Source organism: Podarcis cretensis (genome assembly GCF_951804945.1).
Source record: "Podarcis cretensis genome assembly, chromosome: 16".
Classification (NCBI taxonomy): domain Eukaryota; kingdom Metazoa; phylum Chordata; class Lepidosauria; order Squamata; family Lacertidae; genus Podarcis; species Podarcis cretensis.
The window spans coordinates 24,706,561-24,849,667 of record NC_137186.1 but is presented as its reverse complement, the minus strand read 5'-3'; the positions used below and the strand labels follow the sequence as shown (position 1 = coordinate 24,849,667).

General features: G+C 46.9%; 2 protein-coding genes across 6 annotated transcripts; one reads left to right on the top strand and one right to left on the bottom strand.

Moving 5' to 3' along the window:
* Window positions 1–2,164: 2,164 nt before the first annotated feature.
* On the bottom strand, window positions 2,165–20,292 carry NIPSNAP1 (nipsnap homolog 1). 2 transcript variants are annotated; one of them, XM_079957132.1, is made up of 10 exons: window positions 20,116–20,292; window positions 17,590–17,717; window positions 15,020–15,065; window positions 12,870–12,964; window positions 11,894–11,964; window positions 9,787–9,927; window positions 8,674–8,705; window positions 6,913–7,007; window positions 5,380–5,463; window positions 2,165–3,911 (listed from the first exon to the last, which is right to left on the bottom strand). In XM_079957132.1, the coding sequence occupies exons 1-10, from the start codon at window positions 20,208–20,210 to the stop codon at window positions 3,847–3,849; spliced, it is 852 nt and encodes a 283-aa protein (XP_079813258.1). In that variant the 5' UTR covers window positions 20,211–20,292; the 3' UTR covers window positions 2,165–3,846. The 2 variants fall into 2 exon arrangements, with proteins under 2 accessions (XP_079813258.1, XP_079813259.1); XM_079957133.1 differs by lacking the exon at window positions 20,116–20,292 and adding an exon at window positions 18,410–18,444.
* A 17,359-nt stretch (window positions 20,293–37,651) lies between these two features.
* NF2 (NF2, moesin-ezrin-radixin like (MERLIN) tumor suppressor) lies at window positions 37,652–133,042 on the top strand. Of its 4 annotated transcripts, none has more exons than XM_079956775.1 (17): window positions 37,652–38,706; window positions 60,225–60,350; window positions 62,511–62,633; window positions 64,283–64,366; window positions 77,261–77,329; window positions 78,637–78,719; window positions 80,024–80,099; window positions 82,096–82,230; window positions 85,593–85,667; window positions 88,255–88,368; window positions 90,351–90,473; window positions 93,150–93,367; window positions 95,617–95,722; window positions 102,769–102,896; window positions 104,923–105,082; window positions 107,949–107,994; window positions 131,015–133,042. In XM_079956775.1, the coding sequence occupies exons 1-16, from the start codon at window positions 38,593–38,595 to the stop codon at window positions 107,982–107,984; spliced, it is 1,770 nt and encodes a 589-aa protein (XP_079812901.1). In that variant the 5' UTR covers window positions 37,652–38,592; the 3' UTR covers window positions 107,985–107,994; window positions 131,015–133,042. The 4 variants fall into 4 exon arrangements, with proteins under 4 accessions (XP_079812901.1, XP_079812900.1, XP_079812899.1 ...); XM_079956774.1 differs by having other exon boundaries at window positions 102,766–102,896; XM_079956773.1 differs by lacking the exon at window positions 107,949–107,994.
* Window positions 133,043–143,107: the final 10,065 nt, after the last annotated feature.

The window sequence follows — 143,107 nt, the reverse complement described above, 5'->3', positions numbered from 1 at the left end:
TTTGAGACTATTTGTACTTGTTGCGATTTGAAAGAATTCTATAAAGATTGTCTGTTGCGTATGTACATGGTCATCGTGTTGCCTAGACGTTGCTGACGTTCTCTTTGCAACACAGGGGTTAGGAATCACAAGCAGGCAGAGTGCTGCTGTGCTGTGGTCCTGCTTTTGGGCTCCCCACTGGGGCATCTGATTGGACCTGAGAATAGGATGCTAGACTAGACCTGATCTTATGTTCGCTAACCTTGCTTCAGGCTTTGCCCTGGCTCTGCTACATTCCACTGAATTGCCAACAGCTTTGCAAACAAAGCAGGCAGCTAAGGCAAATTACACAATGAGCAGGTGGCTGGATCCCCACACTCCTGCCTTTCTAGGCCTCAAAGGACAAGGTCCAGTTATGCCCATGACAGGGAACCTTTTCCCAGCTTAAGGGCCACGTTTCCTCCTGTGTGACCTTCTGGGGGCCACACTGACTGCTCCTAGCACAGACCTCTGCCACAAACAAACATGGCAATCCATCGCTTTCCTCTCGGCCCCCTGAAATGTATACAGCCCACACGGTGCAGCGGTTAAAAGGGTCAGACTTGGACCTGGGAGACCAGGGTTCAAATCCCCACACGTGGCCATGGCTTTGGGCCAGCCATTGTCTCCCAAGCTAAACCTTCCTTCCAGGGTTGTTGTGGGGATTAAAGGAGGAAGGGGAGAATCACATGAGCTCCTTGGAGAAAAAGGTGGGGTAGAAATACGATAGAAAAATGATAAATAAGGAATAAGGTAGGGCAGCTGGCGGTGGTAGAAAAAGTCACAGAACATAACAGACAGCATTAAAGGTAAAGGGACCCCTGACCTTTAGGTCCAGTCATGTCCAACTCTGGGGTTGCGGCGCTCATCTCGCTTTACTGGCTGAGGGAGCTGGTGTACAGCTTCCGGGTCATGTGGCCAGCATGACTAAGCCACTTCTGGCGAACCAGAGCAGCACACGGAAACGCCGTTTACCTTTCCACCGGAGCGGTACCTATTTATCTACTTGCACTTTGACGTGCTTTCGAACAGCTAGGTTGGCAGGAGCAGGGACAGAGCAATGGGAGCTCACCCCGTCGCGGGGATTCGAACCGCCGACCTTCTGATTGGCAAGTCCTAGGCTCTGTGGTTTAACCCACAGCGCCACCCACGTCCCTAACAGACAGCATTAAGAGGGATTAAATCCAAAGCAAGGTTCTCAGTTACTTGGGTTTCTGTTTGTTGAATTTCTTTTGCAAGAACAGGAAGCAGTCCTGGCCCCGGGTCTTCATTGTCCATTATGGACAGGTACTACACCTAAACATTTTTGGTCTTCAACCTAAAAAATAATAAATCACTTCCTTTGGTCTTCCAGACTGCTGTTTCAACAGATCACCTGTTTTTGTGACCTCGGGTTGCTTCAGTTCTCTCCCTGGTCCCCCATGCATCAACAAAGTAGTACTGGGACAAAGTTCACACTCAGGTTTTGTTATGTGCTGTAAGCTGTGTTTGATACTACATATTATGTGATTTGTCTCAGAAAAAAATTCAGTAAAATTCAATATAAAATGATTAATATATAGGGATGCTGTTGAAGGGATAGCTCAGTCGGTAGAGAATGAGACTCTTAATCTCAGGGTTGTGGGTTTGAGCCCCACGTTGGGCAAAGGATTCCCGCATTGCAGGGGGGCTGGACTAGATGACCCTCGTGGTCCCTTCCAACTCCACAGTTCCATGACATTGATCTACAGTGGTGCCTCGCAAGACGAAATTAATCCGTTCCGTGAGGCTCTTCGTATAGCGGTTTTTTCGTCTTGCGAAGCAAGCCCACTGACAGCTTAGCGGATTAGCGCTATTAGCGGTTTAGCGGCTTATCAGCGGATCAGCTGATAAGCGGCTTAGGGCTTAGGAAAAGGGGGAAAAAAGGGGAAAAACCCCGCAGGAACTCACAAGACATTTTCGTCTTGCGAAGCAAGCCCATAGGGAAATTCGTTTTGCGAAGCGCCTCCAAAACGGAAAACCCTTTCGTCTAGCGGGTTTTCCGTCTTGCGAGGCGTTCGTCTTGCGGGGCACCACTGTACATGTTTGGTATTTCACGGGTCAGGAGGTGAGGAAATTTTACTCCAACTCCACAATGGACAATCAATACACACTGCCACACACACAGTAGTATATTAAATATTTTATTACATGTGCAGCTAGGCTGCTTCACATGGTCCCTAGGCAGAAGAGCACTTAAAATAGTTTATTACGAACAAGCACAGCCTCACTATGCTACCCAGAGATGGGTAACTGGTCAAGAGACAAGATGCATTGTGCCAATGAGAGGACACTGTCTCTGTCCACCTCCTCTCTTAACTCGCAGCTGGGCGACCACATTTAAACCACCAGGGATTTTTCGGTCTGTGCACGTATAGAGAGACCAAGCTAAGCAGGCTAGGAGGAGGACACTTTTGGCATTCCAGAGGCTGCAGAACTACAACTTCCGGCAAGCATGGCCAGCGTGACCATGGGAGTTGTAGTTCAGCAACATCCAGCAGGTTATAAAGTTTCCCCACACCTGCAGTATACATTCATTACATTCCTGAGAACGCTACCCTGTTGTGCATTATAGTCGTACCTCGGAAGTTGAACGGAAACCGTTCCGGAAGTCCATTCGACTTCCAAAATTTTTGGAAACCAAGGCATGGCTTCCGATTGGCTGCAGGAAGCTCCTGCAGCCAATGGGAAGCTGCAGAACCTGCGTTGGATGTTTGGGTTCCAAAGAATGTTCGCAAACTGGAACACTCACTTCCAGGTTTGCAGCGTCTGGGAGACAAAACGTTCAACTTGCAAGGCATTTATCTTCTGAGGTACAACTGTACAGTCATACCTTGGTTGTTGAACGCCCTGGAACTGGGATATTTTGGCTCAAAACCCGGAAGCGACTGTTCTGGTTTTCAAATGTTCTTCTGGAAGCCGAACGTCTGACAGGGCTTCTGCAGCTTCCGATTGGCTGCAGGAGCTTCCTGCAATTAATCGGAAGCCGCGATTTGGAAGTCAAACACTTTGGAAGTCAAACGGACTTCTGGAACGGATTCCGTTCCGACTTCCAAGGTACAACTATTTCCTTTTAGAAAGGTTTGGAGGCTGCCTTTGCAGCAATCAAAAAGGCTATTCCAAGGATAAGAACTGTTGCAGGGTAGGGGGTGGGGAGAAAAGAGTCATTTCCTTTGTAAACCAACAATACCAGCTTAGGTGGCATTCACACCTTAAAGGGCTATGCTATTACTTTAAACCTTCATGCCTCCCCCCCCCCCAATGACTTCTGGGAGCTGTGGTTTATTGAGAAGTCTCAGCAACCTTAGGAAGACCCCCTATTCCCCTCCCAGCACTACAATTCCCAGATCGGTTTAATAATCAATCCCTTCCCCCAGGGAATTCTGGAAGCTGTAGTTCTAGGAGGGGAGCAGGGGCCTCTTAACAACTCTTAATATAATTGTGTGTGCCACAGCAAGCAACAGCCAGCACCCCCTAAGCAGCTTCATCTAGAGAATCATCAGCCTCCGGAACAAGCCAGACTGGGTCGTCCATCTGTGGCAACACATCAAGCCTTCAGGCTTCTCATTCAGAGTAAAAAAAATGAGCTCAGCAGGATTCTGACACACTTTCTGGAAACCAAGAGGCTGGAAGGAAAGGGGGGGGGGAAGGCAAGGAGATGGGTATCTCCAGGCAAAGCAACAAGAGAAGATGGGGGGCAGGAGAGAAGGTCAGAAAAGAGTTCAGAGAGGATCCAGGTGGAGGAAAACGCGGCCAGCTCAATTTCTTTTTGCGTGTTTGGTGCAGAGAGATGACAGCCTGGCGACAGCATCATTGCAAGGGGGAAATCTTCAAGGGGATCATGATTCGCGATTCCATGCTCCGGACCAGAGGCACTGCAAAAGGAAAACCCGGTGGTCACTCGGCAAGGACACAGAGCAGAGGATCCTGCCCGTCACTGCCTCCTCCACCCTCACCCTCAAAAGGGAGCCCCACACAAGGTCTCTGGTCCAAGGACACCAATACTGAGCACTGACAATTCATAGAAGGACTTCTCCAAGGACTGAGTTCTCCCAGGGGTAATGCCAGGGTGGGCATTGGAAGCAGGCCAGCAGGGACTCACAATGCATCAGTGAAGTTAACTCTTCAAAGAGACAAACGGCTCAGGCCTAGTGAGCACAGCAAGGCTTCCCAGTAGGTCTTGCCCTGATGAGGCAGCTGCAAAGACTGAAGATCCGCAAAGCTCCCTAAGTCTCCTCTTCCCCCAGGTCCTTCCCAAACAGCCTGAGAATTCTGTGCCTTGTCTGTCTTTGCTATGCTCTCTTCATGCCTCTTTTGGTTCTGGGAGACCAGGGAAGAGGGAAGCTTGTTGCAACAAGAGGGGGAGACTTCCTGGCTTCTCTCTGCCTCTTGGCCCTCCTCCTCTCCAGCCTCCGATTCTGGACTGCTCTCTGCCACAGACTCTCCCTCCTCACTAAACCCGGTTACCTCTTCAGCTTCTGACACCTCCTCCTTCCAGTTTGCTCCCTCTTCTCCCTCCGACCAGCTAACTGTCCACGAGGGCAAAAGCAAGTCACCTGGTGCCAGGTGATTGACAGGTGGGATGGCCACACCGCCTGTCAAACTTGGAGGAGGGTGGAGGAGATAAGGATTCGGCCCACTGGCCAGATCTAGTCCCGCACCCCTGGTATGAGGGTACACCTGGATAAGCAACTCCTGAATTTCATATTCAAGCTCAAAAGAATTTTGGAAATGGGACACTAAGGATTAGGGCAGGGGTCTGCAACCTTTAAGACAAAAAGAGCCACTTGGACCCGTTTCCGAAGAAAAAAAAAACTGGGGCCCCAAAACCATTGCGACACTTAAAACAAATATATCTCCGGAGCTGCGATCTGACAGCGGGCGGGAAGGTGACATCGGGACGGTGCGTGACTGACGCACGCACCGCCCCCATGCGACGTCACAGCCAGTACAGCGCCCGCCACAGTGGGGAGTGTCGGGGCGCACAATGCGCCTCCTCCCCTCGCTAGTATCCGCCCCGGAGCTGTGGCAAAGGTGTAAAAGAGCCACATGCGGCTCCGGAGCCGCGGGTTGCTGACCCCTGGATTAGGGGGAGGCAAAGCTTTTTCCTGCAGAGGATGTTCAGAAAAACAGCTTCTCTAAGCGCCAGGGACTCTGCGCCAGGGACTCTGCGGATGCAGGAGAGATCAGCCAAGGCAGGGAGTGCAAAATAAGTGCTCTCATCTCTGTCTCATTCCTAGAGCCTGTCATTGGTTCTGGGCTGGCTCCCCCTGCTGTTGCTCTCCTGCCTTGCAAGCCATCAGCCCTGAGTACCAGCCACCACCGTTGAAAAAGATGCCTCACCTGTATAGTAAACGTTCTCATCCCACCCTCGCTTTCTCCAGGCAGCGTTCCTCGTCTCCTCTCGAGACTGCAGGTCCCTGTAGGCTAGAAGGACAGCAAACCACTACATCACAGGAAAGCTCATCAGCGTGGGAAGCTTTTCGGCTGCTGCATAAAGTGGCTGACTCAGGCTAAGCAGCAGAAAAAGCTAATGCAGTCTTGGCAGACCACAAGCATAACATGAGGCAACAGTGTGATGCAGCAGCAAAATAAGCTAACGCTATTTTAGGCTCCATCAACAGTATAGTGTCCAGACCAAGAGATGTCATAGTACCACTCTATTCTGCCTTGGTCAGACCACACCACACAGTTCTGGGCACCACAATTTAAGAAGGATATTGACAAGCTGGAAAGGGGGCAGAGAAGGGCAACCAAGGCATGATCTAGGGTCTGGGAATCAAGCCCTATGAGGAACAGTTGAGGGAAACCGGGTATGTCTAGACTGGAAAAGAGCAAGCTGAGAGGAGATATGATACGGAACTGGCAAAACTGACATACAAACTGCGAGACAAGGACAACTGTGACTTTAAAGAAGAATGGGAACTTTTTACAAATTACTTTAAAAACAACAACAACAAAATGAATTGGACTCCTTGGAAGGTTTTGAACAAACATACACAAATTTATAATTGTTAACATAAAAGATAGATAATTTAAGGATCTTTACAATTTTACAATACGCAGAGAATAATATGTGTTGAAAAACCGGAGAGAGGAGCGGAGGGAAGTCTGGGGTGTGTGTGTGTGCGTGGGAGGAACAGTTCTTCTTGGGGAGAGGGGAATGAAGATGATATGTTTTTGATAATTTGTTATGTTGAAATTCTTAATAAAAACTATTTTTTTTTAAAAAAAGAGAGGAAATATGATAGCCATCTTCAAAAATCTCAAGGCGGGGGGGGGGGTGTCACATGGAAGAAGGAACAAGCTCTGGAGGGCAGGACGCAAACTAATGGCTTCAAATTACAAGAAAGGAGATTCCAACTCAACATTGGGAAGACCTTTATGACAGTAAGAGCTGTTCAACAGTGGAAGGGTCTCCCTCGGGAGGTGGTGGACTCTCCTTCCTTGGGAGGTTTTCAAGCAGAGGTTGGATGGCTGTCTGTCAGGGATGCTTTAGCTGAGATTCCTGCATGGCAGGGGGCTGGACTTGATGACCCTTGGCGGTCCCCTTCTATACAATTCTCTGTTTCTATGAAATGTACAGAAGGGCAGGCAATTCAGGGGTAACCCAATGGAGCTCATGGCCACAGGCTTTTCTGAGAGGGGTGCAGGGCTGTCTTCCCCCGAGACCAGCGGTTCTCAACCTGTGGGTCCCCAGATGTTGTTGGACTACAACTCCCATCATCCCTGAGCTCTGGCCTTGCTTGCTAGGGACGATGGGAGTTGTAGTCCAACAACATCTGGGGACCCACAAGTTGAGAACTGCTGCCCAAGACCCTCTGGATCTTTTGGACTGCAACACTTTTCATCAGCCCCATTTGGGCAGCCACCTACCCCACAAGTGGTGCACGATGTAAAGCTCCCCGATTTGTGAGAAAAAGCCGCCCACAGCTTCCTGGTTCTCTTGGCGATATTTAATGGCCCGTGCCCTGTTCACCAGTCAAGGAAGAGAACAAAACACATGCAAGTAATAAATGAATCGCTATCATTGGCCATTTCTGCCCTGCCCAAAGAGATAACGGCAAACCTGTACTTGCCCCATGACTTCAGGGATGTAGCCCTCCAGAGATTATGGTCCTCCAACTTCTGTATGGTCCTCCAACAAGTACTGTTTTTGGGGGACGGGGGACGGGCTGGTGTGGAGGACTCCCTGGTCCTGAATAGGGTAACTGTGCCCCCGAAGGACCAGGTGCACAGCCTGGGAGTCATTTTGGACTCACAGCTGTCCATGGAGGCACAGGTCAATTCTGTATCCAGGGCAGCTGTCTACCAACTCCACCTGGTACGCAGGCTGAGACCCTACCTGCCCGCGGACTGTCTCACCAGAGTGGTACATGCTCTGGTTATCTCCCGCTTGGACTACTGCAATGCGCTCTACGTGGGGCTACCTTTGAAGGTGACTCGGAAACTACAACTAATCCAGAATGCGGCAGCTAGACTGGTGACTGGGGGCGGCCGCCGATACCACATAACACCGGTCTTGAAAGACCTACATTGGCTACCAGTACGTTTCCGAGCACAATTCAAAGTGCTGGTGTTGACCTTTAAAGCCCTAAATGGCCTCGGCCCAGTATACCTGAAGGAGCGTCTCCACCCCCATCGTTCTGCCCGGACGCTGAGGTCCAGCGCCGAGGGCCTTCTGGCGGTTCCCTCATTGCGAGAAGCAAAGTTACAGGGAACCAGGCAGAGGGCCTTCTTGGTAGTGGCGCCCGCCCTGTGGAACGCCCTCCCATCAGATGTCAAAGCGATAAATAACTACCTGACATTCAGAAGACATCTTAAGGCAGCCCTGTTCAGGGAAGTTTTTAATCTGTGAGATTTTACTGTATTTTTGGTTTCTATGGAAGCCGCCCAGAGTGGCTGGGGAAACCCAGCCAGATGGGCGGGGTACAAATAATAAATTATTATTTATTATTATTATTATTATTCCAGCCAGCTGGCAATATGGCCCCAACTACATTGGGGGGGGGGGGGCTCACAGGCTCCCCAGCTATGCAATGGGTGCATTGCCTCCTTCTCAGTGTGCATAAAAACGCATGCAGCACAGAAAGCAACGTACAAAAGCAATGCCTTAAGAGGAAATGGCAAAACTGTCTCTTTCACTTTTACCTAATGAGCAAAGTCTACGTATTAGTAGAAATGAGTACTGAAAAGCTGGTGGGTTTTGAAAAGGACTTGAAATATATATGTATTTGTAAGTACATAGAAACCAGCATTTCCAAAAATCTCTAAGCAGTGAAAAACAACAACAACCCACCTATGTGGTGAAATGAACTTAAGTTTGGGGAAAACGAGGAGCTGAAATTGACACATCCACCACTATTTGTGGAAGCTCAAAGCTGGCTTCCTGAGGACAGGTTTGGTTTTTTGCTGCTTATATCTGCAATCCTGACCACGTCTACTCAGAGGCAAGTCCCACTAAATTCAGTGGGGCCTACTCCCAAGGAAGCAAGGTTAAGCCTTCAGCCTTATAAAGGGGCAGTGGAAGCTACTCCTCCTTGTAAGGTCTTGTAAGGCACTGTACCAGCAGCTCCACCTCCCTTAAATGATCTTTTGGATAAAGGCACATTCAAGGTATTTGAAAAATCTGCTTACCAGTTATTTCCCCACTCAATCATAGTCCCAGGCTGAAAGCAAAAGGGAGAGGTGATGTACACAGCTTGTAGTCATGATTGCAAAACTTCAGGGAAAGCTCTCTCGAAGAGTTGTGGTGAGCTTCCCAAGCTCAATCTTTGGGGTGTATCTATATATAACTTCATTGATGCACAAGAAACTGAATTGGTGCTCCAGAAACCTACTAAAGGACGGGAAACTACAAGGAGGAAGCATTTGGAGGGAATGACTCATTGTTTCAGTTGTTTCTACACTAATGCATAGCGTATGGGAAACAAGCAAGTCGAATTTGAGCTTTTAATACACGATGGAAAATATGACCTAATAGGCATTACTAAAACCTGGTGGGATGAGACTCATGACTGGAATGTAGAAATTGAGGGGTATAACCTATTCTAAAGGAATACAGTGGTACCTCGGGTTACATATGCTTCAGGTTACGTACGCTTCAGGTTACAGACTCCGCTAACCCAGAAATAGTACCTCGGGTTAAGAACTTTGCTTCAGGATGAGAACAGAAATCGTGCGGTGGTGCCACAGCAGCAGCGGGAGGCCCCATTAGCTAAAGTGGTGCTTCAGGTTAAGAACGGACTTCCGGAACGAATTAAGTACTTAACCCGAGGTACCACTGTAGTCCAAACAGGAAGGGGAGATGAGATGCATTGTACGTAAAGGATATGTACACTAGTGAAAAGACCTATGACCTGGAGCACAGAAGGCAGATTGAGAGTATATGGGTAAAAACTGTAGGAGAGCAAAACAACAGTGACCTTCCAATGGGGGGTCTGCTATAGACCTCCAAGCCAGACTGAAGACTTGGATGATGCCTTTCTAGAGCAGATTATTACCAAACATTCAAAACTGAGGGATACAGTAGTCATAGGAGACTTCAACTATCCCAATACCAACTATCCCAAATTCTACTGAGAATGCAAGGTCCAACAAACTCCTCAATTGCCTCGCTGACCATATGCTTTCCCAGAAGAGTGTCAGCTGGCCCGAGGGCACGTGTACTGGCAGAAATGTTCCAGAAGATATTAGTATCCTGAGCTGTAACATCCATCCCCTCCCCAAGATTCACCCCCCAGAACTCACTTTCAGCTTGTACGTCCTCAGTTCATAGATATTGGGCCCAGGTCGTGGCAAAGGCTCATTCCAAAAGCTGAACTCCAAGAGCAGCTGGTTTCTTCGGGACAACAGCATTTTACTCCTCTCCTTCCGGAATTCCAGGTACTCCTGGAAAGGGAGAAAGATCAGAAGGGTCACTTGGGCTCTTAGCTGTGGGCTTTCAGTACTTTCCATTGGGGGGGGGGAACATGATTGAAAAGAGTGGGCTAGAGTTGTGCTGTGTAAGCATGGGATTTGGTTCTTTCAAGCAAGTTTCTAGTTCTCATTGACCTGAATGTCAAATGTTGACAGTACTTATATGTCGGGTGGTTACTGTTTGGGTTATCCCAGCCACAATTTGAAGGTGACCTGGAAACTGCAACTAATCCAGAATGCAGCAGCTGGACAGGTGACTGGGAGTGGCTGCCGAGACCCTGTAACACCGGTTCTGAAAGACCTACATTGGCTCCCTGTACATTTTCAAGCACAATTCAAAGTGTTGGTACTGACCTTTAAAGCCCTAAACGGCCTCGGCCCAGTATACCTGAAGGAGCATCTCCATTCCCATCGTTCAGCCCGGACACTGAGGTCCAGCTCCGAGGGCCTTCTGGCAGTTCCCTCTGTGCAAGAAGTGAGGTTACAGGGAACCAGGCAGAGGGCCTTCTTGGTAGTGGTGCCTGCCCTGTGGAACGCCCTCCCATCAGATGTCAAGGAAATAAATCTGACTTTTAGAAGACGTCAGAAGGCAGCCCTGTATCAAGATGTTTTTAATGATTGATGTTTTATTGTGCTTTTAATTCTGTTGGGAGCTGCCCAGAGTGGCTGGGGAAACCCAGCCAGATGGGCGGGGTATAACTAATAAATTATTATAGTTAGCCAGGGACTTGATCCAGGGGTCAGAGAGACAAGCCTAATACTCTACCCAGAGGTAGGGCCACAACTCAGTGGTAGAACATCTGCTATGTATGCAGAAGGTCCCAGAACATCTCCATGTTAGGCTGAGAGAAACTCCCTCTCTGAAACCCTGGAGAGCTGCTGCCAGTCAGAGTATACAACACTAAGTTCAATGGACCAAAGGTCTGACTCAGCGCAAGGCGGCCTTCCTATGTAGGCAGGTTCCAGATGTCCCATCATTCTTGATCGAGGACCGTGAAGGCTGGGCCGATGGGAGCTGGGGACCCCCAACATCTGGAAGGCATCGCCTTGTCTACCTAACTATGCCATTAAGATTGCCACTGGCTCTTTGCTACAGACACCAGATGTGGCCTGGCAGTGGCACCGTCCTCTTGACAGCAGCGTTGAGAATCGTTCCTCCGTCGCTGCTGATGTGTGATAGTTTTCCTCACATGTCTGTGTTGACATTCTACAGTGTTGGAGTCATGAGAGCGGAAGTTCAGTTTACACTGTTCCGTTATGTTGTGCTATTGCATTTTCTGTTCTCTCTCGGACGAGAAGGAGAGAGGAGCCATGATTCCTTTGTTCTGTAACACTTGATCTTGTACATAATAATAATAATAGTAGTAAAAACAGTAATAGTGATAATAAGAATAATTTATTATTTATACCCCACCCATTTGGCTGAGTTTCCCCAGCCACTCTGGGCGGCTCCCAATCAAGTGTTAAAAACAGTACAGTGTTAAATATTAAAAACTTCCCTGAACAGGGCTGCCTTCAGATGTCTTTTAAAGATAGGATAGCTGCTTATTTCCTTCACATCTGAAGGGAAGGTATTCCACAGTGTGGGTGCCACTACCGAGAAGGCCCTCTGCCTGGTTCCCTGTAACCTCACTTCTCACAATGAGGGAACCACCAGAAGGCCCTCGGCGCTGGATCTCAATGTCTGGGCTGAACGATGGGGGTGGAGACGCTCCTTCAGGTATACAGGACTGAGGCCGTTTAGCTTACAATTCTACACCTCAAGTCCAGCTTCTGCTTTGAACTCTGCTATGTTTGTATGTGCATATATCTTCGGATATATGTCACAGTTGCGACTCGGGACAGAAGAGTGATGAATCATCCCGAGGGGCGCTTTGGAGGGAAAGATAGTTTTCCCAAAAAGCAGTAAATCTGGAGAAGAGAGACCTGTGCTTGGTACCTGGTTCTGTTTCAGCTTGTTCATGCAGTCCACGAGGGCCGGGTAACCACCGGTGAATCGCCAGAGGTGCACTAGAACAAGAAGAGGAGAGCCTCAAATCCTTGCAAACTCCAGTCGAAAGCTAACACCCACATGGTTCACTGCTAGAGCATCCGTTTTGCATGCAGAAGGTGATTGTGGTTCATCAAGTCCTGAAATGCATTTTTTTATTGGGAGGAGGAAGGGCTGAATCGCAAGGGCCTCCTTAGGGAATGCACACAGAATCTCATAATTGTGGATGTACTGCTCTTGCACATGGAGGTTCTGATTAGAGGCAGTGGCTAATGGATTATGCCGGCAGGGGTCAGCAAACTTTGTCAGCAGGGGGCCGGTCCACTGTCCCTCAGACCTTGTGGGGGGCCAGATTATATTTTGAAAAGGAAAAAAAAATGAACGAATTCCTATGCCCCACCAATAACCCAGAGATGCATTTTAAATACAGTGGTACCTCAGGTTAAGTACTTAATTCGTTCCGGAGGTCCATTCTTAACCTGAAACTGTTCTTAACCTGAAGCACCACTTTAGCTAATGGGGCCTCCTGCTGCCGCCGCGCCGCTGGAACACGATTTCTGTTCTCATCCTGAAGCAAAGTTCTTAACCCGAGATACTATTTCTGGGTTAGCGGAGTCTGTAACCTGAAGCGTATGTAACCTGAAGCTTATGTAAACCGAGGTACCACTGTAAAAGGGCACATTCTACTCATGTAAAAACACGCTGATACCCAGACCGTCAGTGGGCTGGATTTAGAAGGCGATTGGACCGGATCCGGCCCCCCAGGCCTTAGTTTGCCTACCCATGGATTATGGGTTTGTTTGTTTTAAAGACGAAGGGGAGAAAGGGCTGAATCACTATGGCTCCCTGAGTCATATGCAATGAACTTCCTGTCAAGGCAGAACTCCCCTAAACCCACCCTGCATGGTTGGACCTGCCCCCTCACCTGCCTGGTCCTGTTCACCATACCAAGTATTCCAGTTGCCAACCAGGTCGCAGGGGTAGTCCGAGTCCGAGTGCAGCTTTGGAAGTACCTGTTCCCTGCAAAGCAGACATGGAATCGACAGGCAAGGTGGGTATAGCCAAAGCTCACATTTATTATTAGCAGCAATTATTAATAACAATACCTATGGCATCAACTTAGTCCACATATGTCCCCACAACCACTTTGATCAGCAGAACTGGCACTGTTACAAGTATCACATAATGTCTGTTCCGCATTTGTAAAAATATTTTTGTGTGGCAGACCTATACTTTTGTTTTTTTATGATTTTCAGTTTTATACATTTCAATAATTTTACAATCATTTTAACATTTCAAAACTTGACTTCCTCCCCCCTCCCTTTCTGCGGTTGCTTAAATTATATCCCCCCCCCTGCATATTCCAAATTAACTTAATTTACTCATTTACTGATCTACTTGAAACATATACTCTTATAAAACTGCAGGTTATTACAATAATCCTGCCAATGTTCTTATTATCTGTTTGTAAATATTCAATAAACCATTTCCATTCTTTTTAAAAAAGTTTGTTATCGTGATTTCTTTTTTTCCTGCTAAGTTTTGCCATTTCTGCATATTCCATAAGTTTTTGTAGCCATTCTTCTTTCTCTGGGACTTCTTCTTCTTTCCATTTTTGGGACAAGTAACATTCTTGCCACTGTAGTCGCATACATGAATAAATTTCTATAAAGTTTGGGTAGTTCTGTCCTTATAATTCCCCAAAGCACCTACACTTTGGAACTCCCTGCCTGTTGATATCAGAGACCTAGTATTATGAAAAATTGAAAAGCATCTCTCTCTCTCCAAACCATTTAATACACTTCTAGCTATTGTAGTTGTTTATTGTATTTTAAATTATGTTCCTCCTTACATACATCCCCTGCCTCTAAAAACAGGGGGAGCCCCTTCCAAGACTGAGAACATACTATACAGTGGTACCTCGGGTTACATACGCTTCAGGTTACAGACTCCGCTAACCCAGAAACAGTACCTCAGGTTAAGAACTTTGCTTCAGGATGAGAACAGAAATTGTGCTAAAGCGGCGCAGCAGCAGCGGGAGGCCCCATTAGCTAAAGTGGTCCTTCAGGTTAAGAACAGTTTCAGGTTAATAACGGACCTCCAGAACGAATTAAGTACTTAACCTGAGGTACCACTCTACTTTTAAACAAATGCTGTCTTCTTTTTTTTAAGGAAAACTTGGGGGCGGGGAGCAGAATGCAGTACAGTCATACCTCAGATTGAAGTTGCTTCAGGTTGAGTGCTTTCGGGTTGCACTCCATGGCAACCCGGAAGTAACGAAATGCGTTACTTCCGAGTTTTGCTGCTCGTGCATGCCCAGACGGTCAAAATGATGTCACGCGCATGCGCAGAAGCGGCATATTGCGGCACGCACAGTTGCAGGTTGCGTTTGCTTCAGGATGCGAACGGGGCTCCGGAACGGATCCCGATCGCATCCTGAGGTACCACTGTATCTGGAAAGGACAGGATGGATGGAATGGAGTGTCTGGGGGCCCAGAAATGGAAAGAATATAAAGTTCCTACCAGAAAAGAATGGCAGGTGAAGCTGATGGACTATGCTGAAATGGCTAAAATGACTGGATAAGAATCAGAAATCAGGAAGACCAAAATTTTAATAAGGAATGGGGAAAATTTGTAACGTATCTTAAAGACCCCTGTAAACAGTTAAAATTGTTAGTAGGACTGGAATATCACTTGTAGCGAATAAGGGTGAATTTTGGACATAATGGAAGAGGTAAAAGATTTGGATCAACGTAAAAGATGCCAAAGGAAATGATTAATAATAGGACCCACAAAGGGGAGGATGGAAGTCCAGGAGATTCCTTGGAATCTTGTTTTTAAGATTTACGCTTGATATATCTCTGAAAAATTTTAATTTGAAAAACCAAATAAATAAATATTTTAAAAGGAATGGAGTCTCCGGGAAGATGGAGTAGGAACTGGACGGCTCCCTGAACATTGCAGCAAAATTCCCGCTTGTGGAATTTTATTATTGAATTGCACTATACTGTCGTTAGGCCTTTTAAATAACCTCTCTTCTCAATCTCAGAACTCCTGACAGCGGGAGAGACTTACGTCAGGCTGTTATAGGCATCCAGGCACTCAGGTTTCACATTGTGGACTGAAATGACAAAGAAAACAGTTGCGTTTGGCTTAGTATCAAATGCAAAATAAGAGGGAGGGAGGAAGAGCGGAGGAAGCCTGCAGCAAAACAGTCTCCTTGAACAGGACCAACTCGTTCCCCTGGTGAGCTAGCAGGGAAATTCGTGGCTGCCCCACAGCAAGCATTCTGCACCAAAGAAATAATAATGTGTTTCCTGAAGCAACAAGTATTCTGTCCAGATAAAAGACGCATCAAGAATCCAGATTCTGTTCCAGAATCCAGATTCTATTCTCAAATTCTCAAGTAACGGCAACAGGGTGTTTTTATTTTTGAAATGGAATCCTAGAACTGTAGAGGTGGAAGGCACCCCCAGGGTCATCTAGTCCAACCCCCTGTGAGACAGGAATCATGGCTAAAGAATCTGACAGACGGCAATCCCACCCGTTTAAAAACCTCCAATGAAGTGGAGGCCACGACCTTCCAGCGGAGCCCATTCCACTGTCAAACAACTCAAAAGTTCTTCTGAACGCTCCATCAGAATCTTCCTTCTAGTTGTTTGAATCCATTGGTTCGGGTCCTATCTCTCTGGAGCAGCAGAAAAACAGCTTGCTCCATGTGACAGGCCTTCAGATATTTGAAGATTATTCTGTGTGCATTATTCCTGCCTAACCAGCACACATAATTCTGAATGTCTGTCTGTCTGTTTGTTTAGTATTTGCATCTTGCACAGAATTTGGAACTTCTTGGAGGCAAGGAACAGATTGGGCGGTGGGAGGGTGGTTTGAGTAAGTCTGCTGTGGACGCCGATAGGAGATTGGTTGGAAGCAGGCAGCAAGAAGTCACTATATCACAGACAACAGAGACTGTCAACATAGCTTCCATAATCATGAGGTTGATAAACTTGACTTGCTCCCCAACCAATGCCTTAATATTAAGCGTTTTCTCCTTCATGCTTTTACAACACCTGACATCTATTCATCTCCCATTTGAGATGAGACCATCAATTGAGACAGTCTCCCCAGATCCAGGGAAACATCTGGAGAGACCTAATTGGACTTTCTAGATGAGGATGAACCCTGACAAGACAGAAGTACTGTTTTGGGGGGACAGGAGGCAGGCGGGTGTGGAGGACCCCCGGGTTCTGAATGGGGTAACTGTGCCCCTGAAGGACCAGATGTGCAACCTGGGAGTCATTTTGGACTCACAGCTGTCCATGGAGGTGTAGGTCAATTCTGTGTCCAGGGCAGCTGTTTATCAGCTCCATCTGGTACACAGGCTAAGACCCTACCTGCTCACGGACTGTCTCGCCAGAGTGGTACATGCTCTGGTTATCTCTCACTTGGACTACTGCAATGCGCTCTATGTGGGGCTACCTTTGAAGGTGACCCGGAAACTACAACTAATCCAGAATGTGGCAGCTAGACTGGTGACTGGGAGCGGCCGCCAAGACCACATAACACCGGTCTTGAAAGACCTATCCCAGTACGTTTCCGAGCACAATTCAAAGTGTTGGTGCTGACCTTTAAAGCCCTAAACGGCCTCGGTCCAGTATACCTGAAGGAGCGTCTCCACTCCCGTCGTTCCACTGAGGTCCAGCTCAGAGGGCCTTCTGGCGGTTCCCTCCCTGCAAGAAGCCAAGTTACAGGGAACCAGGCAAAGGGCCTTCTCGGTAGTGGCTCCCTCCCTGTGGAATCCCTCCAAGCAGATGTCAAAGAGAACAACAACTACCTGACTTTTAAAAGACATATGAAGGCAGCCCTGTTTAGGGAAGCTTTTAATGTTTGACACACTATTGTATTTTACTATTTTGTTGGAAGCTGCCCAGAATGGCTGGGGAAGCCCAGCCAGATGGGTGGGGTGTAAATAATAAATTATGATGATGATGATGATGATTATATGCATTATAAACTTTTTCTAAGCAGTGGTTCCAGCTTTAAGCTGCCACTATACTTTGTTTCCAAGAAATAACACGCCAGCCGCTATTGCTGTTGGTTATTGTACAGTCATACCTTGGAAGCCGAACGGAGTCCGTTCGACTTCCAAAACGTTCGGCAACCAAGACGTGGCTTCCGATTGGCTGCAGGAGCTTCCTGCATGCAATCAGAAGCCACGTAAGCCGCGTTGGACATTCGGCTTCCAAAGAACGTTCGCAAACCGGAACACTTACTATTGCAGCATTCGGGAGCCAAAACGTTCAACTGGCAAGGCGTTCGGCTTCCAAGGTACGACTGTTTTTTGAATTATGTTTCTTGTATGTGAGAAAGCAAAATAATAATTTTTAAGAATATATATTAAAAAGTTTTCAGAAAGCCAAAGTTCTGCACCAAGAAGGTTCCAAGGTTTTTACGCAAAACATGGAAGGCTCTTTGTCGATCACCCACCTCCCCATGCTGCTCTGCTGAACAGAAGACGCAAAATCTGCTGCTGCTGCTTACAGTCCTTACCCGCGGACCAGCCCTCACCCGTGCAGAAAGCAACACAGAGGCTTACGACAAGAGCAGAGGGGAAAGCAAGCTTAGGGACAAGTGGGGTGGCGGCTCACACTGTATCTTGTACAAGTGGTTGGTCTCTTTCTTTGACAGGAGGTTGGAATGGGCATCCTTTCGCGGGTCCACTTTGTGGACAAAGAGGGAACGGAACCAGCTGCTTTCGTGGTCTTTGGAGTAGTCCCTGAAAGAAAATGCAGGTGTCAGAAAGGCAACCCACAAAAGAAAAGAGGAGGTAGCAGCCTTCGCAGCAAAACATCTGGAACAGGTTTCTGAATTGCTACTCGCCTGATTGCCTATGGCGAGTGAGACATGATCTCCGGGTGACCAAGGAACAGGACGAATGTCAATTCATTACTTCTCAAAGGCCAATAATGAGTTTCAGTCCCTGCATAATAAGCATAAGGGTTCTGAAGCAAGCAGCCTTCCTTGTTTTAAGTTATTATGCCCTTGTGTTGTGGATAATTCTGCATCAGTTTGCATGGGCTCTTAAAAAATGAGCTGCTGGAGGATGAATGGAGCATTTTGCAGCTTGGAAAACTATGCTACTGGTTTACCGTATTTTTCGCTCTATAAGACGCACTTTTTCCCCTTCAAAAATTAAGGGGAAATGTGTGTGCGTCTTATGGAGCGAACGCAGGCTCCTTGGCTTCAGCGATAGCAACGCGAAGCCTCCAAAGCGCAGAAGGAGAGCTCCCCCCGCGCTCCGGGGGCTTCAGGCGGCTATCCGCAAGCCTTTGGAGCGCAGCGGGAGTTCCTGCCGCTTCACTGAAGGGGCGCTGAGCAGAGAGGGGGAGATTTTTTTTCCTGTTCTCCCCCTCCTATGGTCCGGTGCATCCTATCGAGCGAAAAATACGGTACTTTAGTTTCGTGTACCAGCTTGCTCCAAGCTTCATTCCCAGCTGTAAAATGGAAACAGATGAAAACATTTTTGTTCCAGCAAGCCTATCCAGAAATGCAGAATGTCAGCATCTGTTATAACCTGCTTTTTACCTTATTGTTGATTTTAAAATTATTTTAAAACAGTTGTTTTAAACCTTTTTTAATGGTAATTTTAAGGTTTTGCAAACTACTTTGAGTTGTTATTACAATCCATCGGTATATAAATCCTGTGAAATAGAGTGAAATGTGAATCAGGACAGACCCCACATTTCACCTCTTACACCCGCCCCCCCAAAAAAATCTAGGAGATGGAGAATAATAATACAGAGCTACCTCACAAGGTTGTTTGTATGGACAACTGACATGAAAAGGAAGTTTACAGTACAAATATGGTTATATAGAAATTCTGATCAACATAGCTGTTCACTTTTCCCTTTTCTTGCGAGGAATCCTATTCAGAATAAGGGAATTTCCCTTAAAAAAAGGGAAACGTTGACAGCTATGCTGACCAAGCTTCTCTCTCTTAAGCTCTCCCCACGTAAAAATAAAATATCTATCTGCAAAAGCTGCGAAATAAAAAGTGAACGGCTTCTCTTGAACACAGCTCTACCGAGCAATGGTACCATTCCACTCCAGCCAATGTTATGGATCTAATATTCTGCTCTTATCTAAGATGGCAACTAGATAAATAAAGAGAGGGGGAAAGAGAGAGGGAGAGACCCTTTCTTTGCAGCCAAGACCTTTGCACCAACGCTGGTCATTCATTAACTTCAGAAAATAGATGGTAAACAATCCATCAGGGAGGCACTGCTAACTCCACAGGATTCCCACTGGCCCCTTCAGGGGCTGTGAGACTATGTGAACATGGACACCAGTGTTCCCCAACCTGGTGCCCTCCAGCTATAAGATGCTGGGGTTGGTGGCAGCTGGGAGTCCAAAACTGCTGGAAGGCACCAAGTTGGAAAAGACTGACCTGTTAGCCAAGGGCTCGTAGCTAATCTCTAGTCCAAAATTCCATCTTTCCAAATAATTTGTTACTTGCAGCACAAGCCTAATAAGTCCATCTACTCAGACAAAAATCCTGCTGGATTCAGTGGGGCTTACTTGCAGGTCAATGGGATTAGCTTTGCCGCCTACGGCGTCATAGAATCTTAGGAGCTGGAAGGGACCCAAGGGGCATCTAGTCCAACCCTCTGCGATGCAGGAACCTTAGCTAAAGCATCCATGACGGACAGGAGAAGGGAAAAAGAGAAGACTCTCAAAACTTGCAAGAATCAAGCAAACGAGCATTTTAAAACAGGGTTGCATCCAACCAAGTCAAGAGCAGGCCCATTGAAGTTCATGGCACTAGGTTAAGTAACGTCCATTCATTTCAATGGGCTTCCTAGGAGTAGGACCCCAATGTTGGATACGACCCCAAAGTCCACTGCGTTTTAAGAGCTTCCAAGGCCAGGCCTCACCAGCCCTCCAAGGGCGCAAAGTGAAAACGATCCTTTTCCTTCCTCCCGGGTTTGTTGCGATCCTAAGGCAGGCTTGCTCTCCCCCCCCCCCGCCCCAGCCTGCTGGAGATTAACCCTTTGCTACCCGGGGAGCGCCCGTTGCGCAAGCAAAGGCGCAAGACTTTGGGCATTGAGAGGTGCGCAAGGCAGCATCGGGGGAGGGCTCCGGGTGGGGGAGGGAGGGAAGGGGAAGCTGCTCACCGGCCCCCGCCGCGGGCCAGGCAAGGGTCTCCGCCCCGCAGCGCCGCCAGCAGCAGCAAGCGCCGCGCCGGCATCCCGCACGCCCACGTCGCCATCTTCGCTCTCGCCCGCGGCTCCAGCAAGACCCGGACGAGAGAAGGGAAGAGGAGGCGCTGCCGCCGCCGCCGCGACGCTTTGGGGCGGATCTCGGTGCTCCGATGCGGCACACGCCCCCCTCCCCGGGCGTGGGAGGGACCACTGGGGTCTCCTTACAGCCGCAAGGGGGCGTCAGCGGCCGGCAGCCTTCATGCGGACTAGCCACCTGACGCTATCCCTTTAAAGCGCGTTCGAAGGGCAGGCTTTCCCGCAAGGGATTCTGGGCCGTGTAGTTCACCCCTCGCAGAATTACAAAGGTCGGCTGCCCTTCACGAACTACAGCGCCCAGAATTCTTTGGGCGGGGAAAATGCTTCGAAGGTTGCAGTGTTTGGGGCTTTTTGTCTTTTAAAGTTTAGAGAAAAGGCAACAGGACAGATGTTTGCAAAAGTATGCACGGCACTGGGGAAAAGCTGTTCTCCTGTGAGTTCAACAGCATTCTTGGTGCCTTAGCTTCACAGGTTTTAAACTTTGTCCCAAGGACTTTTTAACTTTCTGATGTTTTGCCGCTGCTTAATATTACTAGTGATCCGCGCCCGCCAATAAACAAAATTCCAGCTAGTTTGAGGAACGGTTGGCTTGCTTGGGAAAGCTGATCTCGAAACGCTAGCACTCATCATCATCATCATCATCATCATCAGTATTTATCTATTGTTTCATACGCGAAATCCCTGATATAGAAAAATAGGGGTGGTTGGCTTTTGCTGCCCAACTCCCCAAGGGACTGACTCCCCTAAGTCCATGATCCGTCAGAGATTAATGGATGGAGGCAGGAGGCAGTGAAAGCAAGGCAGATCTTTATTTTTCTGTTGCAACAGAGTTCCCTCCCCTGCTAGCAAGGAGGCAAGAGAGACCCAGAGCCCAGAAGAAACATCTCTTTTAAGCGTTTGCATTTTGGCGTGGAGAAGGACATCCTCTCTACAAACAGTCAGAAATTACATTGCACATAAGGTGGGGTTGCTGTGGCTCAGGCAGGCCAAGGTGTTGTAGCAGGAACCCCCCACCCCAATCATTCAGTTTGTACAAACTTCACACACACACACACACACTACATACGCTACGCTTCTGTTATAAATTCATAGAAAATCAACCATACATCGGTTTTGCACTGTTCCACTTTTATTTTACTCCATGAAGGAAGGACTACAAAATGGGGAAGGCTTGATACAGGGCAGCCATAATCCCTTCACCATCCCAGCACATCCACAGGAGCCCTGCCCAGTTGCTATGCAAACCCTGAAGGTCCTAGACATAAGACAATCAAGATCACAAAGAATTTGCATATGGGAGTGGATTCAGCATGGACTGGAACAAAGGACAATGATCAGATCTTCCCTCTGGGGGCAGGAAACTGCCAACTCCCCTTTGTCTCCTGGAAGTGACTCATGGGGAAGGGGAAAGGGGGAACCAGCCAGGTGATAAGACACTCAGGTTACCACCGCAACTCCTCCCTCAACCCCTCCTTTCTGTAATGTATGCATGGTGTTTCTGGGGGTGGGCTTGACCTAGAGGAGGGGAATTTCAAAAGTTTTTATAAGGTCTTGCACACCATTTTTCTGTGTCTTTCCTCTCACCTGCAAGTGAGGGGAGCACCCTGTTGCAACAGTCAATAAAGGCCAAGCCTACAGGCTGCTGATTTGCTCCAATTTACTCTGGTTGGTGTCTTTACTTTTTGTCCAAGGGAGCCCTCGGATTTTTCCGGTAACAAAAGGAATCCCTTCAGAAACTTCGCCTGATTGCTAGCTGCCTACCTGTTCTCAGGCAAGGGGAATTAAGGAGGCAGAGGGAATATTTAGATTTTAGGAGAGCCAAGATGGCTTTTGGATTGTTCTCCAGTACTATTTTAGACATGTTGTAGCACCCTGCTTGTGGTTAACGCTTAGCTGGAATGAAATATTCAACGCAGCAATAGAGAAATTAAAATAGTAATTTATTTGTCAGACAAATAAATATGAGGCACAGTGGTATATGGTTACCAAGCTCTGGCCTGGCCTCTTGCCATTCTGGCCAGCACTTATATTTCCTTAATCCAGCCCCCTTGCTCCTCCTGTGGCTGCCTCTGTCCAATCAGCCTGGTTAAAATTCCTATTGGCTGTTTGCTAGAACCAATCACAAAAGATACACCCATTTCCTCTTGCCCTTTTATGGAAATCAAAAAGCTATATATTCTTCTATCTATAAATGACAAATAAGTAGTAATATATCTTACATGTGTCTCAACAAGGAATCTTAATTACCAGCTCACCTCTTGCCCTCCTTGCCCTATTGCCTTCCAAAACAGATAATTAATCTTAAATTTTTATCTTATGCATGTCAAGGATTGAGTTCACATCAACATTGAGAGATCTCCTTCATTTGAAGGTTTCTAAACAAAAGGCCTGACAACCATATTTCAGGAGTGCTCGATGGCGTCTTCTGTCTGACAAGGGGGGTCTGGTGGCTGATGGCCCCTGTGATCTCTTCCAACTATATGAAATAAGAATCTAGCATTTCTTAAATCCTTTGCATAATTATATTTAAACTAATATATTTAATACATAAATAACCTTTTAAAAGGAAAAGAAATCTTAAAAGGATCTTAGTTTAAGAAAGAAACAGCTTTATGCTCCCTTTCTGCCAGCTCTTCTTCTCTTGTTTCTCAGCCTCAAAAATAGAAAGAAAGAAAACCTATTTTCTCCAGCCAAGTCAGTTGTCTTTTCCACTGCTCTTGACCTTCTTAACCTTAGGAAGAAGATATGGCTCATTTTACTATTTATCCACCCTTAATTTGTAGGGTCAGTGTAACCTTGGCTGTCAGCCTGTAATTCCCTTTTTACGACTTTGAGAATTGTTTTCTGCTATAAATCAGGGGGGCCCCTTGTCTAGGAGTAAAAATATCTTGCCAAGGTTTTTAAGCAACTGGTCTCCTGGCATAAAATATTTGAAAATCATTAAGCTTTTTAAGATACAGGCCCTGATTAAACATATAAGCTTTAATAAAAATGCAGGCTTATGATTAGATGCCTCATTCCCCCCTTTCAAGCTCAAGGACCTTCATCCCAAGTGTCCTTGATAGCTTGACCTTCATCATATTCCTGAGGTAAAGCTCTGTATAGGGCCATGATATGAGGTAGAGTTTCATTTGAAATCATCTTGCTAATTGTACTTCTAAAACATGAAATGATACATGGCACCATACATAAAACCATTATTACTACTGTCAAGAAAAACAAGCAAGACAATAGTATCCCTTTGAGTCCTGCGACATTAGGTAACCAATTGGTGAGCCATCCCATATCCCATCCTTCCCATGTTTGTACTGGGACATGTGCTATATTCTCCATCTTTGTGGCCAACACACGGATTGCCTCACCATTATCAGAAATGTTGAAGCAACAGGCATTCCCTGTCAAGTTCAAGACTCCACATAGGCCTCCCTGCCTGGCAAGTACATAATCCATTCCCATTTTCAGCTGCAAAATGGCGGCTCTACTTTCATCCAACTGTTGTGCAATAAGTCTCAAACTCTGGGCCGTTGCATTGGTTACAAGTTCCACTACTGCTTGCAATCGAATTATTCTGTTTAGATTATAAATAGGATCCCGTGCCCCTTGTATGAGCTCACCAGGATTCCATGAGGCAGGATCATAATAGGCTATAATCCGCTCTGGTGGCCAATCATCAGTACCGCTCCAACTTTGGGTACTTCCTCCTGCTATATGAGAAATGTCAGCGTTTCTTCGTGTACGCTTGGCCGAACTAGTGGGCATAATCCACATTGGTGGTAATACCCATCCCAAGAAACAAGTCCCACTCCATTTGGAAGGGAGTTTCTTGTATGCCCATTCTCCACATATCCACCACAACCATCGGGTCTGAGGTTTTTGGTACGTGGAGTGCAGAAGGCGAAATATCAAAAGGGGTACAGAATTCACAGTGCAGTATGTTAGATTGCCTTCTTCTGTCACAGTTATGTTCCATACCATTTTCCATGCATGAATAAAAGGAGGTGCACAGGGCAAGGTATTCCGAGTTCGATACGTAGTACCGTTTGCCCAGGTTTGACTATTCTTAATATAATCCCAAGTATAGTGGCAATGAGAAGAGCCTATCATGGTAGGATCAGCTGCATCTGATGATTTATGCACACAGAATTCCCCTTGCACAGGTATAACTCGTATTGGTTTAGTTGAGTTCCATCCGGGGAAATTCTGTACTTCTGTTTGGTGTGGCATTTCGCTTACCATACCAATGGCATTTAATGGTATCGGTAATAAGGGCATACCTCCCTCTGAATCATCTGGCCCAAGAGAGCAAACAAGGCAATTAGTCCTATTTGCAACATTGGCTACCATCTCAGCTAAGCCTACCCACATATTGTGGTCATGGCGGAATCCATATTTAGCAAATTTGGTCAGATTCAAGGACCCTTCCCCTTCCCAAGGGATCAGGATTAATAATAAAATCATGTTGATGTCTAGCATATGCATTCCTTCCACAAAAAATTACCTTATTGTGATAGCAAATAAATATTAGTCCCAATATAATTCCCCCAGTGACAAAAATGGGGAACCACCAAGACCAAAACATATATCCCGAGGATCCCCAATGAGTAATATCCCTTATAATTGTTCCACAAGGGGGCAGTCAATCAATTGTATAAGAGAATCTTTCCGTTCACAGTCACTGGTTCAGACGCTCCTCAAGCTTCAGGCGTGCGCAGGTCAGCCAGCTTCCAGGTTGTGGCTGCAGCAGGCCGGTCGTCTAAATGTTGCCCGTGACCTAGCCCATTCCCGGTAGGGCTAGATACAGGGGTTTTTGGAGAGAGTCAGTTTTAAAGGATTAGAGGGGTCACCTTTGCACGTCCAACTGCCTTCAGACTTCTTCAAACGAGAGTGATGAATCCAGGGGGTCACCTCAGCTACCTTCACCGCTGTTGGAGTAGAGAGCAAGACGGTGTAAGGTCCACGCCACTTAGGTGCAAGTGGATCGCGTTTCCACTCTTTCACCCATACGCTATCGCCAGCCTGGAACTGATGAATCGGCTCGGCAATGCTGCACGGCGTGCGCTCGAGGGCCCACCTGTTAAGAGAAACAAAAACACGGGAGAGAGATTGCACTTGTCCCTGTGTCACACGGTCTCCTATTTGTTTAAGGTCAGCTGGAATATCCTGAACAAAGGAGGGTGGCCTCCCATACAGGAGCTCAAAAGGTGACAACTTAAGTCTTTTTGTGGGTGCACACCGAACACAAAACAGTGTTATGGGTAACACATCTACCCTTCTGAGACTTTAGACATATTAGTGGGCTTCTGGCATGCCCTGCGGATACCTTGCACAAATGTCTGGCGGTAGGTGGTAAGTCTGGCCAGGTGAATTGCATTGTTTGGATCCCAGTTAGGATCTTCCAAGGGAAAGTTGTCCTGAAGATGACGATCAATATTAAAAATATTTCCCACTCTGGCCTGCTCACGCAAATATATCTGTGCCTTTTCAATTATGTCTCTCCTTTCCTCAGTGGTGAAAAGAGTATTTAGGAGCTGGCGACAATCTGTCCAAGTAGGACTATGAGTATTTACTATTGAAGTCACCAAGTCCATCATAGCCTGAGGTTTTTCTGCGAAAGATGGGGTGTGTGTTTTCCAATTCATCAGATCCGTAGTCGTGAATGGAATATATTGCAGGGTCGAAGTTCGAGGTGGCCGTGGTCCGGGTTGCCCGTTAACCAGCACAGGCTCCTCAAGTGCATCAAATACTCTTCTAAGAGGGGCTACTACGTGACCTTTTTCTTCACTTTGCTCTAGGGGCCTCAAATCATAGGGGATAGTATTTGTCCCAAGGCGTTCTTTTAGCAGCTTTATACGCCTGGCTGTATTGCTTGCTGACCGATCAAGGTCTCCCTGTAACTTCTGTAATATTTCTCTAGGACTTGGATGTACAGGGGTTTGGGGTAGGCAATCAGTTGTTCCACTAAAGGAGACTGTAGATGGAGGTCTATTAGGAGTCACAGGTGGAATAACCACTTCTGCTTGGGCTTTATTATAGGACTCCAATGCCTCCTGAAGATATTTATCATAATCTATCAAGGAATCAAGCTCTGTGACTCCACCCCCATTATTCATTCCAGTTTCTTGCCTTGGGGTTACAATTGGTGGAGTGTTTGGATTAGGCTCCCTTCGATGTGGAGCATAGGGTGGAGGTGGAAGCACCTCTTCCTCTGGTCCCTCAAAAATGGGTTTGAGTTTATTTGGCAAGATTCTTTTCCTAGCTTCGGCTTTTACAGCCAATAATTTGCATCGTTTGACTTTGCATTCCCTTATCCATGGAGGATTTTTATTTAATGTGCTCAGCCAAGAATCTATATATGAAAATTGTTCTGGGCACCCTCCAGTTTCTTTGGCGATATTAGACCAAAGTTTGCTTACTAAATTTATATCAAAGTTTCCCTTAGATGGCCATCCAGTATTGTTTTTTTTTTTTTTTTTGGCCATTCTAATTCACATAACGTTCTCAAGCGCTCTGGCGTCATTTTGACTCCATATGCCCCTGAGAAGGCTTTCTTAAAATTATTTAACATACATTCAAGAGGTGTATTTCCCCCCCTTTGAACCCCCAACTCCCATTGTATGGCCCTGTGAAGTATCCACTCAGTCACACACACACACGCTTTGTGAGATTCCTTGCCCAGATGGAGTCGCCTCACTGGGAACCGAAGTACTACTCACTCCACACTCAGGTCAGCTACAAATTGCTCTGTACTTTCTCACACATACAATGCGCTGGATACTTCACCACACTCTACCTCCCAACCTTTCCCTACACCAGATCACCATCTGATGTACCCAGCCACCTAGCGTACTCAGTTCCCCTTTACTGAGACGCAGAAGTTTGATCAAGACTTCTCTTCCTCCCAATTAATTGGAGGGCCAAAACCCCTTTGTGCACTTACCCTTGGCTGGTTCCCCCCGGTCCGTCGCCGCCAGTGAGCAGGGTATCAGACAGACGAGACTTCTGCGTTCCCCTGGAAAAATTTTCCAGTGCGCGCTGGGTAAGCAGTTTAGAGGTCCTCTCTCTTGTACCCTGCCCAGTAGGGAGAAGGGGCTGCGTTCCAGCAGACCACTTATCCGAGTCACGGCACCATAAAATGTAGCACCCTGCTTGTGGTTAACGCTTAGCTGGAATGAAATATTCAACGCAGCAATAGAGAAATTAAAATAGTAATTTATTTGTCAGACAAATAAATATGAGGCACAGTGGTATATGGTTACCAAGCTCTGGCCTGGCCTCTTGCCATTCTGGCCAGCACTTATATTTCCTTAATCCAGCCCCCTTGCTCCTCCTGTGGCTGCCTCTGTCCAATCAGCCTGGTTAAAATTCCTATTGGCTGTTTGCTAGAACCAATCACAAAAGATACACCCATTTCCTCTTGCCCTTTTATGGAAATCAAAAAGCTATATATTCTTCTATCTATAAATGACAAATAAGTAGTAATATATCTTACATGTGTCTCAACAAGGAATCTTAATTACCAGCTCACCTCTTGCCCTCCTTGCCCTATTGCCTTCCAAAACAGATAATTAATCTTAAATTTTTATCTTATGCATGTCAAGGATTGAGTTCACATCAACATTGAGAGATCTCCTTCATTTGAAGGTTTCTAAACAAAAGGCCTGACAACCATATTTCAGGAGTGCTCGATGGCGTCTTCTGTCTGACAAGGGGGGTCTGGTGGCTGATGGCCCCTGTGATCTCTTCCAACTATATGAAATAAGAATCTAGCATTTCTTAAATCCTTTGCATAATTATATTTAAACTAATATATTTAATACATAAATAACCTTTTAAAAGGAAAAGAAATCTTAAAAGGATCTTAGTTTAAGAAAGAAACAGCTTTATGCTCCCTTTCTGCCAGCTCTTCTTCTCTTGTTTCTCAGCCTCAAAAATAGAAAGAAAGAAAACCTATTTTCTCCAGCCAAGTCAGTTGTCTTTTCCACTGCTCTTGACCTTCTTAACCTTAGGAAGAAGATATGGCTCATTTTACTATTTATCCACCCTTAATTTGTAGGGTCAGTGTAACCTTGGCTGTCAGCCTGTAATTCCCTTTTTACGACTTTGAGAATTGTTTTCTGCTATAAATCAGGGGGGCCCCTTGTCTAGGAGTAAAAATATCTTGCCAAGGTTTTTAAGCAACTGGTCTCCTGGCATAAAATATTTGAAAATCATTAAGCTTTTTAAGATACAGGCCCTGATTAAACATATAAGCTTTAATAAAAATGCAGGCTTATGATTAGATGCCTCAATGTGACGTATATACTTATGTGTGTGTGTTTACCTTGTGCAATTATCAACATTCTATATTTGAGACCTTAGAATTTCTATAACACCCGTAAGCAGTTTACATAAAACACAAAAAGGTATTTTTTAAAAGAGAATGAAAAATGCAACTAAAACAAATACAAAGGAATACATTGGTAAAAACAGAGAAGCCATTGATGAAACATTGAGTTAAATATCAATAAATAACAAAACAGAATAGTGTGATTAATCTTATTAGCCCAACAATGCCTGCTTAAATATATGGGTCTTTAAAGGTAAAGGTAAAGGGACCTCTGACCGTTAGGTCCAGTCGCAGACGACTCTGTAGTTGCGGTGCTCATCTTGTTTTATTGGCCAAGGGAGCCGGTGTACAGCTTCCAGGTCATGTGGCCAGCATGACCAAAACGCCGTTTACCTTCCCGCCGGAGCGGTACCTATTTATCTACTTGCACTGGCGTGCTTTCGAACTGCTAGGTTGGCAGGAGCAGGGACTGAGCAACGGGAGCTCACCCCGTCACGGGGATTCGAACCACCGACCTCCTGATCGGCAAGCTCTAGTTTAAAACTTGCCACTATTTTCTGCTTTGTGAGCATTGTGTGGAAGGGTGTTGCAGAGTTTGCAGTGTATTGCACGGTGCTGCGCCAGTGTAATCGATTTTCTTTTTGTCTGCCTTGTTAAAATCAATAAATTTATCTGAAAAGAAGAAGAGGATTTGCTGCTTGAGGGTGACAGAGCCTTTTGATCCACCTTACTTTTGCAAGCCTAAAGGTCCAGTGTGAGACTGAATACCTCCAGCAAAATACCGGCAAATCAAGAGGCAAGCAAAGATGGCAATTCAATAATTATAACAGAAATACATAGCAAAGGCCCCCGAGTGTAGCTTACTGGTAATCTAATTCAAAACATAATATAGCAATCCCAAATAAACAACTTGATTTGAGTAATCCTCTGGAAATGAATTTTTAATCAAGGCTTATCCCAAGATTTGTATACATGTTTCCTAAGATTTGTATACATATTTGTAAATCGTCTCATTTGAATCCTTTAAAAATGTCTAGCAACATAAATATGTATTTATTAAAGAGCCACCAATACTGTAAATACATTTTCTGGCTTCCTGCGGATTGAAATGTTCAAGACAAAACACAAAAATCAGGACACGCAGTCATTGAGCGGGAGACAGGAGAAGGAAAACAGAAGAAGGAGTCAGGTCCAGCAATTGCATTTCAATTTAAACGGGAGCGAAAGGATGTCTGGGTGCAGAAAATGAAGTCTGACATTGACAAATCCACTCTTGGGCTTAATTCTTTTTCTATTCTCAGGGAAAGGAGAATTTCAATTGCTCTTGGCAAAGCTCCTGAAGAAAGTGAATTATCTCTATTCTTAAGGAAGGTGACCCACATTGAGGGATTGGCCAAAGAAACACAATGGGCATCTCAGGGAAGAGCCTGATTCTGAAGAGATCGGTGCCCCTTCACAGAGCCCTCAGGCGCCTCTGGAGAATCTGAGCTGCCACTTGAAACTAAACTCTGCTAGTCTGAAGCTGCCACCCTGTATCCCAGTGGTGGGGAATCTCTGGGATGCTAGCTAGGCCTCTGACCCATAGGCTAACTGGCCTCTGGCTCTGACCCATAGTGTAGCACCCTGCTTGTGGTTAACGCTTAGCTGGAATGAAATATTCAATGCAGCAATAGAGAAATTAAAATAATAATTTATTTGTCGGACAAATAAATATGAGGCACAGTGGTATATGGTTACCAAGCTCTGGCCTGGCCTCCTGCCGTTATGGCCAGCACTTATATTTTCTCAATCCAGCCCCCTTTCTCCTCCTTTGTCCATTCAGCCTGGTTGAAATTCCTATTGGCTGTTTGCTAGAACCAATCATAAAAGATACACTCATTTCCTTTTGCCTTTTATGTGAAATAAAAGCTATATATTCTTCTATCTATAAATGACAAATAAGTAGTCATTTATCTTACATTTGTCTCAACAAGGAACCTTAATTACCAGCTCACCTCTTGCCCTCCTTTCCCTATTGCCCTCCAAAACAGATGGATATTAGTTTTAAATTTTTATCTTAAACAGATGTCAAGGATCTTGAGTTCACATCATCATTGAAAGATCTCCTTCCTTTGGAGGTCTCCAAACAAAGGCCCGACAACCATATGTGTGCTCTAATGATGCCTCCCGCCCGGCAGGGGGGCTGGGCTGGTGGCTGACTTAATTTCAGGATAGTTACAACTCTTACAACTATATGAAATAAGAATCCAACATTTCTTAAATCCTTTGCATAATTACATTTAAGCCAATATATTTCATACATTATCATAGGTAGCTTTTTAGAAGAATAAACCTTCTCAAAGTAAAAAGGAAGGTTTACAGCCTCAAAATAAAAATAGGAAGAAGCCTCTTCTTCTGTTTACACCCCCCTTCTCCAGCCAAGCCAGTTGCTTTTTCCATTTGCTCTTGACCTTTTAACCTTAGGAAAATATGGCTCAAGTTTAATGGGAGGCACATGGTTTTATTTTACTATTTACCAACTCTTAATTATGTTTTTCTCTGCTTTTTTTAATATTCTGTAATATGTAGGGTCAGTGTAACCTTGGCTCTCAGCCTGTAATTCCCTTTTTACGACTTTGAGAATTGTTTTCTGCTATAAATCAGGGGGCCCCCTTGTCCAGGAGGATAAACATCTTGCCAAAGTACTTAGGCAGCTGGTCTTCTGCCTGGCATGAAACATTTGTAAATTTTAAGCTAATTTTTAGAATGCAGGAATCTGATCAAAATATAAGCCTTGATATAGATACAGGCTATGATCAGATGCCTCAATAGGACTAGCTAGGCTCTGGTCTGCAGGACTGACCAGGGCCACTAGGCCTCCCCATTTGGCCCCATTTAGTTAATAAAATCAACTAAACCGGGGTGGGAGGCCTACATACCCTCCAACATTTCTTGGATGAAAACAGGGACATCCTATTCCAGAATAATAATAATCAGTGCTTTTATTCTGGGGGTACGCATACCCCTAAACATTTTGTGAATCTAAGTTTGACCTCTTTGAGGGGCAGTATTTCAATATGAGTAGGAAAAAGAGAATACCCCTAAACATTTTTTTTTTAGAAAAAAAGCACTAATAATAATCATAATTTTATTATTTGTACCCTGTCCATCTGGCTGGGTTGCCCCAGCCACTCTAGGTAGCTTTCAACATACATAAATATACCGTATATATATATTGACTTTTTTAAAAAATCCACCTTCCCTATACAGGGCTTCCTTTGGTTACTTATCTCCTTGGCTCAGGAGTTCCATAACTCTGTACCCTCCAACTTTTCTCTGATGAAAATAGGGACGTCCTAAGGAAAAGCAGATCATTCTGGGATCAAATCAGAAACTAGGGCAGATTCTGTAAATCCGGGACTGTCCCTGGAAAATAGGGACACTTTGAGGATCTGGCCCTCAGGTACAGAGACCAAATGTGGCCCTCTAGCCCTCTTTATTTGGCCCTTTGAACGCCCCTCAGGCCACACCCCTCACTGATCTTGCTTTGTACCAAAAACCAGAGGTGGGGACCATCAGACCCAGGGGCACAACATGACCCGCCAAGCCCCTCTGTCTGGCCCTGGGACTCTCCCCAGTCCACATCCCCTCCTGCACCCGGCTTGGATGTTTCTGCTTCATTTGACGGTGTCCTTGAACTCTGATTGTGCCTCTTGCTTGAAGGATAGAGAGTGTTGTGTGTACATGCATGTGTGTGTGTGTAGAAACTAGCCCACTGTACCAAAGGCAAAGTCAATATTGATTGCTCCGCCCACTGTTGCTCCTGGCCCCGCTCACCACTGGCATGTGGCCCCCAGAAGATTGTCCACAATAGAATGCGGCCCCCAGCTGAAAAAAGGCGCTGCACCCCCATATTCAAGCTTTCCACTTGGCTAACAATCAAATGTTGATGTTCTGAGACCCATACGTGCTTCTGGTTCTCATGCACAAAGTCCAAAGTCATTTTTCTCTCTCTGCAAAAATCGAATTGTTTCGGTCCAGACAGAGCTTGCTCGGTAATAACGCTTAATATATTATATTTGGATGAGAGCCAGGCACAGAGACTTGAGATCTGTCAGAGAAGACGAAGTCTGGAAACATAAGCAAGTGAATAAATAAAAAAGGAACAATTTTCTTTATTTTTTTAAAAAGCCCTCAGCATTCTTTGGTATGGGGCATCATAGCAGGGCTACAACACTTAATGGATAAGATGAATTGAACAGTAAACTACATTAAAAACGCAGGGAGCAGCCTTCCACTGAGTCAGACCTATTGGTCCATCTAGCTCAGTATTACCTACACAGACTGGCAGAAGCTCTCCAGGGTTACAGGCAGGGATATTCCCAGCCCTGCTTGGAGATGCTGAGAACTGATTGATTTCATTGCATTTGTATCTTACATCTTTCTCAGGGTGACGTACATGGTCATCGCGATCAGTTCTCCATGGCTGGTGCAAGGTGATTGATGCGGACCTACGGGACCGCCTCTCCTGGTATGCCCCACGGAGGACCTTAAGGTCCATAAATAGCAACACCCTAGAGGTCCCGGACCCTAAGGAAGTTAGATTAGCCTCACCCAGAGCCAGGGCCTTCTCAACACTGGCTCCGGCCTGGTGGAACGCTCTGTCTCATGAGACCAGGGCCCTACGGGATCTGATTTCTTTCCGTAGGGCCTGTAAGACAGAGTTGTTCCACCTGGTCTTTGGCTTAGAATCAGTTTGATTCCCTCCCCCTCTTTCTTTTTCCTTTCTCCTCCTGTGAAGAGGCTGCATCCTAATGTTTCAATGTTGTATTTAATCTTGTTTTTTTTTTAAATTGTACTTTAATCAACTTGTTTTTATTATTGGTTGTTAGCCGCCCTGAGCCCGGTCTTGGCTGGGGAGGGTGGGGTATAAATAAAATTATTATTATTATTATTATTATTATTATTATTATTATTATCATCATCATCATTATTATCCCTACAACAGTCATGCAAGGTAGGTTGGGCTGAGAGAGGCAGCCCAGAGAGGCATGCAAGGTAGGTTGGGCTGAGAGAGCTTCATGGTCAAGAGGGGATTTGAACCCTGGCGTCTCAGGCCTTAGTCTGACACTCTAAGCACTACACCACACTGGCTCCCAGATTTAAACCTGGGGCAACATTACTGCATATAATTTAAGAGCGGGGCTTACAGCGTATATGGCACATGACAGCATCTCTCTGCCGGGAAGTTAATCACTGATTAGGATGTTACAAATGGCTCACAGACAAGGCTTAGGTCTGCACCTTCAACACTGTGCTGGCCAGCTTGGGGAAGTGAATTATGAAAGCCTTTAATACCTTTGACTCTGTAAATGACCCATAGTGACAATCGGGAAGATACAGCATCCACTTGGGAGGCTTAGCATGTGCTTTAAGGGAAACAGATCTCTTTGGAACAGCACGCTGGCTGGGTTTCAATAAAGCGTTCCCGTTGCAGGTGATCGATGGAGGAGCTATAGGCAAGTCATTGAAATAATTGGATCAATCGCCTTGCACCAGCCATGGAGAACTGATTGCGAATCGCCCTCACAGGTTCAACCCTCTGACACTCATGCAAAATTCCCCATGCTTGGGTGCCTGACATTAATAAGCTTGGAGGTAAGAAATGGTTAAGTCAAGAGGGAGGAACCTCCGGCCCATGATTCTACCGCAATTAGTCCTGCAAAGCTGTTTCAGCCACACTGCACCCACGTGCTTAAATTGTAAAAAGAAGAAGTGTTAGCAGGTCTCAGGGATTATTGAAAACCAGATGCCCTTAGCTGGACTCCCCCAAACTCCTGAAGCACTGGTGGCTTGGTTTGCTAAATAACATATGGCCCTCTGTACATGCTCAGAGGTGCTTTCAAGTTCAAGCAGCCTACAGTCAAGGCCACTGCACTGATGCCACATAGGATGTGCCACAGGTGTAAACATTTCCCCAGTCCAGGTATCAGAGGACCGATTTGTGACGGCTCAAACAAGGGAGCCAGATCACACCCTCCAGGTGTGATGAAACTGACAAAGGCTCTGTTTGTATATCACAAGTCATTGCTTTGGCGCTCCCTGAATGTAAAGAATACAGTGGTACCTCGGGTTACAGATGCTTCAGGTTACAGATGCTTCAGGTTACAGACTCCACTAACCCAGAAATAGTACCTCGGGTTAAGAACTTTGCTTCAGGATGAGAAAAGAAACCGCGCAGCAGCAGCAGGAGGCCCCATTAGCTAAAGTGGTACCTCAGGTTAAGAACAGTTTCAGGTTAAGAACAGACCTTCAGAACAAATTAAGTTCTTAACCCGAGGTACTGTGTGAATCACTTCTGGCAACATTCAGATTAATATTTGGGACAGGCAAAAGAAAGAAAGAAAGAAAGAAAAGAAAAATTCTCCACAAATCGTGTAGTTAAAACTATGGAACTCAGGACCACTTGATATGAAGTGATGGCTATCAACCTGGACGGCTTTAAAAGGTGACCGGGGACATTTATGGGGCACAGCTGGCCCCCAAAGGTTATGTTCCACCTCCACTGCTGGAGGCATTGTACTTCTGAATATCATTTGCTGGGAAGAGGTTGAGAGAGTGCTGCTCTTGTGTTCAGGTCCTGCTTGCAGGTTTCCCGTGGGGGTATTATCTGGTCAGCCATTGTGAGAACAGGATGCTGACCTTGGATGGGCCCTTGGCCTGATCTGACAGGCTCTTCTTGAAGAGAGATCGAATTCTGGGAATCCTGGACAAAAATGTATCAAAAGAGGAGCTGACCACTTTTCACTTCTTGGTGAAGTTCGACCTAATAATAATAATAATAATTTATTACATACCCCACCCATCTGACTGGGTTGCCCCAGCCACTCTGGGCGGCTTCCAACAAAATACAAAGAACACACGATACATCAGGCACGCACCTGTAAGCTACAACTTTACATTGATTTGTCTATTTCTCTTTTAAAGCCATCTAGGTTGGTGGCCATCACTGTCTCCTTGTGGGAGGGAGTTCCATAGAAAAGTCCTTTCTTTTATCTGTCCTGACCCTTCAGCTTCCTGACATTCAGCTTAATAGATATCCACGAGCAGTGCTGGATTTATGTATAGGTTAAGTAAGCTGAAGCCTAGGGCCTCTAAATCTAGGGGGCCTTGCCAGCCCGCCCGCTCCCCAGCGGGCAGTCTCCCCTCTCCTGCCAGAGAAGTACCTATTTATCTACTTGCACTTTGATGTGCTTTCTAACTACTAGGTTGACAGAAGCTGGGACTGAACAACAGGAGCTCACCCCGTCATGGGGATTTGAACTGCCAACCTTCTGATCGGCAGAATTTTAAATACCCGTCAACATCCTTGGCGTCACTCAACTTTGTTTATAACACTGTTATGTACTGAGTTGAATAGGTTCCAAAATGCAGCAGTCTGATTGGTTCTAGAACAATACAATTCAGAATGCAGTAGTCTGATTGTTCCTAGAACAATAGGATCCAGAATGCAGCAGTCTGATTGGTCCACAGGAGCCACCCAATCCAGCTCCAGGTGGAAGTGAATCCGCAACCTGATTGGCCTACAAGAGAATCCCGGAATTAGCCAATCACGTGGGGCCCATTGTGTAAAGTACAGTGGTACCTCGGGTTAAGTACTTAATTCGTTCAGGAACTCCATTCTTAACCTGAAACTGTTCTTAACCTGAAGCACCACTTTAGCTAATGGGGACTCCTGCTGCTGCTGCCGCATCGCCGGAACACGATTTCTGTTCTCACCCTGAAGCAAAGTTCTTAACCTGAAGCACTATTTCTGGGTTAGCGGAGTCTGTAACTTGAAGCGTATGTAACCTGAGGTACCACTGTAATGTATATAAAGCAGACATTCTGGGGGAACTTCCATTCCTCCTCACCACTATGAGCTGAATAAAGAGCATGAAATCCACTCTCGACTATATTTCAAACACTCTTCCATTTTCTTCTAGTCGTGAGGGTGGAGGATGGGGAGGTTCCTCACAAATGGAGTAGCCTAGGACCTCTCTTCATCTAAATCTGGCCCTGTCCAGGAGTTCTAGATGTTCTGAGAGGATAAAAACTTTTCTGCTCAGAATTCTGCTTTCTCCATTTCTTTCTGTCTTTCGCTAGGGGGCGCCCACGGCCACCCCATTCCCGGTCCCGCCTCTTTTCCTGCCTGTCCGCCTTTCCAAGCACAAAGCCGAGGCGGGAGTCGGTCACTCTCTCTTCGGAGCTTCTATGGTCTAAAGCGAGGAGCGGGTGGGTGGGGAAGAGGGTGTATGTCGGGCTGAACGGCAGCGCCGCTCGACCAATCCATGAGAGCGGAAGACGTAGAGCCCCCACCCACTTCCTAACATAGGTGCTTAAAGGTGGTCACAAGCCTAAAGAAGCTATATAGAAACTTCCGGTCCTCTACCGAAAGTGCTGAGGTGGGTGGGAAAGCGGCAAACAGGCTAAAAAAATCATTGCGTGGGGAACCGCAGTACATGGCCACCTATGGAAGAGCTACATAATTTCGGGGTGAGGGGGGGATACAAAGCGGTTCCTGCCGCTTTATCCCCCCTCCTCGTTCCCCCCCACCCCCGCAAATGGCTGGCGTTCGCATTGAAGCCGGAAGTATAGCTCTCGCATTCCCTCACAGATCCTTAGGCGTCAGGGGTGGGTAGGGGAGGTGGGAGAGGCCCGACGTCCCGCCTCCGGGGAGGACCTCTCAGCCAATGGGAAGAGAGTGGCGAGGAGTGGCAGGTTAGGCTGTGGTGGCTGAGGTGAGGGGCAGTTTCCCAGTCAGGGAGGGGGGTGGGGAGTAAGAGAAGCGCCCCAGGGAGATTCTACACCCCCCGGACACTTTGGTGGGTCCGAAAGAAGAAGGCCGCCCCTCCCCGCCTCAAAAGTGCCCTCGTAGGAGCATCCTTCCCCCCCCATTCCTGGGCGGGAGACCCTCCCCAGCTCTTGGCGCCCCCTCCCCTGTCCCCAAGTGGGACCCCTAAATATCCCTCCCCGTTTCACAGTAGGAATTCTAAGTTCTCCCCCCACCCCAGTTCCCATATTGAATTTTTGGGTCACCCCCCCCCTTTGCAATTCTCCCACCATTTCCCACTTTGAAGCCTCCCCCCATTTTACTTCATCCTTTTCATGCCCCAAAATTCTGCCCCTCCCCTTTATACTGAGTTTCTGGGGTTGTGTATTATCATTGCCATTATCCTTCTTTTTGACTTTCCGGCAGCCTTTCCCCCAAGGGGCCCTCTGCCCTCCCTCCACATTGCACGCAGCGACATCTGCTTTGTGGAGGCGGGATCCCCTTAAAAACTCCCCACCGAAACCACTCACGTTTCTTCTTCAGAAGGATGCTTTGAGACAGATAACTCCATCCTCCCGTCCCACCCTTGGTCGGAGTTTGAGGAAACTCGGTGTCTTTACAGACTCTTCTCTCTCAAAAGAACATTGCAAAACCTTACCTGCCCGCTTTTGCAACAGTGCAAAACCTTACTTGCAAAACCTTACTAAGTACAGCCAAGGCCCAGCTCTTGCCCATCCACTATCCCCAAATCACCTCTTCTGGTCGCTAGGGTCATCTCCCCATTTCTGAAGGCTGAACACAGCTGTTGGTTCATAGCAAGAGTGGGCCGGCAGGTGTGTGGGTGGTTTCTCCCCCAAACATTTATTTACATTTCCTCTTCCCCTGCCATTTTGAAAGAAGAGGTCTCCTTATTTCCATTTATCCTTTAACACCCCTATACACATTCCTTTGACAGAGGAGATAAGCGCAGAGGGGCACAGACAAGTCCTAGAGACTTGTTAGATGTCTTGCTGACCCCTTAGCTTTTTCCTCCTGCCCCACAACACCCCAGAAAAGCCAGGAAGGGTGAAGTAGTTCTCTGAGGTTTCTCTCATTTGACCCCTCAGTGTTTGAATCTTGCGTCTCAGTAAAGGGGTCCCCCTCAAGCAGTCCTCCCATTGTTGGGAACGTTTCCCTGAAATTAGGAGGGAACGATTGCACCCTTTGAGAGCTGGGGTGGCTCCCCAGGGCTTTCGTCATGGCTGGTGCCATTGCATCGCGCATGAGTTTCAGCTCACTGAAGAGAAAGCAGCCCAAGACCTTCACAGTGCGGATTATCACCATGGATGCCGAGATGGAGTTCAACTGCGAGGTAACGGAGGTGGCTGTGTGTTTTGTTGAAGTTCGGGGTACTTGTGGTTAGAATGTTGCTTAGAGGGGTGTTCTGCATCCGTGGTGCCTTGTGCACCTCCCCAAATGCTTTATTTCGTTTTATCTTGGACCGTAAGTTTAAGAAGGATGTTGAAAAGCCGGAACGCGTGCAGAGGAGGGGGACAAAGACAATCAAGAGCCCGGAAAACTAGGTTTAAGAGGAATGGTTGAGGGAGCTGGGTCTGTTTAGCCAGGAGAAGAGAAGACTGAGAGATAATACGATAGCCATCTTCAAATATCTGAAGATGGAGTTCTGCTCCAGAGGGTAGGAACCGAACCAATGGATTCAAATCATAAGGAAGGAGATTCTGGCTGAACATTAGTAAGAACTTCCTGATGGTGAGAGCTGTTTGACAGTGGAATGGACTTCCTTGGGAGGTGGTCAACTCTTGCCGTTGGAATCTTGTCTAAAAGACTCTGCCAGGGATTCTTTCGCTGTGATTCCTGTGTTTCCGGGGGTTGGACTAGATTACGCTTGGGGTCCCTTCTGACTCCACTGTTCTGTGATTCTGTTTTAAGAGCCCTGATTGATCAGGGCAAAGGGCCATTTAGTGTGGCATCCTCTTCTCGCAGTGGCCAACTACCACTTGCAAGCAGGAGCCAAGTGAAACAGCAACTATCCCCACTTGTGATTCCCAGCAGCAACTGAGATTTAGCATGGGGCTTGCATCTGCCCTGTCTCATCCTCTGCCATAGCAATCCAAGCTGGTGGTAACATCTGTCTCGTGTAGAAGAGAATGCCATAGTTTAATTATGTGCTGTGTGAAGAATAATTTCTTTTGTCTGTCCTGAATCTTCCAACATTCAGTTTCCCTGGATATCCCCGAGTGCTAGTGCTGGAACTTTCCTCTAGCCACTTTCTTCATGCATAATTTTATATACCTCTGCCTTGTTCCCCTCCCCTTTAACTCCCCTTTTCTGTAAACTGAAAAGCTCCAAACGCTGTCAACCATTCTCGTACGGGAGTTACCCCAATACTCCATTGATGAAAATGTGCATAACGGAACCCTGATGATCCTCTCATTTTTTAAAAAAGGAAAAGCTATTCTGGAATGGGTGATTTTTCAGGAGAGAGAGAGCTAGCAGTGTTGGTTACCTGGTCTCTAGCTGCACCTTCCCCACTCCTGATTCCGCCTCTTTCTTAGGCTTCAAGCACATACAGTATTTTGAAGAAGTGAAATAGGTTAAAGATGGTTCACGGTATAAGAACGAAGGCCTGCAAATTGGCCATTAATGATTTTCAGCAGAAAACCAGAAGGTTAATGGCTCATTTAGAAGTGGAACATTTCTCCCTGGAATAATTAGGAGAATAAAGAGTGCTCCCAAGTATATTTATGCACCATTTTCCTGATGGTATGAGCTGTTTGACAATGGAAGAGACTGCTTTAAAAGATAGTGGCTTCTCCTTCATTTGATGTGTTTAACCAGAGGCTGAACAGCCAGCAGAGTGCCTGCTTCTGTGGGGGGTTGGACTAGATGACATTTTAGATTCTTTTTTCCCCCTGGTGGGTTTTGATTTATGGACATTCAAGGGCCAAGCGCTTTCTCCATCCTTCTGTCTTCCTCTTTGCAGGATTGATCGTGATCTTGGGGGTTGATGGTGTTAGTGAGAGATAACTCTAGGTGTGTCGATTATTACTGTGGTTGTTATAATTTATCACCCACCCTTCACCCTAAGGTCCTAGGGTGGGTGACAACAACATAAAAGCCAGTGTTAGAAATGGCTTAGAACAACTTACAGTTGCCAGAAGGAAGGTGATTAAAATAGAACTAACAGGGTCTTAAATATGTACACCCCAAGTGCCAAAAGCCAGGGTGAAGCAATGCGTCTTCAGCATTCACCAAAAACTGTATAATAAAGATGCCAGATACACTTCTGCACTGTGTAGCACACAAATGAATACGGAATCTAATCAAAGGTCCAATCTGTGTGGGCGTGACCCACTCCTGACTTGCATCTGTTGGTGATGAATAGGAAAAACAAGATCAGTGGTGTAACTGAAGCTGTAAAGCGAACATAGAAAGCTGCTTTATTCAGAGTCAGACCATTGATCCATCTAATGCAGTTTTATCTGCACTGACTGGCAGTGGCTCTCCAGGGTTTCAGCCAGGGATCTCTTCCAGCTCTGCCTGGAGATGCCAGGGATTGAATCAGGGATCTTCTGCAAGCAAAGCAGATGCTCTACCCCTGCTTCTCCTGTCATTGGAAGTTATCATATACCAAGACAGACTATTGTTCCATCTAGCTCAGTTCTGTCTGCACTGACTGGCAGCGGCTCCCCAGAGTCTCTCTCAGCCATAAATGGAGATGCTGGGAATTGAACCCGGGGCCTTCTGCATGCAAGGCAGGTGCTCTTCCCGAATTGCTTTCTGCTGCACGCTGGAGATTCGTCGGTTCTTGGGAGGCCAAATCCCAGTTTCAAGATCTTGCTTCTGAATTCCACTCCATCCGCTTCCTACCGGAGCAGCTTTTGTCTGCAGGTTGCAGACCAGCAGAGGGAGTTTGTTACCAGGCTCTTCATTTCAGAAGCGCTCTGGGGAGACTTCAAGCTTCTTCTTTGATGCTGGCCCAGAGCATTGTAGGCGCAGTTTGAGGTGGCTTTTTTTATATGCAGGTGCCTGTATGCAGCAGCACATTGAAGGCCTGCGCTGGCTGCTGCGTGGAGGTGCTGTTGCTGCTTACACCACTTCTTGTGGGAAGGAACAGCCAGCAGGGGAGCTTCGTTCCCAAGCAGGACGAGGTAGCGGCGACGGCAGCAGCAGCAGCATTAGCGATAAGGTGACATGATAGAAGTTCACAAAATGATCCAGGGCATGGAGAGAATGGATAGAGAACAGTGTTTCTCCCTCTCACATAACACTATAATTTGCAGACATCCAATGAACCTGAATGTTGGAAGATTCAGATAAAAGAAAGGACTTGTTCACGCAGCGCAGAGTTGAAACTATGGAACTTGCTCCCACAGGTGGCAGTGACAGCCACTGACTTGGATGGCTTTAAAAGAGGATTGGATGAGTTTTTGGAAGAAAAGGCTATCAGTGGCTGCTAGCTGTGATGACTATGCTCTGCCTCCGCGGTCGGAGGCAGTAATGCTTCTGAATACCAGTTGCTGGAAACTGCAGGAGGGGAGAGGGTTCTTGTGCTCAGGTTGTGTTACCAGACTTCCCATTGGCATATGGTTGGCCATTGAGAGAAGAAGATGCCTTTGGCCTGATCCAGCAGGCTCTTATGTTCTTTTGAAGGTTGTTTAGTCAAGATGACAGTGACCCTGACCGTACGATATTATGCAGGCCTATTAGGAAGTAAGCCCCCTTTGAATTTAGTGGTACCAAATTCCCATGTCCAGGAACGCAGCTTGAATCATAGAAGTATCTTCCCTTGTCCGTGGGATAATTTAGACTTCCTTACTAACATAAAAAGTACACTACTTTTCTCACCAAAGCAAGAGCCCAAAATATAACATGATAAATACAGGATATAAGCAGCCTTGTAAAGTACGCCACCTAATACCACACTTTTAAGAAATCTGTGTTTAGAGGCTGTGCTTTCCCAACCAAAGCACTTTACCCAAAAGCTCGCTTTGAAAATGGAATCACGTCTCAACCCCTTCTGTGGCGGTCTTGGTGAATAGCAGGCTTAAAACTCAAGGAAATGACACAGTTGTTATAATTATATCCATTATGGCTACTTTATATGGAAAGATGAAAGAGAATGCCATTATTTTCCTGCAGTGTAAATAAAGCACAGATGAATCTCAGGGGTGGGGGCCGAATGTGGCCCTTCAGTTCTCTTTCTGGCCCAGGGAACTCTGCCTAGGCTATACCCCTCTGAGGCTGCACCCCTCCTAGACCCTTCTACACAGCTTACTTGAGTGGTTTTTTTGCTAGCTGGGATGACTTTGAGCTCTGATTGTGCCTCTTGTTTGCCTGGATGGAGGAGTGTGCAAGTGTGTGTAGAAACTCGGCTGTTGCACAAAGCTGGAATTTACATTTGTTGCTCCACCCACTTTGCCTCTGGCCCCACCCACCAGGGACACATGGTCCTTGGAAGGGTTGCCCCAAAGGGAATAATCCCTTGGCCTGAAAGGGGTTAACCGCCCCTCATGTAAAGGAACAGAAGGCTGAAGAAATCTGGAAGGCACAATCATTTGAGCTGTCAGAGTTCTGCCTCCTGTTTATTGCCTTTCAAAAGCAAATAATTTCAGGCTTTCCCTAGGACAGAGTCCCCCCCCCCTTCAAAGATCCACATCCATTTAGCTGTCCTTCTAAGTCTCTTCCAGCTCAGTGGTATCATGTTTGCCATGAAGTGACAAGTTCTGTACGCGGGTGAGGGTGCTCAGTTCGGATTTGTGTAATGGTGTTTTGAAGAATTTCTTCTCTTCCTGTGATTTTTCCGTTCCGAATTCTTACCCTGTGGAAGTGCCAACGCTGGTCCCAGCTGATTTCCTGACCTTAACACTCTTGACAGAGAGTGCTTTTGCAAGCCTTGAGTTAAAAGCGAGCTGGAAAGCTCTAAAAGAAACCGTAATAGGGGACAGTTTTGAGCTGGCAAATACATCAGAGATTACCTTACAGCTTATTACTACTTCGGAAGTTGAAATGCAGCAATTGGTGAGCTTTCTTAGCTACCTAATTCCAGCATTTAGGTCTGAAATTGGTTAGCTTTCTTAACAATCAATAGATCACTGTTCATCAGAAATGTATTTATACTCATTCTACAAGGAAGGCTTGTAGCTCAGTGGTAGAGCATCTGCCTTGCATCCAGAAGGTCCCAGGTTCAATCCCAGGTGGGGCTGGGAAAGACTCCCTGCCTGAAATCCTGCATAGTTGTTGCCAGTCAGGGTCGACAATACTGAGCTAGATGGACCAATGGCTTGACTCACAATATGGCACCATCCTGTGTTTCTCAGCATCCTGAGATTGTTATTTGATGAACTGGAAGAATAAAGATACGATACCCTTTAATCAATGGATTGACAATATGACATTCCTTGCAACTTATGAACGGACTGCTTACAGGCACAAACATTGTTTGGATAAGCATGATAACATTTGGAATTAGTTTATACAGAATGTAGTAGGTTATTAACATTTGCATAAGTATTAGGATAATAACACTATATCAGTTTATATAAGAATTTATAGGAATATCTTATCTTCTTCTTCTTCTTTGGCGATCACTCGTAGCTGAGTAAGATTGTCTTCCATAAACATGGTTTTAACAGTGAGTCCATAAGTGACTTTGGAGGCCAATTCTGGATCCACACATCCTTCCATAGTGGGGACATAGGTTTCCAGACAGGAGTTGATCATGGTGAGGGTTTGCCATGCGTGCCTTCCTCTTAGCGCATTTATCCCTTTCGTCCTGAGTTCGAGTGACTTCAAAACCCATGACACCTTTAGTAAAGGCAAGAGTATCTTATATTGCATTTGTGCATGTGTGTGAATTTCTTATATACATCTTAGTCCCCCCCCCACTTTTCTTTATTTTTTCTGTCACTTAAAAAAACCCAATCAACCAACCAGCATCCTGTGTTCCTAACCTACACATTCCCTGTGGTTCTGGGACACTTTGGAGAAGGGCTGTAGCTCAGGGGTAGAGCACCTGCTTTGCATGCATAAGGTCCCTGGCAACTCCAGGTAGAGTTAGGAATGTCTCCTGCCTGAAGCCCTACAGAGTCACTGTCAATTTTTGTAGAGAACGCTGCACTAGGTGGACCCAATGGCCTGACTCAGTATAAGGGAGCTTCCTGTGTTCCTATGGATGATTTAGCACAGCAGTTAACCAAAGGTATTTGTCTTCGAGTGGTTTCCAGGTTTCAAGCGGCCTCCATTGAAATCAGCCCGGAAGAGGAATAAAAGGGTGTGTTTTTGTGAGAGCAAGTTTATTCGCTTCCCAATATCTTGTTTGCTGAAACACTGTTTGCAGGAGGTGATGTCGTGTCAAACAAGCGCACTGACTTCAGAGTGCATTTGTATTGTCACTTTTCTTATTGCACAGGATTCTGTTCTTCTGGGGAAGCAGGCTATTTGTGCAAGAGCTCCACAAATCCACTTGAATTTGCCCAACGTGAATTGGCTGGTAGGGGATTGAATCCTACCTGCACAACAGTAACAGTCTCAATGTGCCTTGAAATTGTTCTGTGTTTAGGACCAGGAGAGAGAGAGCTGACCAAATGAGGGATTGCAAAAGGCCTTTCCAGTGCAAGCCCCAAAAGTTCACAGTGATCATCTTCTCATCTCTAGGCTTATATTGTAGAAGGTAGTGAGGATAGGTAATTTCTGTATTAAGGTTTAAAAAAGGTAAAGGACTCCTGGACGGTTAAATCCAGTCAAAGGCGACTACGGGGTTGTGGCACTCATCCTGCTTTCAGGCCAAGGGAGCCGGTGTTTGTCCACAAACAGCTTTCCAGGTCATGTGTCCAGCATGACTAAACCGCTTCTGGCACAACGGAACACCGTGATGGAAACCAGAGCGCCCAGAAACACTGTTTACCTTCCCGCCACAGTGGTACCTATTTATCTACTTGCACTGGCATGCTTTCGAACTGCTAGGTTGGCAGGAGCTGAGACAGAGCAACGGTATCTCACCCCACTGCGGGGATTTGAACCGCCGACCTTCTGATTGGCAAGCCCAAGAGGCTCAGTGGTTTAGACCACAGCGCCACCCGCGTCCCCTACTTCTGTATTGTCTGTTCAACAATGGTTGAAGGATTTGGGGGGCAGGGAGCATGTGATTCCTTAACTGTGATTCCTGCATTGCAGGGGGTTATTATTTATTGTTGTTGTTATTTATTAAATTTCTATACCGACCTTCATCGGAAGATCTCAGGGCAGTTCGCAGCATAAAAATATGGAATAAAACCACAAAGTACGTAATAAAAACAAGAACAAACCAAACCAATAACCTCTGTCACACAGACTAAATGACCCTCTCAGTCCCTTCCAACTTTACAATTCTATAAATCTGCTGCAACACAGACAGACCATCTTTATAATACAGTGGTACCTCGGGTTACAGATGCTTCAGGTTACAGACTCCACTAACCCAGAAATAGCACCTCAGGTTAAGAGCTTTGCTTCAGGATGAGAACAGAAATTGTGCGGCGGCGGCGTGGCAGCGGCAGCGGCGGGAGGCCCCAGTAGCTAAAGTGGTACGTCAGCTTAAGAACAGTTCCAGGTTAAGAACAGACCTCCAGAACAAATTAAGTTCTTAACCCAAGGTACCACTGTAAAGCTGGTGCCACTAAGGGCTGTATGCTTGGGGAGAACATGCAGTAGGTAACCCCTCTGGCCTGTGGGGCCAGCAGATGTCCTGATTTGACCTGCAGGGTCCTTTTTCTCAGCAAGGTGTTCCCTAGGATTGGTGTCAAAGAAAATCAGCCTTGCTTCCCAAGGCTGTGAGGTATTTGGAGCAGGGTCCCAAATGATGCTCAGAGCATGTGGGAAAAGGTCTCAGGCCATTTGTGGCTTTAAAGGTGGAGAAGAGCACCTTGGATTGAGCCTTGAAACTAGTTGGCAGCTCACGCAAATCACGTAGAGCCAGCAGCGCGATAAAATCAGATCACCTGGGCTCCCATCAGCATTCTGGCTGCATCATGGCTGGCAACGCATGGAAGTTTCCCAGAATTTTCCAAGGGCAGCCCCACATGGAGGTTAACGTGAAATTGAGAGTCCTCAGTTGTACAAGTGAATCTAGAAGCATATCTCATTTTAGACCTGTGTTGGCAATGACAGTGCATCCAGCTGCAACTGGGTAGTGTGTGTGTGTGTGTGTGTGTGTGTGTGTGTGTGTGTTTGCACAACGGGTGGGGGGGAGGCAGGTGTGTTTGTGTGTGTGCTGGGCTTACAATCTGCTTCCAATGCATAATCAGGGGCCAGCAAACTTTTTCAGCAGGGGGCTGGTCCACTGTCCCTGAGACCTTGGGGGGGGGCAGACTATATTTTGAAGAGAGAAAAAATGAACGAATTCCTATGCCCCGCAAATAACCCAGAGATGAATTTTAAATAAAAGGACACATTCTACTTATGTAAAAACACGCTGATTCCCGGACCATCCGTGGGCTGGATTTAGAAGGCCATTGGGCCGGATCCGGCCCCCAGGCCTTAGTTTGTCTACCCATGGCATAGATTGTCTTCTTTTTTTAAGGGGTGGGAGGGTTTTACTCTGTTCAGGGCAAACTTGGAAGGGTCATTTGCCAGTAGTAGAGTTCCATTTATATTTCACATACCCCCTGTTTTGAAGAAGCTGCATTGGTTGTCCGTAACTTAACGATATGGTTAACTTCAAATACTGAAGAGACAACCTTTTATCCTGGCCTTTGACGTTTGAGATGTACAGTGGTACCTCGGGTTACATACGCTTCAGGTTACAGACGCTTCAGGTTACAGACTCCGCTAACCCAGAAATAGTACCTCGGGTTAAGAACTTTACCTCAGGATGAGAACAGAAATTGTGCTCCGGCGGTGCGGCAGCAGCAGAGGCCCCATTAGCTAAAGTGGTGCTTCAGGTTAAGAACACTTTCAGGTTAAGAACGGACCTCCAGAATGAATTAAGTACTTAATCCGAGGTACCACTGTATATTTCTAGGGCCCCCTCTATTTCTGTCACTTGTTTTAAACTGCCAGGGATTAGACTTTCCCCTCTTTTACAGTCACAATAAATTTCTTCCGGCTGAATTAAAAAAAGAATAAGTAGGCTATAGATATCAACAGATCCCATCTGTTTGTTTATTGAAAAGTCAGAAGCTGTCAAGATGTTTTAACCCAGTTCAATCATCATTGGAAAAACAGCTGGCGATCTGGCAAGGCTCTCATGTTGCCCGTTTAAGTTGTGATGTTGGATAAATACCCAGGGTTAAAAATAGCTATCTTCTCTCCTCCTGGACACTTTCCTTAGTATGACCTCCCTTTCCATGCTGCTGCTACCAGGATCTGGCCCTCTACTGTCTTGCCCTTAATCTGTCTGTCTGCGCCTTGCTTTTGCTCCGACAGAGAGGGCCAGTCAAGTGCGCTTCTGTAGCTGTACCTTGCCATGTCTGCTGTCTCCTTAGAGGTTGCACAGAAATAGCTTTTAATTAAAAAGTCGTTATCAAGTTGTCGTGCAGCATAAGTAAATAAAAATAGCTTTTTTTACGGCGTCTGCTTGCAGCATAGTTAAGTGGCTCTTTAAGGGGTTGTGGGTTTTTTGTGACATCTGTTTGTTGAAGAGGGAAATGAGAGGAGCTCTCCTGATTTTCAAGCTCTCAGTGTCTCTGAAATATTATGGGTTTTCTTCTGTGGCTGCTGACCTAGCTCCTGCTGCTGATGTGCGATACCATTATTGGGGACTTGGCATACCCCATTATTTAGCTGTTGCTTCGGATGCCAATGTCTTGGAAGATGTCTTGTAAAATGCTCCGGTATTTTTTCTAAACCCTTTTCATTGCAAATTGAGTAATTCTAGAGATATCACGGTCAGCCACAGCTGGGCACAGGATGACGACAACGTAAGAGCATCAGAAGACCTGCTGGATCAGGCCAGTAGCCCATCTAGTCCAGCACCCTGTTCTCATAGTGGCTGACCAGGTGTAAGCAGGATCTGAGCACATGGGTGCTCCCCCTGTCCTATAGTTTCCAGAAACTGGGACTCAGAAGTAGTTCTCCTTCTGTGGAGGCAAAGTGTAGCCCTTGTGGCTAGTAGCCATTGTTAGCCACCTCCTCCATGAAGTTGTCCCGTCCTCTTTTGAAGCCATTCAAGTGGGTGCCCATAACTGCTTCCTATGGGAGGGAGTTCCACTGTTTCCCTGTGTGCTGCGTGAAGAAGGGCTGTCTTTATCTGTCCCGAATCTTCCAAAATTCAGCTTCATTGGATGCCCACAAATTCTAGTGTTATGAGAGAGACTGTGGTCTAAACCACTGAGCCTCTTGGGCTTCCCGATCAGAAGGTTGGCGGTTTGAATCCCCGCGACAGAGTGAGCTCCCATTGCTCTGTCTCAGCTCCTGCCAACCTAGCAGTTCAAAAGCACACCGGTGCAAGTAGATAAATAGGTACTGTTGTTGCGGGAAGGTAAATGGCATTTCCGTGTGCTCTGGTTTCTGTCACGGTGTCCTGTTGCTCCAGAAGCTGTTGGCTACATGACCCAGAAAGCTGTGGACAAATGCTGACTCCATTTGCCTGAAAGCGAGATGAGCGCCGCAACCCCATAGTCGCCTTTGACTGGACTTCACCATCCAGGGGTCTTTTACCTTTATCTTTTACGAGAGAGATAACTTTCCTCTATCCCACTTTCTCTGTGCCGTGCGTAATTTTATATACTTCTAAACCAATGGTGATAAACGAAGTAAATACAGTTGCCCCCTCTTTTTTCAGAAGAAATTTGAGATGTGTTTTGCTCCCTCTAAAGGCCTGGCTGGTTACCATATTTGAAGGGAGGTTGGTTCTTTTCCACGTGGTAAAGATTGGATAGAGGCTCTTGCAGGAGATGGGAGGATTACCTTTCTCTGAACCTTTACCTTGGCTGGCTTGCTTTAGTTACCTGGGAGTGTTCATTCTGCCAGCACCTTTCTGCCATGTGCCTGCTTCCACTATACTGTTTGCGGCTGGATGGTTGTCTCCTTGGCCATTTCCAGTTCTGTGAATCAAGGATTCTGACAACTCTGAAGTCGAAACAATGAAATTTGTGGCACTGAAAGTGAATGCGCGACCATGCATTGTATTTCTCTTACCTCTTACAATTTGTTTATTTAAGAACTTGTCAAATGTACACAAACCTTTTAGAAGACGATTGCTAATTAAATAGAAAGAAGCTGTACCAACTCTAAGCAGAACCAAAGACAAGAAACTTGGAGGGCAAGATATCTGCAAATCTCAATACAATGAGAATCCAAGGCTTGCATTTAGTAATAAATCATATTTTTAATGCAATCTACGAAATGTTGCCGCCGTATAAAAAATTATCCCCTTTCTGTCCTGTTTCCATAAGCTTTGCCATCGTTGCATCCTGTGTTTTGTCTCTCTGTTCTTGGGGTTGTTGGTCTTGTATGTACTCTCCAATATTTAGCGTACAATATTCTCCCCCCACAACACCTTTATTGAAAGTTCGAAAAGTACATAATTATATGCGCAGTAAACATGGTGAGATGTAAATAAAAGAAAGAAAAAGAGAAACAGCACCCATGTAGAAGGGAAAGTAAAGGGGGGAGGGGGAAAACCCAAAACTAAATACTTTACAAAGTTGTTGTTGTACTTCACCAGATCTTAACCTATTACAGTATTTGTAAGAAAAGATTCCAAATATCATGGAATTTGTCCATGGCAAGTCTGCGTTTATATGCAAGTTGTTCATATGTTGCGAGTTTGTATACCGTATTTTTCGCTGTATAAGACGCACCAGACCACAAGACGCACCTAGTTTTTGGAGGAGGAAAACAAGGAAAAAAAATATTCTGAATCTCAGAAGCCAGAACAGCAAGAGGGATCGCTGCGCAGTGAAAGCAGCAATCCCTCTTGCTGTTCTGGCTTCTGGGATAGCTGCGCAGCCTGCATTCACTCCATAAGACGGACACACATTTCCCCTTACTTTTTAGGAGGGAAAAAGTGAGTCTTATAGAGCAAAAAATACGGTAAGTCTTCAATCCAATCATAGAAGGAAGGCACATTTTTATTTTCCCAATCCATCAGTATCAGTCTTTTAGCTATGATAAGAGCACGAAGAGTCCACTCATATTATCCTTTTGTAAGGTTCCATGTCCTGGGTATATAATTCAAAAGGATATTTTGCTCTGTAAATGTAAGGTTGTTCCGTACAGTTCTGATGATAGTTTCAGTTACCTTCTGCCAAAAATCTTTCAATATAGGACGATGAAAAAAACATATGTTTTAGAGAAGCATTATCCCTAATGCATCTCCAACAGTTAGATACCTTAGATAGCCCTTTTTTAAACAAACGTAAAGGGGTCCATTATATCCTAAATATTATTTTTTTGTTGCATGAGCCTCAATTTAAGGTCCAGAGACACCCTTGTTATAGTAGTTAAAATATTCTTGCTGTAACAAGTAAGAAACACAGTGCAATAGACAGCGCTTTTCTTTTTGTGCATTTTACAAAATTACATTATTTATCTCTGTGAGTGCCTCTGTCTCTCTGCTGTCTTTGTTGAGATCTATTTTATAAATATTTTTTATTAATTTTCCAACATACATTTATAATATCCAATCTAAATTTATCACATATTTTCTCTTTTGAGCTTCCTTCAGCCTCTCTAACAATCATCCATTATTCAATTTTTCAGTTACACATTTCCTAATTTTTATATTGCAATTTACATACCTTCACCCTCTTATTTTTCTTCAACACAATATTCCTCCATCATTCACAGAGCTTCTTGAAATCCCACTAGCGTAGTTTGCTCATCACATATACATTTCAAATAATCTGAAAATTTTCCCCAATCTTCGATGAACTTTTGGTCTCATAGATATCTGATCTTCCCCGTTTATCTAGTTCTGCATAGTCCATCAGTTTCATTCTCCATTCTTCTAACGTCGGTAGTTGTTCCTGTTTCCATTTTTGGGACAGTTATATTCTCGCTGCAGTTACTGCATATTGGAAAAGTTTACAGTCCTTTCTATTTATCTCATTTCCTACAATTCCTAAAAGAAAAGCCTCTGGTTTCATAACAAATGTATATTTCAACATCTTTTTCAATTCGTTATATATCAGTTCCCAGAAACCCTTCACCTTCTTGCAATCCCACCACATATGGTAAAATGTTCCCTCTTTTTCTTTACATTTCCAACACTTATTACATGTTTTATACATTTTTGCCAATTTTATGGGTGGTCTTTGCTGAGATCTGGAGGCGGTGGTGGGGTCTCAGCTCTTTGGCTCTCCTGTTTGCAATGATGGTTTGATGAAGGGTGCGTTTGTGGAGTCTAGAGTTGGGTGATTCAGAACAGGCAAAAGGGAGAACTTATTCACGCAGCAGAGTGAAACTATGGAATTTGCTCCCACAAGACACAGTGATGGTCACCGACTTGGATGGGTTTCAAAGAGGATTAGACAAATACATGGAGAAGGACAGGGGGAACTCACAGGAACTCAGTTCCGGCATCTTTCAGGTGGGCATCCTTGCCATTCTAAGATAATGAGGGAGGTGTTCATGGTGAGTTCCGACACCTCTTTTTCTAGAAAAGTAGCAAAGGGGTGGGGGAAAGGATAAGGTTATCAATGACCACCAGCCGTGATGTCTATGTTCTTCCTCCACCTTCTGAGACAATACAGTCGTACCTTGGAAGTTGAACGGAATCCGTTCCAGAAGTCCGTTTGACTTCCAAAAAGTTCAGAAACCAAAGCGTGGCTTCTGATTGGCTGCAGGAACTTCCTACAGCCAATTGGACATTCAGGTTCCAAGGAATGTTTGCAAACCGGATCACTCATTTCTGGGTTTGCGGCATTTGGAAGCCAAAACGTCTGAGTACCAAGGCGTTTGGGATCCAAGGTACGACTGTAGTACAGTGGTACCTCGGGCTGAGAACTTAATTCGTTCTGGAGGTCCATTCTTAACCTGAAACTGTTCTTAACCTGAGGTACCACTTTAGCTAATGGGGCCTCCCGCTGCTGCTGCACAATTTCTGTTCTCATCCTGAAGCAAAGTTCTTAACCCAAGGTACTATTTCTGGGTTAGTGGAGCCTGTAACCTGAAGCATCTGTACCACAGAACACCTCTATACACTAGTTGCTGGCATTGCAAATGGGGAGAGAGTGCTTTTGTGCTCAGGTCCTGCTCTCAGGCTTGCAATAAGCATCTTTTTGGCCACTGCGAGAACAGGATGCCATCCCAGAAGGGCCTTTGGCAAATCCAATAGGGCTCTTCTGAAGTTTTCCCATGACCCCTGGCTCTTCCAAATAATTTGGAGTCACATCCATGCTGGATCCTTCTCTGCAGCCTTGGCTCGTCGTGCCGTCCTGACTTCATCTCTATCCACAAGTGGGCTCCTCTCTCCTAACATTTGCCATAACTTCGTAGCGGGCCGTAATTCCCTGAGGAGCGGCGGTGCGGTGCTTGTAGCAAGGACACTGTCCCCATATTAAATTGCATTATCGGAGTGACGCTTTGGCTGCCTGCCAGGTGCAAATGACTCCTGTTGCAGGTTAATAAATAATGTACACCCTGTTAATAGATTCCCGCTCCCCCTTCCCCAAACACTTGACATCTTGGCTGGAGAACAAGAAGAGGCCCCCCTTCTCCCATCGTCGACTGGTTGCTGAGTTTTAAGTGCTTACTCCTGTTTACTTTTAGAAAAACGACAACCAGGAGATGCTGATGAATTGCAGGCGCTCTGCACTTAGTTGAGATCATAAATCCCAGCCCTGCAAAATAACCGGCTTGGGGCACTTGGCCCTCTTTATAACCGGAGTTTATCCGTGTATTCCAGCAAGACTTGCAAATATATCTAACAAACCATGTTAAGATAAAGCTAATGGAATATGACAGGACCACCTAGGAGAGAGCATTCATTCTCAAGCTGCTGGCTCAATTTGGGGTGTCTCGAGGCGGAGGGAGAGAGAGTGTGCCCCCCCCCGCCAAGCCCCATTACCCCCAGACAGGAGCCGGGCCATTGCAGCCCTTGCTTTTTATAAATTATGGCTCTGCCACTAATGCAGTTTTTATTTTGGGGATATAGCTTTATTATATCATTCTGGCCACCACTCCGGATGATGGTGGGGGAAGAGCTGTGATGAGGAGCCTTGCTTTTCTTTCAGTTGGTGGTGACCTTCATCAGATGCGTGTGCTAAATCTCACAGCCGCGGTGAGCAAGAATAGTGGAGTGGATTGTCAGGAGTACACGAAGCTGCTTTATACTGAGTCAGACCATCGGTCCATCTGGATCAGCCTTGTCTACACTGACTGGCAGCAGCTCCCCGGGCAGAGGTCTTTCCCAGCCATACCTGGAGATGCTGTCGGGAATTGAACCTCTATGCAAAGCCACTGAGCTACCAGTTCTGCATGCAAAGCCACTGAGCTACCAGTGTTAGAAACTCAGATATATAAGCTAGGCTGTAAAACAGGCTTACAGTTGCCAAAACAGAATGGCTCATTGCCATTTTGGGGCCACACAGCTTGGAATTTTTATTTTTCAGTATGACTTTTCAGTTCCTGAAATTCATTCTTATTGGGCAGATATAATATAACAGAATTATACAGGATGTGTTGCTGGTGTGTGAAAACCATCAAGATCCAAGGATCCCCATGCAAGCACCTCCAGATGGTATAGGCATCAGGTGCCATCCTGGTGCCCGGGCATCTTCACTTGATCACAAGTGGTCGATAGCCAGGTGCCAAATTTTGAACAATCACTACCACCCTTCCCATAAAATAAAGATTCTAGTCCTTATGGGTTTAAACTGAGTTATATAGGAAGCTGCTTTATACTGAGTCAGATCATTGGTCCATGTAGTTCCATATGGTCTACACTGACTGGCAGTGACTCCCCAGGATTTCAGGCAGGGGTATCTACTGGAGATAACAGGGGTTGAGCTTGGAACCTTCTCCACCCACAGCAAGTGCTCTGCCACTGAGCTACAGCCCTTCCTGGTTTCCAAATGTTGATCGGAGGGTGCCAAGTCTGCTTTGACTTAGGGAGCACAAGGAACAGGAATGGATTGAAACAAAACCCCACACAGGACTTAAGGGCAGGATGGTAAAAAGGGCTGTATTTTGATTGCTGCGAATGTCCAGCTAGAGTGTTTGCTGTGGGTTTCCAGGTACTGACATGATCACTGCCTATACTGTGTGCTCAAATGGCACCCCCAAAAAGTTTTGGGTCACGTCCACACCGTTGCTTTAATGCACATGGTTTCCCTCAAAGAATTCTAGGCTGTAGAATTCCTAGAGCTAAAATTCCCAGCAACCCTTAGCAAACTACAGTGCCCAGAATTCTTTGGGGGAAATGATGCGCTTTGCGTGTGCTTTAAAGGTACAGTGCGTACACAGCTTGAATGTAGACGTAAAAGTGATCAGAATAAACACCTGAGGCTGCTCAAATGCCACACAACACACGGTTTCTTCCAAATAATCCTAGTAAACTGTAGTTTACCATTGCAGAGCTACAATTCCCAGCACCCTTAGCAGATGACAGTTTCCAAGATACTTTGGGGAAAAGCCACACGCTTCAAATGTACAGTTCAGCTTCTCCGAATTGGTTTTTAGCATCCAAGCGAAGGAATCCTACCATATGGAATAAGCAAAGGAGTGCCAGTAAAGTTTGATCTTAGTTAAGCTAATTGCGGAAAGACGCCGAATGCAGATTGGTTGTTGAGCCAGTTGCTATGCGCAGGTCCATCTCGGGGTCTATGGCTCTCCCAGCAGCCGTTAAATTGGTGTTACGGCACTTGTGAGTCAAGGCATAAAAACCTAATAGCACCAGCAGCCATCAAAGTGCCTGTTTATGTGTGTGGGGCCAAACTGCCACTGCGGGGCAGAGTAGGGCGGAAGGCTCATTGCCATAAAATGTCCGCGATCAATATCTTAAAACCACACTTAGAAATCATCCGAATCTCTCTCTCTCTCTCTCTCTCTCTCTCTCTCTCTCTCTCCCTCCCTCCCTCCCTCCCTCCCCCCCCTCTCTCTCTCTCTCTCCCCCTCTCCCCGCTCCCACATCCTTGTCCTATGCTCTAAACGCAATGCCTGAAAATGGTCCAAGAACTTCCCTGTTGGCTTTGTGCGGACTTACATAACACCCCACATCATTTGCAGTCTGCAGACAGACTGCCGCTTCCGGGAGCGAGGGCTTCTGCATTGTTTGTAGTCTAAAGCGCGGCTGGAGTTTGAAAACACCAGTTCCACAGGGTGCAGACCCTGCATCTGTGGATGAATACCTCTTTTCCTTGGCAAGGCTTCTGCAGGAGCCCTGCATTTGCAAGCCCCTCCTTTCGCCGCCACTTTCCACTCCAGTGAATGGACGGGTCGCTTTGCCACGTGGACTCCATGGCTCTCATTTCACTGTTCTGTCTTGGCAACATCCATTTGTAAATCCAGTTATTTTGTTTGCTTGTCTTTCTGTTGCATTTCTCCTCTTCACCTCCAACTGCATTTCTCTCCTGATGCTTGTTTGTGGATGCTCCACTGTCAGAGGCAGCAATGATTCTGTTCGTTGTTGGAGACCACAGAAGGTGCTCTTGTGCTCGGTTCCTGCTTGCCTTTTTCTCCCACAGGCTTCTGGCTGGCCACTGTGAGAACAGGATGCTAGGCAGGGCGAGCCATTGGCCTCATCCACCAGGGCTCTTATGATACTCTCATATTTTTGAGCTCAAGGCTATTGGTGACCCCAAATGCCAGCAAACCCAGGGGCGAAGGAAGGCTAACCAGCACCCGGCGGCGCATGTGCTACTGCGTACTGTGCATGCACATGCACAGTATGTAGCGGTGCCGCACGTGCACTGTGCAGCGGTTTGCCGATGGCGCCACTCAAGCGCTGCACGGAAGGCGGCAGGATCCCTCCTCCACCGCTGCAGCCACCTTCGCACGTGGCTGTGGCGGCACAATGGTGGCTGGGTGAGCTCCCTGCAGGGTGCCTTGTCACCCCCTCAGAGAAGGCCCCTGGAGCGGACCGCCCCCCGCCTCCCTTCCTCTGCCACTGAGCAAACCAACATGTCCACAAGCCATTATTCATTCTCCCCTCCCCTTGGCGTCGTAGGCAGTGCTGACCCACACGGTGGCTGCTTCACAGGGCTGGTATTCCAATTCCTCAGTCTTAATTTCTCCAGTTTTGTTTCTCTTGTAATCACTAAGTGAAGCTAAACACTTTGAAATGGCCGAGCTCGACTCATCCTGTGCTTGCAGCTTGCAGCTGGCATCTGTTCATTGTTGGTAATGAACAACCTCTCCACCCCGAACGTATGAAATGGAATATTTTCCACCAGAAAATAAGGCACCAGGGGAAAAAAATTCACAGCAGTGGTACTGGAAAGAATTTTGACACCGGAGGTGGGGGGTGCAAGGCAAAAGGAATTGGGATTAAAATCTCTTTTTGATGCAGTGGGGAGCAGTAGCCACAAGTGGGCAGTGTGCAATAACAGCTGGAGAAGGGAGAGCAGCTGGAGCAGAGCTGTTGTGCCATGTGTGAGGATTAATATTGAATGCTATGCCGGTGATCCTAAGACTTGAGAGATACTGACAAGGTGGGAGGGAGGCCCCCCTGCCTTAATGCTTCAGAAGAGCAGCCATATGTCTCTCCCTGCAATTTTATCGATTCCCAGACGTAGAAAAGCACCAGGATCTCACTTGCTTTATTTCCTACTGGTGTACCATTTTTTTAAAAAACAAGCCAAAGCTTTCTTTTTGTACTGTTGATATGCAGCCATTTGAAAGACCACCTCTTTTTTGACTGCTTCAATTTCCATTTCTCCAGGTGAATTTCTCTGCTCCCTACTAACCCGAAGTGAACGTGTGGGTTTGCTTTATTGCAATTCCTCCCCTTGTTAACCCAGCAGCTGGAGCTGCTGCTGTTGAGACTTTTCTTTCGGGGACCCTGCAGCCTTTTCCTTGAAAGGCTTTTTTCTGAGGAGGGCTGCACTCGCTTGGCGCTGACCTGTTGTGGGGGCCGAGGGCACTTCTTCATACAGAGCATGGTTAAAGTATGGAACGTGCTGCCGCAGGAGGCGATGATGACTGCCTGCCGACCAAGATGGCTTTAAAAGAGAATTAGACAAATTCATGACAAATTCATCAGCTTGGCCTCCACAGTTGGAGGCAGCAATGCTTCTGAATACTAGTTGGAGGGGAGAGGGCTCTTGTGCTGGAATCCTGCTTTTGGGCTTCCCAATGGGGCATCTAGTTGGCCACTGCGAGAGCAGGATGCTGGACCAGATGGGCCACAGGCCTGATCAAGAAGGGCTCTTTTTAGGTCTCCATTGGCGGATGTCGAGGCATCTGATTTCTGGCCCTTGACATCCTTCTCCCTCCCTCCTCACCCAGTAGACTGATGAGGAAGAGATGGAAGACTCTTTCCAGACATCTCAAGGAAGTGCTTGTGAAATTAGGCCAAGGGGTGCATGTGGTCTTAGGTCTGTAGCTCATCCCCTAACTGCTGTAAGGGTAGCCTGGGTATGGGAGGCTCTACTCAGTCCTGTCTAGATGTATGTCAGTATAATAATCTGTTCCGGAAGTCCATTTGACCTCTGAAACGTTCAGAAACCAAAGCACGGCTTCTGATTGGCTGCAGGAAGCTCCTTCAGCCACTCGGAAGCGGTGGAAGCCCCGTCAGACTTTCGGCTTCCAAAAGAATATTCAAAAACTGGAGCACTCAGTTTTGGTTTTCGAGCGCTCGGTAGCCAGAACGTTCAATTCCCAAGGCGTTCAGGAGCCGAGGTATGACTGTAATAGGTTTTCAAGGAAGTCCGTATCTTCCCTTCATTAGAATGTAAGAAGAGCCCTGCTGGGTCAAGCCAAAGGCCTGGCCTGTGCAGCATCTTCCTCTCCCAAACCAGATCGCCTTTGGCTAACCAGATGTCCAGATGGGAGGCCCACAAATAGGCCCTGAACACAACAGCACTCCCTCCCCATTTGTGATTCTCAGCAACTGATGCTCAGAGGCATGCTACCACTGACAGCGGAGGGAGACCATAACATAGAGCCAGGGTGCTGTAGTGGTTAGAGTGTTGGACTAGGACCTGGGAGACCAGGGTTCAAGTCCTCAGTCGGCCAGCTCACTGGGTGATGTTGGGGCCAGTCGCTCACTCTCAGCCTAAACTAGCTCAGAGGACTGTTGTGGGGATTAAATGAGGAGGGGTGGGTGGGGAAACCATATATGCCACTTTGAGCTCCTTGGAGACGGGATATAAATGCAGTGAAATACGTGGAGCCCTACTGGATCAAACATGGGGCATCTCTTCCAGATATCCTGGACCCAATCATACATAACAAAACCAGTCCCTGCATATAAAAGTGATCTGTCTCTGCTCCTTTCTAATACTTCCCTTTTGTTACCTGCTTTCCCATAACCGCAGCATTAAAAAGCCCATGCTTTAATGCCTCCTCTCCAAGTGCTTAATTGAAGAATAATGCATATACTGTATGGGAAGGGAACGCAATTGCCACTCTAAAGAGAGAGTGAAAGCTTAATCCTCAGGGTAACTGCCTGATCAGGTTGCTTTAGCTGTCTCCATATTTCTATGAGCATTGCTCTGCTTACATAACCCATCTCCTTCTCCCTTGCTGCCCTGCATGCTCAAAATGTCTTCCCAAACACCTACAATGTGCCACTTCCATTCAGTGGAAGATGTGCAAAGTTAACCCGGTAGAAAGCACACAGGGATCCCAACGAGTATATATATCCTTATGAAATGGGATGCATGATTTAGAGCCTTAAATCTAAATTTGCTGCTGCGACAGTGCACGGAGACTAACCGATTGCTACCCTGCAGAAGAGCAACTAAATTTTGAGATGTATACGCCACTGGTTATTCTTTTACCCCCCCCCCCCCCGTTTTTGAGTGAAGCATTCAGTTTGTTAGTGAATTCCATAGTTGTTGCGGTTCTTACTGAATTTTTTACTAGCGTGTCCCAGACTGGGTTACAACAATTTAAAGTACAGAATTGAAAACGGTCAGAACCAATTAGTCAGAGGGATAGGCTAGGCTCTGGAAACACACATCTCAGGGGTCAAAGGCTGGGGTAAAGAGGGGCATCTTCAGTATTTGCTGAAAGTTGTATAGGGAAGTTTCTAGATGCCCCTCTGTTGGTAGTTCTACAACTTAGGGGTTGCCACAGAGAAAGCCCTGCTCCCCCTGAACTCCTGAGGGTTGCATAAGTACATAAGAAGAGGCTGCTGGATCAGGGCAATAGCCTATCAAGTCCAGCATCCACAGTGGCCACCGAGATTCCTCTTCCGGGGAACCCTCAAGGAGGACCCGAGGCCAAGAGCCCTCTCCCCTCCGGTGGTTTCCAGCAATTGAAAAGCATTGCTTCCTCCTCCAACCATGGAGACAGAGCATAGCCATCACTGCTAGGAGCCATTGATTGCCTTCTCCATGGATTTGCAGTTGTTCTGCTCCTTGTTGCAGCTGTCCTGTGGAGCAATGTTGGAGTCACCCAAGAGATTGTCAGCTGCAACGTCTTTGATGGCAGGAGCATTTGCCCACCAGACAGAAACCCAGTTGGAAACCCCTAAATCTGAGATGGGGAACCTGCAGCCTTCCAGATGTTGTTTGATCCCCAGCTCCCATAATCTCTTATTGTTGGCCGTGCTGCCTGGGGCTGGTGGCTGTTAGTTTCCACAACAACTGGAGGGCTCACAGGTCCCTGCTTTAAATGTTACAGAACAAGCAAGCCCTGTGTTGCTTTTGTTCTTCTCCCATGGAGGTCTTATTTCTGCTTTATCCATCTGGCGGCAGCGATGGACATGACCACACGTCGTCCAAAGCAAACTTGTGTCTGGGAGCAGGAGGCTGTAACTTTTGTTTCCCTTTTACGCAGGTCAAGTGGAAAGGAAAGGACCTGTTTGACCTGGTGTGCAGGACACTGGGACTCCGCGAAACGTGGTTCTTTGGGCTGCAATACATGATCAAAGACACAATGGCGTGGCTCAAGATGGATAAGAAGGTAAGGACAGAACGTTCTGGTGGACATTTCACGGAGCTGAATGTTGGAAGGTTCAGGGCAGAGAAAAGGAAGGAATTCTTCCTGCAACGCACAGTTAAACTAAGGAACTCGCTGCTACAGGGAGCAGTGATGGCCACCAACTTGGATGGCTTCAAAAGAGGATTAGACAGATTCATGGAGGAGAAGACTATCAATGGCTACTTGCCAGGATGGCTGTGTTCTGCGTCTACAGATGCAGAGGCAACAGTGATTCTGAATATAGGAAGGGAGAGTTCTCTTGTGCTCAGGTCCTGCTTGTAGGTTTCCCATGGGTATCTGGTTGGCCACTGTGAGAACAAGATGCTTGACTAGATGGGCCGTTGGCCTGATCCAGCAGGCTCTTCTTACGTTCTCATGGATTCCATGGGGACCAGCTTCTTAGTAAACTAGCCGTAAGATTACTGCCTCCGATTCCTAGGTAGCAAGTGGTTGCGAGTTCATTCCTGTAGCTCAGCTGTAACTTTTGCACAGTAAGCCTGAGTGTTAACTATAAGTCAAGGCTAGCATATCTGAGCTGCATGTAGTACTGGCGAATTCTCACTGGGGAAGCTTGCTCCGAGATGGCTTTCCTCTCCTTAATCTGTTCCCAGGCAGCTGAAGTTGGATGACATTTCGGGACCAGACGTATGTTGTGCATTAAGAGTGTTTACTCAGCGCACCGTTCCCTCTAGCTGGATGTGTTTGCCTTGACTGATGGGACTTTGCACTGTCTGCTACAAAATCTGTCGAAGGCAGCGGTGTGGTGCCAAGCAAATGCTTATGTCTTAACTAGAGACCTGGGGCTTTAAGCTACACTGCGGTTTCCTAACTAGGGACGCTCCGGGTATCAGAAGCGTTGCGGAAAATAAAGAGCAAGGCCACTCCGAGATAAGAGCGAGGAAATCTTTATTGGTGGATGTCCAGTTTCTCTGGGAAAATAGTAAAAAGTCTTAAGTGTGTCTAAACGTTTAGAAAGGCCTAGGAAGCACATGGGGGAACCCGCAGGCCAGCTCTTGCGCCAGGGGAGCATACCAGGGAATCTTAAATACCCATTGCTGAGTATTTATTTCATAAAATCTATACGCTGCTTGATTGTAAAGAAATCCCTCAACGTGGTTTTCAATTCAACAATAATCAGCAAAAAGAAAAATTAACAGCGCCAATCTAAGATTTAAAAAAAGTGAAAATAGCAATGGACTGAGAACAGATTTAGCCTTGCATCAGTTTTCTAAACATCTGAGATTGTCTGCTGAAACAAAAGCTTTTTTAGAAGGACCCGAAAAGTGAAGGTGCGTGCCTGATATCAATAGACAGGGAGTTCCAAAGTGCAGGTCCTGCCACACGCGGAATGGGTATTATGTGGCACCTGTAAAAGAGCCAGTTCTGCTGATTGAAGGAGCTGAGTGGGTGTATATGGGGCAAAGCGATCTAGTAGGGAAATTATTAAATATTCCTTTAAGAGAATGAAGGACTGACCCACACCATAAGGATAAAGCACATCCCAAGCACATTCGAAAAACGTGGCTTCCTCCAAAGGATCCCAGGAACTGTAGTTTACCAATCACAGAGCTACAATTCCCAGTATCCTTAAGAAACTTCAGTGTCCCAGGATTCTTTGAGAGAAGTCCTGTGCTTTAAACAGGTTCAGCGCGAGGGCCTTCTGGCAGTTCCCTCACTGCCAGAAGCGAAGTTACAGGGAACCAGGTAGAGGGCCTTCTCGGTAGTGGCACCCGCCCTGTGGAACACTCTCCCACCAGATGTCAAAGGAAAAAACAACTACCAGACTTTTAGGAGACATCTGAAGGCAGCCCTCTTTAGGGAAGCTTTTAATATCTGAAGGACTATTGTATTTTAATATTTTGTTGGAAGCCGCCCAGAGTGGCTGGGGAAAACCAACCAGATGGGTGGGGTGTAAATATCAAATTATTATTATTATTATTATTGATGTATGTGTAGATTTGCCCTACATTGTAAGGTAGAGTAGGGACTGGACTTCTGAATCTTGGCTTCATCATAATGCTTTGTGCCTCTGGACACTTGCTGGAGTTTGGTCTGCTCTGTTCTGTGTTAAGAAACCAAATGTGATAGTCAAGGCTTTTCATACATTCTTCCAAGAGATTAAAAGGAGATCTAATTCTGCAGGTCCTGGACCATGATGTTCCAAAGGAGGAGCCGGTCACTTTTCACTTCCTGGCCAAGTTTTACCCAGAGAACGCAGAGGACGAGCTCGTTCAGGACATCACTCAGCACCTATTTTTCCTTCAAGTAGGTGTTTTGTAAGGGAGACTCATGTTTGCCTGACCCAGCGGGAGGGAAAATACTTTCAAGTCGGAATGGAGGCATTGCATATTTTGGCAGCCAGGAGGCAGCTGTTGTTTCTGACTTTGAAAATCCAGCATCTGAAAGGGAGCCCTTAAGGGTTTAATTTTGATGCATTGCAAGGGGTTGGACAAGATGTCCCTTGGGGTCCCTTCTAACTCTACAGTTCCAATTCTGTGATTCCAGGATCAGAGGTGAGAGCGGGCGGAGCTGGGGGGGTGAGCCTTAGCTTTGCACAGTAAGCCATAATCCAGCGTGGTATAGTGGTTAGGTATGCGGGTGGCGCTGTGGGTTAAACCACAGAGCCTAGGACTTGCCGATCAGAAGGTCGGTGGTTTGAATCCCCGCGACGGGGTGAGCTCCCGTTGCTCGGTCCCTGCTCCTGCCAACCTAGCAGTTCAAAAGAACGTCAAAGTGCAAGTAGATAAATAGGTACCACTCTGGCAGGAAGGTAAACGGTGTTTCCGTGCGCTGCTCTGGTTCGCCAGAAGCAGCTTAGTCATGCTGGCCACATGACCCGGAAGCTGTACGCCGGCTCCCTCAGCCAATAAAGCGAGATGAGCGCTGCAACCCCAGAGTTGGTCACGACTGGACCTAATGGTCAGGGGTCCCTTTACCTTTACCTATAGTGGTTACAGGGTTGGACTTCAGCCTGAGACCAAGGTTCAAATCCTCACTCAGCCGGTTACTGCCCCTCGGCCTACCCTACCTCGCAGGGGTGTCGTGGGGATTAAATGAGGAAGAAGACGAGAACCATGTATGCCACCTTAAGATCCTTGGAGTAAAAGCTGGGATATAAATGCAATAAATATATAAATAAGAAGTCAGAGGCTTTTACACCCCTCCCACCATCTAGGAAGAGAAGGCGTTATTACAGTTGAAGGGCACATCCCAGTGTGACGAGCAAAGGATGTGGAAGGGGACCAGTGTTGGGTGTGGCACGGTTTTGGGAGAGAGTCCCAAGGCTAAGATAAAGGTCTAGAGGACTGCATTTCCCTGCCCTTGTCTACAATGTTGTGCCTGGATCAGGGAAGAAGGCCTGGTCTATTCCTGCTTTAGTTGGATATTTCTATGGGATTTTGGGTTAAGTTGCTGCCTCTCAGCCACCATTTCCCCCTCTGTTAAATGGGAGCAGTGACCTACCTCGCTGTGCCAAACAATATTTTGCATGTTTAAATGGGGCGGGGGGGGGGTATCAATTTGGGTTTGGATCCAGACTTGGTTGTATACATAGAGTAGACCAGGGGTCGGCAACCAAAGGCCCCTGGGCCACAAGCCGCCCACGGAGATTGTTTAACCGGCCCACGAGCCATCCCCGAACAGAGCCACCTGCCTGGCGAGTCCCTGTTTGCTGTGCTAAATTGGCGCAGGGCAGCGACTCGCTTCTGTGGCGTTGAAAATTGCATCTGTGCAGACGCTGGAAATCACGGGCGCGCATGCGATTCGGCCCACAGAGGGATCTCCGCTGGAGTGAACCGGCCCAGGCGAGGAAAACCTTGCCAACCTCTGGAGTAGACGCTTTGAAAAACATTGTGGCCGTCTGCTGGAGTTGTCTTTCTTAGCTGCGCTATAGCTCCTGCATTTTTTTTATTCAGGTGAAGAAGCAGATATTGGATGAGAAGATTTCCTGTCCCCCAGAGGCATCTGTCCTCCTTGCCTCTTACGCAGTCCAAGCCAAGGTAAGGACAGCGGCATGAATGACCATTTTATTTTAGTTTTCATAAAATTTATGCACTACTGGACTGTAAAACAAACAAAAAGCAAACAAACTCAACAGCTTCAAAGTGGTTTACAAAAAGAATAAAACAGTTAAATTATCCATAAATACACTTAAAGACAGCAACTTTAAACTTTCAAAAAAGAAATCAGTGAAAAAACAGATTAAAACACACATTATCATTCTACATATCTGGGTAGGCTCGTTGAAAGAAAAAATGTCTTTAGTAGGTACCGGAAAGAGCACAGTGATATCAATAGGCAGGGAGTTCCAAAGGGTGGATGAAGCAAAGCTGAAAGGTCAGTTTCCTACCAATGGGGAACGCATATCATGTGGTACCTGTAACAGTACCAGTTCCACAGACTGAATTGTTCTAGGGGGGCGTATAACGTGGTTAAGTGACCCTAAGTTGTTACGGGCAATGGGCGGAGCCCAAGGCCAGCTGTGGGCGGGGCTAGCAATACAGGTGCAGCTCCTTGGTCTCATTTTGATGCTTTGTTGAAGAAACCTCAGAGTTCTCATCTCCTATATCGCCACCATCATTTATCGCCTTCCACCCACATGTCTCAAGGCAGTGTCCAAAATGCAATAAAAACAGTTTTTAAAAAAAATCTTAGGAAATGACAGCAGATAAATGTAAAAAGTAGATACTCATAGCAGAGACCTATTTATCCAGCTAGGAAAGCCTGTCGGAAAACAACAACTCTCTACTTGTTGCCAGAAAAGTGCCGATAGCAGGTGCCTGTTGTATCCCGACAGGGATGCCGTTTCACAGCTGAAAGCCCTGCTCTTGAGTTTCAGTGAAACGGGCTTCTGAACTCTTTGGAACTTGTGGGAGATGGAGATTTACCTACTGGGTAAAGAAGGGATCGTGCCCATACAGCAGGCCTCGTTTTGCCGAAGGGCCAGCACTCGCCTTGGCAATGTGGTCAGATACCTCATTATGTCGAAGATGAGATGTGTGGCATCTCAGGGCTTTGCTGCAATCTCCATCGATGGCTTCTCCACATCTTCAACTTCAGTGGTGTGTGTGTGGGGGGGGGGCAGATTCATGCATTGCCCCCACCTAGCAAACCTTCATAGCTTACTATGTTCACTGATTATACTGCTTCCCCACCCGCCTACCGCCTCTTGTGTCATTTCATTTAAAAAACGAGAGGAAAAGAACACTGCTTGTGGGGGTAGCAGTTGTGTAGAAAGGCGATGCTTGAGACATAAATATTGATAAATGCTTATTGTTGATGCTGTATTCTTTGCGGCTCCAACGATTGGTGACTAATGCATCTTACCTTTTCCTTAGCCAAAAAAAGAGAAGTCGTTTCATTTAGGGAACTGACCCGCAGAGGAAGATGAGTCTCTTAATAAGTGTTTACAAAAGACTGCAATGTATTGAGCCCCTGTGCACCATCCTGCTATTAGACCACACGGGTGAGCGTTGATAGTCTCCTTTTGCTGCCTGTGCATCATGTTCTCAAGCAGGGGGTGCGTAGAACAACTCTAATTGGCAGAAAAGTAGCTCTCTGGAGCAGACTTCGCCGTCTTCTACCTGTTGAGCTCCAAAATCGTCATTCCTTTGTGTGTTTTCTCCTCAGCACACGGTTGTATAACATTTCTTCTTCCTGTAAAGGAGCTCTTGTTCGTTTATTTCATCTGTTGGCCTTGTGGCTGGAAATATAATGTTGTCATGCACATCTTTTTGAGAAACTGCAGGCAGGGTGGTTCTGTAAATCTGCTTGTCGGTGGTGACTAACCCTCTCACCAGCGGCCAGATGCAGATTGGGGGTGTGTGGGTGTCACGAGAGGGATCATGTGCCCCGGGTGGCAGGTTAGAGGGGTGGCAAAACCACACCCTGTGTGGCGGATCCTGCATTTCCCTTCTTAGAAAAGGTGGGCACAGCCTCCAATGTTTCTCTGAGGAAAATAGGAACGTCCTATTCCACAGTAATAACAACAATAAATTTACTGTAAATCTGACTGGGTTGCCCCGGCCACTCTGGGTGGCTTCCAACATTAAACATTTTAAAACTTCCCTGTACAGAGCTGCCTTCAAATGTCTTCTAAAGGCTGTATAGTTACTTATCTCCTTGGCTTGGGGGTCGCAGGACTCCAACATTTCCCCAGTGAAAATAGAGACGTCCTAAGGCATGGGTAGGCAAACGAAGGCCTGGGGGCCAGATCCAGCCCAATTGCCTTCTAAATCCGGCCCACAGACGGTCCAGGAATCAGCTTGTTTTTACATGAGTAGAATGTGTGCTTTTATTTAAAATGCATCTCTGGGTTATTTGTGGGGCATAGGAATTCAATCATTTCCCACCCCCCAAAAAATATAGTCCAGCCCTCCACAAGGCCTGAGGGACAGTGGACCAGCCCCCTGCTGAAAAAGTTTGCTGACCCCTGTCTAAGGAAAAGCAGGACATTCCAGGATCAAATCAGGAAGCAAGACGGCTTCTGTAAATCCGGGGCTGTCCCTGGAAAATAGGGGCACTTGGAAGATTCTAGGTGGGTGGCCACCTCCCTGCTTCTAATAAGTGAGACCTGGTCATTAACATATGGAATGACCAGACATGGGCTGCAGGTCTGTGGCACATCTCCCCCCCCCCCTTTCTCCCATGCCATGTTGACATCAAGGCCAGACTCCTCTTTTATTTTCCTGCTAAAACATGTGCGTGATGTGGCTGGCTATGGCCTATCCACGTCATCTTGGAAGCTGCTGCCATTTTCTCCTTCCTCTTCCTGGAGCAGGCAAGGAGGCGGGTCTTTCCACAGAAGCCTGCGTGGGGCACAAAGGGAAGAAATACTTTCTCTACTTTGTCCCCCCTCTTCTGGTGCCAGCAGCGCAGACCTTTGCCCTTTAGGGCAAAATTTGTAGACCTGGCACTCTGGCAAGTGTCCCCACCCTACATGCCCTCCCCAAAGACTCCCCGCTTACTTTTGCTGCTCCCTCTTTCAAAAGGTGTAGCACAGCCTTCCCCCAACCACAATTCCCATCAGCCCCAGTCAACATGAGTCAGATTAGCTCCCCCAAAACTGAAGGTTAGCCACCCCAGCTGTATTACATTCATGCCATTGTGCTCATGGGCAGGTGTTTAAAAAAAGTGGCATTTTTTTTTTAAAAAAAGGCCCAATAAACACCCTTTTTTCAAAGCAATAAATGCACCAATTCCTTTTCCTAAAAGTGTGAGTCATCATCATAAGTGACTCTGCCTGTTACGGCCCCTTGGATTTTGTAGTATTGCAGCTCCTTCCAGCGCTGCTGCTCCTCCCCCTCCCCCTATTTGTTATTTCTGAAACTAATAATGTTTTGGTATCTTGAATATAAATGTGAACAAATTTATTTGGTGCAAGCGAAACCAGATGTTTGCGTGATAGAAAGACAATCTACAAGTAAAAACACAAACATGAATCAGTGTTCCTTCAAGAAGAACCGTTATCGTGACACTTTTAAATATCTCGTTTAATTGAAAAGCGCTCTCTGCATGTGCTTTTTTTCTCCTAAAAGTTTGCAAGGTTACGCAAGCCAACATATCTTGAAGAATGTATGCTATCCTTCATTTTCACAGCCACCCCCCCCTTTCCTAAATTTGAATCACCAATCCCTCATCCTGGCTCGCTGTGGGTAAATCACTCCCGAGCTATTTGTTAACCGTGCTCTGAACCCATAAGTAAGGCTGTCAGCTGATTTAAAGATTATTATTATTGTTTTAAAAAATGGTTTTGACTTTTCTCCAGTCAGTTAAACTTGAATTATTGCAAAGCTGCTGTGAAGGTGCCTTTTCTGGGGATTCGTGAAGGAAGGTGTCTCTCTCTTAATGTGTCTGAGAAATACAAGGAGGGGCTGCTCAGTGATAGAAGTCTACCTCTTAAAAATGTCCCTCTTAAAGATGTCAAAATAAGGTTTGCTAGGACTATAGAATATCCAGTTTGAAAGCAAAACTCTACTACCACTTTTGGTCAGTTGCATTGTTACTCCTACTGCTGGTGTGTTGGAAATGCACTGGCAGGAACAACAGATTGGCTCTGCTAGTGCCTTTGCACTATGCTGAACTTGCTGGCGTTCCTCTACTCCCAGGAAAGCAACAGCAACAGAACCAATCAGAGTATTGCAGCCCTGTCTGAATCTCGTTGCTCAGCAAGCAGTGGCTAGGAGTCTCTGAGGAACACTTTCCTGAGAGCAGAATCTACATACGAAGTCCGACAGCCCAAAGGTCATGTAGTTCAGATGATCACAGCGTCATGGGTCTAGTCCAGAGATCAAGGAACCCATATGGTAGCAGAGTCAAGGGTACAGTCCAGAGGTCATGGAGTTCAGTTGATCACAGAGTCATGGGTCCAGTACAGAGGTCAGGGAATCCAGATGATCACAGAGCCAAAGGTCCAGGCCATAAGTCAGAAAGTCCAGATCAGGGAGCCAAGGATCCAGCAGGAAGCAGCAAGGAAGAGCCAGGAACTTCAGGCATTGTTTGCGGCACCTGGCTGCTGCTGAGTGCTCTGTTTATGAAGGCCAAAGCCAGCTGGTTCTCATCAGTACCTTCTCTCTGTGAAGGCTGATCAGCTGCAGGTGGAGTCATTCCACCTTCTCCCCCTTCAGGCTGCTGTTCAGCAGGTGAAGCTGACTCCTGGCCCATGACACAGAGGTCAGGTGAGCTCAACTGTGTCGTCGTCTGCTGCTGGTTAAGTGAGCGTTGCCATCTTTGCTGGTCTGCACCCCCCCCTTTTTTTTTACAATAATACTTTTATTCAAAAGGGCCACCACGCACCAAGTTTGGATGGAAGCAAGTCATTTGCATTCTTTGCCAAGGGGCTTGAGGAAATGGGCTTGTTTTTCTAACCCTCCTTATTTTATGCTGCACGATGACTCTGTGAGGTGGGTCAGGTTGAGAGATAGGGACTGGTTCAAGGTCACCCAGTGTGGTTTCACAAAGTGTGGATCTAAATCAGGGGTCAGCAAACTTTTTCAGCAGGGGCCGGTCCACTGTCCCTCAGACCTTGTGGGGGGGGCAGACTATATTTAGAAGGGGGCAAAAAATTAACGAATTCCTATGCCCCACAAATAACCAAGAGATGCATTTTAAATAAAAGCACACATTCTACTCATGTAAAAACACCAGACAGGCTCCACAAATAACCCAGAGATGCATTTTAAATAAAAGGACAACATGCTGATTCCCGGACAGTCCGCGGGCCGGATTTAGAAGGCAGTTGGGCCGGATCCGGTCCCCGGGCCTTAGTTCGCCTACCCATGATCTAAATGGCAGTGCCATTTAGCACCACTGCACTGAGCAAAGACATTTTCTACTCGTCTCACTCCCATAAGAGGTAGTGATGGCCACCAACCTAGATGATGTTAAAAGAGAATTGGGCAAATTCATGAAGGCTTTTAAGGGCTACTGGCCACGATGGCTATGCTCTGCCTCCGTTAGTGGGAGGCAATCATGCTTCTAAATACCGGTCACTAGAAACTGCAGGAGGGGAGAGTTGCTCTTGAACTCAGGTCCTGCTTGCAGGTTCCCCACAAACATCTGGTTGGCCACTGTGAGAACAGGGGGCTGGACTAGATGGGCTTTTGGCTTGATCCATCTGGTTCTTCTTATGTTCTTACGCATTGCAACATGTTTTTCATAGCTGTGCCGAATTTCATCGATTTTTGTGCCTGCTGTTTCTGTGCTTCGATTGATTAATGGATTGATTGCAATTTTATGATGATGATTGATCGCATGCTGCATCAGGTGTCTTATACTGAAAGGTGGCATAGAGATTATAGAAGCAATAATAAACATACTGATTGAAATCCACCTAGCCCCATAATCAATCTGTGATGGACCCTGGAGATGCACTGATGAATCTGTTAAGATCCCTCCCCATAATTTTTAGTATTTTCAACTGCACGGAACTGTAAATCCATTTTCCTTGGACATAGAATCATAGAATCATAGAGTTGGAAGAGACCACAAGGGCCATTGAGTCCAACCCCCTGCCAAGCAGGAAACACCATCAGAGCACTCCTGACATATGGTTGTCAAGCCTCTGCTTAAAGACCTCCAAAGAAGGAGACTCCACCACACTCCTTGGCAGCAAATTCCACTGTCAAACAGCTCTTACTGTCAGGAAGTTCTTCCTAATGTTTAGGTGGAATCTTCTTGTAGTTTGGATCCATTGCTCCGTGTCCACTTCTCTGGAGCAGCAGAAAACAACCTTTCTCCCGCCTCTATGTGACATCCTTTTATATATTTGAACATGGCTATCATATCACCCCTTAACCTCCTCTTCTCCAGGCTAAACATGCCCAGCTCCCTTAGCCGTTCCTCATAAGGCATCGTTTCCAGGCCTTTGACCATTTTGGTTGCCCTCCTCTGGACACGTTCCAGTTTGTCAGTGTCCTTCTTGAACTGTGGTGCCCAGAACTGGACACAGTACTCCAGGTGAGGTCTGACCAGAGCAGAATACAGTGGCACTATTACTTCCCTTGATCTAGACGCTATACTCCTATTGATGCAGCCCAGAATTGCATTGGCTTTTTTAGCTGCCGCGTCACACTGTTGGCTCATGTCAAGTTTGTGGTCAACCAAGACTCCTAGATCCTTTTCACATGAACTGCTCTCAAGCCAGGTGTCACCCATCTTGTATTTGTGCCTCTCATTTTTTTTTTTTTTTGCCCAAGTGCAATACTTTACATTTCTCCCTGTTAAAATTCATCTTGCTTGTTTTGGCCCAGTTCTCTAATCTGTCAAGGTTGTTTTGAAGTGTGATCCTGTCCTCTGGGGTGTTAGCCACCCCTCCCAGTTTGGTGTCATCTGCAAATTTGATCAGGATGCCCTTGAGTCCATCATCCAAGTCATTGATAAAGATGTTGAATAAGACCGGGCCCAAGACAGAACCCTGTGGCACCCCACTAGTCACTCTTCTCCAGGATGAAGAGGAACCATTGATGAGCACCCTTTGGGTTTGTTCGGTCAGCCAGTTACAAATCCACTGAGTGGTAGCATAGTCAAGACCGCATTTTACCAGCTTCTTTACAAGAATATCATGGGGCACCTTGTCAAATGCCTTGCTGAAATCAAGGTAGTCTACATCCATAAATGAGATGCTTTGGACCACACCCTTCTCTTGGTGGTTGGGTTCCCCCCAAATATCTCTGCTCCTACCGAAACCAGTGGGGAGCTGTCAGGTGCCCAGCGCCTCCCTGGATGTTCCCTTACAAACTTTCTTGCATAAATTGGAGTCTGAGTCAGATGCTGATGGGGCATTTCCTTTTGCATCTGTGCCGGCTCCAAATTTGGCACTTCCGCCTTGAAGCCCCTCTTTTCTCGCACCGAACGCCTTTTGCCGCCTTGAGGATGTGTGTGGGCAGCTTGTTGATGCTGCTTGTCAAGCTCTGTAGCATGTGTTGTCCCGCCCCCCCATCCTTGCTCAAAACTTTTAAATAGAGGCTGATTGAGAAGGACTCCAGACTTCCTGCCTTCGCTTTATTTGATCATTTGTCTTGCTTAAAAAACCGCCATGCAGGACTCTCCTCCCCTCTGACTTTCCTTGTGGATGTTGAGGACATTCTTTGCATACCGGGGTTAATTACTGCATGAAATCACGTCCTGGCTTTATAAGTGAATGATGGCAGGACGCTGGCAGCTCTTTCATTGGCGGGCCAAAATGGAATCAAAATATTTCCGGTACATATATATCTATATCTAGATATATTACTTGTAAATGGCCTTCTCTTGGAACACCCATTCAGGGGGCGTCTGTTACGTGGCCCTCTGTACTGAATTCCTTCTGTGTGTTCTATGGGAGCATCTGGCTTGAGTTCTTAATTTCCAAATTGACAGTTTCATTGGGCTTCTCGCTATTTGAAGGGTATTGGCTCAAAATGATGGATCGTATGAACCCTCGTGAGTAATGATTTTGGTGCTGTTTAGTGGCCCAATTTAGGTAAAAGAGCTTTTGGCAGGCAGTTTGGCTGCTGTCTCCAGCTGCCCATCTAAATCTTGCTTACATGGATGAAAGCTTTTTTTCACTTTTTATTTTTCATGTACAGTGGATGCTTGGGTTGCGAACGTGATCCGTGTGGGAGGCACACTCGCACCCCACAGCGCCATGTGGGTTGCGATTTGGTGCTTATGCGCATGTGCAAAGTGCGATTTAGCACTTCTGCGCATGCGCGACTGCTGAAACCCGGAAGTAACCCATTCCGGTACTTCTGGGTTTCGGCAGGTCTGTAACCCGAAAAAACGCAACCTGAAGTGTCTGTAACCCGAGGTATGACTGTATAACAATAGCGTGTAAAAAAAATACACAATACATAGAAGCCTTTTTCCTTGTTACATTTATGCCCCACCTTTCCTCCAAGTTGCTCAAGGCAGCATACAGAGCTCTCCTCCCCCCTGTTTTATCTTTACAACAACCCTGCGAGGTAGGTTAAGCTAAGAGACAGTTATGGTTCCAAAGTCATCCAGTGAGCTTCATGGCCATGTGAGGATTTGAACCCTGGTCTCCCAGGTCTCAGGCCAGCACTCCAACCACTACACAAATACTGGCTTATATTTGGTTTGGTATGCAATTCTACCTTTTGTATCATTATTTTTAAAATACGTAGGGGGAATCTGAAGAGCAGTGCACTGTTTCCTCAGCATACCAGATCTCTCCAGGAAAGTTATTGCGATACTGGCGTTGAGGCCCCAGTTTCACTAGGTCTTGACCCTGGGATGAGCCCATGCCACTGCTCTACAAAATCATCTTCCACATTTGCTTCGTTGCCGGTACTTGCTCTGTCCATTGGGGCCAAATTGCCATATTAAAGATTTTCCATTCTCTGTCTTCCAGTTTTCCAATTTCTTGGTCTTCCCTGTTGCATCTTATCTTGACTGATTTTCTGCCCCTGCTTTTCGCTGGTTTGGAATCTGTAAAAAATCCAGGGAAATTATGAGGGCGTTTCCTTTATTGGTGAGGGACACGGGTGGCGCTGTGGGTTAAACCACAGAGCCTAGGCTTGCCGATCAGAAGGTCGGCGGTTTGAATCCCCGTGACGGGGTGAGCTCCCGTTGCTTGGTCCCTGCTCCTGCCAACCTAGCAGTTTGAAAGCACATCAGAGTGCAAGTAGATAAATAGTTACCGCTCTGGCGGGAAGGTAAACGGCGTTTCTGTGTGCTGCTCTGGTTCACCAGAAGCGGCTTAGTCATGCTGTCCACATGCCCGGAAGCTGTATGCCGTCTCCCTTGGCCAATAAAGCGAGATGAGCGCCGCAACCCCAGAGTCGGCCACGACTGGACCTAATGGTCAGGGGTCCCTTTACCTTTACCTTTTCCTTTATTGGTAAGATGAAAATGCATTGCATATTAAGAAATTTACAAGGTGTTTACCCCCCCACACATTCTAACCAATTATAGGCATGCATTTAAAGTATCTTTTCCTTCACACTGCAATCTTCAACTTCTTTTTGTAAAAGTAAAAATAAAAATCTGAATAAAAATGGTTGGGGTGTATGTGGGTGTGTATCCATATTATTCCTGGTCACCATAGATTTATTGTAATAATTACAATTTTGTATATGTACTGTGTGTGTTTATATACTTAGTAAAGTTCAGAATAGGCAGGGTCTTTTTCTCCCCCAGAAACAAAAAACGATTCCTTCACACAAAATAGCCCTATTTACACACACACAAAAGCCTTCCTCAGACTTTTTGTAAAGGAAAACATGTTGAGATTACTGCTTGGCGATAGTCATTGTGTGTTTTCCCCTGAGCGGTTCCGCCCCACTCAAACCTTTGAGAAGGTTGCCCCAGCCCAATTTATTTTCCTCTGCTCTGTACTGCCAAAATAGTTGTCAGACTTTTGTTCCCATATAATAGCTACAGAATCCTATTTTGCTTCTGTTGTATGGAAGATCTGTGCCCTGAAAGCTATAGAAAACGGCATAAAGTCAACAGTTGCGGAATCTTCTGGAACTGGCATTGATGTGGAAGACTTCAGGAGAGCCGCTTGGTCAGAACTAGGGGTGGGCAAGAAATTCCGTTGTGATATGCAATTTAGGGCATGCTTATCTAAATTTGCACATTCCAAAATGACAGGTGAGCCTTCAAGATTCGCAACCCTCCCAGTCTTGTGATACAGTTCTCCAACCCAAAAATGGTGTACAAAACACATATATTAGGGGGAAGGTTGCACAAAAATGCATATATTAAGAACATAGGAAAAGACTGCTGGATCAGGTCCATAGCCCATCTAGTCTAGCATCCTGTTTTCACAGTGGCCAATCAGATGCCCCCATGGGAAACCCACAAGCAAACTATGAGCACCAAGTCTCCCTTCCTGTGGCTTCCAGCAACTGGTATTCAGAAATGTGGCTGCCTCCAGCTGTGGAGGTGGAGCATAGCCATCCTGGCTAGTAGCCATTGAGGGCCTTCTCCTCCAGAAATTTGTGCAGTCCTCTTTTAAAGCCACCCAAGTTGGTGGTCATCACTGCTTCCTGTGGGAATGAGTTCCATAGGTTAGCCCTGCGCTGTGGGAAAGAGTCCTTTCTTTTACCTGTTCTGAATCTTCCAGCTTCCTTGGACATGCACGGATGTGCTTAAGTTTGTGCACGCTCTGTAGTTTGCAGCTGCACCAGGGGTGGGCAGCCTCAGGCCTGTGGGCCAAATGCAGCCCTGCAGGCCTCTCTGTAGGGGCCCCTTGGGACTCTAGCTCTGTTCCTCCTTCCAAGTGCTTTTGCCCATATGGAACATAGAATCATAGAGTTGGAAGAGACTCATATGGAACATAGAATTATAGAATCATAGAGTTGCAATGGACTCCTATGGAACATAGAATCATAGAGTTGGAAGGGACTCATATGGAACATAGAATCATAGAATTGCAAGGGACTCATATGGAACATAGAATCATAGAGTTGGAAGAATTATAGAATCATAGAGTTGGAAGGGACTCATATGGAACATAGAATCATAGAGTTGCAAGGGACTCATAAAGAACATAGAATCATAGAGTTGGAAGGAATTCCTATGGAACATAGAATCATAGAGTTGGAAGAGACTCTTATGGAACATAGAATCATAGAGTTGGAAGGGACTCCTATGGAACATAGAATCATAGAGTTGCAAGGGACTCATATGGAACATAGAATCATAGAATCATAGTTGGAAGGGACTCATCTAGTCCAACCCCCTGCAGTGCAGGAATATGCAGCTGTCCCATATGAGGATCAAACCTGCAACCTTGGTGTTATCGGCACCATGCTCTAACCAGCTGAGCTATCCCTTTATGTCCTTGCACTGTGGCAATGCCTCTTCCTTCCCTGGATGGAGAGATGTGTGCAGTGTGCATTTGTGTGAGTGTGTAGAAACATGCAACATTGCCTACTAACATAAGCGTTGCATCCATTGCTCTGCACACGTTTTACTTTTAGCCCTGCCTGCCACTGAAAGGTTGCCCACAAGTAGGGATGGGATTCACTGTTCTGTACCTGTTCATCTTTTGATCACATTGTCATTTCTCAAACTTGGCCTGCAGTGATTTGCTGAATGTGTATGATCTCTTGCAAAAATAGTGTTATTATTCTTCATTCTCCTGACGGTGGCATGGTTGCCTCTTGCATAGAATGCATTTCCCTAATATGTGCATATTTTTCGCTACTTGCAGTACCCGCTGCTGTTATTGATCGCCCATCCTCAAGTAGCCATCTGGCCCCAGGGGGTGGGAAAACAAAACAAAAGATTTAAAATCAATATCTGCGGGCGAATGGCACAGGCCATCAGCAGGACATCTCATATGGGGAAAAAAACATTTAACATATCTTCCCCCTTCCTCTTCTTCTTGAAAGCTTGTAAAAATCCTCTTTTTTTAAAAAAAAAAGAAGTTGTTGCTTCCTCTTCTGCATGAGAAATAAATGAAAAACACGATATTAATATATTCTGACGAGAGTACAGAAAACTTGTGTGCTTTGAAATGCCCTCGGTTTTGTACAGCAGTGTGTGACACTGTGCCTCTGGGGAGCTCAAAGAATAATTCTTCTAAAATTAAAAACCGAGATTCTGATTTTAAGGTTTTGTGGGGTTGGGATGAGGCAAGAAGCCAACACAGGCTTGGAGGTGGGGGGTGGGAAGCTGCATTGACCCCACCACAGTCAAAGTCCATAGTTGGATTGCACTATGCTGTCCTTAACAGAGGAGAGAATTGTCTTCTGGTCTGATGACAATTAAATAAAGAAAACTTTACAATAAACAGAAGGTCATTTCCTGGTCTGTTAAGATAATTTATCAAACGCCCTTCGCCCTAAGGTCTCAATGCGGATTACGACGTTAAAATACAGCATTTTTTAAAAAAAGTTGGAAGCAACTTACAATCATAAACATAAGAGGGGCCCTAAAAAATATGCACCTAAATTGACAATTTAATTGTTACTGGTGTGGTGTAATGGTTAGTGTTGGACTGTGACCTGGGAAACCAGGAGATTCAGACACAAAGCTCATCTTGGGCTGGTCATCATCTCTTAGCCTAACCTACCTTGCAGGCTTGTTGTGAGGATGAAGGGGGGGGGGAGAACCATGTACACCACCTTGAGCGTACTGGAAAAATAAAGGTGGAAAATAAATATGATAAATAATAATACATCAATTAATTAAAACAACAACAACCGGGTAAAGAGGTACATCTTCAGCATTGTCCGGAAGCTGTATAACGAGAGTGCCGGATGTACCTCTGTTGCATTCAGTGGATGAGTTTGGGAGTTGGGACCTTGAGCCTTCCCTAACAGCTATCTCTTCCTCTTCATGCACCAGGGCCTGTCTCTGTCTCTTTGTGCGCCAGGGCTGGATAAGTACCCCCCTGCTTTAACAATACACACCCCTGTTTTGTGTTTTTTCCCCTCCAGTACGGTGACTACGACCCCACTGTTCACAAGCGTGGCTTCTTGGCACAAGAAGAGTTGCTTCCAAAGCGGGTAAGGCTCCGTCTTGCTCAGTTGGACACGGGCAAAAGCGGAGAAGCCTCAGATCTTAGGCAGAAAGCAGCATGTTGGGCCTGAATCCCCAGAGAGCTGCTGCCAATCAGTGTAGGCCGAGCTAGAGGGACAAGTTGGTCTGCTTTGGCATAAAGCAGCTTGCTGGCTGTCTTGGACATGGGATGGCTGTTAAATGATAGCAGAACATCAGAATTGCCTTTTCCCTGAACACATTTTCCAGATTGGGCTCTCCAGCTCTGCTGAAGATAATGACCATTATTTTGGTCTTCTTCACAAAGGCTCTTGGATGGGGAAGGGCTGTAGCCCAGGGGCAGAACATCTGCCTTGCATGCAGGGGGTTTCAGGTTTTATCCCCAGCATTTCCAGGTAGGGTTGGAGAAGATTTCCTATCTGAGCTGCTGCCAGCCAGTGTAGACAGTACTGAGCTAGATATACAGAGGCCCTGGCTCTATATAAGGCAGATCCCTACAGCTCAGGCTGTCTCAAACTCGGCCCTCCAGATGTTTTGAGACTACAATTCCCATCATCCCTGACCACTGGTCCTGCTAGCTAGGCCAAAAACATCTGGAGGGCTGAGTTTGAGGAAGCCTGCTACAGCTGATGGGAGCTGTGGTCCCAAAAGCATCTGGAGGGTAGACTGCTTTAGGGCTTGAAGAAGCCTAATTATCTGTCTGCCTGGGCTAATAATGTAATTGTAATGAACTGCCATTTGATGAACAGGAAGTGGTTTGTTTCCCTACATTGTTGAGATGCAAAGATGCATACCTTGGTTGGGAAAGGCAAGTAAGGCGCAGTGTCCATGCCTCTGTCTGTCTGCTTCAGTTACTTATATTGGGCAACAGTGGCTCAAAGACAATATAGTACCACTTGATGAGCCATCCTGCAGGATGTGGCATTTCAAACATGGTCCAACTTTGACCATTAGCCTGCACTGTCCATTTCTGAGACAAAACTGCAGGGAGGTGGGGCTCCACTGAGCTAAGCTACTTTATAGATCCTAGAATCCTAGAATGCAGAACACCTGCAAACATAGCTAAAGACTCCCTGCTAGATGGCCATTCGACCTCTGCTTAAAATTCTTGAAGGAGAGGTATTCCACTCCACTGTTTGACCAGCTCTTTAACCTCATAAAGTTCTCCCCAATGTTTAATTGGAATCGCCTTTCTTGTAATTTGAATCCATTGGTTTGGGTTCAGCCCTCGAGAGCAGCAGAAAACAAGCTTGCTCCATCTTCCATGTGACAGCCCTGCAGATATTTGAAGATGGCTTTGTGTCTCACTCTTCAGGTGATAAACTTATACCAGATGACCCCGGAAATGTGGGAAGAAAGAATAACAGCTTGGTATGGCCAACATCGAGGCAGAGCCAGGTGAGTCTTTGCATCCTCAGTGCCCTTTTCATAGCACTTTGAGGGGGTTTTGTTCCAATCGAGTGGTATATAAATTTTACGAAATAAATAGTAGCTGGCATACCAACCAAAGTTTTTAAATTCATAACCATGAGAGTAGGAAATTTGGAAATTTGTAGGAATCTGAAAAATCTTAAGAGTTGATGTGCAGCCTGCCCTGAAAGCAGAATCTCATGTCCTTTGTTTTAAGGATGGCAGCAAAGCATAGGTCTGATTATTTTATTGTTGTTAGCCACCCTGAGCCCGGCTTCGGCTGGGGAGGGCGGGATATAAATAAAATTTTATTATTATTATTATTATTATCATCAGAGAATAATGGACAAATAACTTATGCTTGTAACCTAGAGAAGGGATCATTGTGGAAGTCCTATAACATTTAGACGTCTCTAAGACAAGCATAGAAAACGGGCAGCTTCCTAGTTACCCTTATTTTGTTCTGCTCCTTTCCCTCCATAATAGTGGAGGCTGACCCAATAGGGCAAATGGGACAGTTCCCCACCAGCCTCCCTTCTTATTTACAACTAGCCCATGGGGTGGCCCTGCTTCTCATTGGCTCTGGTTCGGCCTACTTTTGATACCTCTGCCTTCTGCCCTTTGAGTATCAGTAGCACCCACCACTACTGCACCCTACAACACAGCAGTGGGCAACTCTTTCTTTTCGCTAAGGGTGATCAACTATGCCCCTGAAATTTAGGGTGTTCGGGAAGGGGGAAAATTAAAATGTCATATTTCCTTTGCTGAACATCCATTTTAACAGAAATTAGGATGCAGTAAACCCGCAGGAAGGGATTTGCTGTGGATCTTTTTTTTTGCTTATATCTCTTACATATAATAAAAAGGGAAGGTTGTCATCATGTAGCAGTTTGCTTGGCCACTAATAGGTGGTGATGTGCACTATGGTGTGACAACAGACTTCTGAGAGCTGCTGGGGCAGTGGAGGAGGGAGAAAGAGGTAGGCAGGCAGCTGCATATGGAAGGGTGGTTTAGGTGAAGTGCAAGGGAGAATTAAGGTTGGCCAGAGGGGTGTTGTTGCCAGACGGAGTTGGCAAGCAAAGTGAGCGGCGGCACAGCCTCTAGTTTGTGTGTGTGCTTGTGTTTGTGTCATACCTTGAGACCATCTTGAGCATGCTGTGTAATATCTCCGTGAAGCTAAGAAACCGTCTTATTCCTTCATTCTATCCCAGTCTCCTGCATATTCCATAAGGTCCCATTTCTGTCAAGCTTTTGCAGCTCTAAACTGACTGCCCCACTGTTCACATTTACAGGGATGAAGCTGAAATGGAGTACCTGAAGATTGCCCAGGACCTTGAGATGTACGGCGTGAACTACTTTGCGATCCGGGTAAAAGCCCCAAGTTTTGCGTTGCACTTTTTTTTTTGGGGGGGGGGGCGGATTGAGGGCAGGATGCCCTTTAAGAAAAGAAGATGGGTACCAGTTGTGCAGAAGGACTCTGGTCAGCAGACTCTGGCTTTGCTAAAGCTTCCTTCCGTAATGCAGAGGAGAGTTTGATGCAGAACCTTTGATATACTGGCAGCTTTCCTGCCGTAGCCTTACCTGCAACCAGGAAAGGGCCGCTGAGAGGCTTCCCCAGGGGGATGAATGAGTCACTGCTGCTGCAGTTCATTCTGCCTCGGGAAGCCTGAGTGCTCTAGCTCTGCCTCCTCCTGCCCTCCCTCTTTGGCCAGGTTGATCCTGTAGAACATAGCTTTTTGGATTTATGGGCACATTTGGAAATGGAATATACACTGTCGTTGAGCAACACACACACACCATAACTTATTCTATTGGCTTTTTTCAACCTTAATTCAGGGAAGAGATGTAGTTCAATGGAAGAGCTTTGCTTTGCACGTAGAAGGTCCCAGGTTCAATCGCCAGAGTCTCTAGTTAGGGCTAGGCATTTTCCCTGTCTGACTGAAACCACAGAGAGCCGCTGCCAGAGAGCCGCTGTCAGAAATACTTCTAATTCTTTGTCTAACAGCTTTGTAGACTTCTGCAAAATCCTTGCTCCATAACAGCATCCAACTCTTCTGCTTTCTATAGACCAACCTTTTTTCAGTCTCCGAACCAGCTTTATTTTACATTTTTGTGCCAAAGTTCATAAGGTGCCTTATAGCAAGGCTCTGAATTCATATAAGGCAGCTTTGTGTGTGTGTAAAGCGAAGGGCTGGAGCTCAGTGGTAGAGCATCTGCTTTGCATGCAGAAAGTCCCAAGTTCAATGCCTGGCATCTCCTGGAAGATCTAGGAGATATTTCCTGCCTGGGACCCTGAAGAGCCACGGCCAGGCAGCGGAGCCAATACTGAGCCAGATGGACCAATGGTCTGATCAGTATAAGGCAGCTTCCTATGCGCCTATTTTTTTTTTTATTTTTTTTTGGGGGGGAGACAACTTGACCAGGGGAAACCTGTAAGCACAAGGGAAAGCCTCTGTGTGTACATGTGCACCCACGGGTGCTGCATTGGCAACCCCTACCGTAGAAGTTGCCTCCTGGCAAATAGAAGGGAAAGAAACGGAGGCAGTGAGAAATTTTACTTTCCTGGGCTCCATGATCACTGCAGATGGTGACAGCAGTCACAAAATTAAAAGACGCCTGCTTCTTGGGAGAAAAGCAATGACAAACCTAGACAGCATATTAAAAAGCAGAGACATCACCTTGCCAACAAAGGTCCGTATAGTTAAAGCTATGGTTTTCCCAGTAGTGATGTATGGAAGTGAGAGCTGGACCATAAAGCTGATCGCCAAAGAAATGATGCTTTTGAATTATGGTTCTGGAGGAGACTCTTGAGAGTCTCATGGACTGCAAGAAGATCAAACCTATCCATTCTGAAGGAAATCAGCCCTGAGTGCTCACTGGAAGGACAGATCCTGAAGCTGAGGCTCTGATACTTTGGCCACCTCATGAGAAGAGAAGACTCCCTGGAAAAGACCCTGATGGTGGGAAAGATGGAGGGCCCAAGGAGAAGGGGACGACAGAGGACGAGATGGTTGGACAGTGTTCTCGAAGCTACCAGCATGAGTTTGACCAAACTGCAGGAGGCAGTGGAAGACAGGAGTGCCTGGCGTGCTCTGGTCCATGGGGTCACGAAGAGTCGGACACGACTAAATAACTAAACAACAACAAACTGTAGAATTGTTGGATAGACTTAGGTGGGATTCATGTGTCAGATTCGCTGAGCCATTTCAAATGGAGACAATGTAGAATTGTAGAGTTGCAAGGGGCCCCGACAGTCATCTAGTCCAAGCCCTTGCAATGCAGGATTTTTTTTTTTTTAAAAGGATCCATAACAATGGCTATGCAAGCTCTGCTTTAAAAACCTCCAATGTTCTCTTTCCTTTAGAATAAGAAAGGAACTGAGCTGCTGCTGGGCGTGGATGCCTTGGGCCTGCACATATATGATATGGAAAATCGGCTGACCCCCAAAATTTCATTTCCGTGGAATGAGATTCGGAACGTCTCTTACAGCGATAAGGAGGTAAGGCACACTCCTCTTGTCCCCCCCTCCCCGTGTCTGTCCAAGTGCTGATTTGAGAAAGCGGCCTCTTGCACCTATTCCTTCCTGCTGCCGGTTCCCAGGATACTTTAGGGGAAGCCATGCAGTGGAAGTGGTTAGAGGGTCAGACAAGCACCTGGGAGACCAGGGTTTGAATCCCTACTTGACCATGTGAAGCTTGGGCCTATCACAATCTCTGAGCCTAACCTGCCTCTCAGGGCTGCTGTGGGGGTTAAATGAGGAGGGGGAGATCCACGTCTGCCACCTTGAGCTCCTTGCAGGGAGAAAGGTGGAATGTAAAGACAACAAATCAACAGCTGTTAAAGCACTAAAAGAGTTATTTAAGTGTACAGTATACATGGGTGGCGCTGTGGTCTAAACCACTGAGCCTCTTGGGCTTGCCGATCAGAAGGTCAGCTGTTCGAATCCCTGCGATGGGGTGAGCTGCTGTTGTTCTGTCCCAGCTCCTGCCAACCTAGTAGTTCGAAAGCATGCCAGTGCAAGTAGATAAATAGGTACCGCTGCAGTGGGAAGGTAAATGGTGTTTCTGTGCGCTCTGGTTTCCGTCACGGTGTCCCATTGTGCCAGAATCGGTTTAGTCATGCTGGTCACATGGCCTGGAAAGCTGTCTGTGGACAAACGCCAGCTCCCTCGGCCTGAGAACAAGATGAGCACCACAACCCCATAGTCACCTTTGACTGGACTTAACCATCCAGGGGTCCTTTACCTTTACCTACATACAGTGTATATAAATTCAATTAATAATAATAATAATAATAATAATAATAATAATAATAATGCCCTTTTGACTGTGGTCTGTCTGGCACAGGGATGGCCAGAGTGGCTGCACCTTGCCTCCCAACCCTGGACAATATGGCCAGGAGGCAGGGATGATGGGAGTTGTAGTCCAACAGCATCTGACTAGCACCATGCTGGCTATCCCTGATATAGCAGGATTGCAGAGAATCCCTTAACCTCCTGGACTCTGCAGTTCTTTAAAAACAGTCACCGGTTTTAATTGGTACAGCGGTTCCTCGCTCCCCTGTCCTGGAAAATGTTGACTGCAGTTTTCTTTCTTTTAAGACTGATGCAAACAGTGCAATGCAGACGAAATTAGCAGCGGCTTTTTTCTTTTTTGGTGGGAGGCGGGCAGGAAAAGGAGGATTGATAACATTTAAAAATTATCTTGTGAGGGCCAAGAGCTTAAGGCGTTCTACTTCAGTTATTATTGCTGAAGCTTGAAGCAATTAGTTTATGATCTGCTCTTTTTTAAAAAATTGCAGTTTTGGATGCATAATCCTATTTCAGTTAGCATTCTTGCGAGATCCTTTCCCCCTCTCCCTTTTCTGGCTTTACACAAGTTTTATCAGTTATGTCCCCCCCCCCCACTTCCCTCCCATAACTGTGTACAGTATTCCACCAGGAATTGAGAGGCCCAGGACCTCGTCTGCTGGGCCTGGAACATAATAGCCTGTAATAGAGCCGCCCCTTGAGGGAAGGATCTGTCATCTTTTATCACGTCAATAATCTTGTAATAAGACGGCCGCAAGCGAGATGTGACACGATAGTAAGCGGGGCTTAATAGTGGCGCAGGACAGCTGTACCGAAACATCAGAGGTGTTTAATCTAGTGTGTCTATTATCAAGCACACGTCTGGGACTGCAATGGTCCTCGTGGCTGGCAGCAAATCCTCAGGGATTTCCCCCCACTGCCAGAGTTGAGATCTGAGACTCCGTGCTGCTGTTTCGTCCTATTATTTGTTTTGTTTATTGATTGTGTATAAATCCCACCTCCCCTCCCCCAAGGAGCTCAAGGTGGTGTTTCTGGTTCACCCCTGTCCCCCATTTAATCCCCACGATGACCCCGCGAGGTAGGCTAGGCTCACTGGCCCAAGGTCACATAGTGACCTTTACGGCCGAGTCGGCATTTGAACCCTGGTCTCCCAGGTTCTAGTCCAACACTCTAACCACTACACAGCACTGCAGCTCTGCTTCCCATTCTAGGCAGGCTGGCGACTCACCTGGCAAAACTGTTAGAATTCCTGCTCTGTGATTGCAGTCATGGGATTGTTGTCTATCACATGACGATGTATGTTTTGACTCCACAGAGTGGGAAGTGACGGAGACAGAATGTTTGTGTTACTGTGTTCCGTGAAGTGGGATTATTGTCCTTTGTTCTTTCTTCTTTGCTGTCTGATGCTAGAGAGAGAGGGAGCCATGTTGCAGTGCTCCGTGTGTGTTTATATGTAAATAAAGTAGATTAGCCAAAATGCTGAGTCGCTGAGGTCTGTTATGCAAGCTGCCAAGACTCTGCGGATCCCTATGTGTGCCAATGTCTGTTGGCATCGGTTGCTGTGATGTTCAGGCTGAAGAAAGCTTTTGAAGCTCCTGAACGATCAACCAGGAGGAAGAGAACATGCCAGTTGGGCATGTGTCTCTGCCAGGGTCCTACTTGAGTGTAGGACGAGCTCCTGACAGAAACAACCCAACACGCTTCTTTGCTAAGAAAAGAGACAGGCTGGCACTCTTTCTCCCTCTCTCTATGCACTGAGAAATAAGACTTTTTATTCAGTGCAGCCTGTGAGCAAAGAATGCCTTCATTTCCACTTTACCTGGGTATTCTGAGAGAGGGGAGGATGAAGGAACGGATCTCTCAAATTGGCTGCCACAAATTTTGCTGCAGTGGCTACTAGCTGGATTCTAGGCATTTGTTTGATTTGTCCTCCGTCGCTCTTCTCCTTTGCTTACTGGCTTTGCTGTGGGATCTAAGTTTGTGGGGTGTGAAAATGGCTGGAGAACACTGAACTTCCCCAACCCGAGGGAGTGATTGTCTTTTGTCTGATTCTGTGTTGGCAGCTAGCCGGAAAGTAAAACTTCAAGGTGCATTCACCTTTAAAAAGAAAGGCTGTAGCTCAGAGGGTGGAGCCTTTCCCACAGAAGGTCCCAGCTATCTCTTCCTAGGGATGGGAATGTCCCCTGCCTGAAACCCTGCTAGCCAGAGTAAACAGTGTTGAGCTAGACAGATCCAAGGTTCTGACTCAGCACGGACCGGGGTTCTGACTCATAGCTCAGTGCCTAGAACATGTGCTTTACATGCAAAGGGTTCTTACAAGTTCAGTGATAGGTAGGTTTGGGGAAAAGGCTCCCTGCTTGAAACTCAGGAGAGCTGCTGCCAGTCAGTGTTGGCAGTACTGGGCTGGATGGACCACTGCTCTGACTTGGTATAAGAGAGATTCTGGTGCTCCTTTCCGATTCGCACAAGACTGGGCTCAGCTATCAGGGCGCACCCCTCTACCTTTATTTCATTTTCACTCCACTCTTTGACAACTTCTTCCTCCCTTGCAGTTTACGATAAAGCCTCTGGACAAAAAGATTGACGTCTTCAAATTCAACTCTTCAAAGCTGCGTGTGAATAAGCTGGTAAGTCTGAAGGAGGATGCAAGAGTTGCATTGTGGCAGCCTCTCTGCTGAACAGCCAGGCATCCTTCCAAGGCAAAGGGGCCCCAGGCTGCGCAAAATGCTGGTGTGCAGGAGATGAAACAGATGATGGCTCTGGGGAGCTGGAAAGCCACAAATCGCACTGCAGACCTAGAGAGCCTGATGCCCTCCAGATGTTATGGGATGCAACTCCCACCAGCCTCACCCCAGCTGTATGATGCTGCTTGGCATGCAGAAGGTCCCTGGTTCAGTCCCCAAAGGCATCTCCAGGTAAGGGCTGGAAGAGATGCCCTGCCTGAAACCCTGGAGAGCCAGTGCTAGTCAGTGTAGACAGTAATAAGCTATATGGCCCTATTTACATATAGAGAGAGAGCGCACATGAGACTCTTAATCTCAGGGTGTTGGGGGGGGAAGAAAAAGAGAGAGAGAGAGAGAGAGAGAAGGAAGGATGGAAGGAAGGGAAGGGAAGGGAGTGGATAGTAGCAACAGGCTTCTGGCTGTGTGTGTGTGTGTGTGTGTGTGTGTAGCAAGAGACTCTTAATCTCAGGGTGAGTGGGTGTGGAGAGAGAGAAAGTGGATAGTAGCAGCAAGCTTCTCAATGGTTTTGTGAGTGACTCTTTCTCTTGCATGAAAGGCTGGGAACAAGCCCGCCATTGTTGGTGCAACAGCAGCAACAGAGGCCTGGCTTTGTCTGAATAGCTGGCAGATTCTGCTTGGAAAATTGGTCTCTTGGAGCGCCGGGGAAACTGCAAGCTCTGTGGTCAAACACTGTGCTCAGGGCTTCCATTGTTTTTCCTCCCAACTCCTCCCGCTGATCCCCATTCAAGAGCCGTGTATAAAGGGGGGTTTGTCTCCTTTCCCCGTTTTCACCCAGAGTTTTTTCTGAGCTAACCCTTCAAGGATCGGTCTGCCTTATAGAGACAGCTAATTTCCAACCCACTCATGTGTTTATTATTTTTTGGAGAACTGCTGCCAGTCCATCTACATCAACATGATGCCCTACAGATGTTCTGGACTACAAATCTCAACTACCCCAGCCAGCACAGCCATGCGATGTTGCGGCCAATGGGAGTTGGCTGAAGATGGAGATGGCACATCCATTGCACTAAATAGTCATATTGTTTTTTAATTGCATTTTTATATTTAAATCCCCACCTTCCCTCCAAGAAGCTCAAGGCGGTGTGCATGGTTCTCTTCCTCCCTACCTTATCCTCACAGCAACCCTGCGAGGTAGATTAGGCTGAAAGGGAATGGCCCAAGTTCACCCAACGGGCTTCATGGCTGAGCCAGGGATTTGAACCATGGTCTCCCAGGTCTTAGTGCAGCACTTAACCACTATGCCACCACTGACTCTCTTTCTCATTTTGCATTTTATTGTTCTGCAATTTGAATTAGAATAAAATACCAAGGATAAGTAACAAAGGAAGCAATAAAACACTGAGCAAAGCTCGGCTCTGCCCTTGCCAGTCTTGGAAGGATCCTTTAAAAAAGCCCCATATGTCCAGAGACTTTGCGCCTGCCCATTGGGGGGTTATAGGAAGCTCTGAACACATATTTTTTTAATGTCCCTTTTATGATGAGGCACGTAGAGATACCATTGACCCCCTGCTGGTGAGGTTTGCTGACCTCCCAGAAAAGCAAAAATTTGATCTTCTCCTGTTAGGCAAAGATCACAAGACGACCCGGGTGGTCGCCAGATTCTGCACACAGATCTGTAGGCACAGACCACCCCCCGATTCAAACTAGTTTGTTAAGAAAATTCCCAAACTCGGATCCACGGGTGACTCTGGGTCATTTCTCTACAGAAGTTTATCTTAAAGTTTTAATGTGTTTATACGCCTAACACATTTTAAACTTTAAATCCATTGTTGTATATTGTTTTAAATGTTTGTTTTGCTTTTGGGATTGTAGTCCCATTTGTGTTTCACAAACTGGCCAAAACACTGAGCTAAACGCACCAGCAGTCTTAATGGCAGAAGGCAGGTTACTAGGTTACTATTTACCATTTATTTAGAATCATGAAGACTAGAATCTTCCTTTTCTTTTCATTGGGAAGAGTTTATTGTCATTGGCAGAGTCTCAGGTTTGATCCTTAGCATCTCTAGGTAGGGTCAGGAAAGCCAGCCAGCCAGTGTAGACTATGGATGGGGGAAGCTGTGGCCTTTTAGATATTATTGGACTGTGGGCTCCCATCAGCCTCAGCCAACATAGGTGGTAGTCAGGAATGACAGGAGTTGTGGTCCAACAACATCTAAAGGACCACAGCATCACCACTCCTGATGTAAATAAAGCTGTGCTAGATGTCCCAATGGTCCAATTCGGTATAAGGCAGCTTCCTATGATGGTCATGCGTGTCTGATCTAGACATTACAGTTGCTACACAGAAGCCACCAGAAACAGTTCTCCCTTGGCATTATTGATGGCTGTGGCATGTCTCAACATGGTGGGGTTGGCACGCAGTTCTGTGCAACAAGGTGGGGTAGAGGACAAAAGTGTTTTGCTTTCAAATGCTTGGTGGCGTGAACACAAACTTGCCATCCTCTTCTCCTCTTCTTATTGGCTGGACCAGATCCTGCAGCTGTGCATTGGAAACCACGACCTGTTCATGAGGAGGAGGAAAGCAGACTCCCTGGAAGTCCAGCAGATGAAAGCCCAAGCCCGGGAGGAGAAGGCCAGGAAACAGGTCAGAGAAAGGGAGGGTCCTGTTCCTTTCTTAACAACTATTTGAATTGCTCACTCGGAATCTCTCCAGAGGAAACTGCTGCAACGTCGGCATTGCTGCGAACGTTCGGCACCCGCAGGCGAGAGCTGACAATTCCAGGCAAATTTTGCAGATTTCTGGAAACTCGGGGCAGGGCAGTTTTAAAGTTGCATAACAGAGGAATCCAGTACTACAGCTGTGCTAATGGAAGCCCGTTGTGCAACAGATTGGGCAGCCTCTTGTGATGACTGCAGTTTCCGGGTCAGTCGCTGGGGAAGCCCCACATAGAGTGCATTGCAGCAGCGCATCCTTGCAGCTGCCAGTGCCCGAACTACTGGGCCAGAAAAACGGTGTCCACTCTGCGGGCATACGATCTTTAAATGCTGTCCATCCTCTCCCATGCCGTTCTGTAAACCTATTTCTCGGTCGTGGCGCTCATATGTTTGCTGTGTCTTGGGGAGGTTGGCTGCGGTTGTAGGAGGGAGGGGGAGCCGTGTCCTAATTAGATGGTGATGGAATGCGAGCTGCTCTTCCGCCGCATGCTGCCTGCATGCTAATTCTGAGCCTGGCCTCCTTTTATCCGCTGCGGGTCAGCCCAGCCAGCAGACGCGCCGCATCTCAGGCCGCAGCATGGAGCCAATGAGCACATATCAGCAAATTGGATTGTATGAATCATGGTTTTCTGCTTGTAGACCTTTTCTACTTGCTGAAACCCACACAGCTAATCTGTGCGGTGCTGCTCGGAATATAGATTGCCACTTCTGGGGAAGCAGTTAGGCGGCCGCGGCCAAGTGCCTCCGTGTGCCAGGGGACGCTCAGCTTACGGGAAGGTTAGGTTAAAAGTACTTGTCTTGGATTTGCCTGTGTCAGTGATGTTACGGCTCTTGGCTTAGTTCCATGGGCAGCGATAATAGTTTCTGGGATGGCTGCCTTTGCACCCAGGTCAACTTGAGCTGTAAAAAACCGAATGTGTCCAAAGGAAAATGGGGGATGCATCCTGAGTTCTAGGAGGAGGGAAACGTGTTTTGTCTCAGGGAGTGTCACCCAGCGCATAAAGGCTTTTAAAAAAAAAATTTCGGTGCTCCCCTTGGGACTGCTTTGGACCCTCCTCTTGGTGCAGAATGCTGCAGCTGGACTGCTGGCGAGGTCAGACTAACTCCCGCACAGAGCACCAGTGTTTTAAAGGTTTCACAGTCTACCCATATATTACCGGTTCAGATTCCAGGGTCTTGTATGCATTTGCAAGGCCCTTAGCAACTTTGGCCAAGGGTACCTTGAGAACTTACATCACTGTGTGATCACTGAGGTCATTGTTACTTGGATGCATGGCTCAAATCCACTAGAGCATTGTGGGCTCCATTCTGTTGCATCCCCTCAGGCAGGCCCAATCACCGTTGAATTTCCAGCACCTAGTACATAACTTTTTTAATTTCTGCAGGCATCTCTAGCCATTTTTCTGACTTCTACGGCTAGTTTTTAACTGATTTTGTCTCTCTTAACCTTCCTGCACACCGCTCAGAGACCAAGATATGGCCAACAGAGGTTAAATGTGTTGTTTACCTAGAGCGGGGAAATGGTTCAAAATTTTGAGAGGATATTGAAGAGCAAGAAGGGAAAAAATTAATTGCTGAGGGAGGGCTCCTAAATCTGAGGGTGCAGAGAGCAGGGAGTCCACCGAGGAGCTCCACGTCGGCCTCTTCCAAAGTGTCTACTATCAGCCTGGCAGCAAATCCTGTGCCTCAAAATCTCCCTGCTCTTTAACAAAGCATCTAAATTGCTTTGTAAACCTGGATTGCGGAAGTGGAATTGATTGTGGCGAGCAGATGTCTGAATTCTGCTGCACGGCCCTGATAAATTGGATTTCTTTTCGGTGCAGAATGCCTACGATCTGCATGCCTTGGTTGCTTATGTACTATTTTTCTGCCGTCCTCGCTTCCCCACCCTGCCTCTCCCCACCCCCCAAGATGGAACGCCAGCGTTTAGCTCGAGAGAAGCAGATGCGAGAAGAGGCAGAGCGGACGAGGGACGAGTTGGAGAGGAGGCTGCTGCAGTTGAAAGACGAGGCGACAATGGCTAATGAAGCCTTGGTAAGTCTCTCTGCAGGGATGACTAGCTGCCCACTGCAATGGCATGGTCCTGTTAACAAGACATGCATGGTAGAAGCAAGACCCCCTCTCCTCAGCAAGACTTGTCCTTACCAGTCAGAGTAGATGCTCCATTCGCCTGTATTCAGACTCTGCAACATCAAGCTTACTCGTTTGGGGACGGATGGTGGCTCGGTGATCGAACACTTGTTTTGCATGCAGGAGGTTGCAGGTTCAATACCTGCCTCCTATAAGTGAAACCCTGGAGAGCCTCTGCCAATCAGTGTAGATGGTAGTCTGGTTCAGTATAAGACAACTTCCTGTTTAATTCAGCTCTTCTTTTTTTAAGAAGCATAAGGACTAGAAACTTGGTTTATTTTTAGGCGAGGGGCAGTAGCTCAGGGGTAGAGCATCTGCTTTGCATGCAGAAGGTCCCACATCATCCAGGTTTCAGAAGCAAAGGACGGGGCAGCTGGTCACCACAGTGTTGGGGAAATGGACTCTGATGGTGCAGTAGGGAGCCTTCACTCTCATTGGACTACAACTCCCTTCAGCCCCATGTGGAGGGCACTAAGCTGGCAAAGGCAATTGTGCCACCCGCAGCAGGATAAGTTTAAATTGCTCCTGTGGTCACCAGCTCATCTGAGCTGGTTTTCTTTCTTTTCTTTTCTTTGAAAAAAATAATTATTAGTCAATTAAAATTCCATTCAGCATCCTGCTAAGAGGAAGGGTGACTGATCCTGCCAGAATGGCTTGCAATAGATGTAAAATGAAAAGCAAGGAAGAGGAAAATAAAAGACTTTCTGCATTCTGGTGCAGTTGTTTTACAGGTGGAAAAGACCACTGGCTGTGTGTCTTTTACATGGAGAGTGTTTCAGGGAGGCTGAGGGGCTGTTTCTTTCCAGCTTCTTTCTGACTGCTGCTGGGTGGAATGGTCACTGACAGAGGTTTCCTTCTCATGAAGGTGGGCAACCTTTATCTGTACTGGAACTCTTCAGACTCCAGATAGTGGCTCTCCAGGCAGACAGACAGACAGACAGACAGACAAACAAACTGCATGTAGAAGGTTAGCATCTCAGGGAGAAATCTCATAGCCAGATTTCTTCTTGAGTTGCTAATTTTCTGTGTGCCTTGATTTCCTTTATTTTCTTCACGGAGCGACATTCAGTCCAGCGAATCCCAATGCAAGGTGGTACAGACCCCAGTTTAGCACCTGAAAGGAAGTCCAGAGTCCGTTGTGGGAAGATTTAAAAACAACAACAACAAATAACCTCACCTGGAGTACTGTGTCCAGTTCTGGGCACCACAGTTCAAGAAGGACACTGACAAACTGGAACGTGTCCAGAGGAGGGCAACCAAAATGGTCAAAGGCCTGGAAACGATGCCTTATGAGGAACGGCTAAGGGAGCTGGGCATGTTTAGCCTGGAGAAGAGGAGGTTAAGGGGTGATATGATAGCCATGTTCAAATATATAAAAGGATGTCACATAGAGGAGGGAGAAAGGTTGTTTTCTGCTGCTCCAGAGAAGCAGACACGGAGCAATGGTTCCAAACTGCAAGAAAAAAGATTCCACCTAAACATTAGGAAGAACTTCCTGATAGTAAGAGCTGTTTGACAGTGGAATTTGCTGCCAAGGAGTGTGGTGGAGTCTCCTTCTTTGGAGGTCTTTAAGCAGAGGCTTGACAACCGTATGTCAGGAGTGCTCTGATGGTGTTTCCTGCTTGGCAGGGGGTTGGACTCGATGGCCCTTGTGGTCTCTTCCAACTCTATGATTCTATGATTCTATGAAATAACAGAAAATAAAGAAATAAACTTTGTCAGCTGACATTTCCCATTGATCCTGACTTAAAACTTACAAATTAATATAGGCAGCCCATAAATCCAAACAGGGGAAAAGAAAGATTTTTTTCACTCCTAGTTAAACTGTGGAACTAACTCCCTCAGGAGGCTGTGAAGGTCATCAACCTTAGATGGCTTTAAAAGAAGATTGGACAAATTGATGGAGGAGAAAACTATTGCTGTCTACTAGCCAGGATGGCTGTGTTCTCCATTGATGCTTCTGAATACCAGTTGGTGGATACTACAGAAGGGGAGTGTGATAAGATCCTGCTTGTGGGCTTCTCATAGGCATCTGGTTGGCCACTGATAACAGGATGCTGGACTCGATGGGCTATTCGCCTGATCCAGCAGGCTCTCCTTGTGTTCTTAGGTATCCAAATGAGATTTACGGTGATAAGCTCCAGCTCCAATTGCAGAAAGGGCAGTGAGATCTTCAGGCCCCTGAGTAGTACAAAGTGGGCATTTATCCTTCCAATATGAGCCTCTTTGCAACTGTGAGGGTTGGCATGGGTGGTTTTCATTGCCCATCTGTTAGGAAGACTTTTGACCACAGACCATAAGAACATCAGATGAGGCTGTTGGATCAAGCCAATGGCTCACTTAGTCCAGCATCCTGTTCTTACAGTGGCCAACCAGATGTCCCAGTGAGAAACCTGCTAGCAGTATTTGGAGGTCAAGAGCCTTCTCACCCCCTGCGGCTTCCAGCAACTGGTATTCAGAAACATTGCTGCCTCCAGCTGTGGAGGCAGAGCATAGCCATCATGGCTTCTAGCCAAACCAGTGGCACATCGCTGCTGCGTCAGAGCCCCTTGTGTGTAATTCTCCACCCTTCTTGCTCAGATGAGATCCGAAGAAACGGCCGACTTGCTGGCCGAGAAAGCTCAGATCACGGAAGAGGAAGCGAAGCTCCTGGCTCAGAAAGCCGCCGAGGCAGAGCAGGAGATGCAGCGGATCAAAGCCACAGCCATCCGGACCGAGGAGGAGAAACGGCTGATGGAGCAGAAGGTGCTGGAGGCAGAGATGCTGGCGCTGAAGATGGCGGAAGAGTCGGAGCGAAGGTCAGGCGGGGAGGGAAGCACACCCACTGGTTTGGGGGCTTTGAAACATTTCATTCCTTGTTTTTCTTGCCATTGGGTTGTGCCCAGTGTAGCACAAAGTTAAAGTCTACTACTACTAATTTTATTGGGTGGCTCCCAACAGAATATTAAAAACACAGTAAAGCACCAAACATTAAAAACTTCCCTAAAAAACTTGCCTAAAAAGGGCTGCCATCATGTGTCTTCTAAAAGTCAGATAGTTGTTTATTTCCTTGACATCTGATGATGGGAGGGTGTTCCACAGGGAGGGAGCCACTACCGAGAAGGCCCTCTGCCTGGTTTCCAATAACCTCACTCCTCACAGTGAGGGAACAGCCAGAAGATCCTCGGATTTGGATCTTAGTGTTGGAGCTGAATGATGGGGGTGGAGACACTCCTTCAGGTATACAGGGCCATTTAGGCCTTTACAGGTCAGCACCATGAAACGTACTGGGAGCCAATGTAGGTCTTTCAGGACCGGTGTTATACCTTCCTAGTGGCCGCTTCCAGTCACCTGTCTAGCTGCCACGTTCTGGATTAGTTGTAGTTTCCAGGTCACCTTCAAAGGTAGCCCCATGTAGAGTGCATTGCAGTAGTCCAAGTGGGAGATAACCAGAGCATGCACCACCCTGGCAGGACAGGTAAGGTCTCAGCTGGCATACCAGATGGAGCAGCCACCCTGGAATTAACCTGCACCTCCATGGACAGCTGTGAGCCCAAAATGACTCCCAGGCTATACGCATGGTCCTTCAGGTGTGGGCATGGCCAACGAGCATGGAATGATCTGAAGCACTAGACAAAGTTCAATGAGATGCCTCTTATAAACCAGTTCAGTACAGGTGAACTCCTTGATTTCCTTGGGGTGGCGTGTTGTGATCCCATCCTTTTCACACGCACCTTGGCCCTACTGCAATCCCTAGCTTCCCCCCTCGCCACGCACACACTTCAGCTGAGCATTCACCATCCTGCCAAGCCCTCAGGCCTGGGCCCCCACTGGGTCTTCAGCTGCTTAAGAACCGCCACGCTGCCGTCTCCAAAGCATTCAGATGCCATTAATTAAGTTTTTCGCCTCTAGATATTAAAACACCAAATTCATTACTCTACCCCTCCCTTGTCCCAATATCTCGCTCCAGATCTCCCCCTCCCCTCCCGGCCAATCACGAGGCTCCCACTGCACGCCAGGCCTCCGTCTCCGTGGTCCTCTGGGCATACAAGGGCCGCTGCCAAGGGCTTTTGTCATAAATTGCATTCATTAGTGGGTGAATTAACAATAGCCTTAATTTCATTCTGAACTACTACTTTCCCCCGCTCCTGTGTCTGGGCTTCTGTCTTTGCCCGCTTGGTAACTTTCTCCTCCTTCCTTTATACCTTCGCCCCGCTTGCCAAAAACATCAACGCCGGATATTGTTTAGAAGATCTGATTACTTGTTTTCTCTCTCCTCTTCCCCCCACCCCACCCCACTCAACCGCTTCAGAGGAACCTGTCAAGGATGAGGGGTAGGCAGTGGTTCTTGAAACCTCCAATGCCGTAATTCAGTGGTGCTTGTCTTTTCTTAGTTGGGTGGTCCAAACCACCCTTAGTGGCATGAGATTAGCGTGTAGAACAAGGCCGGGGGAACCTCTGACCCTCTGGATGCTGTTGGACTCCATTTCCCATCAGCCTCAGCCACCATGGCCAGTGGTTAGAACTGGTGGGAATTGTTGGCCAGCAACATCCGGAGGGCAAAAAGTTCTGCAGCCTACATTTTAGAAAATAGAAGCTTCTGCTGCTTGGGGGTGGGAAGCAGAACCTGTCCTGGACGACAGTCAAAAACCAGTCTCTCTCTCCCTACCCCCTCACCCCCTCATTTCATTTCTCCTTCCCTGGACAACAGTCAAGACGGATGAAGCGCTGCAGTTTCCTGCCATTTGGGGAAGGAGAGCATTGTGGGTAGAGGCAGCCTTTGCCATCCAGGTGCCATCCAAATGATTTGGACTGTAATTCCCATCATCCCCAGGCAACACAGCCATTTTGGACTTCAGCTCCCAGCACGGGGGCTGGGGGCTGATGGGAGTTGCAGTCCAAAATGGCTGTGCTGCCTGGGGATGATGGGAATTGGAGTCCAGATCATCTGGAGAGAACTGTAAAAACATTGCCAAGGTGGCAAAGGCTAGGGTAGAGTGTTGGATTTGGCCCACCACTGCCTCGTTTAGGCCCTTGACCTCCTCTTTTGTATTTTACTTGTGTGCAGGGCGAAGGAGGCAGATCAGCTCAAGCAGGACCTCCAGGAAGCTCGAGACTCCGAGCGAAGAGCCAAACAGAAGCTATTGGAAATAACCAGCAAGTCGTCTTACACAGTAAGAAAACATTTTATACATAGGGGCAGCGTTTTGCCCCTGGTGACTCTGTGCTGCTTGCCCCTGGGCATCCTCTGAGATCTGCAACCCGAAGCCCAGCATTGCAATTATGCAAACTGAGCAGAGCTGCTCCTTTGCTGGCTTTATATACAATTTTCTGCTTTTCTGTAGTGGCTCCCCTTTTGTGGGATGCTCTCCACAGGGAGGCTTGCCTGGCACCTTCATTACATATCTTTAGGCGCCAGGCGAAAACATTCCTCTTCTCCCAGGCTATTTAAACAATCTATGGCCTTTTAAACTCTGTGTGTGTAGTGGGGGGGTGGGGGGGTGTTGTTTTTGTTTGTTTCCATGTTATGCATTTTTGTTTCTTTATATTGTAAACCACCCTGTGATCCTGGGATGAAGTGCAGTATAGAAATCATCATCATCATCCAAAGCCACATGTTCTGATCTTGCTTTTAGCAGAAACTGCTCAAAGCTTGTCGCTCCAGTTTTCTATGAGGTCTAGAAATTGTATTCATTTTAAAAATGAAAGCCATGATGATCAGGGGTTCCGCTTCAGTGTCTGGATTTCCAGGTTACAAATCAAAGGCTATAAAATTCTGCCTTAAAAAAAAAAAAAGTTGGCAGGGGACGCTTTGGGGATTCTTCCTCATTGTCGGGGCTCCTACAAGACGACCTGCTGTGTGTTTGGTGATCATAATCAGCCAGTTTTCAGCTCAGAGTAATTTGGGCATCTGTTCCCGGAGTTTTCAGCACATGGCCGGCTCCTTTAATCCCTTTGTCATTATCACCCTTGGCAGAAAAATAACAAGACCTCCAATTAAACTGGAAGGCCACAGACTTTTTTATGAGGAGCAAAACACTGGGCTTTTGTTAAACGCCCACATTTGTTAACTGACAGAACTTGCCGTTACGGAGCGGCACTGAGCTTCCGTGTCGCCCTCTGCGGTTCTGGTGTCCCATTTATTTCACTTTGTTCATAGCAAGCACTGTGCCAGGGCTTGGATTCGATAGAGCAAAGAGCAGCGCAATGCAACAGAGAACATCCCAGTCCCAGAGGCTCTTAAGTTGGAGAGAGGGACACGGGCAACTTGAAGAATAAGATAAAAGTTAAAGGACTGCGCCCAAAGTAGCGCTGAGTAACGCATCCGCCCAGTGCAAGGATTTCTGATTGCACAAAGGCACCCCCTCTGCAACCCCCTAAATATCTGATAGGGGTTCCTCAAACCTTCAGAGCAGATTTGGGGTGGGCGGGGGGGGGGGAGTCCCATTGGGCAAGTGACTACGCTACACCTGGATCCGTAGAAAAGCCAAGCGGAACTGTTACAAACCCAGGAAGCTGCAGTCAGATCGTTGGTCCATCTAGCTCAGTACTGTCAACACTGACTGGCAGCAGATTGCCAGGATTTATGATGTAGCACATTCCCACCTATTCCTGCATCCGTTGGGGATTGAACCCGGGGCTTTCTGCATGCAAAGAAGATGCTCTTCCCCCCTGAGCTATGGCCTTCACCACAGCACCCCAACTCCAGTAATCATCAGGTCTTGTACCCCCTCACTGAGATGCCCAAGTCTAGGGTGCGGGCTGATCCCTTACCTGGGAAGACTCCTGCTAGCAGTCTGCTAATAGCAACACAGAAGGCAAATACATATTTATAATGCCATGTCAGAAGTGTGTGAAGCGCTGCTTGATAGTGTCCATCACAATTGAGGGGATTCAAATGATGCAGTCGCTCACATACACGCACAACCAGCATTTAATTTAGAGCTCTGGGAAGCTTCCAGCGCCCCCAGCGCTGAATTGTTCACTCCTGTTACACAGAGAAGGGTGTGTAAGTTGTGTTCTGCGCTGTCACAAATAAACCCCACAAACAGGTTTCTTTTACATCAGTTTTACCCAGGCTCTCTCGCCGTTCCAATTTGTCTTCGATACTGCATCACCCTGAGTGAGTGTTTAAACAAGCAGAACAAAGGTGGCTTGGATTTAATGGCCCCCCCTCTCTCTCTCCCCCCCCCCCCCAGTTCTCCAAGGCTGCTAACATTCAGAAGCTTTTAAGAGCACTGGCTGCAGTGCCAAAATGAGCCTGCCATTTCTAGCCAGAGGCCCCTTGAGTTGAAACACCGGTTGCTCGGGTGTTCTTTCAGAGACAATCTTCGGAACAAACACTCTCAGCCTGTCTGGCTTTCCCCTACAAGAGCCCCTGACTTTAAATGGTTCTGGTGCCAGTGATTGCGCTTGTGGGCGATTGCAATCCAGGACAGACAAAGCACTTCTTCACTTCTTGAGTGCACACTCAAGATACGGAAAGATACATCCCAGAAGATGTAGCAATGGCCAGCAACTTAGATGCTTTCAAAAGAGCATTAGACAAATTCATGGAGGATAGGGCTATCAGAGGCTATAAGCATCACTTACACTGCTTCTGAATAGCATTTGCTGGAAACCACTGGAGGAAAGGGTTCTCTTGCGCCTGGGTCCGGATTGTGGGCTCCCACTAGGCGACCTGGTTGCCCACTGTGGGAACAGAACGCTGGACTAGATAGGCCACTGGCCTGATCCAGTCTGGCATGGGGAACATAGGAAGCTGTATTTAGACCAAGTCAGACTTAATCGCTCCATCTAGCTTAGTACTGTTGACGTTGTATGGCATCAAGCTCTTCAGAGTTTCAGTGGCTAACATTCCCGTACCTACCTGGAGATGCTGGGGATTGAATTTGGGACCTTCTGCATGCAGAGCAGATGCTGTACCACTGAGCTATGGCCCAATTCCCCCAAAAGCAGAAGGGGCAGAATGGAGAAACCAGGAGGATGGATGGAGATGCAAGGATTGCAATAAGTTCGAAGCAGGACTGATCTCTGAAAGACTGGCTTATGGTGACAGAAGCAACAGTATTTATCACAATCACCTGGCCCCTCTTAAAGATTCGTTGTTTCTCTCCGTAATCTTCACAACAACCCTGTGGTGCAGACTTCGCCAACCTGGTGCCCTCCAGATGTTTTGGGCTACCTGCGCTGGCTGGGGCTGATGGGAATTGTCATTCAAAACACCTGTAGGGCACCAGGTCTGTGAAGTTTGCTGCAGAGTGTGGCTGGGAAACCCTTGACCCTCCTAATGCTGCTGGACTTCAACTCCCATCAGTCCCAGCAAGCGTGGGCAATGGTGAGGGAAGATGGGAGTTGTAGTGCAACAACATCAGGAGGGCCACTCCCGGTATGGAACTTCAATTCTTCTCTCTCTCTCTCTTTCTCTCTCCTTTCTAAGAATTCACTGTTATTTTAAGCCAGTGGGGCTGGCAGGAGTTGTAGACAAAAATCTTTACAGGGCACCAGGTTGGGAAAGACTAACATGAGCTCCTCTAACCATTACCTTGGCTGGTACATTTCTGGATAGGCTTGCCTAATCAAAAAACAATGTTTAGAGAAGGCACTGAAAAGATTACAGTGAGGGCACCTGCCTGATGGCCATAGGCAGGGAGTTCCAAAGTGTTGGTGGGGCCACACTAAAACATTGGTTTCTTTCCAGTGCTGTCACATATGTAGTAAGGTTTACAGAGCACTCTGAACCTTTGAAATGCTGTATGCAGTTGCTAAGCCTTATGTTATTATGAATTGGGAGAAAGACTGTTTTACCTGGGGTCCTCAGGCCCTAGAGTTCATTCATTGCGAAGGTGAGATGCAAAACATTCCGGTGTTCAAAGCATCCTGGTTTGAGAGGACTGTCAGTCGCACGATGAGCATCAGGCCAGTTTGTCCTTGACTAAACTCTGCAAAACAAAACAAGGCTTCCTTATCATGCATGCACCCCAGGTTTTCATTGGGAGCTAATCAGCAGGCATTGCGAGTATATTTTTGCCCCTGGAACCGAAGTATAATTAAGAGGAAGATTGTAAGACAGCGGCAGTTTGGCTCCACCCCTCCAGCTGCATCAATCCCAGAAATGTTTCATAAGAGAAGCGCTTCTCCTTTTTGAAAAATACAGCCCGCTGCTATCTCTCCCGAGGATCTCTTAAAGGGGCCTGACACAATCCTCTTTTACTCGTGGCCCATGGGAATGCTTAGAATGCCGACTTATTTGCTCTGAAAGGAAATGATTTTCACAGGTGGTGAACAAGAATATTTCTGAATCAATGCAGTTTGGGTGCTGTTCCTCTCATTGTCCCTTGCTTTCCCTAGGGTTGTCTTGTGCATTTTCAGTAGATAGGCATGCAAAAACTAGCAGGAGAGCCACGAGCAGGCAAGATGCTTACTGAGGGGTAGCTGTGTTGGTTCAAGCTAGCATACCTACCATGGAGTAAAGTTACTTATTACAGGTGAGACTGCCTGCTGCTTGAAACTGGAGGCTGGAGCATTGGAAGACATATCAGTGGTTAAATCCCTAACACTTTAGTTCAAGAGGGAAACACAAGAAGAGCATGTTTCCATAATCTAACCTAGAGGTTACCAGAGCAAAGATGATAGAAGATTTTTTAGATGTGCTGTAAGTCACCCAGAGTGGCTGGGGAAACTCAGCCAGATGGACGGGGTATAAATAATAAAGTTGTTGTTGTTGTTAAGTTGGGTTATCCTTGTCTAGATAGGGGTGTAGCTGGGCCATGAGCAAAAGCTGATGGAAGGCTCTCCATGTTGCCGAGACCACTGGAGTCTCAAGCAACAGCAGTGGACCCAGAAGTACACCCAAGCTACATACCTGCTCCTTCAGAGATGGTATGACTCCATCAAGAGAGGGCCACCTGCCATCCCTCTGGTCTAGGGAACCATCTGTAGCTCAGGTGCAGAGAGTCCCTGGTTTAATCTCCAGGCAGGACTGGGAATATCCCCTACCTGGAATCTGGATTGAGCTTCAACTTATTGGCTCTCATCCAGTCCATTACTGAGGCAAGACATCGGTCCAGCACATCCTCTGCCCCACCTGCAGATGTAAAGGAATAGCAAAGCTGTGTGCCATCAGCATATTGCTGACCACACTCAGTGGTTTCATGTAGATGTTAAGCAGCACAGCGGATAAAATTGAACCCTGGACAACCTCCCACGTTGAAGGCTCCATGGGGACGAACAGCACTCCCCAGGCATCACCGTCTGGAAACGACCATCCAGGTAGGCCTGTAGCCACGGCAAAGCCAGTGTTTCCTACAGGCATCTGGTTGGCCTCTGTGGAAACAGGATGTGGGACTAGATGGGTGATTTGACTAATCCAGCAGGCTCTTTTTATGGTCTTATGTACTGCCAATCTTTACAAACTTAGAGGATCTGTAGGGAAGGAGGTGGCCTTTTAGATATTTGGTGCCTCCGTCATTAGGACACAGTAGCACACAGACTCACACCCAGGAAAAGCAAGGGAAGGTTAATAACTGGATGGAAGGTACTTTGCATCGCTGCAACAGGCTTCATTGGCTTTTGTACACATTGTTCTTCTTCTCCGGCATCCGCATTTCAGCCAGGACCTGTGGTCTAAACAATTGTGCTTGACGCTGATCTCTGAGGCTTTTCAAGTGAGTTGTAAAATCCATTCAGCCTGAAGCCCTTCTTCTTGGCATCAGCTGTCCGGAAGAGTTATGGTTATCAGCTCCACTGCTCTGACCAATTTGTAGCGTGGGTTTCTATCACACATCCCCGGCACTGAATAAATGTCAGATTCACAGGCTTGCGGCATTGAGAGGCACAAAAGGCCTACCTGGTCATGCCACGAGGCAGGATCATCTATCCGCCACTCATCTCTCACTCCCAGCTGCCCACACAACCCCAAGACACGATGCGCTTTGCAGAAGACACGGGCAGAGCAAAATTGCTCCACGGGGATCCAGAGACGAGCCAACCCACAAGCTGCAGGAAGGCAAAGAAAACCACCCCATCGCTAGCCCAGCCCCAGACATAGCAGTCAGAATCAGAGAGCAATCAGACTCGTGCTACAGGAATTGTGATCTGTGCAAAAAAACCTGCTGGAGTAAAACCACGTCCAGCAACCTGTGAAAAATAACAAAGGGGTTAAGTGTGTTTCCTGCAGTGAGACCAACTGTACTTTCTTATTGGCATTAAATTAGATGCAAGATCACAGCTGGTTACTGATGGGGCCAGGATGTCCATAAAGCGTCCAGGCACCTGCTGGTATGTATATCTTGTTAACCAGGTGCCTCTTCGCTCTCACCTGTCCTGCTGGGAAACATTATGGGCAGGCAACTACTGTTGACCTCAACCTGGGCCTCCTTGTTTTAATTGCTGTGCTGAATTAATTGGGTTGTTGCATTGCATGTTTATATGTTAATGTTACAATGGGATTGTTTCATTGTCTGTTTTGATTCTGGATGCTTTTATTTTTTAATGTTGGCATACTTGGTTTTTATACTTGTAGCCTGCTTAGTTGCCTAAGTTATATTGAGATACAGTCATACCTCGGGATGAATACACTTCAGCTTAAATATTTTCGGGTTGTGCTCCACGGCGACCCGGAAGTAACGGAGCATGTTACTTCTGGGTTTTGCCGCTCGCACATGTGCAGATGCTCAAAACGACGCCCCACACATGTGCGGAAGCGGCGAAACGTGACCCGCACACGCGCAGATGTGCAGTTGCGTCTTACGTTTGCTTCAGGATGCGAGCGGGGCTCTGGAACGGATCCCGTTCGCATCCAGAGGTACTGCTGTATTACGCTATTAAAGTATATCTGTATCCCTGTATCATATAATGGCTCCTAGCCACAATGGCTATGCTCCATCTGCATGGCCAGAAGCAGCAATGCTTCTGAATGCCAGTTGTTGGAAACCACAAGAGGGGAGAGTGTTCTTGTGCTCGGATCCTGCTTCTGGTCTTCCCTTTGGAGCATCTGGTTGGGCACTGTGAGAACATGTGGCTGGACTAAATGGGCCTTTGGCCCTGATCCAGCAAGCTTCTTCTGATGCTCTTCTAATTCAGGATAGAGGACAGCATTACAACATGAAATACCATCAAAATTAAAATGCAAATCTCTGCATCAAGCGGCATATACATTTTTGACTGATAATAATGGCAACCTGCAGTGGGTGACTAATCTCTGCTTTGCCTTTAGCAGCCGATGAACTCAGGCTCAACGGCGCTCCCTGCTGACATGCCAACCTTCAACCTCATCAGCGAAAGCCTCTCCTTTGACTTCAAGGATACCGACATGAAGAGGTTGTCCATGGAGATAGAGAAAGAGAAGTGCGTTGTTCTCCTTCTTGGCTGTAGTAACTCATAGTCTCGTGGCGCTGCATGGGCACAATGCAAATTCCACCCACCTTTTTTTCTTTCAATGTGACATTTAACTTAAAAGCATAGGAAGCTGACCGAGATCATATCAGACCATGCTTCGATCTAGCTCAGTTATTGTCTACAGCATGACGTGGGGCCTGTGGACCAATCGTGGCCCACCAGGAGGGTTCACTTTGGCCCACGAGGCCATTTCCCCCAAGCCATGCCCACCTGTCCACCAGCTGAACGTCGCTGGATGATGTCGGCTGTTGGGGGCTGGATTCAGTCCTGCTGGGTACTGCTTCATCAGTTTGTAAACCACTGGAAAGGTGCAACCAGCAGGACTGAACCTTCCATTCATCAACTGGTGGGTGCAGGGTTCAGTCCTTCTGGGTGCTGCTCTGCTAGTGCATACCCTGCTGCAAACGTGCTGGCGAAGCAGACCCCTCCTCTCACCCTCAACTTGTACCAGTGGGTGGGACTGTCCATTTCTCAGTCACTTGATGTCATCATGATGTCAGATGATTGACAGTCGGTTGGCCCCATCTACCCGTCAAAGTTGTCCAGTGGGGGTGGGGAGATAGTGATCTGACTTGCTGGGCCAGAAAGGTTCCTCATCCCTGATCTACACCGACACTCAATGGCAGAGATGGCAAACCTCAGCCCTGGGGGGCCAAATGTGGCCATCCAAGCCTCTCTGACTAGCCCTCAAAATTCTCCCCAGCTTACTCAACTTGGGCACTGCAAGCATCTCAGATTTTTCCCATGTCCCACTACCAAGGAAGGGTAATGTCCTGATCTAGTGGAGGTTTGCAGTTCCCGGTGCTCCAGGCAGGCAGGATTCCAAGGCAAGTCAAAGTCAGCACTCCGGAGACCAGTCAAAGTTTGGGTTCAGGACCATGGACAGCAACCCTCAATTGATACCAAACATCTAAGTTGTCTCAGCAAAGGCCTGGAGCTGAGTTTTATAGCACTGTTTCAATTATCTGGAAGCCCTGCCACTGTGTCCTGGTCAGTTAACTGGCCAGCAGTGCTTTCTTCTACCCCCTTTGTTTTTCTCCAAGCAATGGGGTTTCAATGTGTGGGAAATTTCACATTAGAATAATAGAATCATAGCATTGCAGAGTTGGAAGGCACCATGAGGGTCATCTGGCCCAACCACCTTCAGTGCAGGGATCTTTTATCCAACGTGGGAGTCGAACCCATTGCCTGAGATTAAGAGTCTCGTGCTCTGCTGACTGGACTATCCCAGCACCATGGGACTCTCTTGATCCCCTGAGGTGTCTCTGCACCAGCCATCAGAGTCTGGCGACGGTGGTGTCTGCTTGAGGTTCTGTGTAAGGAATGCAGGCTTTGGTGCAGTGCGGCCCTAAGCATGGGTCTGTCTCACCCCTGAAACTGCAGTTCCCGGAGTACTCTGCCTCTGACAAATCTTGCTCTGAGGCCGTGACAACTTTGCGGGTTGCTCTCCCTTCATCATTTTACCTAATGCAGCGGAGGTGATGCCCAAAGACAGCTGAGCGGTGTCATATTGTAGGCATGTTGGCACACCTCTGTCTATTCTGGAGTAGAAAAGGTAGTTCCGTGGTTCAGGATTTAGCTGTGATTCCTGCATTTCAGGGGTTGGACTAGATGGCTCCCTAGGTCCCTTCCAATTCTACAGTTCTGTGATTTGCAACTTCTGAATTGCTTATCTGACTACCAGGCTGGTAGGCTGGTCCAGATGACATTCAGTCACTTGTTCCAGACCTGCAGCTTTGTGAGGACGGGTGGGAAAGAAAAAAAAAAGAAAAAACAACAACCCACCTCTGCTTTAGCGAAGCTTTTTTGGTGCATTTCAAAGCAATGTCATCGGTTTCATCCTCCAGGCAGCGCTTCAGGGATAATTAAATGAGAAGCCTATCTATTTTAGCTGCGTCTGCAAAAATTGTTTGGTTTCGCAGCTAACGGCAGGCACTCTGTGTGTCTGTGTGTATCTGTGTGTGTCGTTGCTCAGGGTGGAGTACATGGAGAAAAGCAAGCACCTCCAGGAGCAGCTGAACGAGCTGAAGACCGAGATCGAGGCTCTGAAGCTGAAGGAGAGGGAGACGGCGATGGACATCTTGCACAGCGAGAACAACGAGCGGGGCAGCAGCAAGCACAACACCATCAAGAAGGTATCGTAGGCCACGCCACTGCGTAAAAAACGGGATTTCTTGGTGCGTGAAAATGCGGCCGAGGTCAATTCAGGACATGTCGTGCAGGGAGAGAGAGAGAGAGAGAGACCTTGTGCCGTGTTTTGGAGAGCGCCTTTATTTAATTATTTTATTTTTATTTCATAAAATTTATATACAACAGCCCCCTCAAAGCTGTATGCAAAAAGAACAAGACATTCACATTGTCAGTAGAAAAACAGTTAAAAATGGCTATTGGAAACGTTGAAAAACAGTAATAGCTGAAATCAACAGTAAGCTAAAAAGCAGATGAAAACGCAATTCAAGATTCTATGTATCTGAGTAGCCTTTGCCTAAATAAAATGCTTCCAGCAGGTGTCAAAAAGGGCACAGTGAAGCTGCCTGATCTCAATAGGCAGGGAGCTCCGAAGTGCCACGCTAAAATTCTCAGTGGCTTGCAAACATGGAACCAGCATTGCACAGTGGCTGTAAAAGTGCCTCTTGCATTTAGTAATTTCCAGTGCTTTTTTTCTGGAGGGGACACAAGGGTACGCATACCCCTAAACATTTTGTGAATCTAAGTTTGGCCTCATTGTGGGGCGGTATTTCAATATGAGTAGGAAAATGAGAGTGCCCCTAAACATTTTTTTAAGAAAAAAAGAACTGGTAATTTACTTAGAGAACCTGAGAAGACCAGAGGAATCTTTGGCCTTCCAGGTGTTGCTGTTGCACAACTCCCATTGAGTGTTTCTTAGCCACCTAATGCTTGGGGGCGGGGACGGGGGAAGGAATGTTTTCCAATTCCACCAGAAATTTAATAATAAAGGAGACAGGTGCACCTGACTAGAGGGGGCATGCCATAACCAGGGAGCCACCACCGAAAAGGTACTGCCACTGGTCATTGTCCAACCCCTATTGCAACAGCACCAAGACGCAGTGTCCAATAGCAAAAAAATAACAGAGGAGCTTTACAGTTTCACTTTGGTCCTAGAAACCTCCTGCCCCACCAATGTCACTCACAGTCCCTCTCCTGTAGCAGGTTCTTATAGGGCTTCCAAGAGCAGGGGGGCAGAGAAAAGTGCACAGTATGGGGCTGGAGATCTCCTTCATTTCATAACACGTAGAGCTGCAGCAGGGAAAAAGTATTGGAGTGAGAGAGGGGGAAGGGAATATATTTCACAAGGGCCGTGTAGGATCCCCCCCCAGAGGCCCACGTGGTCCACCTCTGTGGCTGGCCAGTTGCATAAAACCAGGATCTTTTTTCTGCCGTTGCAGCCCAGCAGCTGGTATTCAGCAGCATACTGCTCCTGGATGGAGAGGTTCTACTTAGGCATCATTTCAGAGCCTCATTTCCCATATTGCTGATCTCAGCCAAAAAAAAGTTAAAAATTCATTTGACTGTTGAATGTCCGTGCTTCCCTTTGTGTGCCTCGTTTGGTTACAAGAGGAATAATTGCCTCAGCTCTCTGCCTGGTTGACCTGCTGTTTTGAAATCATTCTTCTCCCATCGTTGCGGGATTCAGCAAGGTTGAAATATTTGCTGAGAAGAGGGAAATCTTTGGATTGCCTTGAATATTTCTTTGGAATCCCAGGAGACTTTGTCAGCAAGGAATCGCCCCTTTAAGCCAAAGATAACAAGCTTTCTATTAAAAAAAATCCCTTGGCAGATGGAGGGAGGATCGTTGTAGACGAGAAACCTGAGTTGCTTCATCTCATCACTGCTTTGTTTTATTTTGATTTATTTCCTACTCGGATTTTGTTACTTTATTTATTCATTTGTTTCATTTGTGTCCCACCTTTTCCCCCTTTCACCTCTAAGGAGCTCAAGGTGTCAGACGTGGTTCCTCCTCCTCTAATCCCCACAACAGCCCTGTGAGGTAGGTTAGGCTGAGTGGGGCAGAGACTGGCCCCCAAGGTCACCCAGCAAGCTTTATGGCTGAATGGGGGATTCGAACCCTGGTCAATCCCAGCTCCTAGCCTGCCACTCTAACCACGGCACCATATTGGCTTGTGACAGTACCGTCAACATATTTCGACCCAGGACCCAACTTTTAACCTCAGCCCAGGACATGGGACCCATTTCTGTTTTCTTTTTCTTTTTAACTCTATATGTCCAGATGCAAAGGAGGCTCTTATATCATTAATATGTAGAAAATATGATTTTAGGAAGGGCAGCTTGTCGTTTTGGGATGGACTGAAGTGGGACGGGCAGGGAGGGGCACCAATGCACCCCTGACCTCTGTGCGGCAGCATTACTGCTGCTTCCCAGGAGGGGGAGGGGGAGGGTCAAGGTTGCAGGGTGACTGCCATTATCCTGGTGCACAAAACCAGTCTGAGGCTTCTTCCGGTGCCTACTGAAATCATACATTTTCAGCTAAAACAACTATTCAAAGCAGTCAAAAGACAAAATCAGCAATAAATTAAAAACAGATTAAAACATACACCGACATCCTACATGTCTGGGTAGGCCTGTCTAAACAAAAACGTCTTTAGCAGGTGCTGCAAAGAGTACAGTGAAGGCTCTTGCCTGATGTCAAGAGGCAGGGAGTTCCAGAGGGATTAAGTGCTGCTGTGCTAAAACTATCCCAACTGCCGGGCTTGGCTTGTAGCATTTTGGCTTGCCCTCCAATGAAAATGGAATACAATCCTCGCCCACGATGTCTTCCTATGCGAGTCCCGTTGAAATGGGACTTTGAGTGAGCCTTGGGCAAGAGAGCTTTCTGGAGGAGATAGTGCCCAGTGAGCTATAGAACCGCCAACCCAATTTTCACACTTTGTTTGAGGAAGACGCGACCTGGGAACGTTGACACTCTCGATTTCACAGAGGACCTCTTCTTTTGTGTGTTTGTTTCTCATTTTGCCGGTTTAGCCTCAAGCCCAGGGCAGAAGACCTATCTGCATTTGAGACCTTCCAAGTAGGTTATTCCAAGATTTCTTTGCGTGCGGTGATGGGATGGCCACCTGTCTCTTACTAACCCCTGCATGAGCTTGCTTGTGGGAAATCCACTGCCTTTCACCACACCCGGCAGGACTGTTGGAGCTTGTCACCCCACGCAGGGTCCTTGTGAGGGTGAAATCTGGCAAACGGGTCAGGAGCCTTATGCTACCCCTCCTCCCGGACGATGTGATGCTGGAGGGGAGCTCTTCTCCTTTTTTGCCGCGTCCCCCCACTTTTGGTGCAATTCCACCAGTCCATCACAATTAACACATTGACAAGTATTGAGAGAAGGAGGTTTTGCATTGGGAAGTAAGGCCGCGAGCAACACACACACACACACATACACACACACACACACACATATATATATATATATATATATAAAACTCCACCGCAGCTTTCGCCAGCCTGGGGCCCTCCAGATTTTTTGGACCGCAACTCCCATCAGCCCCTAGTCAGCACGGGTATATGGTGCTAAAGGGCACGGTCACACTGGAAGGGGCTGATGGGAGCTGTAGTCCAAAGCATCTGGAGGGTAGCAGGTCGGCAAAGGCTTATCCTGCCACCTGTGCTTCTTCACTTAGCCCAACAGATCAATAATACTCCATTAGGAAATCTGTTCACTTAGTGTATATCCGAAACGCAGCTGTGCATCTTTCTCCCACCATCACACAGGTAACAGCAGATGTTAATGGTTGCTAGTTCATTTCTGGGCCCGGTTAGAGGTGCTGACATTTAAATCCCTAAACAACTTAGTCCCCAAATTTGAAAAGGCTGTCTCTTTCCCTACAAGACCCTCTTGGGTATTAAGATTGCCAGAGGGGGCCTTCTTGGTAGTTCCTCTGCCCCCAGAAGTTCAGTGGACGGGTGAATCAGGAGAGGGCCTTCTCTGTGGTGGCTCCTAAGCTGTGGAATTCCCTTGCCACAGAAGCAAACCTGGCACCTTCATTATGTGTAGGCTAGAAACACCCCTCTTTACCCTGACCTTTGATGCTTGAGATGTATATTTTTAAGACCCACCCTGTACCCATGGCTGTTAACATGCTTTAAACTGTTTTTCATATTGTATTTCTAAATTGCTTTAACCTGTCCCGGGACATTATGGTGGAGGGTAGCGGTAATGAGAAAACGTAGAATTACAGAGTTGGAAGGGACCACAAGGCTCGTCTAGTCCAGGCGACTGCAGTTCAGGAATTTTTTTGCCCAACGTGAGGCTCGAACCCATGACCCTGAGATGAAGAGTCTCATTCTCTACCAACTGAACTATCAAATAAATCACAGCAACAATATGGAAGCGTTGGCTTCCTGCAGAGGCACCTGCGTTTAGAAGCTTGACCTTTCCCAATTCTCCGCCTCCTCTTCAAAAAGCCGCGGCAGAGGAGCACTTACACAAAAACAGGAGTGATGCCTCCTCATTTTAGGCTGCATGCGTGATGGGGAAGGGAGGGGCGGACACCTCTCCCTCTGCCCCACGAGGACAATTGCCACCCTGCAGGTAAAGTCAAAAATTGAATCCTCAGCTCTGTTCCTCATCTCCTGCCCCCTCCCCTCATTAATCACCCCCTCCCTTGGCAGCTGATTCATTCCCCCTCCTCCTTTTTTAACTTCTGAAAAATAAATCTTTCTGAAACCTTTTTGAACCTTTTTTTGAACCCAGGCTGTTCCTGCTGGACGATCCTTAATTGGAACAGCTTGTCATCGTTGGCACCTTTCAAGATGGGCCGTGGGGGATTTGTGTGTGTGTGGGGGGGGGGACGGGCTTTCAGAGTCTTCTAACTGGCCACACTAGCGTTACATAAGGACATCTGAAGCGCCTGCCAGTGGCCCATCTCGCCTGGATCCTGTTCTTACAGTGCCTGCTGGAAACCTGCAAGCAGGATCTGAGCACAAGAGCAGTGTCCCTGCCCTGTGGTTGCCGCCAGCTGGTAGAATCATAGAGATGGAAGGGATCCCTAAAGCTCATCTAGTCCAACCCGTTGCAACGCAGGAATCTTTTGTCCAACATGGGACTTTAATCCATGACTCGGAGATCAAGAGTGTCATGCTCTATGGACTGAGTGGTTGCTCCTTCCAACGGTGGAGGCATAGCATTTGTGAGCATAACAATTGTGGCTAGTAGTTGCCGATAGCCTTTTCCTCCATGCAGTTGCCTCATCCTCTTTTAAGGTAAGGGACGCGGGTGGCGCAGTGGGTTAAACCACAGAGCCTAGGACTTGCTGATCAGAAGGTCGGCGGTTCAAATCCCCACAAAGGGGTGAGCTCCCATTGCTCGGTCCCTGCTCCTGCCAACCTAGCAGTTCGAAAGCACGTCAAAGTGCAAGTAGATAAATAGGTACCGCTCCGGCGGGAAGGTAAATGGCGTTTCCGTGCGCTGCTCTAGTTAGTCATGCTGGCCACATGACCCGGAAGCTGTACGCCGGCTCCCTTGGCCAATAAAGCGAGATGAGCGCCGCAATCCCAGAGTCGTCCACGACTACACCTAATGGTCAGGGGTCCCTTTACCTTTACCTTTAAGGTGGTGGTCATCACTGCGGGAGCAGTGTTTCCCAGATTAACTATGTGCTGCATGAATTCTTTTCTCTGTCCCGGATCTTCCAACCTCCAGCTTCTTTGGATACCCTCCAGTCCTCAAGTTACAAGACAGGGAGAAAAACTTCCCCCTGTCCACTTCCTAAATTGAATCTTGAAAGGGAAGAGCAGAAAGAATGATAATATTGTTCCTCCCATGTAATAATATTGTTCCTCTTCCCTGGAGCTCTTATTTTTGGTGGCTTCAAGTCCTGGTAGGTCCAAAGATGGCTTTGTAGCTAGTCTGTTCGCTAAAAAGCAGCTTTCCAGTCCTGAGGCTAAGTATATACCTGGGGCAACGTAGCAGGGAGGTTTCATGCTGGTTTTGTGCCCCAAGGAAGCAGGTGAGCCATCAGTGAACAAAAAGTATGAATGGTTGTTGTGATGGCACTTGGTTTAACTGGCCTGTTGCTCCATTGCATCTTGTCTTTGGCACATGCAAAATCTTAGATGAGCATTTTTTTTGGGGGGGGGGGGATTTTCTTCAAACATAAAAGTTACTGAGGCCAACATGAGGCTACTTTGGCAATCTAGAACTTCTGGCTAGCATGTCCTCAGTGGGGCAAATGGTGGCGTCAAACCCTTTGGAGCCTGCGTTGACTTTGTCTAAACCTCTGCCGTCTGTTAGATCTCGGGTTGTCTTTTTCTCACTGCCTGCCTTCCTAAACTAACCCACTCTCCTTGAGTACCTCGCCGCTCTGCTTTGCTCTGTCACTTTGCCTGCGAAACTCACTTTCCCCTCAAGGCCCAGGCTGCAGAGTTTGATTTCCCAACAGTTCCAGACCAAGCCACTTTCAGAATGGCGCTCAAAAAGGGGTGAGACATGCAGCAGCACCTTTGCGTGAGCGGCTGTCGCAGCTGATCCATTTCGCACAGCTGTACTATTGCATGTCACGTGGAACTTAGTAATATGAAGCGCTGTCACGCGGAGGATGGAGCAAGCTTGTTTTCTGCTGCTCCAGAGGTAGGACCTGAGACAACGGATCCGAATGACAAGAAATGAAATTCCAACTAAACAGTGGGAGGAACTTTCTGATGGTAAAGAACTGTTCAACAGTGGAACAAACTACCTTGGAAGGTATAGAACTCTCATTGCTGGAGGTTTTTAAACAGAGGTTGGATGGCTATTTGTCATGGAATCTTCAGCCGTGATTCCTGCATTTCAGGGGGTTGGGCTAGATGACCCTTGGGTCCCTTCCAACTCTATGATTCGATGAAATGGCTCTCTCAGATCAAGTATCTGCTTGTGAAACTGTTTGATGAGTCTTCTCCATCAAAGATTTGTGGACTTCTTTGCGCTGTTTCTCCAGTTTTCATCTGGTTGTGATCCTTCACTGGAAGTTTTTAAACAGAGGTTGGATGGCTATTTGCCATGGAATCTTCAGATGACTCTTTGAAGCCTGCTGGTTTTGTGGGAATTGTTTATATTTCGGGAGCTATTTCTTTATCTTCGTGCTGCTGACTGAAGGAACCAGCAGTCCTTTTTCCAAAGAGTACCCCTGATCTCTGAATCTTACCACTGAGAGATTGGGCAAGTAATCTGTGATTTGTGAGGACCATCAGAGGCATCGCTTGCTTCCGTGTAGAGTTGTAATATTTATGAATTTAAGGCTCTCCTTTTAAAAAATGCATGTTAGCACTTTCTGACTTCTGCAAAAATTCCCAAAGGAAATGCCATTCATCTCGGGTGCTCCTGTGAATTAGTTGTAATGGTTCTAGGGGGTTGCTCGTGCGTAAGTCGGCGCCACACCTGGCTGGGTTACCTGGGTGAACCCTTTCTGTCCGGACAGCCACCCATCCGTGGCTGTCTCAATCGCTGGCAGAATCCGTCAGTGGGCGTTTCTTGAACTTCTTCCAGCAAAGAAGTTCTTTGACGCCCAGTCTCCTCCTACTCTCCCTGCGCGGAAGCCTTCTGCGCAGGGAGGGTGTGGGCAGCGGAGGACCCGTGCTCTCCCCGCTGGTCTCCATCGAGGAGTCCTGGAGCCTTCTCTCCGATTCCCCCATCTGCCCCCCTCCTCCACTGGTGCTACGCTGATTTCTTTCCCCAGCGGATGGGCTGCCTCTCTCCCTACTGGGACCCTCTCCGGCATCCCTCTGGAGCCCTCCCTCCGCCTCTGGCTCCAATGGCAGTTCCCTGACATTAGTCATGGGTGAGGCTGGGTGCACTTGGTGCTGAAAGCCTCCGAATTCTGTTACCTGTGCAATTATTCTGCATTTCCCCCGATTTCTGCGTGTTACGGAGCTACAGAACATTGGGAAGCTTCAGCTCACAACTCCCAGAAATCTTATTCCACAACCTTTTCTTGCTTCCACAGTTTCACCAGGCATTGCCTCTGCTCCCTCAAACAAATCCTCAGAAGTAGAAATTTGCTTTGTAAAATCGAGAATCCCAGAAGCTGAATTTTGTACATCTTGCTGCATCCTGGGCTTTCCCCCTTCGCTTGTGTTGAATCATGGCATTCCCTCTTCCTGATGGCAGAGTTGTGACCTGAAACTTGTCCTGATTTTGACACAACCTACACTGTGTTATAGCTCACACTTCCGCATCTCCATTGGTGAGCTGGGAGTAATGGGTCCATTCAAGCCATTTTTTATTCTTCAATCTTTACTGCTTCCCAGTCCCAATAGCCTGGATTTCCACTTCCTGCTTTTGCTGAAAATTATTGCATCTTGCTGCAGCATTTTAAATTTCACTCTGATTTGTAGCTTTCTTACACAATCTCTATGTTGCTTGTGATGGAGCAGCATTAGCCAAGGACCCGATACTTCAAATTCTGTATGTGTTCACAGAGGGAGAGTCTGCAAAGCTGGAAGCTCTCCTTTGAGGAGAGATGTGAGTCAGTTATCTTGGTCATCAGGATTTTCTGGCCATCTTCTTGATGCTTGAATCTTCATAGGAACAGTATGGACTTTACCTCTTGATTAGAATTAAGCACTACACTTTGTATGTTCTCTGTTCATTGAGACAGCAAACAAACCTCTTCTCGTGCTAATCTTGCTAGGAAAAACAAATCCAGAAAATGAGCCAAGAACTAGATCTTATACTTTTCAATCTTCTGAGTAAACGTTTGAGTAGTACAGTTGTACCTTGGTGGAAGTCGAACGGAATCCGTTCTGGAAGTCCGTTCGACTTCCGTAACGTTTGAAAAGCAAAGCGCAGCTTCCGATTGGCTGCAGGAAGTTCCTGCAGCCAATCGGAAGCTGCAAAAGCCCCGTTGGATGTTCAGCTTCCAAAAGAACGTTCAAAAACCGGAGCAGTCACTTCCAGGTTTCAATCAGTCGGGAGCCAAAACATTCGAGATTAGGCTGTTTGAAAACCAAGGTACGACTGTACAGGGCCTTCAGCTTTTGGGACACATTATAGAGTTGCAGAGGAACATAGGGAGCTGCGTTTTCTGGAATCAGACCATTCATTCATCTAGTATTGTCCACACGGACTGGCAGCTGCTCGTCAGGATTTCAGGTAGGGAATCTCTTCCAGCCCTACCTGGAGATGCTGGGCATTGAACCTGGGCTGTTCTGCATGCACGGCAGATGCTCTTCCACTGAGCTACGGCCCTTTCTCAGAGGAGAAATAGGCAGTTCCCTGCCTCATGCCATGGACAACTTAAAATTTTATACAGCATTTGGGAAGACAGCAGACCGACAGCAGCAGAGGACGAATATAAGGAAATTCATTTCCACATACTTAGATTTCCTTCCACTGGGAGGCTGCAGACCGAAGGTGCTAAACCAAAGCTTTATTGGCAGAGGTGGGTACGGAAAGATAATTTAAATGGGACGCAAGAGCTGGTCCTGAGAGGGGGTTAGGGAATTTGTTTATTAAAAATCTCTCCTTTCTGCTGTAAAACAGCCCTCGAGGCAGCAAGGAGCCCTCAGAATAACACACAGGGGGTTCCAGATAGAAGCAATGTGACAATGCTTAATGTTTGGCTCCTGGGTTTGATTGGTGATTTGTTTGAAGGACCTCTGGATCTGCAGTTAGACAATACTGCAAATTCTATGTCCTTTTAAAATGTGTTTGTGGGAGCGTTTTATGGTTTGCTTTTGTTTTTATTATTTATTTTGTGTTCTCATTTTGTATTTTTGTGTTGTGAGCCACCCTGTGATCTTCGGATGAAGGGAGGCATGTTGTTGTTTAGTCATTTAGTCCGACTCTTCGTGACCCCATGGACCAGAGCACGCCAGGCACTTCTGTCTTCCACTGCCTCCCGCACTTTGGTCAAACTCATGCTGGTAGCTTCGAGAACACTGTTCAACCATCTCGTCCTCTGTCGTCCCCTTCTCCTCGGGCCTTCCATCTTTCCTAACATCAGGGTCTTTTCCAGGGAGTCTTCTCTTCTCATGAGGTGGCCAAAGTATTGGAGCCTCAGCTTCACGATCTGTCCTTCCAGTGAGCACTCCGGGTTGATTTCCTTCAGAATGGGGAGGTTTGATCTTCTTGCAGTCCATGGGACTCTCAAGAGTCTCCTCCAGCACCATATTTCAAAAGCATCAATTCTTTGGCGATCAGCCTTCTTTATGGTCCAGTTCTCACTTCCATACATCGCTAAAGGGTGGCATACAAATTTAATTAATAACAACAACAATGAGGAAGGAAGGAACACACGGTGCTGCCCTACACCGAGTCAAACCATTGGTCCATCTAGCCCAGTATGGTCAACAATGACTGGTAGCAGCTCTTTGGAGTTTCAGGTTGCCCTACCTTGGGGTTAAATCTGGGACCTTCTGCATTCCAAGCGCCTGCTCTGCCACTAAACAGCTGTTCCCCCTTGGACTTCTTGTTGGATTTAGATCCATGCAGCACGGTCGGATGCTCCACCTCAAGCTATGGCCTCGCCTTCGCTTTCAGCCAGAGGACCCTGCATTTCAGGGGGTTGGACTAGATGACCCTTGGGGTCCCTTCCAACTCTACAATTCTGTGATTCTATGTCCCAGTTCCGAATCTTTCATTTGGGTAGAGGCCCCTCTGTGATGAAGCCCCGGCATGGGAACAAAGGTCATGTTTGCGACCTCCCGAGTTTCCCTCTCCACCTTGGATGGAGCCTGCAGAATTTTTCATGTTTAATTATGTGGTTAACATGCTAATCCCCTTTTTATGAGCTCTGGGGGCACAGCACAGACATCTCTTCAGGAAGCTGATTTCCTCTGCACGTAGTGCGCTGGCTTCGCTAATTCCAGCTGGCTGAACTTCAGGGGGGCTGGCTGCTGCTTCAGACTTCAGAAGAATGTAGGAGACGGGGTTTGTTTTCATTCTTGAGGGTCTCTCATTCTCTCTATGCCTCGGACTTCAAGGGTTTCCTCTTAGGCCAGGCTGATGAATCTGTGACGAACGCTCAACAGGAGCAGGCAGGATTTTGGAGCAGCTTCAAACTTGTTTTTCTTTCTTCCCCCCAAAGAGAAAAGGCATGTGTTTTGCCTGCAAAACAGGAAAGAGGGGAACCAGAGCGATCCAGCTCTCCTTTCTGGGAAAGAGTAGGCAGTTGGCATGCCTTCATAAGAACATTAGAAGAGCCTGCTGGATCAGACCAATGGCCCATAAAGTCCAGCATCCTGTTCCCACAATGGTCACCAGATATCTTTTCTGGGAAGCCCATAAGCAGGACCCAAGCACATGATCACTGTCCCCTCCTGTGGTCTCCAACAACTGGTGTTCAGAAGCATTCCTGCCGCTGAGCATGTGTCAGGCTTCAGGGAATCAGCTTCTTCCCTCGTGGCAGTAAATAAGATCAAATGAAAGGAACGTCTTACAAGTTAGATTATTTAATAATCACAGTGAGAGACAAAAGAACACATCTACCTAGAAATGACGGTGCTCCCAATTAAGGGCACCCCCCGTCACTATTAATCTACATCACTCCTATGTTTTATAATCTGAGCTTGTACCCTCTGTGTTTTCTGTTCTAACACTTTCTGAGCTGTCCATGTCTTTGAAGAAGAGTGTGTGTGAATGCTGTCCAGAGACTGTGAATCTGTTAACCCCCTCTCTTCCAGTGTTTCTTCTCCTAGCTGTTCCCCATCCAGTATTACCCAGCTTCTGCCTTCTGAACTATACCCCTCTGCAAACCTCTGTTCCAAATCTATACTGTCCTCCTGCTCCTGGGACGATTCAGGATTAGGATCAGGGTGAGGGGGTGGCTTCCACCATTATTCTTCAGTGCAGCCCTCCTCAACACAGTCTCTGATGAGCAGAGCCATCACGGCTAGTAGCCACTGATTCTCTTATTCATGAATTTGTCCAGTCCTATTGTTAAGCGGGTGGCACTATGGTCTAAACCACTGAGCCTAGGGCTTGCCGATCGGAAGGCGGCGGTTCGAATCCCAGCGACGGGGTGAGCTCCTGTTGCTTGGTCCCCGCTCCTGCCAACCTAGCAGTTCAAAAGCAGGTCAAAGTGCAAGTGGATAAATAGGTACTGCTCCAGCGGGAAGGTAAATGGCGTTTCCATGCGCTGCTCTGGTTTCGCCAGAAGCAGCTTAGTCATGCTGGCCACATGACCCGGAAAAACTGTTTGCGGACAAACATCAGCTCCCTTGGTCAGTAAAGCAAGATGAGTGCCGCAACCCCAGAGTCGTTCATGACTGGACTTAACTGTCGGGGGTCCTTTACCTATTATTGTTAAGCCACCCAATCTTGTGGCCATCGCTGCTTCCTGCAGGAATGAGTTCCATAGCTTAGCCATGCATTGCATGAATAAGTTCTTTCTTTTATCTGTCCTGAATCTCCCAACCTTCAGCTTCATTAGATATCCAAGAGTTCAGGGAGAAAAACCTTTCTCCATCCACTTTGCCCATGCCTTCCCACGCCAAGGCTCACTCCAACTGCCAGTCCTCTTAAGTAGCTAGCTATTCTCCTCCATAAACTCAGCCTTTCAGAAAGGTTCTGTTGGTACATTGTCATTACTGTGGTGGAGAGCTGGATTTAATGGGCAGCCCAGATCCTTATCCTCCCCACTCCCCCTACGTGGGCCTGTCCCCCTGTCAATAGTCTAGCGTCACAGTGCCTACGATTCCCCTTTCAGCCCTGCCCCATTGAATTAAGCAGGGCTTTCTTTTTAATAAATGCATATAGAATATTACTCTTTCAGATGCAGAAAAAAAGCTGTGCTTTTGCTTCAAAGGGTATATTATAAACTGAAAGGAAATGGATTCATGAAAGCTAATTTTCTGTGGAGTGGCTACGACACCTCCAGCTTGCTCCAGCCTATGTTTACTCAGGAGCAAGTCCCACTCATTTCTCAGACTAAACGTGCATAGAACTGCAGCCTTTCTCTGTGCTATGCTTATATTCTGCGTTCCTATAATGCAATGAAAGAGTAGCAATAAATATTATCGTTTATTGCTACCCTTCCATTACATTATCAGGAAATTTTCCGAGTTTATGAGTGTGTTCTGCCTTTGCATCATGATGCTGAGCTCTAGATACTGTTTCTAAGCTCAAGTAACAAAGCCTTGCTTTCTTTACCGCTGGTGTGCCCAGTGTGACTGGTAGGGTGGAAGGCAGGGAGACCAACAGTAGAGGGAGCCAGAGCTAATGACAGGCAGAGCCAACTAAGACAGGGTGTAGCATCATAAAATCATAGAGTTGGAACGTCACCAGCTTAAAACGTAACTGGGTCATTATTCTTCTCAGCCCAGATTGGAGCTGGTTTGGGGTCAAACTTATCAAAAGGCAGCCTTTCCCAAGAAATGACAGGATAGATATGGATTGTAAGCTAATGTGTGTATACGAGTTCTCAAACCAGTGGCGAGAGCACACTAGATGCAGAGTAAGCAGGAGCGTGTACAGAGTCTAATTCAGCTTTTGCCGTCCTCCTCCTTCCTGCTTCACTGAGACTAAGGAGGAGGAAACTGCTAGAAAGTAAGAAGGCAGACAGGTGGAGGCTGGCGGAGAGCAGAGTGAGATTTGGGGCACAGTGCCCCATTCCCCCGTTTGCAGGGTTGGAGAGGGAGGCCTGAGAAGTTTAGGGATGTTAAAAGGAGATTACTTAGATGCCAGGGTGACCTTGTCTCTGCAAAACGCAGCCTCTGTGCCGTTTGCCAGTGACAGGTAAATGAGATGCTGTAAACTTTTTATACTGTTGAAATACAAGGCAAGGTTGGCAGCATAGTTGGTTTTTTTTTTTAAAAAAAAAAAAAAGGGATGAGATATTGTTTGCATTCTTTTTAAGGGCCTGAAACTAAATGTTGCATGCATATCTGTGCCATGACACCCTGGTTTCTTGAGAAAAGCTGTTTTGAGAGGGGGGATTTGGAGTAGTAAGTAGCATGTATGTTAACCCTTTGGTTACATGCTGTTTCAAATCAATCCCTTAAGAAACAAGAAGAGCTTTGCTGGATCAGAACAATGGCACATCTAGTCCAGAATCCTGTTCTTACACTGGCCAATCCGATGCTCCAGTGGGAAGATCCCAAGCGGGACCCGATTACAACAGCACTCTCCTCTTTTGAAGTTTCCAGCAACTGGCATTCGGAAGCGTTGCTGCCTTCAACTGTGAAGGCAGAGCATAGCCATCATGGCTCGTAGACAGCAATAGCTTTCTCCTCCATGAATTTGCCTGGTCCTCTTTTGAAGCCAGTTCCGCAGTTTAATGAGCGAGTTCCACAGTTCAGTGATTGGGACTGAAGAAATGGCTTCTTTCATCTGCCTTTCCAAAGGGGCTTTTCTGTCTCACACACATCTCTAGGTAGATCTGGAGACTCCACTTCCTTAATTCTTCCTCTGGAGTCACAGGAAGCCCCATCTGAGATTCTCAAGTGGAAACCTGTTTCTCCTCCTCCTCCCACTCCCCCCCCTCCAGTTTTATTGGGGAAATGGCCTAAATGGATTTGGTGGTCTCATTTCAATTCTGTGCGATTTTTGCCAAGCCAGCAAAAATGGGGGGGGGGGGGGCTGCAGTTATTGGGTTAGCTAGTGCAAAATGAGCTTGACTGCAACGGAGTTATTTGTTCCTCCAAATCAAATAAAAGCCCCGGGTCTCCTGGGGGGATACAGCAGCCTCCAGGCAGAAGGAGCAAAGAAGACCCCCCTTTTCTTCTTCTTCTTTCTCCTTCTGGCTATTTGATTGCCTTCCTCTTCTCTCCCTCTCCCCTTCATATATATATTTTCTTTGATTCGCCCAGTTAGCGCACTGTAGAGTCTATTCTCCTTCCTCTCTCCCCTCCCTCCCTGCAGGAAGAGGGACGGATCGCACAATGGCGCCTTGTAAAATCAATTTTCTCCCTGTGACAAAAATGTAATTTGCTCTTAATCACCCAGGTTTGGCTTGCACGAAATCTTGCTGCGTGCGATGGCACACACATGCTTGCTTCCCCCCTCCCCGCCTTGCATCTGCGTCGAAGAAAACAGCCCACACATTCAGAGACACCTGTAGTAGCAGAGGAGGAGGAAAAGCTTGGGTCTGATCTTGTCTCCTTCTAGAGAAGGCGGATGCTCAGAGAGAAGCAGCAGAGGCCGGGGTTGGTTGGGGGGCATGCATCTACTTATCGTAACCGCCAGGCTGTTTTGGATAAAGAACGGCAAGCATGGGAAACAGGCGGCCTTTGCAGAGCCAGCCCTTCTCCCTGCAGGCTTCGGCGTAGGAGGCTCTGTGCCACCGAGGTGTGCAAGTCGTTGCCACTGATTAGCCTGACGCAGGGAAGAGTGAAATTGGTAGTTTCCAGAATAACAGGGCGAGATGTTTTGCTGCAGGATTGCCCTCTGCATTTAAAAACCGGGGGAGAGGAGGGGACCTCAAACCCAGGGACTGAATATGCCCGCCCCGAGCCTCTTTATCTGACACTCAACGCTTTTCCCAGCAGCACTACGAATGCCCCCCGCTTGGCACCCTCCGGGAGCCTCTCTGCCCAGCTTGAAGTCTGAGTGACCTCCTGCATGGCTAGATGAGAGAGGAGAATGTGTAAAAACTGGCCTGCCATCAGAGGTGGTTGAAGGGCAGCACAACCGGTGGGGTCGCAATGGGTGCCGTGCTGCAGGGGGAGCCACAACAATGCTGTAGCGCCTGGAACATGAGAGGTGGGGTAGGGCGTGCCAAATTTTAGCATTGCTGCTGAAATTTGAGAGCCTGGAGTCTGTCGCTGACGCTGCTCAAAGGCAAAACTGGAATCTCTGCTCGCTTTTGCTCCTGGCCCTGCCCACCAACAGCATGCAGCCCCTGGAAGGTTGCTCAGGAGGAAAATGTGGCCCTCTGCCTGAAAAAAAGTTTTTACACCCCTGATTTAAAACAGGAACCCAACCAGGGTCAACTAGGTTGTTCCCTCTTCCTATTTTATATTTTATTATTGCAGTTGTTGCTCACCTTTTCCTGTCCGAGGAGCTCAAGGTGGCATGCATTGTTCTCTTCCTCTGCACAACAACCCTGTGAGGCAGGTTAGGCTGAGAGGCAGTGACTGGCCCAAGGTCACTCAGCAAGCTGCACGGATGAGTGGGGATTTGAACCCTGATCTCTCCCAGGGGCTAGTCCGACATTCTAACCACAACACCACTATCAGCTCTTGGTTCTCACATCCCGCTGATGTAGCCATTCTGGTCCCCCTTGACACCCTACGTCCCCCAACACGATTCTGCGGACACCAGGTGAGGCTCCTTTGAGCTCAGAATGCCTTTCCGCTGGGCTGGACATGTCAGCCTTTTTCATTGCCGCCCACTCTCCATCCAAGCGCCATCGGTGAGCAGCTGTCCCCAGAGCAGCCGTCCCTGCAAGCAAGGTGGCTGTCAGAAAAGCAACAGGCAGGCTTGACAGGTGATGAGATGCCAGGCAGAGACCGAGCAGATTCACCTGAGCAACTGATGCCAGGAGGGGAGGGGACAGGCTGGGAATAGTGTGCCCCTGCCGGGGATCCTTTTGCAATGGAGAGAGACACACACCAGTATTTCTTTTCTCTCCCCCCCCCCCGCCCCCGCTTTCTGGCGGAGCTGCTGTTTTTGACAGTGCACCGTTCCCCGCAGGATCAGAGGCAGAAAGCGTCCGTCCGCTCAGCCAAGAGCAAACTTAATTCATCCGGTGGCGGGCAGGGATGCACACAGCTAGCTTTAATTGGATGTGAGGAGGCAGCCATGGAGGAGAGATGTGGGCCAGACCTTCAGCTGGATTCCTAATGCTATTATTATAACCATATTGTTGTGAATAGGGACCACACTTTCTGACTTTCATTTAAACCTGAGTGTGCACTGTAATGGTGTTCTGGTAGGTAAAGGAGGCGGGATTTCATAGGTTTTGTTTTAAGAATGCAGCCTGCATTTGGCGGCAGCTTGTATTTGAACAGATACAACTTGTTTTTAAAAGAATTTGTTCTCTGCCAGCCTCAGTTTCCCATATTGTCAATACTTCACTGAGCTAAACCTTTCTTCTGCATGTCACATAGTAGGATGAAGTTCTTGCGAGGCTTTAAATACACCTGATTTCACACACCCAGCACCTGTGCTAACTTTCAGGTGGTCTTGATTTGTGTACTCGATGCTGGAATTATATTTGTAAGCATCCCATCCATTTCAAATCCATTGCGTGCTTCATACAAAGGGCTGTCCTGTGGAAGGTGGAGCAAGCTTGTTATCTGCTGCTCCAGAGGGCAGGATCTGAACCAATGACAATAAAGGAGATTCTGACTAAACTTTCTGATGGCAAGAGCTGTTTGACAGCAGAACAGGCTCCCTCAAAAGGTGGTGGGCTCCACTTCATTGGAGGTGCTTCAACAAAGGATGGCTGGCCATTTCTCAGATTTTTAGCTGTTTTTCCTGCTTTGCAGGGGGTTGGACTAGAATGACTATGCTTCTATGATTCTATGATTCTGTGATTCCGTGACCTCCATCCACTTACAGGCTGCCACCAAACCGGGGGAAGGTTCTGCTCTGTCCTGTTCCTGTTTAGCATCAGGTTGGTGCCAGAAGCTGCCAGGATTGTCTGCGCTTGTTACCTAAGAAAGTGTGCATAGGCAGAACAGAAACTAGGCAGCCGTTCGCTGCCATTGGAGGCAGCCGCTGGATACATTCCAGCAGAGGGCATTAAGCCTCTGCAGTAGTCTCTTCTTCAATTCAGCCCCCCCCCCCCCCGCAGCAAAAAGTAGTTGCAAAGGAAGCTGCCTAATCTATACCTGGTCATGCCATTGAGCTTGCTGTTCTTTAGTCCTCCCCGTTGCTTGCTAACAGATCCTTTAAAACCCGAGTTTCCAGAACCCGTGCCGAGCCACATGATCGGCTGTAAGGCCAAGGAACTGGTGTGCAAAAGGCATTTGAGGCCGGCAGGTGTAGGAGTAGCAGGCAGGGAAGTCGGCGAGCGTGAGTTACGGTGCACTCAACGCTTCCTGTAAGAGGCTATTTCTCAGCAAAACGCCCGACCCTTTGACTGGAGCTGCTCACGGCTTTGTGTCTGCTGGAAATAATGTTCCCAATTAGCTAAGCACCTTTTAGATGCGCCGCACCTCGTTTGATAATCTGGGAAGCATGATGTGTCCTAGGATGCCGATTAAGGAAGTAGTAATCAAATACGGCAATTATCTCATAAGGTCTGTGGTGGGTCCCTTTCACAGTCGCCTTCCTGCAGTATTGCAATAAGATTCACACAAACATGCTCTCTCCTTCCTGTTGAAGGGGCTGCTGGCTTTGTCCTCTGCCCTGAAGGGATCTGGAGAAGGGTGTTTACATGAGAGAAGCCAAAGCAGTTTAGCTGTCACCTGCTTCTGCCCGTGCATCTCAGAGCTATAGATCTCTGAAGAGGAAGCCGGGGGGTGTCTTAAGAGAATTCCACGGCGCTCTTGCGAAACGGATTGCCAGAGCCTTCCCGGTGAAGCCGTGACACTTGCCATCAAGATAGCTTGTGCATGTTTCACTTGTGGAAATTTACAACTGCAATGTGTTGGGGGTTGGTAAAAAGCAACTCAAACTACTGGTTTAAATGGGTGATTATTGTTTTTCTAATTATTATTACTTATTGTTAAGGAGAAGGGCCGTAGGTCAGTGGCAGGGCTTCTGCTCTGCGTGGAGAAGGACCCAGGTTCAATCCCTGCCATCTCTAGGTAGGACTGGGAGAGAACTGTCTGAAATTCTAGAGGGCTGCTGCCAGTCAGTGTAGACATTACTGAACTAGATGGTCCGATCATCTGGCATGGTATAAGACAGCTTCCTGTGCTCCTATGTTTGTTTGCTTGCTTGCTTGCTTGTTTATTATTTTATTAAAACATATCTAGACTGCCCTTCAACCCTCTGTGTATTCAACAGTGATATGAAATATGCATGAGTAAACTTAAACATGTCGTCAAAATGAAACAGAAAAAAATGAGACAATTCTAAACCCATATGAACTAACTGAAGTAACCCACTTTAAAAACACCTTGGCAGAAGTGAGTATAAAGTCATTGTTAACTATACACCTTTGGGAAGGCCATTCCAAATGTTTGGGGCTATCAAAGACAAGGCTCTTTTCACTTATGGTGGATAACTAACTGCACTTAGGATAACTAACCTCACTTAAGAGGCTGATATAGGAAGAGGCGATCCTTCAGGTATTTGAGTCCCAAGCCATTTCTCAGAAGCAAACAGGCACCCAGCATAATAGGTGTGGAGTGATATGACTAAATCCTGATGGGGAGGGAGACGATATTACAGATGGGGAACACCTGGTACTGGGGATAATAGCTACATTGATGCACAGGAAACTGAGGCAGTGCTACAGAAACCTGCTAAAGGGCAGGAAACAAGAAGAAGGTAGCAGGAAAATGACTTAGTTGTCTCTATACTAATGCACAGAGTATGGGAAATGAGCAAGATAAAGTTGAGCTCTTAATACAGGTTGACAAATATGGTCTAATAGACATTACTGAAACCTGGTGGAATGGGATTCATGACTGGAATGTAGAAATTGGGGGTATAACCTATTCAAAAGGAATAAACCACACAAGAAGGGGGAAGGAGTAGCATTATATGTAAAGGATGTGTAAACTTGGGAAGAGATTCATAACTTGGGAGTGTGGAAGGCAGATTGAGAGTATATGAGTAAAAACTGTAGGAGAGGAAAACAGCTGTGACCTTCCTGCTATAGACCTCCAAGCGGGATGGAATACTTGAATGCAGATTACCAAATTGCTAGAGCAGAACATTCAGAAAGGAGAGTTATAGTAGTCATGGGAGACTTCAACTACCCTGATATCTGTTGGAACTCAAACTCTGCTAAGAATGTAAAGTCCAACAAGCTCCTCCATTACCTTTCATTTCATTTCTCAGAAGGCAGAAAGACAAGCTGGAAGTACTGGGAATTTTGGAAGGCAATCAATCAAAATGTTTATTCAGCTTTACGCCCATCATGAAACACAACAAAACAAATCAAATAAAACAGCGGACTCATACAAGCCACAAGTAGTATAACACAGTTTACAACTCACAAGGACAAATATCAGCCATTCATAAGAAAAGTTTAAGATTGAAATTAAATTTTTTTTGCACTACACTAAAATCAATATCTGATGTCGTTATAGAAAATTCTTATAACTATCAATAGGAATTTTGGGAGGCAGTGATCATGTCCTCTTGAGTTTCATGATACAGAGGCAAGGGAAAGCTGGGTGTAGCCAGGCATGCACTCTGCACTTTATGAAGGCTGATTTCAAAAAGGTTAAGGAAATGCTAGATGACTTCCCACGGTCAGAAATGCTTAAAGAGAAGAGAGTCCAAGATGGATGCGAGTTTCTTAAAGGTGAAATACGGAAGGCACAAATGCTGACAATTCCAACAAGAAAGAAAAGCGGGAGGCTTCTAAAGAAACCAGTGTGGCTGCGGAAGGAGCTTACAGATGAGCTGAGATTTAATAAAGGCATGTATAAGAAATGGAAGAAAGGGGAAATCTTGAAGGAAGAGGATACACAAGTAGGCAACAGTTGCAGGGAGAAGGTCGGGGAGGGGTAAAGCTCAGAATGAGCTCAGGTTTGCAAGCGAGGTTTTAAACAGTAACAGGTTTATTCTGCTATGTTCAAAACAAGAGGAAGAGCAAGTGAGTAGTAAGTAGGTCTTCTGCATGGGGAGCATTGAGAATTGCTATTGGGTAACAGAGACAAACCTGGACAGCATCTTAAAAAGCAGAGACATCACCTTGCCAACAAAGGTCCGTATAGTTAAAGCTATGGTTTTCCCAGTAGTGATGTATGGAAGTGAGAGCCCGGACCATAAAGAAGGCTGATCGCCGAAGAATTGATGCTTTTGAATTATGGTGCTGGAGGAGACTCTTGAGAGTCCCATGGACTGCAAGAAGATCAAACCTCTCCATTCTGAAGGAAATCAGCTCTGAGTGCTCACTGGAAGGACAGATCGTGAAGCTGAGGCTCCAATACTTTGGCCACCTCATGAGAAGAGAAGACTCCCTGGAAAAGACCCTGATGTTGGGAAAGATGGAGGGCACAAGGAGAAGGGGACAACAGAGGACGAGATGGTTGGACAGTGTTCTCGAAGCTACCAACATGGGTTTGACCAAACTGCGGGAGGCAGTGGAAGACAGGAGTGCCTGGCGTGCTCTGGTCCATGGGGTCACGAAGAGTCAGACACGACTAAACAACAATAACAGAGAGAAGGTGGGACTCCTCAACATGTGTGCAGAGGAAGTCAACTAAGGTGATCAAGGGTCTGGAGGCCAAGCCTTATGAGGAATGGTTGAAGGAATTGGGTATGTCTAGCCTGGGTAAGAGGAGACTGAGAGGAGATATGATATCCATATTCAGGTGTCTAAAGGACTGTCACATGCCCCTCTCAACACTTATCATTTGTTAACAGCCCTTTTAAAACAAATAACACTTTGATCAAAACACTTTGTCATGACAGAAGTGCATAAATTTATATGCGTGGCTTGAAGAATGTGGATAGAGGAGGGAAAAATCCCTCTCACAACGCTAGAATTTGTGGACATCTCATGAAGCTGAATGCGGGAAGATCCAGAACAGGCAAAAGAAAGGACTTCTTCATGTAGCTCATAGCAAATCTGTGGAACTTTCTCCTGCAGGAGAGGCTACCAACTTGGATGGCTTAAAAAAGAGGATTGGATGAATTCATAGAGGTCTATTGATAGCTGCTAGCCACAATGGCTGGGCTCTGTCTCTGTGGTCGGAAGCACTCATTCTTCTGAATACCAGTTGCAGGAAGCCACAGGAGCTTTTGTGTTTTGGTTCTGCTCTCAGGTTTTCCATAGACCTCTAGCAACGGTGAGAACAGGATGCTGGACTAGACAGACCATTGGCCTGACCTAACAGGCTCTTCTTAGGTTATCAACAGGTGTGCAAAATGCACATTACTTGGCAATGGTTTGGCCATTGATGGCAGTACCAAAATCCTTCTAGTCCCCTTCAGAGGTTTTCATGTGGGTCTGTTTAAATCAGACCTTCCTTCAGAAGCATGAGGCGGGAAGCTTATCTTTATGGAAAGGTTCCTAAAGCTCAGTGGTAGAACACTGGGTAAGTATCAGGTTTCGAGAAATTGGCTTCCTCCCCCATAGCAGTAAATAAGATCAAACAAAAGGAACATCTTACCAATTAGATTCTTTAATAATCACAGTGAGAGAGAAAAGAACACGTCTACCTAGAAATGGTGGTGCTCCCAATTAAGGCTCACTCCCCCACCCCGTTCCTATTAATCTACGTCACTCCTACATCTTGTAATCTGATTTTGTACCCTCTGTGCTTTCTGTTCTAACACTTTCTGAGCTCTCTGTATCTTTGGGGAAGGGGGGGGGGGTTGAATGCTTTCCAGAGACTGTGAATCTGTTAACTCTTTCTTTTCTAATGTTTCTTCTGCTAGCTGTTCCCCATCCAGTATTTCCCAGCTTCTGCCTTCTGAACTATGCCCCTCTGCAAACCACTGTTCCAAACCTATACTGTCCTCCTGCTCCTGAGAAGATTCAGGATCAGGGGAAGGGGGTGGCTCCCACCATTCTTCCTCAGTGCAGCCCTCCTCAGCACGGTCCCTGACAGTAAGGCCCCAGGTTCAGGCCCAGACACCTCCAGCTTAAAAAAGAAAAGAAAAAAGATCAGGTTTGCAGGTAATGGGAAAGATCACTTCTACTAGACCCTTCAGAGCCATTGACACTCAAAAGTAGACAATTCTGGCCTCAGGTGGACAAATAGCCTGGCCTGCAAAGGGACAGATGCCTGTCTTCCTAAGAGAATATTTGTCATTTGGAGCTCCTGGCATTCCTATTAAATCCCTCCAGCCTCTGTTGAAGCCTATCTTGTCACACACCCCTCTCCATTATCATTCTGTGCCCACACAAACCCCGGGATCCATTTGCGGGTGACTCATTTTTCCTTTAGACAGTGAGATGAGCCGAGCAGAGAGAGAGAGAGAGAGAGAAATCCAGAGGGGCAAAACACACTTGGAAAGACCAGAGTCCTCTTGAATAGCACTCAACGCTCTGTCGAGGTCACTCTCCACTTGCCATTGTCTCTCCGCTTCTTGTGATTACAGAAAAGCGCAGCGGAGACGAGTACATCTGATTGCTGGCCCAGTGGGGAAGTGAACGCGGAACATTGCTTGTAGAATCATAGAGTTGTAGAGCTGGAAGGGACCCCCTGAGGGTTATCTTGCTCAGCCCCCTGCAATGCAGGAATGGCTGCTAAAGAATCACTGGCAGGTGGCCATCTAACCTCTGCTTTAAGCAGCTCCAACGAAAGGAAGTCCACCACCTTCTAAGAAAGTCTCTTATGCTGCTGAACGGCTCTCGCCATTAGGGAGCTCTTCCTAATGCTTAGTCGGAATCTCCTTTCTTGTCATTAGAATCCGTTGGTCCAAGCCCTGCTTGCTGGAACTGCAGAATGCTCCATCGTCAATGGGACTGCCCTTCAGATATTTGAAGATTGCTATCTGTCAGGGACTAGGCAGAGGAGGAATGGTGGAGACCGCCTCCCCTTCCTGACCCTTCCAGGGAGGAGGAAGAGGAAGACAGTATAGATTTACAACAGGGGTTTGAGGGAGGTCGCAGCTCAGAGGCAGATGAAGGGGAAAGTTGGGAAATCATGGAAGAGCCAGAACAACAACAGCCAGCTGACACATTGTCATTAGAAAGCATCCCAGACCCTCCCTCTCCCAGAACCCGGCGAGCTTTAAAAGTAGGAGAGCAAAGAGCTCAAAGACAGAGGGCACGTAGCAGCACCCGTAGAGGAGGCGATGAGAATGACGAATGAGGAAGTGGGAGAGAAGGAGGCTGGAGATTCACTCGGGGCAACACCATTATCCAAGAGGCTGGGCCCTATAGCCTCTCTCTGTAAAGATTGAAATAAAAAGGGAGAGTAAGAAACTTTCCCTTGTTTTTATATTTTCCTGGGCAACCAGCCGGGAACCACTGACAGCATCCTGACACTATCATATGGCTTGGCGTTTCTCAAACTTACTCAACTTTAATGTGGGGAGGTGGGCTTCTGGGCATAACTCTACTATTTTCTAATAGGGCTGTCTCCCTCCGTGGCACCTGGCTCTATGTGGATGAGGGTATATGGATCATTTCTGTAGGGTTTTTATATGTAATAACAAATATATAACATATCAAAGCCCCCCATCCTCATCACAGGTACATTTACACCAGTTGCGGGGTGCCCCTGGTCAATCTTTGGACCCCCTGAGAATTGTTACCCCCCCAAAAAAGGGGGGGGGAACCTAGCGTTGGCTTCCTAAAAAAAGTTCAACAACATGGTCAATGGGTAGATCACTGCCAGTTTTTCTTAAACTGTGAATAGATTGCAGTCTCTTGGGAGTTGGATGTGCCTGCACGAAAGATTCTTATCAATCCATGCAAATTATTGTTAGATAGATAATTGCATTTCTATTTCACCTTTTTCTCCATAGAGCTGAAGGCACACATGGTTCTTCCCCCTCCCCATTTAATCCCCACAACAACCCTGTGAGGTTCAGAGGCAATGACTGCTGCCAGCAGCTTCAACAGTTCCATCAGAAATTTCCCACATGCCTTTCTTGCCTCCTCTTTTACCACCATAAGGACCAGTTGTATACTCTCTCTTTTTTTAAAGCCTGGCATGTGTTAGATTTTGTTCCCATTCATCCATGCACAAGTGCTTAAGCTTCACAGCTGCAGCGTTCCTGGGAATCTTGGCTTCCTGTGCAGCATCTGCTTTTCCTGAAATGCTTCAAGGTTCTGGTGCACCACTGATCCTTAATATGGCTGCAGGAGGCAGGGAGGGAAGAAGGTGCATATTTTTCCATTCTGCGCCGCATTTGTCACGTGCAATGCTGTTTCTATTCTGCCACAGTTCGTCTTCTGCCCCAAAGCTACAGTATCCATCTTGCTACAGACTCTGGCGAAATTATGTAACCTATGTGATTAATTTCATCAATCATATTGTCTTATTCCAGGTCTTCAGTGGGCATCAAAAGACATTGCCTATGTAAGATTTAAAGGGGGGGGGGGGAGTTAAGTGTAGGGGCCTCCACAAAAAAGGCCTGACTCCTACATCATATAGAATGGACCTCCTGAGAAGATGGTGTCAGTGGGAGGCCCTTTCCTGCAGAGCACTGCGATCGATGGGGTATATAAGGGGTGAGATGCCTTTTCAGATAGCCTGGTCCTAGTAGGACTCTATACACCAAAGCCAGCACCGTCTGGTAGCTAATTGGCAGCATTTGTGGATTAGGAGGTGCTGAGATCTGCCAGGATGTCTCAGCAAAACCTTCATGAAAAGAAGCAGTGTATCTGAACATCAGTTGCCAAGCTGGGAAAGAGCCATCCCCCTCTGGGGTCTACTCATGTAGTAGCTGGAGGCATTTGGGTCTCGACTGCAGAAAATAAGGTACTGGATTAGCCAAGGGTCATTTTCATGTGCTCTAGCAGGCTCAGACACGTCTCATTCCTGGCAGAAGGCAGCTCGTTGCTTCCTTCCATCTCCCACCATTCCTTAAGGCATAGCTGTCAACCATCCCTTATTTGGCGGGAAAGTCCTTTATCCCAGCGCTGTGTCCTGCTGCTGTCCCTTATTGATGATGTCCCTTAAATTTCCTGTGTTTCAAAGGAAGCAGCTCCTCTCCCTCCCTCCCTGCTGGCCAGGGAGGAGGGAGGCTCCAACTGTGTTGCTTGGCTGTGTTGCTCACCCAATAAGGAGTCTAAGAACAACTAGGGGTGGAGCTTGCATGCTTTGTGCCGATCAAATCGGCCGCGTTGCCTGGGGACTCGCCTTTGCTCAGCGCTTCCCAGCGGAGAGGTGACTTTGGTTTTCCTTGCTGCATCCCCTTTGCCGGGTTGCTGCGCTGTGGGAACCACCGCTTGAGGCTTTGTTTAGCTGCTGGTTGACTAAAATCCCTTATTTTGGCTGCTGATCCCTTATTTTTGAGGCTGCTGGACCCTTATTTTCAAATCTGTAAGTTGACAGCTATGCCTTAAGGCAGTTTTCCCAGCAGAGCAGGAAGCCAGCACCCTCTTTTATTACATTCCTGTGTGTTTTGTTTTTCTCTCCCCCAGCTCACCTTGCAGAGCACAAAGTCCCGTGTGGCCTTCTTCGAGGAGCTCTAGTAAGCGAGCCGGTTCTTTGCTCCTGAGCCAGCGCCCGACTGATGCGGACCCTCCGTTTGAGGACTCAGCCATAGCCGGCCACGAATCCCTCCTTCCCGGCTGCCCCCTGAACTGTGACCCCCTCTTCACGCGTTTTCGAAGAGTTTGACGTGATGCTCCCCTGCTTCGTACTTTGTAGTTTTTTTGGTTTTTAATAATCTTTGTATAACACACGACTGTGATATACCATTTAGCTTCTTCTTTCTTTCCTTTTTTAAAAAGTGTTTGTATTGATTGTGACTTGTATTAACGTGCTCCTAAGACGGGGTGGGTGCAGTACCAGCATGAGACCCCTTTTCGCTTCCCACCTCTCTGTAGGGGCACGACTCTGCTCCCTCCTGCGGACGAGAGAGGCGGCTCTTTCCTGAAGCTCCCATCAAGGAGCCTTTAACATCTAGCATGCTCTGTCTGCTAGCGCAAGACCCATGTGCTCGTGGGTGGCAGAGTTTAAAGCTTGCACGACAAAGGGATCTGGTGCAACAGTTGCACGGGAGTAAGCTTGTTGGGGAACAGCCGATCCTGGCGCAACAGCCGGTTCTTGTTGCGCGATCTGTTGTGCGGCCATCGTGGGTGCTGCATATTCATTCCCCCCTTGCGCAACAAGTGACTTCAACTTCGCTCCCTACATTCTGAACCAAATGGAAGGATAATCAGGGAGCCTCTCTTAGATGTCATGCTCTCTCCTTCCTTCTGAACCAAGCTGGCAGCTTGGGTGGGCTCTGAAGGAAGCTGCCTTCTGCTGAGACAGACCACTGGGTCCACTTAGCTCAGTAGTGTCCACACCAATTGGCAGCGTCTCTCCAGGATTTGGGGCAGGGGGTATCTCCCAGCAAAAGCAGATGCTCCAAAAACTGAACTACAATCCTTCCCCCATGCCATCTTGACCCAGGGTTTTGTATTTTGTTTTTGCACTTTGTTTCAAATCATTTTAATCATGGGATTTGGGGTGGGGGTTTTTGTGCAAAAATGTGCTTCTCCTAAGAACTGTGATAGCGTCAGGAACGGGGAGGGAGAAGTATGGGGAATTTGGGGGCCCAGAAACCCCAACCCAAGGTGCTGTGGAAGATGCAGGACTTTTAAATGCAGAACAACAGAACCCCTCCGCCATTTGACCCCAACCCACACTAATCCACTGTGAGATTTTGAATTCTTAACTGACAGGGCAGGCGCCTCTTTGTAAAGACTCCTTTTTTGCTTTTTAAAGTTAAATTGAGTACTAGACTGCAGTGGCTTCATGCCTGAGAAAATACGTGTCGCTTTGCAGAAAAACACCCAGCATTCACTCCAGTGGGATGACTGTCAGGGAGCAACATGCATACACTAAACTACTCTCACTCACACACAAATCCTTTTCCTTCTCAGCTTCCTGCATTCTGATCTTCGGTCCTTTAAAAAAGAAACCCGCAACTCTTTGTGTACTGCAATACCTCAGTGAGAGACGATCTCTCTCGCTCAAAAGCCTCAGATGAATTTTCTAGCTTCCAAGCCTTTGCGCTGCCCCCTGGTTCCGTTGATCTCCTTTTTGTGCTGCTATCAAGGGATGCAATGACTAAAGGGGCCTGCCATTTTAAAGGTGGAGTTTCTATTGCTCTCAAAGTGGTGCTGTTCCCAAAATAAACATAAAACCCCAGCCGCGTTAGTTTCCCACTTCCAACATGGCCACCACGCCTGTAGGCTCACCTTGTCTCGCCTTTCCTTGTTTTCTGATCGGTCGAAGCGATGGATTCATACAAGTTCGAAAACAGGAGTAGAGGGGCCAGGGGGAGGCTGAGCTTATAAGCAAAGGGTTGTTTCTGGGGTTACTAGTAGCAGCACAGTGAGAAAAGCCCAGTCAGTCTGAACCTGGCCATCTTGTTTGAAAGATGCTAGATTAAAGGTGCATTGGGTGATGTCCTGTTCAGGATCCTCAAAACACCGACTGGTTCTGCCTTGCATCACTTGAAATTGGATGTAAGCAGCTGGAGTTTCTGGATAGCTGAAAAGAGAGGCTCTTGCTTTTCCAGGTGAGTAAGAGAAAGAAAACACGTGACGAAAGTTTAGGATTGGACAAATTCTTGGAGGATACATCTCTCAATGGCCACTAGCCATGATGGCTGGGTTCCACCTCCACTGTCGGAGGCCGTATGTTTCTGAATGCCAGTAAATGGGAATCACAAGTGCAGGCAGTTGCCGTTGTGCTCAGATCCTGCTTGTGGGCTTCCCATTGGAGCATCTGGTTGGCCACTGTGAGAACAGGATGCTGGACTAGATGGGCCATTGGCCTGATCCAGCAGCCAGGCTCTTCTGGGGTTCTTACAACAGCTTTCTCTGTCTTTTGCCGGTAATGGCAAACCATGTTTTGGCTTAGATCGTCAGAGCCATTTTAAAGTCGCTTTTTAGCTTTTTAAAGAGCAAACTCAAATGTTTTTTGAAATGCTGGTGGGCATCCTCACTTCACAGGGGCTGAGGCCCAAATCGTTTTACTCTGCATTTATCTGAATCTTTGAGAGAGCCATGGCACTTGCAGTAAAATAAGGCTTTGTTTCCTTAGACCAGCGGTTCTCAACCTGTGGGTCCCCAGATGTTGTTGGACTACAACTCCCATCATCCCTGAGCTCTGGTCTTGCTAGCTAGGGGTGATGGGTGTTGTAGTTCAGCAACATCTGGGGACCCACAGGTTGAGAAAGGCTGCCTTAGACGGTTGCCTTGGGTGTTACTCCAGCGGTGTTCATCCATTAGGAACTGGGCCAGATCTGCAGAGCTCTCTGGTTCCCACTGTTGCCAGAGTCCTCCTGATCCACCCTCCACTATCAATAGAGCACTGCTAGTGTCTTCTAGCCACCATGGCTTTGCTCTGGGGGCAGTAATGCTTCTGAATCCCACTTGCTGAAAGCCACAGGAGGAGAGACAGATCCTGCACTCAGATTCTGCTTTCTGAGTTTCCCAGGGGCATCCAGTTGACCCCCAGGAGAACAGGATGCTCAACTAGATGGGCCACTGGCCTGATCCAGCAGGGCTCTTCTTGACTTCGCTGCTCAAAAAACCACGTCCCAGACTTAAAGATACGGCCTGTCCCCACCCTACATTGGTGGCACAGCATTTTAAGCAGGGTCTTCTCCATCGCATATCCGCAAACACTTTTCAGAAGCGGGCAAGTCAGGCCCTAGAACCAGACGTGGGTTTGGTGGCCTTAACCACACGTGAGTCGAAGTTGCATTTTCTGCATTGCCTATCCAGGGGTTGCCAACTTTTTTTTTTAAAGGCATGTGGGTATCTTTGGATTTTGGAGTGGGTGGTGTGGGTGCCACTCCCTCTGGTTAGTTCTCTCGTTCACCCAAGTGTTGCCCAACCTCTCTCGTTGCATTTGGCTCCTGTACTGCAAATTGGGCAACCGTGGAGTAAAAAGCAAGGAGGGTGTGTGAGATGGTAGAGACAGATTTGCTGCCTGAAATACGAAACAGCAGCTGACCCTCAGCATGGTCTCTGTCTGGAGGTAGGTAATGGGAACCTGTAGCCTTCCAGATGTTGTTGAAGTCATCATCCCTGGCCATTAGATCATGGTGGTTTCTGGGAATTAGAGGTCAACAACAACTGGAGGGCCAGGCATTCCTCGCCCTTAAATTAGGGTGTGAGAGCCCAGCCTTCAGACACATTTGATCCCTGGGGCCTCTGTCACTGGATCCCAGACATGCATCTAGCCCAGATGTTCAACCCAGAGTTTGGTGCAACAACCTTTTCCCCCAGCCCCGACTTGTTTTCTCAGATGGGAGTGTGTCTCTCTTGATACTATTATTTTTTACAAAAAAGAAGTTTGTACTGAATATTGAAAATGTATATCTGAAATTCAGATATCTGACGCATCCCCCCCCCAAATTGTGTTGTTTCCTTAAGGGGGGGTCTTGATATGGACAGACCCTATTTTCTATTTCCATGGATTGTTATATACTCTGCAGAATTGATTTGTTTCTCATTTTGGGTTTTAATAAAAGTTCCAAGTACTTGGAGAGATCCGCTGTGGGCGGCAGTTCTTGTCGTTTGTTCTCAAACATGGGTGGGTGGGTGGGCTTCAAGCATGCAGGATCTGCTTTGATTCCCACCCCCAAGGGGTGCAAAACAAGTGCAAAACAAGGGCTTAGAAAGAGCGTTGAACATACTTGGAAAAGGACTACCTCTGGGTTCCTCTCAGGCCAGGAATTTACCTGAATAACTGAAAGACCTCCTTCCCTACAGACCCTCTTGGGCTCCGAGATCAACAGGGGAGGGCCCTCCTTTGTAGTTCCTCTGTCCTCAGAGGCTCAGTGGCGGTGGGGGGAGGTGGTGGCCTGGGAAAAGACCTTCTCTGTGGTGGCCCCTAAGTTGTGGAACTCCCTCCCCAGAGTGCTGTGCCTGGCACCTTATACAGCTTCTGGCGAATGCTGAAGACCCACCTCTTCGCCCTGTCCCTTGACACTTGAGGTGTACATTTTAAGGACCCACCTTATTTTGTGATTGTAAGTTGTTTTAAAGTTGTCTCTAATATTGTCATATAACCTGCCCTGGTGCCATAGCCTGAAGGGTGAGATGATGATGATACCTTCCCATTCCTTTCTCACAAAAATCTATTTTTGGTTATCCCCCAACATGCACACCTTTCTTCACTTCAGCAACCTTAATTGGGGGAGGGTCTGGGGAGGAGAGGCCTAGCTATAAGCTGAACAATTGGAAGTCAGAAATTTAGTTTTTAAAATACAGGGTTTTTAAAGTTTTGGTTACTAAATAAACATTAATGCAAGATGCAACTTCTGTGATGGAGTACTGCCAACCATCACGATCAGAATCCATAAAAGTGGGAGACAGGCACCCAAATCACCATCATCATCTAGGGCTGGATTCCATATTAGCCCTATTCAAGAGTAAACCCATTGAAATTAATGGGCATCTGCTTGTGGGCTTCCCATTGGGGCACCTGGTTGGCCACTGTGAGAACAGGATGCTGGACTAGATGGGCCATTGGCCTGATCCAGCAGCTTCTTATGTTCTTATAGGTTAGTAAAAAGATGAGGAATTATTACATGTGAGCCGCCACAACCTGCAACATGGGATCACCTTTTAATGCTTTTCTTTTTAAAGCTTGTATAACCACATTCCTACTCCCCTCTCTCTGCCTTTACCAATCTTGTGCCCTCTAGATGCCTACCAATATTCATAAAACAGCAATTAATAAATGGCAGCAAATTCTGTATAGCTGAAAGCATTAGAGAATGTAAAACACAATGCATGCGGATTCAAATACATTCTGTTCCAGCGTAGAACAATAGCAGAATCATCTCGAGTTGCATTCCAGGAACAATGATTATCCACAAAGGATGAGAAAAGAACTCGTCTTTGTGAGTTTTAAGGACTGCGGTGACATAGAAGGGTTGCTTCAGTGTTAATAAAATAGGTGACTTACAAAGCCATGTCACAGGTGTAATTCTCCCTTGAAATATCAAAGATCCATTATCTAGGCTGGAACTTAAATGCATATCAAATGGTGCATTGGGATTTCACTCTGCAGCAGAAAGTAATGCAGTGGCACAGCTAGAGTCTTCAATAATGTCTGAATAAAGTTCTCATACCCTGGAGAGGAAAGTTTGCAACATTTGGGACCTTTTAGTTTAGAGAAAAGTTGAGTAAGAGGTCAGGTGATAGAATTGTGTAATATTATGCATGTATGGTATGGAGAGGGGAGAGAGAGCAATTTTTTTCTCCCTTTCTCTACTAGAATTCGTGGATATCCAGTGAAGCTGAAGATTCACAACAGACAAAAGGAAGTCTTCACAAAGTGCATAGCTGAGCTACGATTTTCAGGTTTTCAGAAAATCATAGCTCAACTATGCACTGTGTGAAGAAAGTCTTCCTTTCGTGTGTTCTGAATCTTCAGCTTCACCATCATCAAAGCAATGATTCTTCAATATCAACTCCAATGGACTGGTCATGTTGTCCGGATGCCTGATCATCGTCTTTCAAAGCAACTACTCTACCCCCAGCTCAAGAATGGAAAGTGGAATACTGGCAGACAACAAAAGAGGTTTAAAGATGTTCCCAAAGCAAATCTTAAAAAATTAACATCAGCACTGAGAACTGGGAAACACTAGCCTGCAAGTGCTCCAGTTGGAGAACAGCCTTTACCAAAGATGTCATGGACTTTGAAGAAACACAAACTCACAGCAAAAAGGAGAAACGTGCTAAGAGGAAGGCAATGTTTGGCAAACCCTATTTGTGATCAACTCCCGTTGGAAACCTATGTCCCCACTGTGGAAGGATGTGCAGATCCAGAATTGGCAAACCTAGACAACATCTTAAAAAGCAGGGACATCACCTTGCCAACAAATGTCCGTATAGTTAAAGCTATGGTTTTCCCGGTAATGATGTATGGAAGTGAGAGCTAGACCATAAAGAAGGCTGATCGCTGAAGAATTGATGCTTTTGAGAGTCCCATGGACTGCAAGAAGATCAAACCTATCCATTCTTAAGGAAATCAGCCCTGAGTGCTCACTGGAAGGACAGATCCTGAAGCTGAGGCTCCAATACTTTGGCCACCTCATGAGAAGAGGAGACTCCCTGGAAAAGACCCTGATGTTGGGAAAGATGGAGGGCACAAGGAGAAGGGGACGACAGAGGACGAGATGGTTGGATAGTGTTCTCGAAGCTACCAGCATGAGTTTGACCAAACTGCGGGAGGCAGTGAAAGACAGGAGTGCCTGGCGTGCTCTGGTCCACGGGGTCACGAAGAGTCGGACGTGACTAAACAACAACAACAACAGTCCCTTACGGACTCACTGTTAAGACCGTGTTCATGGAAGACAATCTTACTCGGCTATGAGAAGTTGAGCTACAGAAGAGGCAGTGATGGCCACTGGCATGGATGGCTTTAATAAGAGAATTGGACCCATTCACAGAAGATTAGGCTATCAATGGCTAAACCACAGGAGGGGCGAATACTCTTGTGCTTGGTCCCTGCTTGGGGGTATCCCACAGGCATCTGGTTGGCCAGGATGAGAGCAGGATGATGAGTAGGATGGGCCATTGGTCTGGTCCAACAGGCTCTTCTTATGCTCTCATAGGTGGGGGACCTTAGGCCTAGGAGTCAAATGCGCCCATGAACTTGTGCGAATGCCTCTTGTCAGTGTTTGTAAAAAAAAAAAAAAAAAGGAAAGGGTTTTGACTTCCCTTTGTCTCCTCAGCCTGGTCCTCAGACCCTTGTCAGCATAAAAGAGTCCACGAGAAAAGTATCCTTGCAGAGTTTTATTCTTAAAAGTCTTTCTGCAAAAGCGACTGACACACAACAACACTACCAGCTTTCACTAACTAACTAACTAACTAACTAACTAACTAACTAACCAACCAACCAACCAACCAACCAACCAACCAACCAACCAACCGATCCAACAACAAACTAACATTTCTCACTCTATATATACAACCTGGTGCAGGTCGCTGACTCATGCTGACCCAGCTTTATTTGCATTAAAGAAACAGCGGCCATTTTAGCTGTGACACCTCTTGCTTGCCTGGGTGAGATAATAATAATAATAATTTTTATTTATACCCCGCCCTCCGCAGCCAAGGCTGGGCTGAGGGTGGCTAACAAGCAATAATAAAAACAAGTTGAATGAATACAACCTAAAAACAAGATTAAAATACAACAATTAAAATATTGAAACATTAAAATATTAAAATGCAGCCTCATCACAGGAGGAGAAAGGAAAAAGGAAAAAGAAAGAGGGGGAGGGAATCAAATTGGCTCCAAGCCAAAGGCCAGGCGGAACAACTCTGTCTTACAGGCCCTGTGGAAAGAAATCAGATCCTGCAGGGCCCTGGTCTCATAAGGCAGAGCGTTCCACCAAGCCGGAGCCAGTGTTGAGAAGGCCCTGGCTCTGGTTGAGGCTAATCTAACTTCCTTAGGACCCGGGACCACTAGGGTGTTGCTATTTATGGACCTTGAGGCTCTCCGTGGGGCATACCGGGAGAGGCGGTCCCGTAGGTACGAGGGTGATAGAGAGGGTGTCTCTACGTCGGTGTCAAAGCAAGCCTATTCTACAAAGGTGACATCTCCCTTCAATGCTGCTCCCACTTCGGCCTCCACTGGCACGCAGCCCTCGCCAGAAGTTTCTCTCTTTCTCCATACTGTGCTTTTCCCAGCACCCCCCCCCCTTTTGCTTCATTATCTCTCTCTCTCCCAGCCCTTCCTCAAACGCTCCAGCTCCTCGTTCCTTGCCCTGAATACTTATGTAATCTTGTTTTGCCTGTCAGATGCCTGCCCCCTTTGTGCGCCAAAGGCAGCTGTGTCTTGCTGCCAGATAATATGATCCCTGGATATTCCCTGTCGCGAAATGCTCTGGTGCTTAAGGGATGCCGAGCTGTGTCAGTTGAAAAGCTCTGCCTGCTTCAAGGGAGAAAAGGGGAGCAAGCAGGTGGGGTGAATGTGGGGAGAAGCATACCATGCAAATCCAGCTCTGCCAGGCCAGTTGTTTGTTTGTTTGTTTGTTTGCAACTTTTGCATTGGCATAAGGAGCTTTGCATTAGTAGCTGGAAACAAATCCTCATAAAATTGCATTTGAATTACATAAAGTTTCGGTGGGCCCCGAAAAATTATATGCTGTTTGGTGGGATTTTATCGTATATACAGGCACACAGAACTCCCTTTGCACAGTGCAAAGCGCAAAATTGGCTTTCCTGATGGTAATAAATACTTCACCAACCTACTATTAAGTCCCTCGTGGATATACTGTGCTGCGTTTATGTACTTCTGTTCTGTTCTGTACTTATGATTATTGTATTAATTTGTTTGATTTACTTCATCTATCTATCTATCTATCTATCTATCTATCTATCTATCTATCTATCATCTATCTATCTATCTATCTATCTATCTATCTATCTATCTATCTATCTAATCTATACAGTCATACCTTGGTTTTTGAACAGCTTAGTTCTAAAATGTTTTGGCTCCTGAACTATTTTTGGAAGTTGAACATCTGATGGGGCTTCCGCAGCTTCCAATTGGCTGCAGGAGTTTTGGTTTTTGGAAGTTGAATGGACTTCCAGAATGGATTCCATTTGACTTCTTAGGTACAACTCTATCTATCTATCTATCTATCTATCTATCTATCTATCATCTATCTATCTATCTATCTATCTATCTATCTATCTATCTATCTATCTATCTATCATCTATCAATCTATCTATCTCTGAGGGCCTTCTGGCGGTTCCCTCACTGTGAGAAGTGAGGTTACAGGGAGCCAGGCAGAGGACCTTCTTGGTGGTGGCTCCCTCCCTGTGGTACGCCCTCTTGTCAGATATCAAGGAGATAACTATACAACCTTTAGAAGACACCTGAAGGCAGTCCTGTATAGGCAAGTTTTTTAAATGTTTAATGTTTCGTTGTGTTTTTATATATGCTGCAAGCCACCCAGAGTGGCTGGGGCAACCCAGTCAGATGGGTGGGGTACAAATAATAAAATTATTTGTAGTAGTAAACTTTAACTTTGTGCTACACTGGGCACAACGCAATGCCAAGAAAAACAAGGAATGCAATGCTGCAAAGCCCCCAAGCTGGTGGGTGTCCTTTCCTCCCCACCTGACCTTCGCTCTGACTCTTCCGCCATCTTCAGCGCCAGCATCTCTGCTTCCAGCACCTTCTGCTCCATCAGCCGTTTCTCCTCCTTGGTCTGGATGGCTGTGGCTTTGATCCGCTGCATCTTTTGCTCTGCCTCGGCAGCTTTCTGAGCCAGGAGCTTCGCTTCCTCTTCCGTGATCTGAGCTTTCTCAGCCAGAAATTCGGCCATCTCTTTGGATCTCATTTGGGCAGGAAGGGTGGAGAATTACATGCAAGGGGCTCTGACGTGGCAACAGCAAATGTCAGGTGTCAAAGAGAGAAACAATTATACAACCTTCCGTAGACATCGGGAGGGAGCCCTGTACAGTGGTACCTTGGGTTACAAACAACTCAGGTTACAACCACTTTGGGGTTACAGACTCCACTAACCCAGAAGTAGTACCTTGCGTTAAGAACTTTACCTCAGGATGAGAACAGAAATCGTGCGCCGGTGGCAGCGGGAGGCCCCATTAGCTAAAGTGGTACCTCAGGTTAAGAACGGTTTCAGGTTAAGAACAGACCTCCGGAACGAATTAAGTTCATAACCAGAGGTACCACTGTATCGAGATGCTTTTAATGCCTGATGCATTGTGTGTCTTTATATTCTGTTGGAGGCTGCGCAGAGTGCCTGGGGCAACCCCATCAGAGGGCCAGGGTATATAGATGTAGCTAAATCACTTATTTAATGTATTTGTATCCCACCTTTCTCCCAAGATGAGATTCCAAGGCAGCTTACAATTAAAAACAACATTATAAAATATAAAAGCAATAAAAACCAATGAGTTAAAACACACACACAATAATTAGAATACATCAGAACACATTTGGAACTAGCAATTAAAATCCAGTTTGCCCTGACAGCAGCCAAGAGATCAGCCTCTTAGTTTCCAAAGGCCTGTCTGAACAGGCAGCTCTTAGGCTGCTGGCGGAAGGATAACAAAAAGCAAAGCAGTCAGACTTCTCTTGGGAAGGAATCCCACAATCGGGGAGCAGCCACAGAAAAGACTCTCCCTCAGGTCACTGACAACCGTGCTTCTGAGATCGATGGGACCAAGGGAAAGAATCCACTGATGGATCTCAGCAGCAGCCAGGCAGGTTTGTATGAGAGGTTGGGTTGGGAGAGACATCCTGCCTTTTCACCCTGACAGTCAGTGTAGGCAATACCAAGCTAGATTGGCCAATACCAGTCTGGCACAGTACAAGGCAGCTTCCTACCAGCTCTGGTGTGGCTCCCTGGCCTTGTTCCTGCTGTGTTGCTGCTGTTAATCTGAGCAAACTCCCGCTGTCACCTCCCGCACCCAGAGCTCCAGATTCTCCTGTGTCGCTTAATGAATGCACCACCAGAATTGTTTATCTTTTCTGTTTGCACAATCCCGGCCATCGAAAAGAAGAAAGGGAGGAGAGAGAAAGAAACGGAAATTCCCGGGAGATTAAATTTAGCTTTTGATGAGGATGATGGTTCTGCCTGTCATATTTTATGCACGCTCCCCTCTGCACCCCCACAACAACAACAACAACAACAACTGCCTGTATTTCCCAAATTCAATAATTGGCTCAGAACAAGGAGATGGGTTTGCTCCGGCTCCTCTTTCTTCCTCTTGTTCTTTCTTTTTTTTCCCTCCAGGAGCCAGACGGGAGGTGCGGATGAGCGGAGGCGAAGAGGGAATTCGCTTCTCTTTGGTGACAGGGAAAAGGATGGAGGGAAGAGGGGAGGGAGAAGAGAAGGAGCCTCCTGTTCTGAGAACAAGCCTGCAAAATAAAATAAAAAGATTAAAAAAGAGCATCGCTGACCTAATTTCAGCATCAAGCAGAGAGAGAGAGAGAGAGAGAGAGAGAGAGAGAGAGAGAGAGATAGGAAGCCTCCCTGGTATAAATAATGCAGCTTTTCTGCATCTTGTTGTGACGGAAAAGTTGGGCTCCGCTCAGGAGGAATGAAGCTTCCGATCTCAGCAGAGGCTGCGGAAGTTGGCTTCCCCCGTGTCTCCTCTCTGCAAAATTGGCAGGAGGTTTCCGTGCGTGATGGGGGGCTCCCGCTTCACCACCGCGTTTTTATCCTTTATTGTTCTGAGCCCTGCAACCTGCAAAAACAAAAAAAGGGGGGGGGAGACTGTGTCTTTGGCATTGGCACGAAGGCTAAAAGGATTATTTAAGTGAGTCAGTGGCTTTGATGGTGTAGAATTATAGAATTTTGCAGCTTGGACTTGGGACCTGAAAGGTCTTCCAGCCCAAGGCTTCCAAGAGACTTGAACATAATAACATGCTTCTGGGTGAGACCGATGTCCCCATCCAGACCACTGTCCTGTTCTCGCAGTGGCCAACCAGAAACCCCAGTGGGTTTCCAAGGATTTGAACACAAGAGCAGCACTCTCCCCCCCTGTGGCTTCCAGCCAGTGCTGGATTACCA

Coding starts and splice junctions, on each gene's coding strand:
- NIPSNAP1 (XM_079957132.1), bottom strand. CDS start 20,210: ATGGCGACGTGGGCGTGCGGGATGCCGGCGCGGCGCTTGCTGCTGCTG. Junction 11,965..12,869: donor TGGTGAACAGGACCAGGCAG/GTGAGGGGGCAG, acceptor TTCTTGTTCTAG/TGCACCTCTGGCGATTCACC. Junction 9,928..11,893: donor ACAAGCTGAAACAGAACCAG/GTACCAAGCACA, acceptor CTCCCTTTCCAG/GAGTACCTGGAATTCCGGAA.
- NF2 (XM_079956772.1), top strand. CDS start 38,593: ATGGCTGGTGCCATTGCATCGCGCATGAGTTTCAGCTCACTGAAGAGA. Junction 60,351..62,510: donor GGCTCAAGATGGATAAGAAG/GTAAGGACAGAA, acceptor CTAATTCTGCAG/GTCCTGGACCATGATGTTCC. Junction 88,369..90,350: donor AGGAGAAGGCCAGGAAACAG/GTCAGAGAAAGG, acceptor CCACCCCCCAAG/ATGGAACGCCAGCGTTTAGC.